Source organism: Diadema antillarum, unplaced genomic scaffold, assembly GCF_040938485.1.
Source record: "Diadema antillarum isolate AM-2024a unplaced genomic scaffold, OU_Dant_1.0 seq00000407_RagTag, whole genome shotgun sequence".
Taxonomy (NCBI): Eukaryota; Metazoa; Echinodermata; class Echinoidea; order Diadematoida; family Diadematidae; genus Diadema; species Diadema antillarum.
The window spans coordinates 1,010,550-1,154,728 of NW_027271395.1; the positions used below are offsets into that span (position 1 = coordinate 1,010,550).

The 144,179-nt window shown below is 39.1% G+C and overlaps 4 protein-coding genes across 4 annotated transcripts; 3 read left to right on the forward strand and 1 right to left on the reverse strand.

The window, feature by feature from the left end:
- Positions 1-5,827: 5,827 nt before the first annotated feature.
- On the forward strand, positions 5,828-7,393 carry LOC139732263 (adenosine receptor A2b-like). Its single transcript, XM_071643136.1, has 2 exons — positions 5,828-6,625; positions 7,268-7,393. Exons 1-2 carry the CDS (start codon positions 5,828-5,830, stop codon positions 7,391-7,393), a joined length of 924 nt encoding a protein of 307 aa, XP_071499237.1.
- Positions 7,394-15,757: 8,364 nt separating this feature from the next.
- LOC139732265 (uncharacterized) lies at positions 15,758-27,065 on the forward strand. Its single transcript, XM_071643137.1, has 11 exons — positions 15,758-15,844; positions 19,018-19,242; positions 19,934-20,071; positions 20,867-21,226; positions 21,517-21,759; positions 22,249-22,599; positions 23,391-23,496; positions 24,430-24,567; positions 25,174-25,272; positions 26,076-26,167; positions 26,889-27,065. Exons 1-11 carry the CDS (start codon positions 15,758-15,760, stop codon positions 27,063-27,065), a joined length of 2,016 nt encoding a protein of 671 aa, XP_071499238.1.
- A 5,068-nt stretch (positions 27,066-32,133) lies between these two features.
- LOC139732266 (chordin-like) lies at positions 32,134-119,979 on the reverse strand. The gene is made up of 23 exons (XM_071643138.1): positions 119,742-119,979; positions 74,339-74,442; positions 56,061-56,190; positions 53,989-54,102; positions 52,234-52,345; positions 51,469-51,556; positions 50,415-50,556; positions 48,202-48,348; positions 47,561-47,646; positions 46,844-46,994; positions 46,231-46,340; positions 45,283-45,399; positions 44,068-44,224; positions 42,734-42,990; positions 42,028-42,141; positions 40,787-40,972; positions 40,157-40,253; positions 37,439-37,575; positions 36,081-36,180; positions 35,513-35,581; positions 34,039-34,136; positions 32,770-32,863; positions 32,134-32,210 (listed from the first exon to the last, which is right to left on the reverse strand). The coding sequence occupies exons 1-23, from the start codon at positions 119,977-119,979 to the stop codon at positions 32,134-32,136; spliced, it is 2,925 nt and encodes a 974-aa protein (XP_071499239.1).
- Positions 88,023-100,584, forward strand: LOC139732238 (uncharacterized). Its single transcript, XM_071643113.1, has 9 exons — positions 88,023-89,539; positions 91,609-91,848; positions 92,416-92,558; positions 93,319-93,403; positions 94,823-95,009; positions 95,657-95,853; positions 96,621-96,783; positions 97,786-97,904; positions 99,687-100,584. The coding sequence occupies exons 1-9, from the start codon at positions 88,220-88,222 to the stop codon at positions 99,999-100,001; spliced, it is 2,769 nt and encodes a 922-aa protein (XP_071499214.1). The 5' UTR covers positions 88,023-88,219; the 3' UTR covers positions 100,002-100,584.
- Positions 119,980-144,179: the final 24,200 nt, after the last annotated feature.

Here is a 144,179-nt window from a genome sequence, read left to right on the forward strand (position 1 = left end):
ACGACTAACGCCTACGGTATGGCTTAAGGTTACACTACAGTGACACTATAAAGTTAGTCTTGACGCACTAACTCACAACTGTTTGTTATTTTGTTAGCTTTTCATGAATTCATGAATTGTCTTCCCAAATATCTAACGATTCTTGTCCTTAGACCCAGAGTAGTCTTATAAAAAACAGAAATTCACCTGTATGTATATTCCTTGGAATTGATCTCCGGTGAGTGGAAAGCCGTCCATGACTGATCTTTGATGACAACAGTACAACTACACCAAGGAACGCGTAGCTAGCAGCTAGCTATCCCCACAATTATACAGCACGTATAAGCCTGTCAGATTTCTGCACGCACGTAAAGCCTGAATTGTACGTGCACGTAAGTTCTTGCGCGCGGACCGGCCGGGGACGTCCGCGGCGGGTGCAATTCCCAACTGCGTCAAGTTTTACCACAAAGTGACCTATCTGACATAGGACGATTCGTGGTAAAGGGTTTGTTACAATTCTCAACAGAGGGTTTGAGATAGACCACCCTATTTTTGTTTAAAAAATGCGTTTTTTGCTTAGAAACTTTAACACGACAAAGAGGAGAGTCTATATGTAACAATTATGCAAAAAAACTCAAATTCGCCAAATATTGAGATAGAACGGTTCGTGGTAAACCCGACGATTTTCTTAAAAACAATATATTTTGTGGACAAAACCACAGAAGCACATGACAGAGTGGAGTTTTGCACTTAATTTCACGCAGAAGTCATATCTTTAACAATTGTGGTGGACTGTAGATTTTAATCAGTCGTTCATTTACTGTTCAAGGAAACCAGAGGGAAACCACGTTGAGAAAGACATTATTTCATGCACTACACACTGGGTATATCGAGGTGATCGTTGTAGAATGTGACAGTTATATACGTAATAGAAATTTGTCATATTGACATGATTGGGTTCTCTTGTGCTTTGGTGATTATTTCTGTTGTCATATATTATGATTTCTATCCTTCATAATAACGAAAAGTGACAAATTATATGTGGTAGGTTTGGTAATAGCCTCCTACTTTGATACCAATGTCTCCTTATCTTTTGTATAGCTTAATGGATGAAGCACAATTTTGACGACTATACAATGGTTATTTATTATTAATAAAGTTGAATCCTCGTTGTCGTATGCTGGAGATCTGAGATACATAATTATGTTGTTGTTGTTTTTTGTATGTTTTTTAACAACATAATTATGCAGCATTCATAATTATGGATTACGAGAAGAAATCTATGTTATCCTTAGGGTGTGTGGAGAGGGTATTGAATGCAAATTATCATTTTCCCGCGTATAAGACATGATTCAACATTGTACAGGGAGCGCCTAAAAAATACTGTTGATTTTCCAAACTATTAACACTTGCGTGAAAGCACTTCTACAATTCAAAAACTAAAGACCCACGTACTCAAATATAATTAACAAGTGCTCGCAGCAATGATAGCAATCAGTGATAATAATGCACTTCGGCTGATGTACACGTTTCTTTTCGAGAAGAAAAATGCAGAATATGCCATTCACCATTGTTCAATAGTACGTATACTGAGCGTTTGATGTAATCACTGAATCAATAAATATCAGATCTGTCGTGGAGAAAAAAAAAATATGCTCTCTTGTCATTTTTATGAACATATCATAATGGTGTGGTGTAAAAATTGCTATTGCATTGTTCTCGTAGCAGGAAAATCTCCCAATAGGCTTATAATCATTTTTCAACAATATTTTGTCAAAAGAAGAATTCACCGCAATCCATTATACCATTATATACACCATGGTTAACAAGTAGGCCTATCGACTTCGTTTACACTAAAATTGCACTTGTCTCTGACTGTTTTTATCCGCTGCTATTTTTTATTCAGTTTGTATGTTTAGCTATTTCCTTTTGTGTGTTTACTTTTTTTGACAAAAATTAGCAAAAAAGTCCCGAAATTATACATTTCAGTAAATAATACTTAACGTTCAGTAGCAATCTCTCTTTCACGTGTGTTTAATTTCGCCCACTAAGTGTCCCCCATGCTCTACCAAAATTGAATCTTAATATATATTTATATATACGTATAAATATGTATGTACATATATATATATATATATATATATATATATATATATATATATATATATTATATATATATATATATATATATATACATATATACGTATATATATATATATATATATATATAGCATTCTTGGGGCCGCTCGATCCACTTTCCAAACCCAATTGATATTCATTATTTCTAGAAAGGAAGTACAAATCATTTTAATTCTCTAATACGAGGAGCACACTCTGAATCAACAGTAAAATCTCTGGCCCTCTTCCTCACTTTACAGTCCTGTGATAACGACAGATGATAAATAATACGCTTGCTTGATACTTTGATCTTTGTCGGGTTCTCCGACTCGATAGTTGCAGTGGATGAGCTGATCGATACACGTTGTGCAACGCTAAAACATGCCCTAGCGACCAGTAGAGACCAGTCTTGCGGGTGGGTGCAATTGTGCTAAGCCCATGAGACGGTTGCACGACCGATCGCAGTACATCTTACAAGGCTGCAGAAAAAAAGAAAAAAAAATCAGCGCTGAAAACGAACACATTCATAATGTAACCACACCTCATGTCACCTGCCTCATGTACCAATTTACAGTGAAGTGATGAACACACCAAGTAACTCGCGGCGGATTACATCTCGGGGCTAACTCGACGCATGACTCCCGTTTTAGTATGAACAGTGTAAACATGCCACAGACACACAGATACATACATTATAAACATCACCACACACTGTGTCAACACGAATTTGCTTCCTGCCTTCGGTTATCATGCATGTTAGAGATTTAGATGACGGCTACCGTTTTCTAAACTGGAGTCGATTATTATCGGAAGTGCGATAAAATCTTTCAACCAGACATGAACAGAAACCGAGACTTGTGATTAATCATGTAAATCGTGCTGAAGCTAGGATATCGAAAATTAAAGGGAAGTGAATCAGTCACCTGACTTCAAATCACATGATGGATGTCTACATTCATCATGTCCTTTTAGATACAGTCAGGGGTAAAATGTTATACCACATCAGCTACTTCGTGTGTAGACAAGATTGAAGATGCCTATCTTTCATCACTGATATGCTGCAATGGTTGAATGTCATTTAATTTCACTAAATCATCCATTACTGATAATTGGAGTCTTAAGTGACTAGTATGGATGCTAATCAGTCAGTGTTTGGTTGGCTGCGATGCATCATCCATATTTGAGCTGCAATTTCCAAAGTTAATCATCATTGATTGAAAAAAAAAGATCAAAAGAAATGTTGTGGATTATGTAAAGGTCGTGCTTAAAATGACAAATCACAGTCGCCACAGACGAATAGATAAATGCATACACACACACACACACACACACACACACACGCACATACACACACACACATGCACGGATACATACACATAAAACTGCACAAGTACACACATTACACGCAAATGAGAGAAGAAAGGAAGAAATAGTGTCATCCTTCCAGTTTCTAGCTATACCGAGAGGAAGTACATATTTATTTCAGTGTAGAGTCTGCATGACACGGTTATATGTCCCCGCATCAACGAAATCTAAGTTTGTGCGACAATAACTGATAAAGACTTCAAATATACAGTTACATCATTTATCATGAAATATAAAAATATACATAACTTGAAAAAAAAATCGCATATTACAATTGGTACGTACAAATAACGAAAAGAAAAGACACAAGGGAAAACATGGTAGGCCTTTTGTCTGAGCTTTTTTCTTTCTTTCTTTCTTTTTCTGGGGGGTCACTTCAACCCAACTATAAGTCATAAGATTGATTTTGCAGCCAAATTATATTCATTGGTGGTACCATGATAACAATGATTGTGGTATAGCACCGACGAAATAAAAATAAAAGATGGTGCGCATACCATATGATAAGGCTATCATTATGAACAGTGATAAATTATTTACAACATCCTCTAAAGGCATGATTTACCATTTGTAGATGAAACAAAAACCCCAGCTTTAGTGCTTCAAAATAGTTCTAAAATGTGGGTTAGGGATAGAAACAACCAGGGTAAAAATTTGAATCAGTATTTTAATGTTAAGTATTATTAAATATACAAAATGTGAACAATATAGTTATATCAAAAATGATTTTATACCAAACCGGGAAGGTGGTCGCCCCCCTGACTAAACCATCTACAGTTATGGTTTATTAGGGAAAATAGTGATATCTCCTTATATCTTAGGCTTTATTGCAAAAAATTTTACATGGTAGGATGTTTTATGATAAAACTGACCTATACACATACATGACATATGCATGAAATGTGATATCTTGAACATTTTTTTTCTAAATCACTGCTCCCAAAAGTAAACTATGCCTTTGAAAACATACATTTCCCTGTATCCTCATGATGCGAGACATGCTCGTGTTAAAAATATCAGGGGCTCTCTCTCTACCTACCTAATTTGGTTTTTCTTACGAGGCTAAAGCCCTTACGGTTGCCACTGCGGAGTGATATGTTCGAGAAAGCAGACGTGGTCAATTGGTGGTCTGCAGCAAACGATACAGCTTTCACATCCGACACGACCAGTCAATCATGAATCAACAACACTGCGCTGCCGATTTGATCGGAGGCGTGAAAATTTTCTTTTCCCAAAAGTCCTCCAGGAGTCGTGCTTCCGGACAAGGAAATTATGGTTAAAAAAGCTTCTCGATCTTTTCTGGGCATTTCTATTTTTGGACGGATGGGTTGTAATTCTTTCTTCTTCTTCTTCTTCTTCTTCTTCTTCTTTTCACGGCTTTTATAATAAAGTATCGGTTCTCAAATTGATAGCTTCCTGATTTCGATGTCTGTTTTGTTCGCACTTGCAGTGCATTCAGATCTATGTCAAGCCAAACCAGTGTCGCCATAGCAATCTTCATCAAAGCTCTCAAACCTTGGTCTTCTATGGGGCACCGTGTTTGACAAAATAATGGTTCTTAAGAATAGAAGCGGTTGATGAAAGCCTACGGTGACATGTGTGTGGGGGTATCATGATGTCTTGAAACGCGCCTTAACGTCTCGTTAAAGGAAACCAAAGCCCAAATTTAAATGTGGATTGAGTGAAAGCAGCAATATTAGTTGAACTCATCAGTGAAAGTTTGAAAAAAATGAACATTCCGTTGAAAAGTTATTTTTCAAAATGTCGATGCCATCATCGCTGGACAAGGAAACTACTACAGTTCATAACGGCATTATGGACAACAATTTATGGAAAATGTAAAGAAAATTCTTTATCTATTTTCACTTTTCTAGCATTATGAAGTCAACTTAACAAGATTTGTTTCATCTTGTTGAATTATAAACGTTGATCAGTCGACATGAAGATGAAATACCTTTACATGTCGACCTGACATTGACATCAAATCGACTTGACAAGATGAGCTACATGTATTTCATTGTATCGTCGAGTAGAATGGCGCCTTTAATAACGCTTCCGTACATGACGTCATCTCTGGAAACTCGTTTTTAATTAGATGATCGTGCGCGATACCATGAAACTCGAGTGAGTTTGGTCTATAGAAGTAAAAGTCGAGGCCGTACCGCCTAGCAAGGAGCAACACTCTCCTCCCATAAATGCAGATGGCTATAATATTGCTGATTTACTATGATTTTTTTCTTCAATTGACAGTGCTCCATGTCACAGGAGTAGGAAAGCAGAAACATTGTCAGCGATGAATGCTACGGAAGACACACCTCCTGCAGGGCATCAAGTATTGCGAATTAACCCTCTGAATGCTGTGATTATGACGAGTCTTGCTATTCCTTCATCGGTGGGCATTGTGATCGGTAACGCGGTTGTCTTAAGATCAATCTACCGCAATCCCTCACTCCACACGCCAACGTATCTCATTCTAGCCAGTCTTGCGGTTTCCGATTTCTTGACCGGCCTGGTGGCGATTCCGCTGCAGATTTATTTCAACTTTCTTGCGCCTGATCTGCCGTGTAAGGTGTTAACCGTAGCTCTCATCTCAGTATGGCTCAACATTTTGTCCACTGCGTCCTTTCTCCACATTGTTGCGGTGACTGTTGATCGAGTGGTAGCCATTTCAAGGCCACTGCGCTACCTGGCTTTGGTCACGACGAACCGAACCCTGGGGATGATAGCGTCCTTGTGGATTGTCACAATCATCTTCTTTATCCTTCGTGCCTATGTCATGGTGACTCAGAATCAACTCTTGTTTTCAGTTAGATGTGTTGGCGGAAGCTATTCGAACCCACAGTCAGCGATGGTCAACTGGACGATCCTAGGATTATTCGGCGCTCTTTGCGTATCGTTGGTCATCTCGAATGTCCGCATCCTTCAGATCTCAGTTCGTCAATCGCGAGTCATCGCTGACCGGAGGTTGGCATTTGACGACGCTGCCGTCACTCGAGAAACGCACGACGACCGTCTGAAAGCCGTGAAGACAATCTCGCTGATTGTCGGAATATTCCTCGTCTGTTGGCTTCCCGCCCTTGTCTATGTACTGGTGCAGTTGACTACCAATATAACCCCTACAGTGCACCTTGTTATCACAGAAACTATGTTAGTCATGTACATCGTGAGTTCGGCGATAAATCCTTGTGTATACTGTTACAGAGACCGCCGCTTTCGCTCAACATTTTCTAGGTTTAGTATTCCGTTGGCCAGTCTTATTCTTCAAACTATCAATATAACATAGGTACAATAGATAGAGTGAAAAAGATTATCAACTTAATTTTTCCTGAATGTGCAAATCGGTTATTTCCTGATTATATTCTATACTTTTCTTTCACTAAATCCATCGAAGGTGTGTGTTTTTTTAGCTCAAGATTTCTTTCCTTCTTTTTGAAGTAAAGATTCCCCAAGTCTTGTTTATTGAAGAATACTGCGAGTGATGTTATTCTCTCTACCTTCTGAAAGAGGTAGGACCAGAGTACTCTGACCAAACCTTTACAAGTAATTCAACTTTTGAAAGCGATTGTCCGATTTTCCTCAAGCTTGAAAACGTGTTCTATGTGTACTAATATGCGGAAAGGTGGCCAATGTTTAATTTAGTCCAGAAATAACGATTTGTGTGACATTATCGACTGGACGGAGATAAGATGTGGTCATGATGCCCTTCATGGTGCAACACGTCTTTCAAAGAGTCATGGAGGAAAACATTCTAATCATTGTAGTTCGTTTTTGTCCTCTGTTATGAATATGTATTTATGTAAATTAGTGTAACGTGTTCAGCCCATCACGTGGGACAGAGGAAGGTTTGAGACTCTGCGGACTGACTATGGCGCTCAAGGGGAGGAATAATGTGCAGTTGCTGTTACTCCGAGAAAGTCTGGCACGATGGTGATCTGTTTGGTGTCACTGAGGATATGTTTAACATGTTGTTGAGTTGCCACCATCTTTTCCTCTCCTTCATTCAAGGGATGTATAATAGGCACATCAATTAGGTTACAGCTCGTTATTCCGAAGGTTCGTTATTCCGAAAGCTCTTCAGTCCGAAGATTCGTTATTCCGAAGGTTCGTTATTCCGAATTTCATTTCCGGATCAACAAATCTTCGGAATAATGAACCTTCGGAATAACGCCACAAATGTTCTGATTAACGAACCCTTTTTCATTTTCGGATTAACGAACCACTAGGTATAGGGAATTTATGTGTTTCGGATTAACGAACCTTCGGAATAGCGAACCTTCGGAATAACGAACAGCACCCCATCAATTAACACACACCATACAAACGCAAAGTTTGTGTTCTATCTCAAATTCTCGTTAACCCGCCGCAGTTTGTAAATTCAATGCAGAAAAGGCGGCAATCGGCAAGATCATGTAAACCATGGGGGGGGGGGGTGGAGGAGTGATTACTCAATCTTATATGAAGAGAAAGAGTGACAAAAAGTTACTTTCAGCTTGTTGGACTAACAGGCTTTGACCCTGTCGTGGTAGCTATTAGTTTGTAAGTATCGGATTCTTCTTTCTTCCGTTGCAGCGCCTATTATGTGGAATTGGTTGCCAGAGAGACCTAGGGCTGAAACGGGCACTAAGCAATTTGTAATATTGTTGAAAACTTACTTCATTTCTGATGTGTACGTATAAGACCGAAATGATGCAAAGTGTATAGAGACATTTTAAGATTATCATGCCCTTAGTGAATTATTATTACTGGTATAATTATCACCATCATCAATATTATTAGCAATATTATTATCACGCAAAATCAGGACATGTCTCTATAATCAGATGATGCTCGTAGCACCTCTCCGCCCTTCCTCCCCCTCCAACTCATACACTGTCATACACCAGATGTCGACTCAAACACAAGCGCGCGCCCACAGAGAGAGAGAGAGAGAGAGAGAGAGAACTTTTCACACACAAATGTTGCACAATGGCATTAGGAATGCCGGCCAAATACAATTCTAATCATTTCTGTACGTCAATCATTGCGTTGACAATGGCGATGAGAACATGTCACTACATCAATTTATACATAGCAGTCCACGAAGCAATTTTACTGGTAGCAAGGACGCTAGCTACGGACAAAGCAAACATGGCGGAAGTGGAGGAGCAAACATGGATCCTCGGCACAGGAAATGGGGTGTAAAATTATGGTTATCACACTTTAATCTGATGCTCGACCGAATGCATGTTGTCAACGAATGGTGTCGCGTAGCTAAGCAACGAATTGGTCCGAAATGCAAGAGTGGCGAAATCAGAGCTAGATTTTCCTATGTTGTCAACACGATCCCCACTTGGCTCCGAGCGATCTCTAGCGCAGTCAGCAAACGAGAAACACATCGGTCGAAACGCAGTCACAGCCAGTCTGGTCTTCTTGATATTAAAAAAAAGAAATGTCTCCACTTCCCAACACAACTGACATATCCAATACAAGCATCCAAGCTGTGCAAATCGGTTTACTCAACAGAACTTTACTTATGCTGTTTTCCCTACCGGCGCTTGTGTTTATCGTTGTAGGGAACGGTATGACGGTGCTTGTCGTGGGGAAGAACTCCGAGCTGCGCTCGCCTACGTATCTGTTTCTAGCCAGTCTTGCTTTCGCTGATTTCTTGACAGGATTCTTCGCCCTCCCTTCGGTGATTTATTTCAACTTTCTGACCCAGGTCTTGTCGTGTTCCGCTTTTACAGTATCCATGATTTCAATATGGTTGAACATACTCTCTTCAGTAACCCTCCTACACGTGGTCGCTGTGACAATCGATCGATATATTGCAGTTACAAGACCATTTCGATATCCGCATTTAATTACGAATAGGCGAGTCTTCGGCGTCATAGTGTTCATGTGGTTTCTCTCTGGCGGTGTGTTCACCATTCGCGCAATTTTCATCGTAGCAAGAAACGAGTTGCTCTTTGCCGTACGATGTTTCGCATCGAGCTACGGTGGCGTTGAAACAATCATCTTGGAATGGACGATCATCATTCTTTCAGTATGTCTGTGCTTGGCGATAATAGTCACCAACGCGCGAATACTGCGGATATCGATCTATCAGTCTCGCGCAATCGCGAATCAGAGGTTCGCCATCGATCGAGCGAAAAGTGGGGATAAGGGCTTGAGAGCAGTGAAAACGATCTCCATTGTTGTTTTCACATTCATCTTGACTTGGGTGCCCACGATGGTTTACGTCCTGCTTCGACTGACGACGAATTTTACAACAACTATGCACGTTTGGACGACCGAAGCCATGTATGTAGCCTACATCATCAGTTCGGCTGCAAATCCTGTCATTTATTGCTTGAGAGATCGGTCTATACGTGAAGGGTGTTGCTCAATACTGCGGAGCGTTCTGACATACGTCAGATGTCGAGAAAGGACCCGAGGAACCTAACACTTTTTAATGCTGTGCCACCGCTTGCATAACCGTGGTTGAGCAGATACACGAAAAAAAAAATAATCGGACATAATATCACGATGTTTTATGACGATTATGTTTTGGAATACTTAGTATCTGGCTAGCGGTACACTTAACGTTCTCATTTTCCATTTCCACCGAAATGATGATTGTCATTCGATTTGCTGTATGACTAGGGATGTATGACTAGGGATGGCTCGTAGGCTGTATGACACGTGGGCAATATGACTCGTTAGCTGTATGACTCGTGGACTGTATGACTCGTGGGTAGTATGACTCGTGGGCTGCATAATATATATGAGCTCGTGACGCGCACCTGTGAGATTACCTGAAGCACTATACGCAGGTGATCCTTCATTTCGTATGATGGAACTTTTTGAATACAATGTACTTGGTGTATATATTCAGCCAAACATGAAATGGGACATGCACATTGCAAATACTACAGTATTTTCAGAGGAGGTAACAAAAATGTAACAAAATGTTAAAAGTGGTCAAGACAATAGTGTATAACCTGTCGATGTCAAATCTCATACAAAAGTCATGCTAGGTACATAACCCCAAATTAGGAATATTGTGTGCCAGTAATTAATGGTGGACTTATTTTCAAACAGGTCGGATGTTTAGAGACAATTTCAAAAAGAGTGTTAAATCGTTCTTGCCATAGATTGTGTATATTGTGAAAAAGGTCGTGCGATATGTGTACTAAAATGGGTAGAAACTGAACGAATAAAAACAACTGTGTATCGAATTTGCCAAATTTTTATCAAATTACTCACAACGTATTATAGAGACTGGTCAAAAAAAAAAATCTTTATGGTATGTATCAACTTTTGCAGAGTTCTTAATGCAAAACTGTTGCTTTCAAAAAAAAAATCTGATGCAGAAATAAGAGCCACTTTTGCGACAGGGACGTAAGTGTCGAAATGTTTAGTGTAAGATGATGCTGATTGTTCAGCGGACTCGTTTTAAATCTTAAGTATAATTGACATGTTATACATTATCATATCATTAATCTGTTGTGATGTATCCTTTTGTACCCTGAGAGCAAAAGGGCAAAATAAAACTGTAAAGGTTGCTGCGACGAAAAAAAAAAATAGCTTCCTTGATGCTCCTTAAACAGATTAACACGGCTTATATCGCGGCAATAGAATCAAAATCCATGAAATTGATTTTATATAAATACCCAAATTTACTTTTCACCGAGAGTTAATGTACAGTATAATAAGATAACCGGTCCTAACACACTAACGACCGCTTGTTTGCACTCAATTACGTTACCTGGTGAATACAAAGGCATTGTAATGGTTTGTGTGTGTGTTTGTGTGATTCAGTTTGAACTGGTCCTAGCCCTGAGAATAATACGAAATTGGCTACCACGGATTTAACATGACATCATTTCATAAAACAAATAATGCACATCAATAGGTTGCGCGGCAGTAAAACCACCAACTCTCCGTAACTTTTAAACAATTATCAAAAACACACACACAGACAAACTAGGTTTTGCCTTGTTGTGTTTCAAAGTGTTCCAAAGTTTCCGTATAGGGTGCGTAAGTTGTGTGTATTGAGTAACGCTCTGTGTATTGTGCATTATTTGTATGATATCATTGTCTCTTCATGGGTGAACATAAAGTGAGGAGCGACTGTAGATGAATAGCGAACACGGCGTGTACATTGGTAAGATAATCTGTTTTTACAAGATGAATAAATAAAGCAAGTATTTCGTACAAGTTAGTGTAATGCTCTTCCAATTTCGTCCTTTTATGTTGACTTTACGGTGAAAATATCTCCTCCGACGAGGTGAAGGCACGTCTAAATACGAAATTTGATTGCCTTCGCTTATCGTGCACATTAATGGCAGGACCTTCTGTCAACATTGATAACACTTTAGGAGCTTTCCTAACGTAAGAAAATATCCAACATCTCTATTATTATTATTCTTATTATCATTATGACTATTATTATCATTATTATTACATCATCTTCATCATCATTTCATTTCATTTCATTTCATTTCATTTCAATTTATTTTCATATTTCTCACATATACACTCAGCAAAAAAAGAAAGTAAACACTTTTTCGAGTTCAAAATTGTCATAGAAGATTTTCATTAAAATCTATATATTTTATACCATATCAAAGGTAATTTAATTGGCTATCAACGTAGTAGGTAAATATAAAAGGAAACTTTACGCATGAGTGAACACATTTGTTTTTGTCCTCCAAAGCACAAAAGTGAACATTGCAAAAATTGACATATTGTCTTTCATTTGCGAATGCCCTTTAAGACAACAATAATAACAAAGACCAGTTTAACACAATGAGAGACGCAAAGAAATAGCAAAATTAAGTTTATATTCTCTTTGTCTCTCTATAACCTCAAACAAAATAAAAATGGGAAACTTCAGGGCGGAAAATAAGAATTTTTACTCAACTCAAACTTCAGGTGACATAGAGAGTAAGGGCACGAAGATGATTAAATGAACAGAATATCTTTATTTCATTCATTCAATTTAGTACCTTAAGAATTCATAAGACATATTCAAGAATCCAATATAATTCACAATTTTCCTAATTTGAATATTCAATTCAAAATTCTACCATTTTTGTTAAACAAGAATGTTGCATATTTTTTCATTCCATGTGAATTGGAATTTGACAGAACATTCTTCATTTTCCTCCATTATTTTTAGCCTTTATTGATCTTGTGAGCTTTAAAGAATTTATAGAGATCATAGGTATATTTTTACAACTGAATCCATGTTCATTATTGTGTCAAATTAGTCTTTTGTTCTTCTTGTTACATGGAAGAGCATTTACGCATGAATGACAACTTGATCATTTTTGCAATTTTCACTTTTGTGCCTTGGAAGAGAAAAACAAAAGTGTTCACTCATTCGTAAAGTTTCCCTTTTTTTATTGACTTATCAAGGTGATAGCCAATCAAATTACCCTTCATGTGGTATATAACACGTTAACATTTCACCAAAAATTCTGAGTAATATAAACATAATATATGTAAAAAAGTGTTTAATTTCTTTTTTGCTGAGTGTATCACAATAAAGTATATAAATACGAAAATTATACAAAACATAATTTAGATGAGACTTCATCGGAATGTACAAAAGTTTGATTTAGTATAAACACAAGGTCTGTATACATGCGAATTAAATTGTGGTCATGATGCGAAAAAATATGATGGGGCCTGCGTAAAAGCATTAGTTTGTACAGCCGCAGGTCCCGTGATAAATCAGATTAGAGGAAGTTTAAAATGCGGATGTTTTTTAAAACCAACTATAACTGGGGAAACCGATTAAAACAAACAAACAAAAAAAATCCAATTAAATAAGTGTCACTAAATGAAATACAGAAAGGTCGCATGTTGCAGGTCACATCGTCATCATTATCATTATTGTTATTATCATATTCACCATACTATATCATTATTATATATTATATATATATATACTGTACATACAGAATATATATATATATACATATATATATATATATATATATATATATGTAAATCAATGGCAAAATTTTCGTGACAATACAACGCGCAATGTCCCAATTGCATTCATTTCTTTTCATTTATTTTTCCATATCCACATGATACAAAACGTTTTAAAGGTACCAATGACGATTTATACAGGCAGGTAGATTGACATATTTAGATCTTACAATAAAGTAAATAGATAATCATACGTACTTTAAATGAATATCAAACAATAGTAATATGTATGAATAACTGTACACATATACACACTTACACATACATGCACAATTGATATTCGTGAAATCACTGCGAGTTGGTTTCATTATCACACAAATATCGTAACATCGTGTTGATAGTGACAGTCTTCACTGTGTGTTAACCACTATAATACCAATGACATGAATAGACGGAATGAACAGTGTTTTGTTGCATCAACTGATTCCATTAGTGAGCAACGATGAACAAATTTAGCTCCACCTACTCCAGATTATACGACCAATAGCCCATCGCTATACTTGTTACGTCATTTGCGCATGCGTTCAAGACTTTTCTCACTCAACCTCTTTGAGTGCCTTCCTCTCAACTTTAGTGTGTGTGCCAACCATCGCTGAAGCTTCATTAATCTGGATATTTCCAATTGGAAATAATGACTGACAAAACGTGGTGAAACGTAGTAAAGAGCAGTTATCTTGCATAAAACGTCGTTCACGTTCAGTGTAAGTATATCATTATTGTCGTCCTTCCATGTTCATGAATTACGGTAATGAAATTTTGATGACTTTTACTTTTCTGTGCTGTTGCATGATAAAACAAGGCCTTGGTTTGGAAATCTGGCAAGCTATCCACAAATAAGTATATTTTATATTTAAGCATGAAATATGACGCGCATCCAATTTCAAATTGTTCCTTTGTTTGGTAATATAGATAGAGCTGAAATTTGTTGTAATCATTGAAACGAGATCTTGCGTTTGATGAATACTGCTATCTCTACTGGAATACAGTTGAGTTAAAATGTAGGTTTATTTGAATTGCTCAAAGGTTCTGTCTCACGAGATTTATCATCAACGACTACGTTCTTGCTCATTTCAAATTCAGACCAGCAATCGCCATGATTACGTCTCGTATTAACAGCCATTTCTTTCTTTTTGATCAAAAGCGTTTGTTACACTCGAATTTTAGGAACATTTCTTCTCTTCTCCTTCTCTTTCTCCTCCTCCTCCTCTTCCTTCTTCTTCTTCTTCTTCTGCTTTTGCAAGGTCTTGTGAAACAACGATATACTATTCGTTTCATTTCATATCATGTACGCTTCTTATCTACACGATAATCCTTTTTTTTTCACAGAGGAATAGTTAAACTCTGTATTCTTTGTATCTGTGATCTCAATTTCTTTCAATTTCATTTTAACTCAGGTCATTTTGACATCGGTTTTCAGAACAAAGGTAATTTTAATTTAATATTATAGTTTGATATTTTCTATTGAAGACAACAATTTTATATTTGTATAGCTGGAGAAGGTAGAGTATGAGAAAAGCTGGTTAAAAGCAAAGCTACACGTTTATTGCAATTCTATAAACTGCAAAGCAACAAGAGATTGAAATTGGAAGTCAAATATAAGTCTTCCTTGAACCAAACAACTAATCCATTTCACTCGTTACCATAGCAACGGAGAACTGATCCTCCTATACGACAGAGAAGTTGTAGGGTTTCACTGCAATTAGCTACAAAGCGTTCACTGGAATAAACAGTCAGCGTGACAGTGATGAAGGTATAATCTAGCACCAAGCTTACATGCAGCCTTCATGTGTCTGCGGGGAAGCCAAACATCTAGCTAGTTCGACAAACCTACAAACATACAGAATTCTGTCAAACGGCTAGTGCAGATGTTGGAATATTCACAAATCTGTTGTTTAGTATTTATATGTTTATTGTTTATCTCCTCTTGATATGTGTTGGGCGTTTTATCGCCCTAATTTCCGGGTATATAAAACCACGTATGGGACAAAATAAATGGTGATTTTATACTCTCTATGATATACTTAATCAGCTTGAAGGGTGCCGTGGATGGGTCCAATACTAAAACAGAACGTCCAACAGAGACTTCCTTTTCATCATCATCACCTTCTTCTTTTTCTTTTTCTCTTCTTCTTCTTTGTTATTGCTTTGGCAGCTCTTGTCATTTTATGCAAGTACGTGAAGAGTGGAAGTGAATTTGAATTGAACTAAATTGAATTTGATTGGATTTGTTGATCTTCTTAACCCTTCGTTAGTCTCACTTTGTGTCTACAAGCAATAATCGCATTATTACCTTCTTTTAGTTTTCGTTTCCATCCAGCCAGATCAAGCCACCATGGACAATATGATAGCAGGAGATGGCCGCCGAACCGGCGGGGAGCGGGTGGCCAGCATCGCCTCAAGTCTTGGTTCCATGAGTCAGGTAGGGCATCTCTCTCCAACCCCCCCCCCCCCCACATCCAACACCTCTTCTCGAAAAGAAGATGATGACAAAAACTGCAATTCTAATAATCAATGATAACGATGATTCCTGTGATGATGAGAAAGAGAAAGACGGAGTGAAGGAAAGAAGATTGATGAAAGTGGGGCGTAGAAAAATAATTATAATCAGTTCAATAAAAGTAAAGATGATGAGGAGAATAATGATAATGATAGAGAACGTAATTTACTAAATACGCCAGCCACCCTAAGAACAATGATTATACCATAATGATGACTATTATTACAATACACTATCATTAATGATGATTAGTCGTAAATAATGAATAAACATAATTACTCCTACCATTGCCACTGTCATGTCAAAGACTGAATCGAAGTACAACCACTGTCACTTATCTGAGCTAGATATGTTCACCCAGGTAAATTATCGTTACAGATTATTGAATTAGGTGATCCGAGTATCCTCTCGGATCACCTTCTGTATCTGTACGGATTCTTTCGTCTTCTTCTTCTTCTTCTTCTTCTTCTTTCTCCTCAAAAGTTGTGGACAGGTTAGCTCAGAAAGTGTTCTTCCTATCAATGTCAAAATTATACCATACATGTATCATCTCCCAAAGACGGCAATCGAACTAAAATCAAAGTGATCAGTCGACCGTGACGTCACTATGACGTCATTATATGAAAACACATTCTCATTCATATCTCATTAATAGAATAGAATTTTTCAATGAAATTTACGTCACACATATTTCAAATTATGCGCATTCTACTCATGTTCTCAAAATTTACATTTTTTTAAAAACGTGCGCGTACGCGCGCGTTGAAATATTTGTATGCTCAAATCGAGCTCAAATTTTTTTTGCACACGTTTCAGATCATTTGGAACATTTTTTTAAAAATTGAAAAAATTTGACGGACGCGTACACGCGTACGCGCGCGCACATATACGCTTGCACAGCTCATATGCAATAAAAATTTCCCGTTTTTTTACACTTATCGGATGCCTGAAATGTCAAGGAATATTTCTACCAAGTTTCAAGTCAATCCGACTCAATACGACGTCATACGGGCCCGTCAAAGTTGAAATTCCGCGCGCGCGTCAATGGCGATATACAGTGCAACAATGCCAAAAAACCGCCAATTTTAAATCCGATTTTACTCGTCAGGATAGACGGTGACCCCCCATTTTCTTTACATATTCTAAAAGCTGATGAGTTGTACATGTTATTTCATGGGTTGGCGATGCTGGAAAAATGATTAAAAGATATCAAATTTCTTAATAAAGTAAAAAAATTAAATTTTCAAAATGACGTCATCAAATTTCAAATTCACTCGAGCGTATCTCACTTAAATTTCGCCAATTTTCACCCAGATTTCAGTATGTTGTAGCTTATGAAATGTTATTTCATTAATTTAAAAACAACATTTTGATTGGATAACGTCATCACCTCGTAAAAATGAATTGAAAGTATCCTTGTAAAATTTGACCAGTTTACGTGTTATCTCTATGGGAGAGCAGTTTTTCTGGCAGTGAAAATTGACATGACTATCTTTTTCGAGCATTAGCTCACTTATGCTTCGGTGAATTTTTCCAAGATTTTAGTATGTTGTAGCTGAGACTTTGGGCTATCGTAATGTGCCCTCCATTTTTTCATACAACGTCGGCATCATGTCGAAAAACTTGGTTGAAAAATGGCACGTGGATTCGATGCAGCGTCATTTTGCTTAATACACAGGGCCTATGGAGCATAAAATAGGTCATTGCATAGCGCATCCGACTCGTAATCATAAGGTCCCTGGTTCGAGGCTCACCCCTGCCAATGTTTTTTTTTAATTTTCTTAAACACTTTTTTTCTTCTTTTTCTTTAGTTATTCTTAATCTCCTTTCCTAACTTTATCTTTTTCTGATTTGCTTATGCTTCTCCTTCAAATTTCTATAAAAATAACACAATTTTTTCTTTATTTTTCTTTCTTTCTACTACTTTCTGTGCAATAGATGAACAACAACAATGGCTAGTAATCCCATATTTTGCACATGTTTTGTTCATGTCACGTACATTATTTCATAAAATAACAATTATTTGATCGGACACCATCTTGGGTATGTAAATTAGGGTCAAAGGTCATAAATGTTTCATCCTGTATCTTGGTGAATACATGTCCAATTTTTCCCATATTTAGCACACGCAAAGACCATGTTACAAGAATCATTTCACAAAATAACTACTTTTTGCTCAGATGTCATCTTGTCTGTGCAAAGTGGGGTCAAACGTCAAATGTACTTCTTTCTTTATCTTCGTTATGACGTGTTATCTCTATGGGAGGGAATTTTTCTAGATGTGAAAATTGACATGATTGTCTTTATCGAGCACTACCTCACTTACCCTTCGGTGAATTTTTCCGAAATCTTAATATGATGTAGCTGAGACTTTGCGCTATTGCAAATGTGTGTTTTGTTTCTCATACGAAGACGGGATCATGTCAAAAAGCGTGTTGAAATAAGCTTATCTTCGATGTATTGAGATATTTCTTTCTTTCTGCAACTTCCTTTGCAATAACTAAAGAAAAACATATCCTATCACCCCCATATTTTGTATTAAGTTCATGTCACGTACATTATTTCATAAAATAACAACTACTCTATTGGACACCATCTTGGGTATTTGAATTAGGGTCAATGGTCATAAATGTATCATCCTGTATCTTCGTGAATACGTGTCCTATCTTTCCCATATTTTGCACACGTAAAGACCATGTTACAAGAATCATTTCATAAGATAATCACTTTTTGCTCAGACGCCATCTTGGGTGTGCAAAGTGATTTCAAAGGTCAAATATACTTCATTCTGTATTTCCGTTAGTGTATACGGAATTCGGTACCAAAGATGGCAGGTCTGACTCCCTTTTCTAAATGAGAATCCAAACATCACACGGCCAATGTCCCGTCAACACAGAAGAAACCTGGATGGTCATGCCTAACGGGATCAGGACTCAAATCATTGATTTCAGAAAAGATCGGATCACCTAATTTGTCAGTCTTGACAAATTCCAAGTCTAGTTCATATTGTTATCATTCTCGCTGTTATGATTTTCATTAAAAAAAGAGAATCACATCCTTTTCACGGTGTTTCATAAACGCGTGACGTTTCACAGGTCGAAACGTCTGTGCGTGAGGCTATCCAAGACTCGAACAAGATGCTCTGCTCGGCCACGCCCCTCACGCCCAATGGCAAGCGACGTCAGATGATCAAGATGCTGACACTGACCCTGATGCCGATCATTGTCCTCACCGCCCTCGCCATTTCCGACCTCATCGCCACGCTGAAGAAGAGCGTGGACGCCAGCGAGATTAGACGAAACGTCCGATTCAGTCGCCAGGTTTGCCGCGTTATATTTTCGATAAAATGTATATTATATTGATATAGCTTGCCCGTCTAACTTTAAGAAATTTAAACACGGAGTGAGATCGAAATTGTTTAGGGAATGGTCATGTATTAGGAGCACAGGATGACGTGTCATTCGAATTCTCGAACGTAGTGGTGCTCAATAAGTGCTCCCAAACATACCATTTAATAATGCCAATCACAAACGCACCAAACGTTGTAAACTAGTATATTCATTTCTTTCAATTCAATTTCAATTCAATGTTTTATTTCATTTTTCGACAAAAAAGATATGAACATCACTTTTTGATAACAGAAATTAAGGTGCGTAAAGTATAACATGAAAGAATGTATACAATATACATATTGTATATACAATATACAATTCCTTGGTATCCTTGGGGTGCATCCCAACCACGCAACGACTTTGTGGCACACACGCTGAAAATGTACTTGTAATCACACCTGATGGTACATGATCCCAGTGGTATTTTGGGCTGATGATCCTGGGAGGGTTAATGTCAACCCTCTTCCGGGTGCGGGAATTCCTTTATGTACCCGAGTAGAGAGGAGGTGCCGTAGCAAAGCTCAAACCCCGAACCTCCTCATTTAAAGCGCATAGAAGTAGACGATACATCACTATAAATCCACAATCCATCTACCTCTCCGTCTCTCCCTTTTTATAGGTTGGAACGCTGGTCCACAGTCTTCAGATGGAACGGGATATGACTGCTTTGTACATCAGCTCTCTGATGCAGCAGAGCGTGGCGACTGGTCCAGAACGAAAGATTTTTCTCATCAATACTTACCCGCTGACGGACGAGGTAACTGGGGTACCCAATGCTTTTGTTTTCTCGCATTTCTCCTCCTTATTTTCTTAATCTTCATTTCTTTTTCACCCCCTCCTCCTCTTTCTTCTTCTGGTCCTCCTTTTCTCCTTGCCTCTGAATGTAATCTTAAATCAACATATAACGTTGACTCAGATACGAAAATGTAACAACTATTAAGTCTGTAACAAATAAAGACAGAATAAACTGACCAGAAAGAATATAAATTATTAGTGGAAAAGTGAGCAAAGAAAATGGGATTCCATCGGGATACGAACCCGAGACCTCCGGATTGCTAGACCGGTGCTCTACCGACTGAGCTATAGAAAGCCCTAGTGCAGTGTTCGTCCCAGAAACCCTTAATTCTCAATGCTCGGGTGGTCAGAAGCTATAGCAGTGTGTTTGTGTGTGACACACACGCACACACTTGAACCTGGCATAAACCCGAAGGATAATTCAACTTGGGGATAAATGCGAGGGATCACCGAAGTGATGCAGCTTTTTGAGTTTGTAACAAATAAAGACAGAATAAACTGACCAGATGGAATCCCATTTTCTTTGCTCACTTTTCCACTAATAACTATTAAGTCTGTTAGACGACGAATGGAATACTCACAGACTTTTCTGCCATCACCGAAACTTTCACCAAAACGTGTTTTACAGAATTGTTGCCAGAGTTACCTTTCACCTGTCAGTATTTCCCCCCTTTCGGATACCCGCGGCATGCGAAGAGTCAAATACTAATAACCTCTTAAAGGTCAAACGTTTATAAACATTCTAACTGTACAACAGGTGTTGGAGAGTCTGAACGACTGGCCCGTGAAGGGGACCATGGCCTACCAACAGTTCCAGAACAAGGAAGCCCTCATGGCCTACCTCTTCGAGTACCGCCTCACCCTCGACATCCACAACACCACCATCTACGAGGTCATTCACTTCTACACGGACGCCATCCAGCTCTTCATCGACTGGCTCTACGAGAGCGTGGGCAAGTCCGGCGGGCTTGGACTGTGGGAGACACTGGTAGCCTACCAGCTGCTCATTGTCGGCATGGAGCAGACTGGTATCGAGCGGACGCTAGGGGCGGTGTTTTACACCCAGGGCGGTTTCTTTCGGCTCACTGACTACCGCTGGTACATGGAAAAGATGCAGGTTCGACACTGTTCGACATTCACATCTCAAATATTTGGGGTTGCTGTTTACTACAGATCTCAGCATTCGAGTAATTACAGTGCTGTTTGTATCAAAACTCTCGTGTCTACAATAATTTTGTTAAAAGAGCAGGAGTCACTTCAACTTTTTCCTGTCCAAGATAGTTCCGATACATTTTCCCACGTTTTCTAAAAATTGTTTTCTGAAAAACATTTTCAATTGAATGTTTGAAATAAAGGAAATATAAATAGTAAAAAGTATCTTTCTTTTATCTGCATATTTCACTCTAGGTGGGTCAAAGTAACATCTGGGCCTCGCAGAAGTACTCCAAGTTGGTGCGCATGATCCTGGACGACTCGATCGCCAACTCGCTCCACGACGACCACTTCCAGAACACGATCACGGAGATGCGCTCCATCATCTCGTACAACAACGCCACCCGCGAGCCATCGTGGCAGGAAGGCCAGTGGTGGTTCGACAACATGACCATCTACATCGACATCCTCCGCGACATCCAGCGACAGATGGCAGAGGTCCGTTTCTCGCAATTGCATGCCTAGATTTCTGTTGCAATAATAAATCACATTTCTGAATTCCTGCGTTCTACCTTGTTCATGAAGCTGGCAATTGCAGTCATGACAAAATAACTATGCATAATTTTATTGATTCTCGATTTGTATGTATTCATGAGTACATAGACTAAAGTTTTTGTATTACATTAGTCACCGAAAATGTGTTCCAATGTGTGATAAACCATGATACTGCAGTGTCTTCTTGATACGTTCTAGGCAATGAAAGCTATGAGGATTGTTAAATATCATGCTGCTTTTATCATGGAATACGTTTTTAAACAGGGATAAAACAAACACAGGATGACTCTTTTGAATTGGACTAACCATCTTTAAAACTGTATCACTGAGCGCTGCTGTGTTTCTCATCTGTTGCATGGATAGCACGGGTAAGATTAAACAAGAGATTGCAGGAGGAACAACCATTCTGTTCTTCGAATCTCCTTTCCACAGGTTATCTTGACGGATCTCAACGCTGCCGTGAGGACCAACAACGCCGACCTTGCGGTCAGCATCAGTATCATGGTCCTGGTCGTTCTCTTCAGCGTCATCATAATCAAGGCGGTGGAGTCCCTCACCTACAACATGCAGAACTACGTGCTTACTCTGGCCGACCAGACGAAGGCGCTGCACAAGGAGCGCAAGCGCACGGACACTCTCCTCTACCAGATGCTGCCCGTGTCGGTGGCCGAGAATCTCAAGCGGAACCAGATCGTGCACGCCGAAAACTTCTCGTCTGCTACGATCCTGTTCTCGGATATTGTCGGATTCACTCGGATCTGTTCGGAGAGTTCTCCTTTGCAAGTAAGTGTATCGATTCGAGACAGCTGTAACCATTGCATAACAGTATTGGTATTAGGTATGAGTGGACATTCAAAATTAAGCAAGACTTGGTTTTTCATTCATAAGTAGTGGTGAACATGGCTTAAGAGAAACTAACTTCACATGCCTATCTAACCATAAAGTCCTAAAGGAATTTTGCTGTAGAAATCATCATCTGCTCATTACTGATTAATTAGCACCACTTGATTTCACTGCACAGTATATGATTAGCTTATAGTCATATAAGATGTCACTGGTTGAATAATTAATCAATGTGCCAATTTGAGAGAGAAATTGGACTTTAATCTTCTACGATATGTTGCCAATCTTAAAATCAGTTATTACGTTTAAAATGTTGAAAATTCTTCAACCAAGTCAAACAATAAAGCATAAGCAAGATTTCCGATGAGTTATATTTTACTCTATTTTCAGAAAAAAAAAAGTTGTGAAGAAATCACACACCATCATAGAAATGTTGTACATCTTGGACTAGATGGGTTAACGTACAGAGTTCACGCATTCGATTACCTACTGTTTATTATACTTGTACCTTCATGATATCTTTGTTTTGTCAATTACCATGATGCACCTGTTTATTGTTGTCCGTAATCGTTGGATGTGACATCACAATGCCGATATTGTCTGACAAATCGTCCTAATTTTGTTTAGAAGTGAGAATATACAGTCATTACTTTGGAACCCGCTTCGGCAAAATAAAAGTGTGTTTCAGCGTTCACCGATAATTCTTCGCTCCCTATTTCGTCCCACGCTAGGTGGTGGAGATGCTAAACAACGTGTACACAAACTTTGACAGCAGAATCGACACTTACAATGTGTACAAAGTCGAGACCATCGGTGATGCCTACATGGTTGTTTCTGGTAAGAACAACTCCAACTTCTCACAGACTTTAACTAAAACCTTTCGAGGATAGTTTCTTAGCATGAAAACCTGGTATGTGTTTCTAACAGAAGGGATTTTATTTAGTCATCACCCTTGACAAAGATGGTTCCCGACCTATTCACTGAAAGCGTTCGTAGCAAGAGTCCTGGATAAAAGAATTAGATTGACTGTCATTTCTAGCTTCAGTGACATTATTTTAATCACTATATCAGTGTAGATTCAGAATCACATTCAACTGAAAATCCATTTTCCAAATCAGTTTTAATTTCTACAGCCAAGTTTCAATTCGTACAAATTTGCATACACACTATAGCAACCAAGATGACTTTGTGATTTGATTTCGACTGATACTTTCTCTTCATATTGATTTGATTTGATTTGATTTATTGGTTTTTGTATCATCATTGTACATATACACATTCATGTACATATACACATTCATATAAATATGATAATATATATAAGTATTTTCTTGTTCATTGCCTGTATACAATGTACATATTCAGAATGCCTCATCTATTGCATCATTTAATATTCTACTCAAAACTCATCTGTTTAATCAGTTGTATTCTGGAGGAGCACAAAGTCACTTATTGTATCACAGTATCAGATCACTTCCTTTCGTTACTGTTATTTTGGTTTTGCATTGTCCTTATGTTATTGTGTTTTCTAGTTTTCTTGTACGAATAGCACCAGTGCGCTTAGCAACACCCGTAAAAAAGCGCCATATATAAATGAAATTATCATTATTATTATTAGTAGTAGTAGTAGTATTAGTAGTGGTATAGTAGAATCATTATTATCACTTTGATAGCTTATTTTGTTGTTCTTTCCATGGATATTTTCAAATATTTCTCTTTTTTTCCCCAATTTCCTGTTTCAAATTTCCATTGTCACATTTCAATCCCAAGGTGTGCCCCAGCGAAATGGTAACAAACACGCCAGCGAGATCGCCCTGATGGCCCTCGACCTGCTGAACTGTATCAAAGGTCTTGTGATCCCTCATCGACCGAGGACAAAGATGACCCTTCGTATCGGAATCCACACAGGTATCACTGACCACTTCAACTAGGACCCCGACTATTAAACCAGTCGTCAAAACTCTCAGACTGAGTTTGGTGTACAGGAAATGTCACATGAGAAACTTTCATGAAACTGCTATATTAAAGTGATATTGGTGATACAGAGTAATTGTGATAATAATGATAATACTGACAGTAATGATAATGATGATGATGAAATTAAACATGATATTTGCAATTGTAATGACAATTAATGTTAGTTATGATAGTTATATTATGATGATGGTAATAATCATGATTATGGTAAAAATCTAATGACGATAACTATGTCAGGGAGCTTTCTTCAAAGCGATTAATCATGTCAATGATTTTTGCTAAATTTCTTGACATTTTGTCTAAATGTATTGAAGAGGTCCAATACACCTTTTGAGGCAACCAATACTCCTTAAAAATGAGATTGCACGTGGACTTTAAAATTTGTTGATCTTCGGACAAATATCTGTGAAATCCTAGAAAAATCTGCAGCTTTTTATGAGTATTTTTTTTTAATGAGCAGGATTTATTTCACAGCCTGTGCACTATTCCTTAATAATGATTTCCTCTCCTCCCATCTCCTCCGTTCTGACGCACCAGGCGCTGTAGTGGCGGGAATTGTCGGCTCTAAAATGCCACGCTATTGCCTTTTTGGAGAAACAGTGAACATTGCTTCCAAGATGGAGTCCAACGGACTACGTGAGTATTTGGTCCTTGAACCCTTTATCAAAGTCCTCTCTTTTAACCGATCGCATAATACTTCTGTAATTTATGTTAAACAATAATCAGCAAAGATATTTTTGATTGAGGATACGAAATTGAAACATCAACTGGGGTGATGCGGTTTAATACCGGCGAAAACCTGCACTTTATTTGTTTTGTTTGTCTTTGTGGGAGAGCCAGTTTGAGGCTCTCTCCTGTAATAGCCATCAGACAATAAAAGTACAGTAATTATCATCAGAAAAAAAAAGAGATGGTTTTTTTCATATTTCCAAGACGCCGCGAAGGACTTCTTATTTTTCCGAAATAACCTTCAAACCCAAAGGTTATGACTTTTTTTTTTCATTTTAAGAAAATTAGTTTTGGTCTGCTGCATTGCATGGAATAACAAAAGAAAAATATGAAAAGAACACATTCGACGTATATATTCCTTGGTTGTCATATTCGCATTACCCATCACCACTAGCGTATCCAAATATTGTTTCAGTGAGTCACATCTACGCACACATTGAAATTATCAACAATTGTTCATTAATTTAGCATAGACAGAATGAGAAAATTGGTTTATCAAGTGTGCATGCTTTATCACTGTTCTATCATCTGGTGTTTATAGAAATGATTTACAAGCACTTAAAAACGCTATGCCATGAGAGGACATAACTAATATACTATACTATGACCTGGCCGTGCTTTTTCCAATCGCTGTCTGATGTGTGACAAAACATGTCCTAATATGATACAATAATGCTTCCCTGCGATTTACCGTCAATCCTATTTTACAGCGAACCGAATCCAGATTAGTGATAACTGCCACCGTGTGCTAAATATTACCGGAGGATATACCATGGTTCGACGAGAGGAAGTCCTGCTTACGGTAAGACTCCTCGAAATCATACATCCCCTTTCAGACCGGGGAGTTTCAACGGTTTTACATCTGTGCACCTACGAAAATTCTTTGGTATTGAATGTCTACCTCCGTCGATCTTCCCATGAAACACCTGTGAATACATGTATTCGAGCAAATGTTAAGCCCTCATTACCCAATGGCATACTGTGAAGTAACGATGTATTCCTAGAGAAATGCGTCTTCAGCATGTTCTGACTTCACTACTGCATGGCTCTGAAAGAGAGTGTATTTCCTTGTCTTGAAAGTGAAAGGATGAGGACAGACGCTTGAAATATTCTTTATGGGCGTTGAAGGAACGAAGTTGATATCAGTTTGTCTCGATACTTGCACAAATCATATGCTATTGAAATAATCATAACGTTCCTAATGACACAGAAGTGTTGAACAGGCCGACCTGAAAGAGTACGGTTAGAGACATATTCTTCTCGGCTCTTTCATTTCAGTGAGGACTTTCCAAAGTTGGTCCTTCAAATATTTCGTGGCATTTTGTTTTTAATGTAAAAGCCCAGTTACTTATTTTCGTGAAGAGTCCAAATTGAAAACTGTTACTATTCTTATATGCAAATAACTGAACACGTCAGTTAACCATGTTGCCTTGATCTTGTCATCTTTCTCGATTACTGTCACACACTCCATTCTCCTCTCCTTCTATCACTATTTCTGTACTTTTCTTGTCTTCGACCGGCAGGACAAGGGTCCCATGACTACCTACTGGCTGACGGGCCGCACTACCGAGGAACCAACGCGGGAATCTACCTCGTCCACCCCGCTACAGGACCAGCAGGAGAGCGAATGCGATCTTACCCTCAACGTGCCGGAGCTCACGCCGCCAGCCGAGAATAACGGCAGAATCGTCGAATTTTAAACTTGTCAAGAGACTACGCCCCGTACAGAAAACTATATTCTTCTTCTTCTTCTTCTTCTTCCTTTCCTTTTTCTTCTTCGTCTTTTTCTTCTTCTTTTTATTTACTTAGCCTAAAATCACCCTCACGATTACAGCTATTAAGGGGGAGGGGTGCATGCTTGATTTCCTAGGTGTTCGCCTATTTATCAATTTCGACACATTTTGTGACTTCGTTCATTTCGTTCTTCTTTTTTCAGTTGTCATTATATCAATATCACATATTCTCACCCTCACACTCATTCTTTATTACATATGGTGTGTGGCATAACTTGCATAAAGGTGTTGTATTCTCTAAAAATAAAGTCCTCGCAATCTTACGCGTGAGAATGCAAAATTGACCCGACATTTTGCCGACTATTGTCTTCTTACTAGGTTAGGTTAACAATAATGTCTGTACATGAACTAGTATCAGCAAGGATAAACATCATCTCAAAATTCAAGATGTGCATTGAGTGTTCGGTGCGGCTAGAGTTCATTGAACCTTGACACCAAGTTAGCGTAAATGTGCTGTAAGCTGTAAACTTGTACATAATAATATATCTCTCTTGATCAAATCAATCATCGAAACTAAGTTGGATTGTGTTCACCATTCATTCACTCAATATGCGTTGAAAGTGGGTGTATGCACAGTTGACTCTGGTGTTATGTTGTATTTTCTTCGCTCACTTTAATCACGTGTTATGCCTTATGATTTTGAGTTAAACATAAAATCGTCTTGTCTTAGGGAATATGTAAATTTACATGCAATCATTGCATACATTGTCTCTGATATAGCATTTGCACATCGGAGCCAATCATCTTGTTTAATTCATCTTACTAGTGCATACATGTACATGTCTTTATTTTGTGTAGACACCCTGTACGTTATTTGAGAGAATCTTTATTAAAATGGTACCAGCAGAATAATACCATAAATGCGTTCAAACTGAACAAAAAGAAGAGAGAGCTAGACAAGCAACTCGATAGAAAATTCAAACTTTTTGTAAATGCTTGTTTACTTGTAGACATGCTGCTTCGACGATTCACTATAATGCCTGTCACACTGAATTGTACACCCAGACGTTCAGTTTACCAAACTGACACACAATCCGAGAACTCGAAAATGAAATCAGTCAATAATTTGGAAAAAAAAAATAGTGTTGAAAATCGTTGAATTTTCATACAAGCTTTGTTGGTAACTGGTGACTTATCTAGTAGCATGTATTATACGATAAAATATAAAATATTCATACATATTTTTGTCGTGTTTTTGTGATGATTATTGTTACCTGTACTGTACGTTACGTAACTCCTGCACTTCTTGGTGTCATTTCAATGTAAGACAAAAAAAAAAGTAAATAAATAATCGAAAAGTCAATATATCATAAGTTTCATCAGTTCATTTATTTTGGTTCAGTTCAATCAATAGCTTCGCATAAAATGAAATTCCAACGAAGAATCATTGCAAAATACAAACAATACTATATCGAATACTTACACCTATTGATAGTATATAATTTAGATCATTTTCATACATTTCTTTTCTGGCTCATCCACACAAAGGACATGTATTTCACAAAAAAGAGCGTAAACAAAATAATATACTTTGTGAAATCTGACGCAAAGTAGACTCAAATACTGATTGTTTCAGGACACGAAACTGGTTGTTGTTGTTTTTTTCACACGTAATCATAAACATCGTTAGAAAAAACATTTCATATTCTGTGATATAATTTCGTACAAAAATAAAAACGAACGCGTTCCACTTGTGAACTACCACAATAAGCAATCTTACTGAAGACGATGTATAACTTCTTTGCGCACTATCATTTCTCTTCATATCGCATCATTGCTAGTGTGCAAACTCCTATTTTTCACCGCAGACAAAAGTTACATCGATAAAATCCACGTTTATTATTGTACTGATTTCCATACCATTCTAAATCAAACTGTCGAAATGTGAACAAATTCCAAGCACTACGAATAAATAGTTAGCGTTTATTGTGAGATGCACTGCTTTATAACATGAAAGGAAATACACATAATTTGGCCTTTGTACAGAATAAATTACATACGACTAGCACGAACAACGTAAATGCCTTGGATTGTGCATTCCATGAACTAAGAACCATCAAAGTGGTGTTATCATGAAATTAGATTGCAAAGTAAAATTGCGAATGAGCATGCCCTTCTGCTTAGATGAGATTTGAGATTCTTTTCTTTTTAAGCAACAGAGCTAACTTAACATTTGGCTTAAAATTGTGGCTTGGCAATATAGAATAAGGAAAGCAAAAGTTCTTCAGAGAAAAACAAGCAAAGTTTAATAGATATAGTTATCAAGAAGATGTCAGCAAATTTCTTTGACTTTACTTGACAAGGATTCCTAAGATTCTTAAAGAGACGAAAAGGGATTGCATTCATACAATGGTCAAAAACATTGTGGTTGCCTGCACAGGCTGACAAGAAGTCAAACTCATCATTATTCTCACAGTTTGATTGTAGTCTCAAAAGTTCTGGTGCAGAACGAAAATAGGAAATGAATGGAGAAAACCACACAGCTCGATTCTCCATGAATTTGTCGTAAAGAGACATGAACAGAGTCCATGTCTTCAAGAAGAAGATGCTAATTATTGGGCTGAAAAATAAAGGAAGAAAATTTCGACATCATAATGCCAGTATTTACTCTTCACTTTTCATGGTTTTCGTAGAGCATTGTGTGCACGCCTTATAGTCAGAAGTTTCTGTGTTGGCGTTATTCACCTTTCTCGATAGCGCCAGTCATCCTACAACATGTCTCATGTTCTCGCTGATGCATAACAGTATATCAATCAAATAATTTGTTGTAGTACGTGTTGGGGAAATGCACCCTACAAGCTCTGCTTTTTAGCATTCCTCCCCATTTCCAGCATTTCCGTATGATTAAAAATATTCTGTAAACTCATCTTTTATTATGTATTGTGATGTAATTTATGTATTCAATTTCTGAAAAATATTCATATGTTTCTGTAGGAAATAGGAAAAAATAAATGAATGAGTGAATGAATGAATATTGTACAATTCTAGAGCCTGTATTTTAATAACCTTTGACATAGAGGCCCGCTACATGTATTTCATAAATCTTTAGAAAATACTATACCATAGAGTTGCATTGTATTTGGTTTACATTGAAATTCTTAGATTATCTTTTCCATTTCTTTTGTCTTTATTCCCTGTACAAGTGAAACCTTAGCCCCTTCAGCCTTACATCACCATCTTTGAAACGATGACCAAAATTAAAATGGTCTTGCATATACATTAAACAATACGAATATACACGTCTTCTAGCCGTTCTCAAGGTATCGTGATAACAAGAAGTTATGGACGAATGGACGGAGAGCTAAACCTCGCGCATTTCCATGCACGTAGAGGTATTTTGACTAGGGACGAATTCGAAATAGCAAAACAATTAAAAAAATGTTCTCGTAAATACTGTCAGTGTATGTTGTTTGAATATTTGAGATGAAAATTTGGCATGACATGACAACATAGTGCCGCATGAAAAGAAAAAAAAAAGTTATTGTCAACATTCTAATAAAGTGATGACGATAAATTTCCCATAAAAAGGAGAAATATTACACTAAAGACGTATAATGATAATTATACAACTGTATCGGTGAATGAAAAGTTCTATCATAGCTTACACCGTCATGACAAGGTACTTGATGAAGCCGATGAATATTCATGTTTTACAATTCAGATTTCTTTTTATAAATAATTTTCTGACAATTGGACAATGCAGTATCACGGTTATGAAACTGTAGATATTGTTCTCTTCTTTTCTTTTTTCTTTTTAAACAAGTTCTATGGAATTTCTGTAAAGTAGTAGCAACGTTTACGTAACACTCGTAATTAGAGAGTGATTTTATGTCACTTCTCCATTTATACATAAATACAGCAAAAAAAAAGGAATGTCTTCATGTGGACTTTTTCTTTACAAATCAAACTGCAAGGCAAATTCCCGAAAAAGCTAGGAGTAATCACACGGTCATCAGAAAATATGTCACGTTACTCTTAACCATCATAAACTCCATGAACTTTATAAGGAGATGGTATTACCCACAACTGTTAGTAGTATAAGCCGAGAACTTTATTTGAAATTGTTTGAATTTGAATGTTTTAAACTTTTATATAGATAACTTCGCCAGAGAACATCCGGATCAATCATTTAACACCGAGTTAACACCTAACGCAGTATATTACTGCAGGTGTTAGTCTTGTTTTCCGCTTGTTTATCTTGACGTTGGTTAGATATAAAGACGCAGACAGCGAGCAAGGAGAGAGAGAGAAAAAAAATGTTGTTGGCAGGATTGGTAAAGAAGCGTGTACAAAGTTGAGGACTGTATCAGAATACACTGCAGCTACAAGAGGTAGAAAAGAAGGAGAGCAAATTGTATTATAGATCTCTATTGCCACAAAAAGTCCACGGTCCACAGAATGCATGGCAACATTAGGTACAGCCATTTCCATGTAAACACAACTCAGTGTATCTTATCGCCTCCTAAATGTATCGACGACGGCAGTACACACACAGTCACTCTCGCAGAAATCATTTCTCCGTAAATGTCGATGCGGCCCGCCAGTCACGTTCATTTCTACTCATGACATCACCGAACAAAATTTGTGGTTCGACTGGCAACGTTATATTCCAGTTCGACGCACTATGATAAACTCACTCGCTTTGATCGGTCAATCGGCCAACCGGTCATTAAAATCTCAGCTTGGATCGATTCATACGACTCATCCAGTCCAACTTGGAGATCGGACGGTGTATAACGCATTACACCATATAACGCGTACGTTACGTCTTTTTGCGTAATCGGCGATAGTCCATCCATAGATGTCGCGCATGCTCAAAAGGATCCCCTATTTCTGTTCCTTCGACAGAAGCAAATTGTCCGGAGGATGAAGAAACGATCCGGGATTAAATTCCCTGTTCCTGTCGGAGAGCTGGACGAGTTTCGATGACCTCCGTGTGAAGGAAATGAATGTCTTTGTGAGGGAGTCCTTCCTCCTACGATCGTCGACCTTTTCTTTTCTTTCGTGCCGGTGTCGCCGCCGATGTCGTCACTGTAGGTCCTATCGTTGGTTCTGAAAATTTTTATATAAAAAGATATTCATAAACGACGTGAGTTATAACAACGATAAAGATAATGATTGTATTGTATAGTTATCATCTTACTGAAAATAATGTTGAGATTAACATGGTGATTTCACTAATATTTCAATGAAATTCATTTCAATTCAATCAAATTCAAGTTTTATTCTATTTTTTCGACCAAAAAATAAAACAAAAACACATACATATCAATTTTCTTTGGTAATAGGGAAAAGGGTATAAGCAGAACATCGTAATATGAAAAGAGTATACAATAATTGTGGAACCTTATGACAATTACATTGTCATGAAAACTGAAGCTGTCAAAGTAAAGTGAACAATACATAAAGTGTTGAAAAAATGAGGGACTCACTAAAAGGACAAAGCTTGTCAAATGCTGGCCCCTCTGCTGTTGTGATAATCGTTCCAACCGTTACATTTCTACACATTCTAGCATAGTCAGATATTGATTTGTATACCTATCTTTACATTTACTGTTTAAATCATTCCATGGAGATTTTACTTCGTATGTGATGGGGAAATAGTACCAACCTTTACATTGCGGGCAACATTCGCCTTTCACTCTGACAAGTTCTTTACAATTAAGCCGAGGACAAGTTCTTCCCTTGCACTTCGCCTGACCATTCTGTGAAATGAAGAGAGAGAGGGGGGAGGGGACCAGGGGGGTTAATCCATTGTGCCGGACGAGAAGAACACGTGACTGGGATGTGGACACCAGTCATGTGAGCAGCTTTTAACCCTTTATGTGCCAGAGAGTCAAATGTGCTCATATTTCACACATACATATACCTATGGACAGGAGATTGATCTGGCGTGCAAAGGGTTAAAGGATGAAAATGGGATGAAGATTCGCCGAGATGATCGTATACTTTCTTTACTTTGTAGACTCGAATATATCTAATTGTTGATGGATGTTGTATCGCATTTGGGGGGGTTTCCCCTTATTTTTCAGTCATAGACGGTGCTTACGCCATTGACTGTTTACACATTTTGCAAGGTAAACTGCCTTTATCTTACTCTGTAAACACTGTAAAATAGAAACATTACCCGTACACCAGTTTTCAGGTGATGATGCAGAATATGGGACGATGGAAGGATCATTCATATACAGACAATATTTCCATTAAAAAATAAAAGCAACTGCTTGTCTGAATTGAAATTAAACTCGGAAAGTACTGATATATAGAATGTTGTTTACTTTCAGCAGGCATTGAAAACAATTAAGTGTCAGCATCAAAGGTTTGTCATTGTTAAAAATTCAGAATTATTGTGATGATAAATGGAAGGGCCCACACCCAAATAGCATCATGTATCATGACGCAATAAGATGAGATACATTATATGACTGAACCAAAGGACGCTTATGAAGCAGGACGGTTGATGCAATAGAACATTCCTTCTCCAGTCTTGCAATATGGAGGATTATCCACTTTCAGGATAACAGATGTACAGTTTTCGACAATTTTCGACAATTTACATGGAGTACTGTAACTTGCAGCTTTCAGATCACACGGTACCGAATGGTGTTTGACTTGACATGAATTCGACATGACTTGACGTGAATTCGTATAATCGTGACAAGTACTACAAGAACAAGAAAAGCGGCCGAACAGTTTTGTACAAATATGGTCATTCTTGTAAGCCATGCAAGTACAACATGTCGTGTAATAGTGTGGGACTAAACAGTTGCTTTTCAATGCCAAGAATACGATAACCCTGTATGGGGCGGTACCCAACCGTCCACATGAAATGACAAGCGTGGTGTAGACTGAACATGAATCTTGCAGCGAAGTGGCTTACCCGACATCTACATCGAACGCAGCTCATTGTACCAAAGGGCGACACTAGAGGGTGCCATTCAGCGCCGTTTCTATAAAATTCGCCAAGGAACGAACATCCTGGTGGAGGTGGGGAAAAACGAGAACATGCACTGTGTATAAAAGCACAAAGGGGAAGGGCTGGGATGTGGAAGGGCTGGGATGTGGAAGGAGGGGTAACTATGGCAACGGAGGAAAGAAAGGGATTGGCTAAAATCCAAACCATAACAGTGCCCACACTGACACTGCTGGTGGAGCTTGGTTAAGATATGTTTGCGTGTTCTTTAGAGCAGAACCTTACGATAGGAAAATTTCATTAATTTGTTTGTTTGTTTGTTTGTTGTTTGTTTGTTTTGTTTTGGTCCTCTTTACATCACTTTAGATGTGGAAAAAAAAGTATCAAGGTTGTCTACCCTCAAATGTATTAGATGAGAGAGGAACAAAAAAGTAATTAAACTAGTTTTCTGAAGAGATTTTGATGGTATGAAGTATTGATATGGACGGGTCTTCTACGAAGACTAAACTTGGTATAAGGAAAACGAAAGGAGATTTAGAAATGACAGAAACAAAATCTGGGCCAATAGGAACAGTAGAAGACAGACATGGCGATTAAAACACTTATGGTTGAGGTTTTGAGTACAGGGGCAAGAGGTTGTACATGAGGGGGAAAATCGAGTTTACATACACAGTAGGACACCTATACGTTTTGACATTACACCAAGTTAACGCTACCACATATATACTTTGTAGAACTACGGAATAGACATTGACATATGGATTGCATTTTATACCGTGTGCAAACATCTACACATGAATGTATGTGGAAAAATGCTTCAATTTTTCATGCACATGAGAGGACTATGCGGCAGTGTAATGTAATTTTCTTGCTTGGAATACGTCATTTCAAGGTGAACAATCTGCAGAAACGTCTTGTATTTTCTGTTCTCATAAGCACATAATACATGGACATACAACGAGATTATTTTTGACAGACCACTGACATAGCTATACGACATATAATACATGATATAACATCCATGCATTTGTTTCATAGTAAGCATGCTGTAACAATGGTACAACTATGTTCAAAACTGTAATCAATTTCGAAACGTTCTCGATTCATCCACAAATTGATATATCTTGATTCTAACTTGTATGTCTGTTATCAGGATATTAACCAACTTTTCTAGACGTACAGCAAATGTGTGACTTCGTCTGTCATGCCAATACAAATATTTACTTGCATTGACGTAACACACACACACACACACACACACACACACACACACACACACACACACACACTCACATACACACATGATCATTCTAAAACATATTCTAGATTTGTTTGTTTGTTTTTTCTGTCAAATTATCTGTGGTGGAAATCCAATTTAAAGTAATGGCACTTGCAGCGTCTTTATTATGACGATAAGGTGTGTACAGAGGGCGTGCTTTACCTTTTTCTACTTCATCTGCCTGGAGGAGTGTGTCGTCTGCAGTCGGGGTCGGTGTCGTTGGTTCAGGTTCTGTCGGAATAATGAACACACAGCATACACTTCACAAGTCTATTTCAGTCCCTGCGTATTGTTTGCTGTCATATCGTTTGTAGTGTTGTTGTTGTTGTTGTTGTTGTTTTACTATTATCATTTTTAATGTCGGCGATTCAAAAAGAGGAGAATGAGAATCAAAATATTCGGCAAAATAATTGAAAGCAGGCACTTTTTAGAAAGTTTTCAAACTTAATATCTCCGCATAATTATAAGCAAAAGTGATAGATAAAATGGCAGCAACAATTCCAACGCCATTTTCTTTTGTCATAAGTTTATGAGCAGGGCACTTAAATGAGCTACCCAAATTCTCGGCGGATGAAATTGGGGAATTACACGTTTATTTTCCTCTATTCAACATTTGCGGAGCAGTGAGGTGATAGAAATGGGTAGAGAGAATGAATGAGATATGCGTGGAACGAGAAAAGGCGACATAAAAATACGTCTACAGGAGAAACAACAGTCCGATATAAGTTACCTGGACAGACTTGGCAACAGTCGTTTGGATTAATTCTAATGGGCTTCGGGCAGTCAACAGGCGGGCAGGCTAGTCTTGAGCAGTTGAATGTTCTTCCCGGCTGTAAAATAAGACCAGCGGGAACTTGCAGTAATGTTTCAAGAAAAAAAAAGCAGCTTGGAATTCGTCTTGCATTGAAATCATAATATCAAGTTTGTGGTTGTCAGTTGTTCGCCTGCACACAACACCAAGTAGAAGCACTACATTTTTGTCTCCTAACCCGATCCCCATCCCCTCGCCACTTTTGCACAGTCCTAGGTACGTCATCATTAAGAAAATGTACAATAACAAAAATCTTAAGATTGCTTTTCAAACTTCAGTTTAAGCAATGACATGACTAAATTTTGTTTTTCGCAAACGGACACAATCTCATCCATCTCTTAATAAGAAATCTAGGACTCTCCCATCCTTCGTTATAGCTGTCCAACAGCAACTTATTTCAACATGATCAGATCGTCTTTAACAACCAACCTCCCGAAGTCTTAAGTTTATGCAAAAACCTTTCTATTCATAATGCTATATTTTTTAAAGAAATGAGTGAATGAATTTCCTCATCAAATTTAATCGGGCCATTCGGTCATTATCAAACATTTAAGGGTTTTCCTGGATCTAATAATGCTGTAAGCAAAATGAGAGCACTCTGGAATTCGACGGTGAATTGGGCGTGGGCGAGAGTGTGGATTTTTCTTGTCATTACGGAGTTCTTGGAATTCATGAAACTTCCTTACGAAGTTATTCGTCGTCTTCAAATAGAAGTCGAATAATTAGATCTGTAGCAGTTTTGGAAGTGGTCATAATTCCCACGGCGCAATGGTTACAAATCAAGCATGACAACTCAGATTTCTTGGTTGAGTCACCACGTTTCTGATAAGATTAGGAGTCAAAAAAGAGGGGAAGATATTCTGATTAACTAATTCCACAAGTGTTGCACTTTTTGCATGGTCCATTCATGATGATTAGTAACGCATGTTTTGAATGATTGAATCGGGCGGCCGCTTTATGTGATTGTTCATGGGTTTGAACTCTGCGAATCATGCGAATGTCAGACTTGCAGCGTATTAAATAATCATCATTCCATGCCTTGCGTTTGATGGTGGAAAGAACGCACATTCATAGACATTAACAATGGCTGCAAGAAATCAGGTGGTTCCATCGGAAACGATACACGAAGGTAAGCATGAAGAATGACTGGAATGACTGAAATCATACGAGAATAAGTTTTTTAAAATAAAAAAAAATCTATAAAAAGAATCAATAAATCAATAATGACATCGAAACTTTAACGAAATATCATTGCAGAAATCAAAAGTTGAACTAACCATGCAAGTACATAACACGCATCTACTGTAGCCGAATGGAGGAATGTATGGATGCCACTGCGTACCCACGCGATGTACCTTTTTATCACCTTCGAAGTAACACCCCTCTTCCTCATCAACCTCCTCCTCGACCTCGGCTGCAAAATACAAAAAAAAAAAAGAAAACTGTATCACATGAATATTAAACTATGTATCGTGATTCGACGTTGTGTGGCAGCGCGCGCAAATGCAGGGCGAAAAGATTAGTAGACGATTTTGGGATCGTCGTGCATTTGGATGTCACCTAATAATATATACTCCCTAGTTTTGCTTTGTTTTGTTTTTTCAATATGCAAAAGATGACTAATAATCATCTGCACCCAGCATCAAAAATTCATAATGATAATGAAAATAATGTCCTCATTAGCTTTCGATATATAACCCTCCTCTTTTAGCGTAATAACTTGGTTTTTTTTTTCACTGCAGCACTTAACATACATTTAGGACTATTGTCGACATTGATAAGCACTGAAAGATAATCATTTTCAATTAAAGTGACATAGCAGGAAATATTTAGGCCTTCTTCTCTCCCTTTTGGCAATGCGCTGTTACATTGCCGACAATTCTTGGTCACGGACAATTTGTTTCGTAATTCGATTGACCACGAGTCACCCCCCAAAAACACATGCTGGCATAAGTCTATTTTGGAGATGAAAACCTGTTTTTGATTCGACACCCATTCTGACATTTCCCCTCGTCAACACGCTTTGGTTTCGATTTTGGGGGGCACAAAGTACAGTGTGATTATCGCTCCTACGACTGTTTCTTCCTCTCTGCCTGCCTAACAAAAATATATAACTATATATCTCTCTTCCTGATTGTCTCTCTCTCTCTCTATCTATCTCTCGCTCTCTTTCTCTATCTACCTATATAATATAATATCTATCTATCTTTCTTTCTGGCTGTCTCTTTCTCCCACAAAGTACAATGTGATCATCGCTCCTGCGACTGTTTCTTCCTCTCTGCCTGCCAAACAAAAATATATAACTATATATCTCTCTTCCTGATTGTCTCTCTCTCTCTATCAATCTCTCGCTCTCTTTCTCTATCTACCTATAATAATATCTATCTATCTTTCTTTCTGGCTGTCTCTTTCTCGCACAAAGTACAATGTGATTATCACTCCTACGACTGTTTCATCCTCTCTGCCTGACAAACAAAAATATATAACTATATATCTCTCTTCCCGATTGTCTCCCGATCTCTTTCTCTCTTTCTCTCTCTCTCTTTCTATGTACGTATTTATCTATCTATCTTTCTGACTGTCTCTTTCTGTTTCTATTTCACTCACTCTATCTATCTATCTATTTATCTATCTATCTATCTATCTATCTACATTGTATCAATCTAACAGTCTATTTATATATCTAGATATTCATCTATCCATATATTTGTCTATCCATCTATTCAGCTATAGATATATTGTCTATATCTCTTTATGTATATGATTACCACATATTCCTTCGTCGTCCAAAGTCACTTCCTCCAACTTTATCTCTGTGCTTTATATGGCTTTCTCTCTTACTCTATCTGCCTACCTATCTGTTAATTATCAATCAATCATATATCTTTCTATCATCATATCTATCCGTCCATCATATCTGTCTATCTATCTATCTATCTATCTATCTATCTATCCACTATTCTGTCGAGTAGTTTTCCATCTATTATATCTATTTCTCCTGTGTCTATTAACAAATACAATACATGTAGAGGATGGGCCAGACACGTTCACTTCACGCATCCACGAAACGCACGAAAAAGCTCCCATCAAAAACGAAGAGGAAGTGGAGCTCTGGAGACAGAAATTGACTTCGACATCGAATCTCGTTCTGCCATCGAGCCATCTCCCACCCCGTGGTTGGCAGAATCCAGCGCTCGCTTGGGAGTCGTTAGAGAGGAAACGGGCGTACCGTAGGAAATTGAGTTACCTCATTGGATCTGTTCAAATCGTCTCAGATAGATGATGTTGTACAGTGAGGGGATTATTCTCTGGTTTCGATGGCCTAATAAGCTGACATCGCAGTCAATTTGGCAGAACATGCCTGTGTCCATCTGATATTCTGTCGAAAAATATTTTTTTCTGATAACCTCGTTTACTTGGACACGTCCTCTCTGGTTTCCATTATGATATGATTGAGTGCGATACGTTTCGACGAGTTCGATTGAGAGATAAGAAAATTAGGCATCACGAGATGAAGGGAGTGCAGAGGAAAATCCTTCATTATCTTATAATTTAAATCATGTCAATTTTGCCGACATCTTAACTCGCTTATGGCACAAACGTGTGTTTGACGAGAGAGGTCAACAATGTGTCAGATTGAGGTTCGATTTTTTTTATCAGTTTGTCTCCCTCTTGCTTTCAATATTGCATGATGCGACAAACACTGGATCGCTGTGTAAACTACTCAACCTCATAATGTCCCCCCCCCCCCCCCTTGATATTATAAACTTTGATTGAAACACGGTAGTAGGAAGAGAGAGAAGTGCCGTTTTCCCATACGGCAAACTCTAGCCTCACAGAACAAAGCGACTGCGTTCTATATATTGGAAAGAAGGGTACATTGAAGATTCATATTCACAACGCTTTCATAGGCTGCTATGCAGTCATGTTTTTGATTGAGATCAATGTATTTCGAAATCATTCATTTGGGCTTTTCGACCTGCATGGACACTTACGTTGAGGGCAAGTCGGGCAACATTCGCCCGGGAAGGTGACGGGGTTCTCACACTCCAACTCCGGGCAGATAACAGGGTCGCAGATAGTCACGGTTTTCTACAAGCCAAAACAAAAATAAAACAAAACAAACAAAATAAAGAAAAGCAATAAACATGTTCTTGGATTAAGGTTGTTGAGGAGTGTTATGTCAGTAGTGTATACAAACCGAAGTACCGCTTTTTAACTCTGTAGCCCGAGAAAAGATGATCGGAAGTGGAGTCAAGTAAATCCACAGAAACGTTGGCATGGGTAACTTCTCTCCACTGTTCAGCAGTAGCACACCATTTACCTTGTAAATATATTCAACAGCATTAAGCGAACCTTAAAAAGCCAATGATAAAAATGTAATATGGTCCTCTCTACCCGTACCCAACTGCTTCAGTGCAAGAGCTGGTCTCCTGAAGGAGTTGCCAAGAGTACTAGTAATTACCTTCACAAGTTGTTCCTCTCTTCTGTCATATTGAAAATATGCTGAAATATAAACATTCGTCTTTTTGTGTGTGTTTTTTTGTATGATTTGTTTGAAAGTTTTATTTTTGTTTGCTCCATCAATGTTATCAATGTGGTTAAACGATGCTTTAAAAAAATACCTTGCAGGTACAGGTTGTGCATTTGGAGTCGTAGTCGGGTGACCAGCTCGACATCGGTGCCCGATATCGTCCCTCGAAGAAGCACGAGTTGGGGTCCGCCTCCACGCTGTGCCCAACCTGCTGAGTCGGTACGGGGATCAGGTTGTTCCCGTCCGGGGAGTCATGGCAGGTGTTTGGTAAAACCACCTGTTCAGATAAAAGAGAGTGACACTACAGATATTCAGTTATAAAGTTATACAGTTATTTAGATATCTACGAAGTGTTTGGTAGCCATCTTTGTCATCACATAACGAGGGAAAAACAAAAATAGCTTCTCTGAAGAAAAAAAAGACAACAACAAAGTGATAGATTCGTCATTGTCTATCAACACATTCCGGAAGTATGACGTGTCGACAGAATATACAAAGTCAAGGCACTATTCTATACTGACGGAGAAACACAAATGTTTGTTCACTTGATAAAGCAGTCCCCTATAGCCCCCGGCTGTCTGCAGGAATCACGGCGGATTTTCCAAACACGAATCAGGAGTCGCGCGTACGTTCGAGAAGTTGGCATCAAAAGAGAGGGATTAACATTAAGTTGACAATCGGCATTTGTTTTTTATTTTCGTCATAATGTTGGGGCGACATAGTAGCCGACTTACGTCGAGTCAAGGTCGAGACTGGGAGGCGAGCTGTCCCTATAGGTAGCGTGTCTATGTCGGGCGTGGCATAAATAGGTCCCTGGTTCGACAATATTTCATGGGGTCCGGTTGATGCAAATTAAATGTGGGTGAGCTTGCCTTTGCCTAAAGTTGCTCTCTTTAAAGAGACATTTCAATATTTTTCCCCAAATAGATTGAGAAGTAGAAAGACACATATCCCATACATAAGGGATGTTTAGTTACAATTACACTCTTGTAAAGAGCATGTTGAATACTGTGTGAGGTGATTAGTCCACACAAAAAACAAAAACAACAGCATCAACACTCGTCCATACACTACACACATAACTCGTCGATAAAAAACCCACACGTATAAGACCTACATGCGCACGCAACCATACACGTGCGCACCTAATAAAATGATTTGTTTGACTGACCTTTCTCCCTCGTTCAATAGCATTGGTTATCATCAACAACAACAACAACAACAACAACAGCAGCAGCAGCAGCAGCAGCAGCAACAACAACAACTACAATCATATGAAAATGACGCATAGTGCAGTCGGCAGGGAAAGGAGGAACATTATGTTCAACCTACCAGACCCCGTATCTCGCCTTCTCGATGATTTTTGGTGCTGACTTGGATGAAGGCCTGACCACGATTCATACTCGCCAGGAGACCCGTATCGACTTCACTCAATGTTCCCCTCGCCTGCAGAAGATATAAATTTCACAATGTCACGCTGAAAGTTAACACGACGCTTTGCCCTGGCCAGAGCAAAAATACAACAAAATCACTCTCTTCTCCCCATACAAGGGCAACCAAACATGCATGAGAATAATCCTGCAAACATTCTAAATTCGATTGCACTTAATGTAAATATACCAACGAACAGGAATAATAGATATGATATAATAGTTGTAATCAAGTTGATCTAACCATCTTACATTATCATGTCTCGCTCCTGAGTTTTCACGTGATGAGGTATCAAACCTCTGGGACGTCAAGTCTAGTCATGCTAGAAGTCAAGAAACCAGTGCTGCCCTCTTTTCAACGCAGACTCACAATGAAAAAAAACATTAAAAAAACAGATCTGCCCTTGCAATGAACAAAAATTCATAACACTGATTGGATGTTGCTATGGAAACGGCTATCACAGCAACCTCCAATCATTGCAAACCTTTCACACAATATTGTCCATGACACCATTTAGTTACATACATATAGGAAAGGTCGTCAAGTGAATTGTCACTGACATTCTTCGAAGAAACCGCGCACGAGTCATACAGCCGCTGATACTTACGCTGTTACCCCGGAAGGCGTTGAGCACGAGACGCACGCGACTCTCGTCGTCTTCGATCACGCCGATCTCTGCGTAGTAGTGCGTCGACGCCGGCGGATCGTCGGTGCCGATCTCGTCCTCCGTCACGCTGTTGAGCCCGACCACGGCGATCTCGTAGTTGAGCGAGCAGTCCTCGTCGAGCACGAGCCACGCGTGGCCGGCGGCCCCTGTCTCCTGGGCCGGGTCCATGAGGGCACCCGACAGCTGGATTGGCATGTCTGCGAGCAGAGTGGGAAAAAATCCACTGTGACATTTTACTGACGCATATTTGTTATAACCCTAGAACAGCTAGCTGATCAACTTGAAGTTAGCGATCTTGCTAATGTCATGCACACATTACGCCCACTGAAACGATGGAATCGTATGCATTCTTCTCCTTTAACTTAGCCCTACTAAATATCATGAATCATACAGAGTTTTCAGCCATTAGGAGAATCTGTTTTGACATACTGCCTGTTCATGTACCAAAATTTGACATTGTGACATTGACATTGATGAAAATCTACACTCACCCACTGTTTTTTAGAAGAGATGAACTATATAAATATCTTCAGCTATAAAGTGCAGTTACGTTTTGAGTTGACCTTGCAGTACTTCCTGACTTGAACAGATGACGAAACGACATGCCAAATCCATGCTGCAAGCCAGAACAAACCCAAAGGATCGTCTGTTTCCCGTGAGTCTGTGTTGTTTTGTCATGGTCACGTGACTTACAACGGGTTTCAGACTCATAAAAAAACTGATTTGTGAACGTCTTAAGAAACACACCTTGTAAAGTAAAATTGATGTTTATTTTCTCCTATTTATTTTCTCCTATAAGTACATTTCACATGACGCGTCTTTGCCAATTGTGGTCCTAAGGTGATTGCCAAACAAGTTTTGATTAACTGAGGGTCCATATTTTGGCTGTCTGAAAGGTTGACGACTAAAATGTCATCGAAGAGTACCGGCGGAGCTCAATTCGATCAAGTATCGTCACGGGGTGATAATGTTAGCTTTTTTTTGCATGTAAGTGTATGGCAAGTTCCGTGTTCGACTGACAGGACTATAGGACTGTGTGACACTGCTGTTGTTGAGATTATCGTTTACAGTCAGCGGTCGGCGACTAGACTCATACATATCATTAGATGAACGGCTCTAAACTCTGAACATGAGTAGAAACATGTTTGACAAACGTGATTACAAATGAGAAATGTATGTAGTAAGAGACTCTTCATTCACACATGGATGCAAGGGGGAGGAGGTACCCCTAGGAATCGGGGAATGCGAGGGTGCTGCTATCAAGCCAAACTTACCAGCGTGAGTTCGTATGTGAGACTGGTAGGGCAGCTGGACAATGCGACCGCGCAGCTCCGACGTCCAAAATGCCCCTGTGGCCACATTGACGTAGAGGTCGCCATGATAGAACATCTGAAGATCACGTGGTTTAGGGCGCACCCATTTACCGCTGGCCTGTAAGAATTGATATGAAGATTAGAGATGATAACGTAATCCTCCTTAATTCTTTAAGCAAAAAAAGATACTTTCAAAAAAAAATAGATTATTAATATTGACGGTAGCACATCATTCTACACAATAACCCATACAAATTAGCTGACCGCTTGTTTCTTGGAGTTCTTCCACCGACAATGAGAAAACTTGGAAGAGCCAGGCTGAATATCGACGGAGTGATTACAATTCGAATTTTGAAAAAGAAAAAGTGATGATTTAGTTATGGTCCATGTTTTTAGACAACTCGGGAGCTAGGGAGTGGGAGACGCCATTCACATCATCCGGAAATATTGTAAGCATCAAAAGTAAACAAAACAAATGTCTGAAAATAAGTGGACTTAAAAATGCAGGTATATAAGTCATTAAGTTACGGCCGATGACTGGGTGGAATAAAGTTACATCAGGCTTGCCTGCGCACCGATAGGCAATTATAATTGTTTCATAGAAGGTTTGAGGATATTGCGGATGGAGCTAAGGTAGCACTGTTCTCCCATTACGTGGAAGTGCAATAACAGAAAGACAGATAGATAGATAGATAGATAGATAGATAGATAGATAGATAGATAGATAGATAGAGATTGACAGATTGATAGGTAAATAGATAGATGGATAGATAGATGGATAGAAGGATGGATGGATGGACGGATGGATGGATGGATGGATGGATGGATTGATTGATTGACTGATTAAAAAAAAGATATGTAGATAGATAGACAGGCAGACAGATAGACAGATAGATAGATAGATAGATAGATAGATAGATAGATAGATAGAGATTGACAGATTGATAGATGAATAGATGGATAGAGGGATGGATGGATGGATTGATTGATTGATTGATTAAGAAAAAAAAAATATGTAGATAGATAGACAGATGGATAGATAGATAGATAGATCGACAGATAGATAGATAGATAGATAGATGGACAGATAGATAGATGGATAGATATATACATCTATGTGATCTGATCATGCTCAAACTTTAGATGTGTTCGAGAAGCTGGAGCAGGCCTACTCACCATCCCATCACGGTAGTTGCCCAGAATGTCGGCCACGATCCTCCGCCTGTTTCTATTCCTGACTGCCATCTCGATGGTTATGGCATTCACTTCCGTCTGGATGCCGGTAAGACGAACCTGTGATTGAATACAAAGAAACAATTATCAATTGACATTCAACTTTAATAGTTTTGGGAATGACCATTAGAAAGTCATGAAAAATATCGTGAAACAAGTTTATGTCAACAGAGAGCAAACTCTTTTTTAAACTTAATTCAACAAGCTTTTGCTGCTCGAAGCAGAGTGATACAAAAGGTAGGCATCTGGGTCCCATTTCATTAAAAAAAAATTGCTATGCTAGCAACTCTTGCTGGAATGACAGTTGTCATGGTAACGACAAAAATCAAGCTTCCTGATTGGCTGTTGCTATGGAAAGATGATATTCTAGCAACAGTTGCTATCCTAACTTCTTTTATTAAACGGGGCCCTGGACTCATCCTGAGGAGTAAAGTTCGAATCCTTCTTATCGAGCACATTATTTTATGTTTTAAATCCATGATGTCCCTGTTTAGTTTCGACCCTGGATTCAAAGTGATTTTTTGACAATACTGGACTAATAAAATTTCCATAGGCCATATTTTTAATGTTGGATCAAGTCTTTCATGTCTTAAATAATACCTAGAAATAAGATGAATGACAGCTTATCCTGACCAGAAACACGGACTGACTAAGTGACTAAATTCAATAATTGAAGTTTCAAAATATTCTAACACATATATGGCTATGTTGTAATATATTGTACTTTTTTTCTCCGTGAACTTTTATCAACAAAAATGTAAATTTGAATTTAGATTTGAATTTGACTTTGAATTATGTTAGCACTAGAAAGTAATAGGACCTTACATAATTTATAGATAGGATTGGGCATTGGGTGAGAAAATAAGGAGTTACCCAAGTCCCTCCCCCTACCTTGTAATGGACTGTCCCGTCATCGTCTACGGTGAAGATAGCGGAGCCGCTGGCACCAGTGGTCTTCGGTCGGTCAAGGGCCTGGCTCCCGGAGAGGACCGCGTGGATCACTGTAGAGGACGCCGAACAGGTAAAAATTTAGCCACATAATCTTCTTATGCCTGGATATACAACTAACGTGAATACCTGCTAACTTGATCTTCCATGTTTGACAGAAATGTGTTGAGAAAATGACATGTGTCCCTTTTTCTGTGTTTAAAAGCGTTTTCAAAGACCTTCATGAGCTATGCTTTTTATTACAAAGAAATGCATTTATGTCTTATCATGAAAAAAACTGTATATAATTAAGTTCTATTACTGCCGCACGATAAATGTAATGTGAAAGCTTGGGTTACTACTGCAGGACAGATGAAATGATACAATTCCATCGGGTACGATCTAATCATCTAACATGATACTGGTATGCGACACGAATCGCAATTATTGCACAGTTTGACACGGTGTGATTATTTTCATGTTGAACGATGTGAATGGTTGCATAGAACGTACCCTCACGCTGATCTTCGTGGTTTGTATATACCTGCATGACCTGGTTCGTATTTTGAGAACTTACTATTGCACGTTCTGAGGGGCGTGATGTTTCCCCGGAGTGGCCCGTTGTCCTCTTCGCCGAGAATCGACACCGTCATCTTCAGCTGGCCTTTCGTCAAGGCTTTCTGCAAAGTTTTGGTGAGGCTGTCGAACACGTCGACGATGTCGATGGCCTGATCGGTCGAAGTTAACACAGAGACAGACACGTATGTAGATAATAACATGTTTCCACACGTCTCTAAAAAAAAATTCCAATGGAACTTGATCGTTAGTCCTTCATTTTGGGGGAAAAGAGAACGATGGAATCTCTCATGCAGAATGCTTTATATCTTCTTCTCTCGTCAGTCTCATTAATTTGATGTATATTGTGATGAAAGGCATGCAAAGGGTGATAAGATTACCTGAGGGGGGAAATAAATGAGGATCGCTTAGACATAGTTTACAAATTATCTTGGAATGAAAGTGTCTTTTTTGGGGGAGTGTGTAAAGTAAAAGTCGTCTTTTTCTTAATCAAAATACTCGGTGATGTTGTGATACGATTGTACGTAAAGGGAAAAGTGTCGCAATTTTCACATGATCTCCTTTGACACACACCACAGGATTTCAGGATTTTAGTCATTGTATGAATTACCAAACTAAAAGAAAAGATGAATTTGATAATACTGTTTTCCTAATGATAGAAATGACTAGTATGTTTCAACACATCAATCAATTTCTGATACAATTCGACAAGTCATACCTCAGATCCCACCGTTACTTCCAGCCTTTTTAATACTGTGCTTCTCTTCGCAATTTCCACCACGATAGTCGCGTCTTCTGTCCTGTCTACATAAGCAAAAACAAAAAACAAAAAAAGATGACACAAAAAATAGAAAACGTAATGAAATGATTTCTTAACTTCTCACATTAAATAGCTTATCGAGGTGGGTAAAGTCCTATAGCTGTTTATGAAGGAGACCACTCGACAAAATCGAATCAGGAAATATGGCTTCCTATCAGTGCTATGCAGAGCCAAATATGGTGAGGGAAAAACGATCATGCAATCTTATTCCTCAAGCAAACACCAGATGCATTCGTTTGTATGTTTGTTTGCTATTGCTATTCTGTTGTTTTTCGCTGGCAGTAATTATTTCACCTCGTGTTTACACCCCCTTCATGGTCTTTTGATATGATTATTCTCATGTGGAAATACATATCACCATAACAAGTCTTATGAAATACTTTCGAAATGTGCATGAAGTTAACCTTTTGAGGAAGAAAACCAGGCCTGTCGAGTCGAGCATTATCTAAATGGGGAATGGACGCATCTCTGTTGCAACAGCATCAACAAAAACTTCTCGTCCTTATTCTTCGACACTAATGCTACTCGAGTTCCCTCACCTGACTCCACTAGACCGTCCAGCAGGGCGGCGAAGTTAAGAGTGATCCCTTTCTCCGACGTCGAGATCATCACCAGACCGCCTCTTCCGAGAACCTGGTTGACGGGACCATTCCGTCGCTTGGGCGTCAGGAGGACGCTAAAAGATTCTGCGGGAAATTAAACAAGTTTCAAGTTACCGAATAAATGTTACCATGTTACCGAATAAATGTTACCAAATAAATGGTTTGGTGCCTAACTTTGCTTTAGACAGTACAAGGAGATCAGCAACATCACTATAGGATTGTGAGGGATGATTAAACACATGATACACTTGTACACATTATTGTATATTCTATATTCATTGCAAACGACAGGGCATAAACATAATGGCACATTAGAAATCGCAGTGTAACAGTTATCATGCTATGTTCATAATTATTTTGAATGATAAATGCGTTCCCGACTCGTAATGGATGCTTTGAAAATACCTTTCGAAATCACTTATCAAACAAACTTACTCATTATGAAAGTTTTCTCCTAAAAAGGAAATCCATTCACCGTCGTGCGTATAACGCAGATACGATTTCGACCTACTTTCAGACGGTCAGCATGTTAGCTGATAGTTCAATAAACCTTGATTGCATAAGGCGCATCTACCGAGTCATTAATCTTAACGAGGGGACTTGACTATAATTATAACCGTGCTTACACATAAACATGCCGAGCTACGTAAACGTCATAAAACTTTTTACGGAACTGGGTCATACATTTGCCATAACGGCGCTCTCCGTTTGAACTGCTTATAAATTCTGTTCAGTGATGAGGAAGAAAACTAATGTCACTCCTTTCGATATCTTTGGTAATCAAGGACCATTCTGTTACATCCAGACTAAACTTGCTCTACAAGTTAGTGTAAAGAGTGACGCGTACATCGCAATCACATCTTACGTTGAAGATAGAGAAAGAAGAGAAAGCCTCTTCTGACACATTCCGCAAGATTTAAAAAAAAAAGAGAGAATCTTCGCAGGAATGGATGTGAAAAACATCTGTAAATGTCAACGGCACTCAACAACTCGCGCTATAAAACTCGCACTGAACGTCTGGCGTAGGTAAGAATATAAAACAAAATTTCAGATCCAATACTAAGCCCCCCCCCCCCCCCCGACTCTATGGAGATATTGCAATAATCTTCTTACGATACACATCGATTTCTCGAACTATGACAAAAACCCCGTCTTCTTTTCTTTTTTTTCGAAGAGACTTCTCAAGAAGGCTGATGTGAGTCCAATGTCAAAGTGTCGGTCCCCCATGCACCTGTTTCGTGAAAAGATAGATCGACCCCAAAACACATCCCTGGCGTGACCACATTCTGTAATTGTGTTACCATGGTGACGGACGGGAACAGCGTTTCGCGCGGAACCCAACTGCACTCATTCGCGCTTTGAAATCAACTCGCATTGTTTTAGAATATCAAAAAGCAAGACGAAAAGCATAAAGTCAGGATTTTGAGGACATCCATCTCTGCCCGTCCAAATTAGGTGATGGACCTCTTGATGTAATTTTGAAAGCTACGGGGTAAATCTTATTCAGGAGGGCGTTGGTTTGACATAGCTACACGCAGTATACAAAGCACATTGTATTTGTGATGTCATATGAAACAGAGGTTTTATAGGTGAGATGGGTATTTATGGCAAGTTTGCATCCAACAAGGAAAGCATTCCTTGGATGGAATGTTGAAAGCAAAAAGTCAATAGCATTCCAAAGCTGAGAACAGCGTTGTACTGTAGGATTAATCAAGATCAATATTGACAGGCCCCATAGGCAAAGACGGACTGTCATTGACTCATCGCAGTTAAATCTAATCCCGCAAGTCCTTCTCTTTTCAAATTTGAGGTTGTAAATTAATTGTACCAAGGTATCTCGGCATCATCATGACGGATGACACCATCACCACCAAAGACATCTTGGAATCTCTGCTGAATGAAAGCTTAAACTACAACATCATCATTTCTCCGTTTGGAAAGGTTATGATGAACTAATTACTTAATCGAGAACGGGTCATCTCCTATAAGTCGCCAGTTAGAAGAAATGAAGATAATCATTATTTTCAATTTGTTATAACGCTAGACTAGTCTTAGAGCAAGACTGTGGTTTAAGTATTCTTTTGATTGGTTGGCGGCTTGTATGTTCTATATTTAAAAAAATAAGAGAGAAAAATCAGGTCCCTCCTTACCTTGAGAGAGAGCCCGATGAGGAAGAAGGCGACCCCGGATCTCGCCCTGCTCATGCGTTCTTGTTGTCAAGGTGACGAAGAGATTGCGGTTTCTCAGGTCGCGGGAAACGATTTGAGGCACGTTTCTCCATTCGCCGCAAATCTGCATCGGTTCGGGTAAAAGACCATAGAACAATATCATACGTCGATCGATTTGCAACCATTATGTGTTTTTTTTTTCATTTCGACGTCAGTCCGTCAATCACCAGTCTAGTGCTCTTGAAGAGCGAAAGCGAGACCTTCTTCGGATATTACAACATTCACATTCTTCTTCAGATATTTTGACATTCACGTTGTGAGTATCAGACGGTTTTTAAATTCATTTATAGCAATGTCTTGGGCACTGTTGATACCAAGGAAAAGGATGAAAGAGCTGATCAAGGTTTCAGAAGTCATACCTTTGCTTGAAAGCTTTTAGGAAGAATGATAAAGCAGGACTTTTTTTCTGCAGAATGAATGACGTTTGGACAGGAGTGGCCTACTTTCAAACACAAGTAGTGAACTCTCTATTTCTCTTCTCATCTCTTCTCCATTCTTCTCCTCTTTCCTCTTCTCTTTCATATCCCTCTTCCTCACTACACCTACACACACGTACACACACACACACACATACACACACACACACACACACACACACACACACACACACACACACACACACACACAGACACACAGACAATACACACACACACACATGCACATACCCCCTCAACGATACACCTGTTGTACCTCCCTCATACTCCGGCATGCGGAGCAGTCGTCGGGTGAAACCAGGGTATCGAGAGATATCGATACGGACAAGCTAACGATCGGGGTCACCGAGTTTCCTTGTTTGATATGATACCGTACATTTGTCTTTGCTCTCGAATTACCCCAAATATCGCGATTTGTGAGCCCTTGGCCTTTCGCCAAGACAAAAAAAAAAGGAGAGAAGAATGGAGGCGGGTGGATAAAAGAGAAAAAAGGAGTAGGAGAAAAGAAAACGACTACAGGAGAAATGGGGAGAAAGTGTTACCAGATCTGAAGAGAAGTCGCGGACGGTGTGGACGTGTAGCGTAGAGTTGAGTACTCCAGTAAATACGACCTCGACGGGAGTGCTGAGTCTAGTTTTAGAACATGAAAGAAAACGAATTATTTTGACTATCCTTGATGTCACTCTTTCAACTGCTGATGCAATTTACGGTTGTCATGGTCGTTGTTAAAAGTCATAATTTTGATGTTAGGGGAATTGCTAATCTCCACACTTCTGTCACGACCCATATTGTAAATGAATTCACTAACTCATTGAAATAATAATCAAAAACGTCATGGTGTGTTTTTTTGATAGTTCATTGGCTCCTTTTGTTGCAGTTGTTGTTGTTGTTGTTGTTGTTGTTGTTGTTGTTGTTGTTGTTGTTGTTGTTGTTGTTGTTGTTGTTGTTGTTGTTAAACAGGTTTAGGACTTGAAAATCATTCCAGCTTCAGCCGAGTTATTGAGGATAATTAGTCAAAAAACTATTCTCATACTCAAACTTATACATCAGGCGGGACCAAAAGTGGTCCCACCTACCATGGGATCCAACTGGACCCCATGGAAGACCAGATACAGCTGAACATGGGCTATCCAGCCATATTCTCAGGTGGAAATCAAACAACCAAACAAATACTGTGTGACATAAAAACACACTATCTGTAAAAATGACGTATTATCACTACGTATTGAAGTGTTGATAAGTGGCACGAATTATTCCATTTTCACAAATCAAGAATTCCTTTATAAAGCCGAGTCACATGAAAATACCTGGACACGTGGAGCGTGAAGTGTAAGTTGTTATCCATGAGAAGGAAGGATCCGCGAGCGATAGCATGTGTGTCCACCGAAGTTTGGCGACCAGAGAGAAGCGACACGAATGCTGGTAGGAAAAGAAAATCAAGCTCATTTTTTTCCTTTTTTCTCTTTCTCTCTCGATTTCATTCTTGCTAAGATATCACGCTATGAGGTGGAATGTGAAATATGCTGCGTGGAGGAATGTAGATGTCAATTACACAGTTATGATACTTTATGACAAATGTACTGATATATAGGACTGTAACCATTTGTCCTACCTCTCCCCGCTACATCACGACTCAGAACAGTCCATGGAAAGCTCCCTACAACCAGGGAGGTGGAAGAGAACTTCCACCTCCCTGCTGCAACACACATGACAAGTGTGTAAGCACACATGACGTAGTAACCTCAGTCACTCATGTAAGACACAACGATGGCATCAATCCTATCATTTACAAGCTTTATCTATTGTTTTTCTCTTCACTTTTTGGGGGGCCCGATAGACATAATAACTATTATTACAGCCATCATAATTTCATTTTCATTGACGTGTTCTAAACTTGCATGACCTGAAGGCACTTTGTCTGAGGAAAAGGTTCATTACAAAAAGGCAATGCCTGCAGGTCCTCTGTCAAATTTGCAGAAGAATTTCCGATTATCCCCGTGGCGGGAAAGAGATCGCTGCAGAATGCGGTCAGCGGAGATGCGAGAGTTGGCCATGAACACAAAGGGGTGATTTTATATTTCATTCTATTATTTTTTTTTAATTTTTTTGGTGGTATGATTTTTTTTTTTCACGCCACTCGACTCCCTTTACTCATCATCAAAACAAAGTCCGTTATTTTGTCCTGCTTATCACTGTGAAAACTCTTGTTTGGAGTTCGACGCTCCGAGGGGGGTTGGATGCCGAGCGTGATCGTAACATGCTGCGGCCGTACGAGGTCCATGACACGACAGGTCTCCATTTGACGGGGGCAACATTCTGCAGCCCGGCTGGTAACCGGTGCCATTACTGTTACAATACAAGCGAAAACTCTGCATAGTCATGACAAGATAACCCTCATAGATCAGCGCGCGGAAGTGATGGGGGAAATTCACTTATTGTTTGGGGGAAACTTTGGCTTTGGAGTTCACCGTAGTCAAAATTAAGTCGACACCGGTCCTTGTAGTGAAACGGGAGTCAAAACAAGACATGGAAATATGGCAACAATTAACATATTCCATAAAACAGCGAAATACAAACAGACCGGAGGTTTCGGCTAAAATTTCACAGCAGGAATGCCCCCTGCCATGATTATTCTTGAAACTGACCTCGATCAAATGAAAACTATTTACAAAGATTATCAGGTTTCGTCTCCAAAACGTCGTGTGGGGTCCCGCAAAAGCGCCGGGATCATCGCAATTTTTTGAAAGTGGTGAATCATCTCGCAAAAAAAAAAAAAATTAAAAATGTCCAAACATTCACGTCATAGTTTGAATGGAATTGAATTGAATACTAGTAGTTATTATCCAAGATGGCACGACGCCGGGTCTGAAGATCAGAGGCAAAGAAATGCGTCAGAGGAATAGGATTTACTTTAATTTCCCAGCTGACGTACTATGTTAGAAATTAGTCTTTAGTGTATGAATAAACAAAGTTTAGAATTGCATAGTATCATAGTAATAGTAAATATATAGCTGTTATATATTTTCTGTATGTCTATATAGCTGGCCCGAGCCTGGTCTTACCTTCGCCCTGCGAGGTCTCTTCCGTGCCTTCTGTTGAGGCCGTGTCGTCCGGGTAGACGTAGTGAGACTCGCCCGACGTCGACCCGCTGCCCGATGAGGGTTTCTCCTTGTCGGCTACGAAAAACACAGGAGAGCAACTAAGCAGTTAAGGAAACACCGGGATTCAAGACATCTACGTATAATTGTTCTGGACAAACGTGCATAACGCTGTTGTCATCCATCGAAACAAATCGGGGTCATTTTTTTCTGCATAGATAGAAAGACGACATAGAAGCTATTGGACAAACGACAGTTTCAGGGTAGTGTGTGTGGATGAGCATTGGAGTGTGAACGTATAAATTGAATAAGGACACTTGCTCAAGTCACAACTCGAGAAACGCATTAGGAAGTTTTAGAATGATAATACAAAGTAATACATCCGCTATTCCTCAGCTTTCAAATACATCCATCTATCTGGTTGGAGAGTCCACAAGGTATCAAAAAGTAGACGTTGTTGTTATTGTTGTTATTTTGATTTTTTTTGGCGTGTATCATTCATTTATGAATATTTACGTAATGGGAGTGGATAGTCTCCATGCAAGACTGAGCAATGTGTTTGCTAGTGGTCGACTTATTATGCAGATGAGAAGGGAAAAGCAAACAAGCGCCTGGAGGCCAGACTATGTACGTTTCATCATTCTGGCACATGACATGATCATAGAGATCACTGTCCCTGGCGCGGTCACGTGGTCTCATAGTGTCGCCTGTTTGTGAAATACTCGTCTGTTTAATACTGTCAGGTCCTGCGATCACATATCATCTCAAAACAGAATTATTACTGTCACACAGACAATGACGGGCAACCAGCCAATACGAAGTTATTTTGTTTTCTGGGCCCATTTGTTTTGCTCGAAGACATACTTATCATGGTCCGCATTACTTGATACAATTGTATTTGCTAAATACACGCTCTATGTGCATTTCCGGCAATAGAACCTACTCGGATAATACTATCAACAATATGATAAGGTGGAATGCTGCATATTGGGATGTCTAATTATTTGTGTGTGGAAGATTTAACTTCAGGCATGCTAGGTCGTGACAGATCAAGTACGACGACTTAGACATTCGCGACTGATTTTTCGATTCGACTGACCATGCTGACAGTGTCATTAATACCTCTATGGCAAGAGTGCAATGCCGTGCTTTTACGCATATGTCATTTTAAAAGTAACATCAAACTAAAAACATAAGAAGTGATATTCTATGAGTCTCATGGTGGTTTTGTGTGAAGCATGAAGATATGTCTTACAATGCCGCGGTGTGATGGAATGTTCTAGGGAGCAGTTGAGCTCGTAGGGATAAATTTGACGACTATCATATCCTACAAATGATATTATCATCTACATTGTCTGACCTAAAACGAGACAAGAAATCTACAGAGAGGAATATAGGGCCTGAAACTTTGTTGATAGACTAAGTGAATTGAGGTAACCTTGCCATGGACAGGATTTGAGGACAGGTCAGATTAAAGGCACCTAGAGAAGGATAGGATTTTCGACCTTGTTTGAGCTACATCAGTCGAGACACCTTCAGAGGTGCATGCAAGACGTGAGGTCGCACTGAACTAGCTTTCAGTCGAATGGACAACATATCCATATTATTATCATGATCGGACATCCGGGTATTTTGCGGAGGTTGAAAACAACCCTACGATCGGCGTATTCTTTAAACGAAATTACTTACTTTTCTTCCATGATTGGCTTTGAGATTCCATGAAACTGTCAGATATGGTCCATCTTAAAATTTCTGATAGCCACAAGAAATGTTATTGATAAATTATGCAAAAGATTGAATAGGAGATCGAGGAATCTGAATGCCGACGCCGTGTCGTCTGTACACCCTGTATCAGCACGTAGAATCACACATTGTACGCTTGTACATGCACAGCATTCACACTCCATGGACAGGAGAGCTGTTTATTTTCACTCCAGCAAGACCGGAAGTGACGTATATCCGACCATGAAAATATAGTGTGAATAAAATTGTGGGACGCTGGTAATGAGAGGGTTAGATAAAGTGAATGAAAGTACCTTGAGAAGGGCAGGTTTTACAGCAGTCTCCAGGTCGTATGACGGGTTCCTCTCCGCCCTCACACACCACCTCGGGACACTTGATGTTACGGCAAGAATTCTTTCCCGTCAGAACACCGTCAGTCACTTCCTGCAGATCAAAAGCCATATAGATAGAAAGCACTTTTGTTTTAATATCACAAGTTGACACAATTATTTCAACAGAAAAATAAAGATGCTTACATGCAAACTACAGATTACGGTAAGAAACTGTATTATGTTATTTTATCCGGTTCGCTTACTTCTTATACTAGAATTTAAAAAAAAATGAAACCTAGATGCATTTCCCATACATTTGTGACGATACAACGTTTCTGAGCTGCCAGCGTCACCTGAATGTCATTTTGACTCTAACTTGTTACACTTGCTTCAACTTTTGTTCAGCCATTCATTCTACGAAGACATAAAAAATTACATCCATATTTAAGCGATATAGTCAAATTACGTGGTATCACGATTATCGCCGTGACGTTGTGGTCATCTATTGCTGTATTTCTTAGCAGTCCAGCCTGAAAACAAAGCAATCTGTGATTTCCACGGAGGTTAAATTCATCGAAATTGCAGAGAGCGATAAATGTCTCTAAAAGCAGTAAAACTTTGATGGCGTTTTTGCGGGTTCATGTTTTTAACTTGGTGTCATTGCTAAGAGCTTTTTGTTCGTTTGTTGAATGAGGTCGTAAGTGCGAGTGAGGGTATTGTGTCTCGGCATGGACATGTAAAAGTGTGACGGCTCGACGGGGTGCAGTGACCAACCTCCAGAACGGCGGTGGGAAGTTTTCTATATTATTTCCCCCTACTATCTGCCCGCTTCGAGTATTCCTTGGTAATAACCTCATGCAGAGTGCGAGATTCAATGCCCTTATGGGTGACACCATTCCACTTTTTCATACCATCACAGCAAAATCATCTTCTATCGCCAGTGTCTGCCGATCGACACCTTACCCCCTTGAACAACAGCAACAACAACAAAGAAAAAGCCCATAAACCTCGAGTTACGGCATAATCTATGTGGGTTAACGCTTTTATTGGACCAATCAATGTTTTTGCTGCGATTTTTTCAGAGAATAGGGTGAAGCCCACTAAAAACAACAGCTGTCCCAACCCGCCCGTCTTGACCGACTAACGTCATATCGCGAAGGACATTTACGGGTTATGGTGTCACAAAGTCCTCATAAATCCCCCTTCCGTCGAGAGTATGCAACAAGTGAAATTATTATCATTATAAACCCGTCATTCGCACATTTTCTGTTTTATTTCCGTTTTACAACTCTTCATGAGATACGCCTATAAATCGGTTTATTGTCGAATAGTTTTGCGTGACATTCTGTCGAGGTAATACTGAGTTTGGGAGTATTTTCTGCCAAGGGGTGTTGGGTAGGATCATAACTGAAGCTCATTTCTCTCACATCCACTTTTCGCAACCTGTAAATTATGACGGAGCCAGAGAAGGAGGGGGATGGGGTGGAGGGGGAGGGTTAACAGCGAGCTCGGAAGAGCACCTGTACCCCGGGGGCTTCGGGGGACCTATCCGACACCCTCCCGATCCCCTAGAGGCGAGAAGTTCTGTAGAATGAAACAAGGCCAGGCAGTGGTCTGTATGATTGTTTGCATTGGGCAATAAATATATATTTTTTTTTCTTTCTATTTTGTTTTGTCAGCCGCTAAAAACTTCCCTTCCTTCCATTATATCTACTTTGGCCTTTGACTTGTAATAATGACAAACAAAATCACATGCATAATAGTATGCCGTATTGTCTGGCCAACATGGCGTCGGTCTGTATTCAAAAGCACAGTATCACATCTTTGTATTCATATCGTTTACTTTGAAATAAAAAAAAATGTATTAAAAGACAAAATGAATGGGCAATTATGACGCTTCAAGAACGAAAAGCTATTAGCAAATGGTATCCTATTGCAAGACTGCTGAGCAAACGCTGGGAATACAAGAAACAGGAACTTACTATATATAGGCAATGGCAAAGTTCATGATTTTAACTCTCTCCTAGAAAAACAAGCAAAAATTGAAATTTCGGTTGTAGTAATTTGAATTTGTCTTGAATGATAAGCAGATTAAATTGTCATAGAGTGGAATATGACGCAATTTCAATACAATTATCTCAAGATGAAGTAAACGCGGCGGAGAAGCAAAAAGAGAACGGACGGCGTAGCATGCAATATAGCTAGCGGCTATGCGGGTGAATTGTTTTCAATCAACGGGAAGAGAAATGGGGTATGAACACAAGCCGTGCGCCTCCCTCGTGAATCGCGAAAGATTTACCACAAAAGGTAGAAATCCACCGTAAAAATCCTCCTGTAAATGGCCGCAGTTTCATATTTTGAGACGGAACAGCTGTTAGTCGAACATCAAGCAAGACATTATCCCCCAAATTTCAACTTCTCCCCCTTCTCCCTATTCATCTTCCTCACTTATTTTTCCTTTTCCTCCATTGACGTCTTCTGAAACTCATTCAAATTTCCAACATCCCACTTCTTCTGTATTTCCCCCACTCTGTCCCCAAATTACATGCTCTATGAATATATGCAAAATTTCCACAGAATGGCAAGTCCTGCTTTAAGATTTTTTTTCTCCCTGTTTTTTTTTTTTTCTCCCTGTTTTACATTTCCAATCATTCATCCTCTGCCATAACCGTGCTCAAGTTGAGTACACACTACATTTATCCGACTCTATACTGATATTGAACTAGGAAAAACGGGATGCCACCTCCTCCTCCCTCCTCCTCAACTCTGCCCCCCCCCCCCCCCCCCCATGCCTCCTTCTCTCTCTCTCTTTCCTTAGCAACACACTTCTATCATATCCCAGCACACATATAGCTGTGATCAACCTAGCCCAGAGCGCGTGGAATTTTAAGCCAGGCTGTCCGCGTCAATGCTAACTCGTCGCAGCTCCCCTGCCAGTCCAAGTTTGAGTGATACGCTCAATTTCAAACCGGAGGGGTGGGTGGAATTACTCGTCCTTGTTTTTTCTCCCCTGCCAGTCTAAAAAGCTTCTCAAAGTCAAAAAGTAAGGGGGTGCCTTAATCTACAGTAAGAACCAGCAGCCTCCCCCCCCCCCACTCTTTCTCTTTCCCTCTCTTTCTCTCTCCTATCTATCTATCTATCTATCTATCTATCTATCTATCTATCTTTCTATCTTTCTATCTATCTATCTATCTATCTATCTATCTATCTATCTTTCTATCTATCTATTTATCTATCTATCTATCTATCTATCTATCTATCTATCTATCTATCATTCTTTTTATCTTTCTCCGTGTCTGCCTCTCTTTCTGTTCCTAGTATAGGCCGACTGTAGTAGACACCTGCCCTGTAATGTCACGTAGTCCAGCAATGAACTTCACGCGCTGCTGAATTTCAGGAAATGTCATCCGTTCACTGTAGTGGTCACAGGGTCTCTATCAGTCCTACTGTAAATCGTTTTTGTCTAATGCAATGACATTACATTACTCTTATCAGCGCTTGGAAATATCCCTCTCCTTTGCCATTCATTACATCCCAGGCGTCTTTGAAAGTCAATACAAAGATGAAAATAAAAAAGCACAAGCCATAAATTCTCACCTTCATGCCATATTTTTCCAATTTGGTTAGAAGTAATCTATTAGTGTAGATGAGATGGATGGCACTTGAGTGCCTAGGAGGACTTCCTGCTCAGCTCACACAAACGGAAGCGAGTGGGACTGTAAGGAACTTTTTCAGCGATTGTCTGCTAGCATTAATTTTCGCAAGATGCCGCTAAGTGCAAGCGAACGCGTAAATCCTCCGAAAGTGGCATTGACATCTCCCCTGACGAGTCTTGCGCGCGGGTCAACAAGCAACGCTCAAAAAGACTTCGAGAAAGTTGGAAAATATTGGATACGGTACAGCGGCAGATGATCGATCGAGCCCCCGTACTCGTCCCACGACCCTCATCTTGGCTTCATACCATGCAGCTTGTTCAACAGTCGACCACGCGTGATTTTTCCCGACGAAAGTCTTCTTGTCATGTTATTACAAGATTTCCTCAAATGCCGAGATTTCAACTGACGATTCGCCCCTTCATGCTGCAAATTGAGACGTGATGGTACGGTACCACAGCATCAAAAGCAAAAGTAGTCAAAGTTACAGAAACAGCAGAAACAGTGGCATTTGTTTGCAGGTGAACGTGCAACCAGTGGTAGAAGTTCCAATAGTTGCTACCGCAACAGTAGTATGTAGTAACCACGGGATTAGTACACGTTGTATTAGTGGTGGTGGTAGCAGTGGTCTCGTTCAGGAAGGTGAGCCCTGTCTCGATGTAAGTGGTATTGTATGGGTGTTGTCTGCAGTCGTGGTATGTTCCCTAGAAATATCAGCCGTGCTTTTATGCACCTTTAATTTACTAAGGAAACTCATTGGGATTATTTAATCAAAAAGCCAGTATTACCCTTTGTGTGCTATATTTATTTCCTGTCCATTGGTTTGTGTGCGAAATTTGTGCACATTTGACTCATTGGCACATAAGGGTCAAAGACATAATATACTAGTAGTTTCCTGCCTCAACCAAATCCAAAATATTAGCCAAACACATCGTTTTCCAAAAGTTTGAAACCTTTCAGTTGTGGCGCTACACCTGCTCACGTTCCAGTGGTCCATTTACGTCGATATTATGAAGTCAATCTCACTGGCATGACTGGCATGATACATATTGGAGAATAAACGTGAACTATTGTACTAAGAGTTCTTCTGATGGGGATCCCTCCCCAGAGGAAAATGTGTTCACTTTGAAGGAGCTTCTTGTAGTCAGTGAGCATACTGAAAACTACCAGTGTGAACGCGTCCCTGAGTGAGCGTGGCGGGACGGATGACTCACGGAGTTGGGAATACTCGGAGTGAAATCAGTCGCAGATGTCGGACCGCGGTTGCCATGGTTTCCTTTGGAGGATATTTGCTCTGGAGCAGATGGAACCAGAATAATTGTCAAAGATTGTTATTTTTCCTGCCTTCTATCATACCGTTTTCCTCTCCAAATTTATCCACATCCTCTGTAATCGGGGGATACTTCCAGCGTCCAGTGACCAGATAAATCTGACAGCGTCATTATCATCATCCAATCCAACTAAATATAATGTCCTGTCTCATCTCTGTCTCTCTCCCTCTCTCTCCACGACTCTCTTACCCCCCCCCCCCAAAAAAAAAAAAGACTTCTCGTCCCCTATAACCGATTTAGATTCCCCTCTCTACTTGCATTTCTATGTACCACTGATTCCACGATCATTTCCACCAACTTATAACAGCCGATTGGGTGACAATTATACTCATTCGGTCTTCGTCACCATACAGACATCGGAATGCCATTCCTTAGCATCTCCTAGGGTGTTTTAGCACTGTACTCAAATATGTTTTCAAAACGAACTTCACTGTATTGAAAGAGAGTCACTTTACATCCCTACTCTGATACTGTGTAAGGCTTCCACACGTTCACCACTAGATTTTCTGAAGTGGCTAAGCAATGACCACGTTTTCTCTTATAAAGTTTCAAGCTGATTTGAAGCTTAAGATTATGACCATTGCATTTGCGACACAGTGCCACCATAGAGCTATGCTAATCTCAGGCGCAAACCCTTTTCAAACCAGGGCAACGAAAGCATGCAGCTTCTCCATTATACGTTTCATTATTACTCTGGAGTATAGACTGTTACCTTGTTTCTGGACATTTCTCTCGCAATACACCCACATCCGACTATTATGCTAATTGATCACCATCATTTTGCCCCCGCGTCGGGGTCGCAGACAAAATACAACCATAGGTCGTCCCGAAGCCAAGCATAAACTGGGTTACGGTGTCAGGGGATAACCAACATTTTTCTCCCTGTTCTCATCATTCCGGAGTTCAGGATCACCACTAGCCAAATTGCAGACACATCCGAGACTTTTTAGCCTGATTTGGGGGGAATTAACCTCGATTTTTCTTTTATTGTACGCGCCATTACTCCGACACAGCCCGAGGAAGGGGTATAGTGATACGGGTCCCACTTGCAAATGTATCGGGGAGCTGCCGGGGCTCGGAAAGGTGGCGATTCGCTACTCAAGAAGAGAGATTGCTCCGAGACAACTTTTTAAAAGGGGGAATTATTGTGCGCTGGATTAGAGAGAAAAAAAGAGCGAGACTTCGAAACCTATCTCAATTTCAGTTCATCCCAGGGCAATTTCTGACTCCTCACATACACTACAGCCTTCTATACGGAAATCGAGCGCATTCAGTATGTATGTAAACCATCATTCTGTCTGCATATTATTACACCCTTGCATTAAAACGTGGCTCTCGGTATCAACATTGCACCAAAAGTTTTGCACCCGTACATTTTGTTCTACTTGTTAAAGCGCGACATTTGCCCCTTCTTTCTTCTTTCTTAAGACAATCTGCTTATATAAGCCTACACGCTGCGTATCTTAATCATTCTTTGATTGCTTCCAGGATTTCTAGGTCCTATCTAGTGCTGCCATTGTTGATTTTGTTCTCATACACACGCTGTGGTTTCACCCGAACATCATTTCTCTAAAAGCTATAATCATAAAGATATAATTTTTTTGACACACCATACTATACATCGCCACAATCTTATTCGCGCCGATGCAAAATGGTTGTGTTTTACTTTGTTTTTGTTTGTTTGTTTGTGCGTGCGTGCGTGCGTGTGTGTGCGTGTACATGTCATAAAAATTGTTATTCTATTTTCATGTTGCTGCTGCTGATGTTGTTAGTTTGAGTCCTTTTACTCTCTCTCTCTCTCTCTCTCTCTCTCTCTCTCTCTCTCTTTCTCTCACAGTCTCATATAGTGTGACGTATTACATTCATCTCAGTTTATGGCGATCGATGCCTTAGCAATTAAAGTAAGACAAATTCAAGCAATCCAATTGCACTTACAGATTAATGTCGATCACTGTTGAAAAAGAGGGGAAAATACAGAAAAGCAGAGATTATAAGAAAAAATGGCTATTGTACAGGGATGTCGAAGGAGGGGGAATTTGAGATGCGTATGGATATCATGACTATAAGTATAAACATATTGAACATTTATGGAGAATAAAGATACTACTGATTATATAATCGGTTGATTGATACACGAATACACATATTCATACTTGAGTAGAAATAAATAGATGAATAGATGGATTGAGAGGTATGAGAGAGAGGGCAAGAGAGGGAAAGAGAGTGAGTGAGAGAGGGATGGCAATTATAATTATCACCTGAGCGCCATTTGCCGATGGCAAGGAGGGTAACTGAAGGCGAGTATTTACTCTTGCTACTCGTCAAACGGATTTAATTGCAGTGGTGTTAAAAAACGAACTTGTTAACAGATCATCATATTGGTACCCTCTCTCCTTCTCTCCCACTTCCCCTTCTCTCCCCAATCGCTACCCCATCTATCTATCTATCTATCTATCTGTGTGTCTATCTGTCTATCTATTTATCTATCTATTCATCTATCCATTTTCTAGCTATCTTTCTATCTATCTATCTATTCATCTATCCATTTTCTAGCTATCTTTTTATCTTTCTATCTATCTATTTATCTACATATCTATCTATTTATCTATCTTTCTATCTATCTATCTATCTACCTACCTATTTCTCTATCTATCTATCTATCCATCTATCTATCTTTCTATCTATCTATCTTTTTTATCTATCTATCTTACTATCTATTATCTCTCCCCCTTGATATAATTCTTGGCAGTAAAGGGCAAGAGAGTCTTCATTAACAGTCAAAATTTTATGTTATGATTTTACATATATATCGATTGTCTCTGGATTAAGAATGCGCATCAATTTAAACAAATGTCACAGTACATCTATGTATGTAGCTATCTATCTATCTATGAATGTACATCAATAAATGATTTTAAATAATTTCCAGCAGCTCATTACGAGAACGAGAAATAACATCAGTCTCGGTAATTAGCCTACATCATACACTACACACATTACACATCACTACTCAACCTTCGTCGTGTAGAATGGTAGAAAGGCTTTCTAGACGAAAGAGAGAAGTAATACAGACGCTATACCACAAGCTGCTAAAGGGTTGTTCCTTATTCTTCTCGTCTCTTCTCTTTAAATCAAATTTTGACTGTTAATTCAACGAAAAGATGAATAGATGGATATAGCATTTCAAGGACAAATTGAATACGCGGCATGAACAACAAGTAAAATTACACGGGGATCAGAGATGGAAAAAAAAAAGTGATAGGAGCCTAAAGAAGGGAGAAGGGGGAATGAACTTTAGCCAAGAATATCCTGGACTCCTTACCCCTTTCCGTTTTCTTCTCCGGGTTCCACCGCCTTGCCATTACCCTATTTATGTTCCATGAATTAATCTGCCTCCGCGTAAGAGGAAGTGCAAAGACGACATGAATTTCCTCCGCTCCGCCCCTCGTCTGTACCGTGGGCTAACACGTATCAAGTCCAATCGAGTTCGCGCAGTTTGATTCACCGACTCGCGCAGTCAACACACTTTACACGAGACGCGATGTATATGCACACACACGCAATAATTTGATTACCTCGCAAACACGATGTCACGTTTCCGTACTCATTATGTGGCTTTCATGATTTCTGGGTGATAACATGTATCAGTGTCTCATTGTGGAGACATTTTCACCATCTGGATCATTCGGAGGGGGAGGGGTTCTTTGCTCGTTGGGGATTATCTTAACTTGATGATGTCACCTCAAGGATGTAACGCCTGGTAGAATTAATTACATCTTGAGGGGTCACTTCATATCACTCATAATATGAGTGTGAGAAATCAAATAGAAGTTTCCACATACTGCCTTTTGGCTGAGATGTATTCTCCAGGACTACTACAGTTTACCGAAGTCCAAGATCTTTGATACCTTGTTACACGGCACATCCTCTTTAACATGTCTATTCGTGATTGAATTTTCCAAACCTTCAGCAAAACCTTTTCCCCAAAATTAATTGGGTCGGACATAAAACTTTACTGTTAGAGCAAGGACGTACTTAGCAGACGTGATACCTCCTTGGTTAAAGTTAGTATCAGCTCGAGTGCGTCTTACTAGAGCCAGAACTTTTGTTTCAAGAGGAAATGCGACGAAATAAAGACGACAGGAGGGGGGGGGGGCTAAGTAATGCGGCTGAGGCATTGTCCTGTGGCATTTAGCGTAGGGGACAAGAATCATGCCGTTGCCTAGCAACGCACCGCTTTTCCGCCTTTTTTCCTACCACGGTGGGCCGTTTCGTGTTTAAGAAGCCCAGTAGGGCTTCTGTTCATGGAAACAGAAAGGAACAGAGAGTTAGCTCTCTCTCTCTCTCTCTCTCTCTCTTCCAAATGTTACATAATCAGGAAACTTCCTTCCAAGTTTCACGAAGTTTATTCGAGATGACCCTCGTTGGGTCATTAAGTGTTCTTGGCAGTGGACAATGATCTCCGAGCCACTCTGTACGGTGTATTGTAAAACAACAAAATGTCGGGGTCAGTTAAACTTTCTGCGTGTCTTTCAAAGTCAAGAAGGTAGACGTCCCTTTAATGTCTGTGTGGCTTGGAAAAATTAATGTTCATCATCTCTATTTCTGTTGACTGCATCTCCTTGCACTCCCCATCACGCCCATTGTGTTCTAATTTGTTGAGTCTTGTCAGTGTCCATTTCCATTCTGAAGATCATATGTCAAGGAGCAAAGCTCATTTAGAATATTATATAAAAAAACATGTTTTTTGATTAAAAAATGGAATATGACTTTTAATTAACGTAACGTGTTATTAATCTTTGTATAATTACAGCAATGTGATGGCGGTGTACTGTTATGAATTCATTCCGTACGTATTGTATTGACAGGAAGTAAGTATGATGAGTAGCGTGTAAACACCTTCTTAAAAGCATTCAACTTCCCAACTACGTGTACTTCAACCTCAGCCATTCCGTCAACCGTGGAAATTATCAACGCCTTTTCTTGTTATGTGCAGTGGACAGCATTCACTTAACAAGGTGGTCTTCATTTCGATATCTACGTTACTCGTGGCTTTATTCATATTTCGTGAGAAAAAAAGATCGATCTGTAATTTGCTCGTAAGATATCAATGATTGTGCGAAATGGTGGGGTTTATCTGTTGGTAGATTAATGAAAGCGCCAACCAACCTGACTAATAGATGGGAGTTTGAATATGAATACAAACGTCCACCAAAATTAGTGCTTGCAACGTCAAGAAGAGAGCCTGTTATAACACACACTCTTGAAGACGCTAATGCAGCTCCCATGCTATTAAGGGGGGGGGGTGGGGAGTGGGGTGAAGAAGGAGAACGAAGAAAGAAGACTCTACTCCCGGAGACTTGTCACACTCGCACTTTTTCCGCCAGCGCCACCATCCCTGGAAGACAAGCGTGATGGCATTCCAGAAAATCGCTTTTCAAAAGTGCATCTCCATATCAAAAACCAGCGAAGCTGTGACACTTCACCAAGAAAATGACCACAGAGGTCTTTTAGAGAACGTGTTATTTCCCCCCGGCATTCCCTTTATAAATGATTTGGCGTTATCGCGTCTGATATTCCATGAGAGTACTTCATTGGATGCCCACACGCGCGACTCGTAAATCATGAATTCGTTATATCAACACTTCATCTCAAATAATCGTATCATACATAGTCTTTGAACTTCCGCAATGAAGGAGGCAAGCGTCGGTTTTTTTTTTTTTTCGTTACACTTGAATTTCGCTGCCAAGAAAGGTCCCGATTTATTACATCTGACGCCCTTTACAAACTTGTTTACGTTAGCGTTAAGAGATTTACAGACAAGTTGAAGAGGCTGGTTTACAGTTGGATGTCAACGCCGCTGAGCATCGTCTGAAGTGGGGTCACACCCCCAAGGGTGTGGGGAAACAACCCCCTCCGTCCTTGGCTTCTACAAGTAGCTGTTTCCACGTCGTTAGCATATATGGTTAGTAAACCAGATTTACCAATGACTTCAAAGACGAACTTTATGTGAATTCCCCCCCCCCCCTCCCCTCCCCTCTCTCTCCTAATCGTTGAAAATCCAGTGCCTCAACTTGGCGCCGTGTACACGCGATGTATCTTGATATTGCGCAGGTTATACGACTGATATAAGGCCGCTACCTGTTGAGCAAAAGATTCATTCTGCGTTCACATCCCTATGATGGCATTCTAGAGATATTATTTGGCAATACATTTTTTTTTCTATTCAAGACAAATGACACTCATGCAATATCTGAAAGACAGAGGAAACAAGAGGAGTTACGTCAAAGACGCCGTAACTACACAACTCAAGACCAAGGCGAATGTTTGAGTTGCCCATCGGCTGTCATGTTACCCTATATTGCGTTTCCAAAATCAAAGGTAGTTTTTTTTTAAAGGACAAGTTCACCTTCATAAACCTAAGGTATGAGAGAATGCAACAATATTAGTAGAACACATCAGTGAAAGTTTGAGGAAAATTGGACAATCGATGCAAAAGTGATGAATTTTTAAAATTTTTGTGTTGGAACCGCTGGATGAGGAGACTACTACAGCTTGTGAGTCATATGCGTACAACAGTATAAAGAAAATGTAAAAGAAAATTCAACATATTTTCACTTTTTTCGCATAATATAAGAGCACTTGACTAGCCTCTTTCTAAAGGCAGGGGGAATAATATTACCCATAACATTTGTCGGTAACGAGTCAGGGGAATGTGTACTTTTTTCAAAAGATGGAATTTTGTGAAATTCTCTTTATATTTTCCTTATATTGTTGTACGCATGTGACATCTAAGTTATTCGGCCACTGCAGTAGTCTTCTCATCCAGCGGTTACTGCACAAAAACTTCAAAAATTCATAACTTTTGAACGGATTGTCTGATTTTCCTCAAACTTTCAATGATGTGTTCTACTAATATTGCTACATTCTCTCAATCCTTATGTTTATGAAGGTGAACTTGTCCTTTAATGTCCAATTCTACTCTCTTTCCTTCTTTTTTGCTTTCTCATTGCTCTCTAGCTTGGCTGAACTATTAAGTCACGTGATACTGTAGTAGTAGTAGTAGTAGTAGTAGTAGTAGTAGTAGTGCGTTACTACAACAACTACTACTACTACTACTACTACTGCTACTACTACAACTACTACTACTACTACTACTACTACTACAACAACAACAACAACTACTACTACTACTACTACTACTACTACTACTACTACCACTACTACTACTACTACTACTACTACTACTACTACTACTACTACTACTACTACTACTACTACAGGTACTACTATGCTATTACTTGCTTTCGAGGTGATGACCTATTCAATATTTTTTAGCTCAAAGTGGCTGGCATTCCACTGCATTCGACAACACAAGGTGCTTCCATCCCTCGTTTGAAACCATACCGTCGGTGGCAGCCTCCCATCCGTCCGTTCCTCGATCCCCCCCCCCCCCAGTATTGATTAAGTCTTTAAATACCACCCAAAACCTTAAACCCTATCTCTGTTCCACATTGCTGAAACATTAGCATCAGCGTTTGTACGCACTATAATGCATTATCTGTCTACACCTCATGAGAATAAACGGTAAAGATCTCGCTTGACACATCCATTCCCCATCCTCGATGACGAGGATGGCGTGTTTCGTACAGTCATTATCGGTTGAAATGATAAAGAAAGTCGGGAGATTCTTAAATGGGTGAATACATACGCCGATATGGGATTTGAAGCATCTCGTACAGGTGCAGCTAACGAGGGGTGCACTCGCGAGACGGCTGAGATATCATTCTATACATCGATTTGGTAATACATCCACATTAATTCCAAAACATTTTGCTCAATGGGGATTTGTTGCTATTTGCAAAGTGAACTTCATAACTGCGGTTGTTCCTTAAGATTGCAAACCTTGACTGAGGTTGCACATCATATTGATAGCAAATGCAACATCAAGCTGAATTCAAAGTTTTGTATATGAATACCCCAAACCCTAAAATATGGACAGGTGACTTAAAGAGCTCGTAACGAGATCCTCGTATGGACAAATAAATAGTGTAATTGACCTCATTAGTCCAGAGGGAGAAGGGTTACGCTTCGCTTTTGCTTGTAGCATGAGGTAACCTACTGTGTTGGTTTTGATTTTTTTTTTTTCACCTGAGTGTGTGTTCGTTTGCGTATTTGTGCATTCGTGTGTGCTTGTTTTGTATGTGTATACTTTCTATATGTGTCAACACATTAATTAGCAGCTATTAGCAACCATAGCCACGCGTGGTGACAAGCGTGATGTGGTCCCTGCACCAGTCTCAGCTAAGCGGCAGACAAGAACTGGCGGGAACGGACGCGTCGTCTGCGCCAGGAGCCGTGAAAAATTTCCGGCTTCCATTTATGGCGTTGCCGATTGATGGAATGTTCTGTCTGCATATCATGCATGTATATTTATACACGTAATGTTCAGAGAATGCAGCAAAATTCACGAGAAGCACGATGGGAAGTGGGTATGGACGTGTTTTTGAAAGAGTTTGAGATGGGTGCGGGCACCATCGGCTTGATTACGGGAAATTACTTCAAAGTGTGAGTCTTCAATGGTTGGAAATTCAACGAAATCATGACACTATGAATTAGATCCTCTTTAAACTCTCTTATCAGGATTGAACTTAATTGCTCCTGTTTACGATCTGATTCTCTGGAGATAAAACAGCCATGTGATTCTTGAAATCTAGAATCAGATCCGGTAGCTCGACATACTTCTGTTACTACAAGTATGTCATGACGCATGACACACTGCATATATTTATTATTCAAACACCTTACAGCACATGATGTATGCTACGTGTCTGAAAAGGCTTATTGAAAAGTAACGGAGGAAGGACAAAATCAAATTGTCCCCAACGAGCTAGTGTCTTCGCACAAGACGTGGATGCCAGTGTAGCAACGATCTATAGCCCACAAAGCGCACTTACACTAACCATAAAGCCGAGGCATATACCGTATACCTAGTTTATACTTTCAAGTGCTTCTGAACGTTAAGAGGTTACCATTCATTCTTAATGACGTCTGACATTCCCACTGAGTTTGCTTCCGTCACCGGGTCTGTAAAGACCCGAGGTAGGGACATTCTCAACGGTTTCAAGCCTAAGAGAGAACTTTTCTTTTTGAAAGCACTGAGACTTTGCCACTGATGCAAGAAATTCAACAATCGCGTGTTGGAAGGCTCCAAGCAAAATTCTCTCCCGAGCCGTCTCGAAACCTACTTGCCGACAATTCTCGGTGTTTTTTTTTCGGTTTTTTTTTTAATGCGTGGAATTTAAGATTTGATTTCGATATGTTTTTACCCAATGCCAACGGAAAATGCGTGATTTCTTTCAACATATATCCACGCATATTGGGTCTAGAACGGTTATTACTTCGTCTTAATATTGGGATCAATCTTATCGGGTTGGTGACGTGAGATTTTACTTCTTTGCTCTTCCTCTTTTTCTTTTTCTTTTTGAGCGAGATAATTTCACATTCTTGACAACATCCATGTACCTTGAGTTCTCTTGCGATAAGTAAAACTGACTGGATTTTCTTTGAGATCTTTTGCTCATTCTGGTAATCGTGTTTGTTGCATTTTGCCTTCACTGAAAGACAAGCAGACAGCAGATGAAGCTGAAATACACCAGGGTACATTTCGTTGTGCACAGAGTTGGCAAGTTTAGGGTTTATGGTTGTACAAGGGCGGCGACAAAAGGAGGTGAGCATCGAGCGAACTGCACATAGGTGTCAAATGTTTGTCGAGTGTGGCATGGCAGAAAGTTGTTGAATGGGAGGGGATAAGGAGGAATGTCTATTGGCCATGTCCTTTTACGTCCCGTGTTTGCCCAGCGTAATTCGGAGGCCAAGAGATATAGCCCCGGATCACCGCGCAGGTGTGGGCTTCTAGAGGTTGCAGTCGCCTCGAGAAGGGGACAAAGAATGAGAGGAGGACACCTCAAATACGATCGAACATCTTCAGAGACAATGGATGAGACAGACGACAGCGAGGGCTGGCTGCAGAGTGACATTCAGAGACGTATTCTTGGCGGGAATCGCTCGAACCTCGCATGGGGGTCATCTCAAAGTCATGGTATCGGGCAAGTCTTCAGCGCGCCCCTTTATGGGTGAGAAGAATGTGGTTCATCTCTAGAACGATTGAAAGTGTCACAGAGCTGCAAATTGTTTCCTCACTTTCTTCTTGTTTTAGTGTGGAGGAGGATCAAAGAATGACAGCTGATGATCACCTCAATTTTATCCGGAGAGTCAGGGTCAATACGTATCAGAAAAATGACTACCGATAATTTGATCGGTGTGCGCTCGATTATAACATTGAGGGAATGCAGACTGAACTGCACTTATGAATTCTAAGTAGGCCTATTTTCCCACTCTTTTTTATGCTCAATAACGCCTCACAAATTCGCGCGCATGGACACGACAGCATTCACCGTGTGGCACTCTCCACCAATCAGGCAACGTATTGAAAGTGAACGACAGTTCATAACCTTCTTTCTTTCTGTCTTTTCTTCTTTTTTTTCTCCGCCAAATATCATTAGTGTGGGGAATCCAAATAGGACTGGGTCTATTTTTGATGTCTAAGTCTGGTGCTAATCACTGTTTTGGTGCAAGAAACCATAGGAACTATTCAAACAGAGATGTACCAACGCGTGATGCACCAGCGTGCCCAATTGCTGTCCTTAACTCCGGCAGTTCTTATCTTGACTTATCCCATTCAAAATCCACTGCAGACTACAAAAGGAACTCGTAGTGAAAGGAACGTTTCTTAATTCAGAAATAAGTAAATCTAGAAAAAAAAGGGGGGAGGAATGGCGAAGACAGCGCCCAGACAATTAATGTTTGGATTTTGTTTCGTTTTGTTGCCGCGTCAACCAAGAAGTGGGCATCGGTCTCCTTCAGATGTGAAAACGTTTGAAACCTGTCATGTTCCCATTCTTCGCATTGTGCCGGCATATCGATTTAACCAGGGAGGTGGGAGAGAACTCCCTGATTTAACTCATAATCTTCCGAGCAGTCTAAGCAGCAAGAGAATATGGAAGAAGATTACATCAAAAGCGAGAGAGAAGCGGAGAATACGGGGAAAGGTGAATCGCCAAAAAGGAAGCAATACAATTCCGGGCTTCCGATTTTCTTGTTGTTAAATCCATTCTCCTCCTAGTGAGCGCTGAAATAAGAAAAAAAAATGTAATAAGGGGAAAATGCGCCGTCTGACAGAATACCTCTCACACGTGTTTTAGGATTGTCGTTGTTGCTTTTTTTTTTGCGCGTGCGCCATATAAGTAGTCGTTGACGGTCGTCAAGGGACGAGCGCGTATCCAGGGATAACGTGCGTTCACATTTATAGGACGAAAGTTTTATATTTGTATGCAATCGGTCTGTGCACTGATTGGCTGCGTGTGTCGGTGTCTAAAAGATGATACAAGGCATGGATGATGATAGAAAAAAAAACGGAGGGGTGATGAAGATCTAGGTGGAAAGGACAAAGACAAATTAATTAATAAAGTATGAAAGTCACAGACTAATTTGCAAATTACTTGAAAGTGAAAGTCTAATTTGTAAATTACATAAGTCTGTATTGTTATTATTATTTTTAGTATTATTATTATCATTATTATTATTATCATTATTATTACTATTATTATTATTATCATCATCATCATCATCATTATAACCCGATTTCAAGTGTTTTTAGCGAAATCTTCTCCGGTTCTGTTTCAAATTTGGATCCTCTTTGATGCCCTATAATGGGAGAGGCAGTTCACGAGCAGTACGTTTGCAGAGTTTCTCACAATTAGCGTCAAAATATCCTTGTAGCGTCAACGTCTGCCATATTGGTTACATTTTCCAGCATTTCTTACCACAAAAAAAGTAAAATCACAAATTTCAGCTGTGGATTTATACCGAGATATAAGCAAAATCAGAAATATATCTCGGCAAGCTCTTGTACGGTCGGAAAAAAAAAATGGGCGTGAGGCGTTACGAGACAATTGCCGACGTCAGCCCTGGTTCTTCTTTCTCTACTTTGTATATATTTATACCTTGGTCATTTCTCCCTCCTTTCACTCTATTCCCCTCTGTTGGACGTGATTTTATTAAATCAGTGTAAATGTATAAATGATATACCCAAAGTTAAATGTTATTCAAACAGATATTAACTACGATTGTTCGATAAGTAACATTCCAGACTATACCCACTTCGGTCGTTTTCGCTGTTCCTGAACGTTGGTTTCAAGTGTAATAAATGAAAATATGATCACCGTTCTTCATGTAATGCTGGAAACACATGCATGCACGAGCCTAGTTGTAGTCAGTATATTGGCGCAAGGCTCATAATAGAAAGCCCAGGAAATTGTTTCCCACGTAACAAACTTGACTCGCGGAGAGAAAAATTATGATTGGAAATGAGGAAACCCGAACGGAACATTAAGAAGGCGTTCGGGCATGCACGATTTTGAACTTGATTAAAAGTTCAAGTGAGGAGGTCAAAAGGTCACTAGGTTCTCTTTTTCCCTCTCCTCTCCTTTGGTTGGCAGGTCTTTTTGGAAACATGAACAGTTTTCTAATCCGTGATGAAATGGAATGTCTTCAAATACTGTCAGCATCGCAACTGAAGGAACGAACATTTGCGACAAGTCATCAAATGGAGGTATTTTTACCAATATGATGTCAAGAACTACCCTGTGCAGTCCCTGGAATGTCGAGCTACATATAGAGAAAAGAGCAGGCTGGTCAGTTGAGGACATTCATCCGATATGTATTACGATCACTACAGCAGCGCCAAGGGTTGCGTTGGACCTTTCACCACGTTCACTGCATTAAATGCTCCCCCTCCCCCTCCCCTCTCTTTACAAATACATGCGCATTTATTTATTTATTCATTCATTCATTCATTTTACTTCTCTATCTATGTATTGATCTATTCATGAGGATAACTAGGCCCCTATCCTTTCCAGCGCACAGTTCCAAGTTCAAATAATGCGTCTGACCGCAAGCTGCATTGTTCTATATTCATCTCTTTTTCTGTTTTTCCCCCGATGCGGGAATTCCGAGAGAGAGAGAGAAACATATCGCACACTTATTGAGAGTATATTATGTCCGTATGTTCTTATTCTCGCAGCTGTTATATCCTTGGGTCTACTTGATACGTTGTTTGCTTGCTCACATCAAGTTCGTCTCTTATTCGGCCAACGCAATCATGTTCATTAATTGTAACGGATTTTCAAATTTTGGTAAAAATCAGCTGACTTACCGGAAGACACTGGCAGATGACGCAAACCATTTCTCCGAACGGGTCCCCAAGGTTCGGATGCCACTCGTCTTCCAAGTTGTAGAACTCTGCTCCGAACGTACATCCTGGATGAAAAACAAAAGAGAAATATAAAAGGAGATAAAGGATATATACGGTTAAGCCGTGCTCACACACCAAACAGGATGAGTCATCAAGAATATTATATAAACCAAAGATCCTACCAGCTCTCTCGTTGCTGAAAAGTTGAGATGTGTAATACCAATTCCATCTCTCTGCAAGGTAATGAATTTTGTTACTGCTGATATGGTTGGTTGAAGAAGGAATCAAGATACAGGATGATTTACATAGATTTGTACACTATATAATTATTGAAAAGGCTTTCCACTTTTCGGATGGCGGCGGAGGGGACGAGAAATACGGGAAACTCTATAGAGACTTGATTTCACCACGGAGGTGGAAGAGGTTTCACCTCCCTGATTTTACGAAGTGCGTTACGTGAACCATAACAGCCCAAACTCCTTGAACAGCCAGCCTGCGAAACAATTGACGTGCACAATGAACTTGGGAAAACAGGTGGATTAAAGGAAATGGGTCATGACATAGTTATTAGGATCCTATATAAGATTGTAGAAATGGTAGTCTCTTCAGCGTTAGCACTGTTTTCCGACAGGGGCGCTGCATCACTATTTTCCTATAGCAAACCCAGGTCTACCCCCATCAATACAGGTTGTGCCATGAAGGGCACAATTAATTGAGTTCATGGGTACATCATTATGCCGAAGGAATGTCCGAAAGGCCGTGGTTCGTATCCTTGGATCTTTAATTACTGTATTAACCCTTTGTTTGCTTTGAGTACGGATTGGCATAGAAACCCACATAGCATTGTACGCACTGTCCAAAGTTCTTGGCACAGAAAGGGGTATGAGTCTGGAGCACCTGTCCACTGTCTTCGGTTATGAAAACTGTTGGTGAACTACTGTAGACTATTTGTATGATTTTGATAGTGTTTTGATAACTGGAACCTTTGATTCAAAGAGAACGGAAGAAAGACTAATTCCCATGTACAACATGATGTTCATGTCTCATAATTATTGTGTACCAAGCTGTTGCTATCAGGTAGCCAACAGCTGTCTAACAAAGACACTCGGTGAATCAACTTTCTGCCAAGTTAACAGCAAGTTTTCTCTACTTCGTTTTTCTGTCCTAGCGAGGTCCGTGTGGCAGCCACTGGTATAATAAGAAGACACGGAATCAACTGCTTTAATCGCAGTGAGGGCTTGCATTTGTTCAATGTTCGTACTAATCCACACCCCCACCCCCCTTTCCCCCCCCCCCTGCCCCTCCGACGGTCTTCCGGGCAAACTCTCGATGTCCGTTCCCACGCAATATAACCAGCCTCCAAAATGAGGAAAATAAATACATAAAATGGAGTGCACTCTGTCTAACTACTTTTGACAGAGGAAAATATTCATGATTTATACTTGTTGCCTGTAAACATTGATGGTTTGATTGTGATCTAATGGTTTTTGTCCTCATCGAATTCGAAGTTCTGTTCCTGACGACGCCACCCAAAGTCCATTCACTCAGACCCTCCGTCTTTCCTCCTCCCTCCCCGCATCGACGGGGAAGGAGAAACAAAAGATGTCGCTGCAAACAGCCGAAATGAATTTTAGTTAAAAGATGAGCCCATGGGGGATCCGAGTTTATTGTCTCAGTCTGCCAAGCTCTGTCACAGGCATTCGGCTCCAGAAAGCTTACACGATGTCTGTCTTGTGTGGCAAAAATGGAATTAAACTCTTTCTCTCCCTCTATTTTTTTTTCTTTTCCTCTTCCTCCTCCCCAGCGACAGTAGTCGTGTATATTGTCTTCGGTGCGATGAATGTTTCTCGCGATCGCAATTAATAACGATATTTCCGTCGTCATACTGACGCAGCTACTTAGCGTAGACTTGCCTCGCGAGTTCGTGAAGCCGGAGTCCGGGGCTACTACGTTAACATCTGAACTTTTTCGTCGTTTTCTTTAGTTTTCATATGGAGTAGACAGTTCAGTTTTACACCAAAAACATTGAGGAGTGACGTGACCATCAAAAGGGCATTGAGCCTAAGATGACTTGTATTACATAGGGGAGAACTCTAAGCTGATGAACTAAAGGCTGATGTTTGTTAAGAGAAACACCGTCGGCTCCCGGAGACTACGAGAACGAGACAGCAAACCCAGACACAGGCGCTTAGTCCCAACTGTGATGTATTTTGTGTGTTGTCCGTGAACGAGTGAAATATGTTTCCCATTAGGCGCGTCGTACACTTGGTGCCGAGGTGAATGCACTTTCGAACGTAGCTCAAGGTCTACGTCGAATTAGTCTGGTGTTCAGACGTTTGTGTCCACGTCAGACGAACACTTTGCAGATGTATTCCTATGACAGTCAGACAAAAGTTGAATGATCTTACCACAAGCATGGTACGTGTGAACTCCACAAACCATCTTGGTTTACGTTCATTTTTAGAAAGGAAAATTCGTGGCGGCCAGCGAACGCGGAAGTTTAGGTACGGGAAAAATTCTGACTAAAATCGAGCATATACTGTAGAACGAAAAACCTGTAGAAAGAAATGTCTGTTCGGCAAGTCAGTAATTGGTTGATGAAGCCATTAGATTTGTCTGTTTGTTAGTCTGGTGTTTGTTGACTTGGTGTTAGCTTGTTTTGGCGTTTGTTGGGTTGCAGATCGTTCTTTGGTTAGAAGAGTTTGCAAACATGAGTCTTTGGGTGTTGTCATTGTTTTGGGTGGTCCTTTTCTTTTCTCTTCAGAATTTACCATATTTGATATAGGTCTAAAGTGTATTCGTGATTGCATTATTTTGTATGGCGTCTGGACAAGTAGGCCTATTTCGTGATGAAATCTGAGTCGTACGAATACATTTGAAGATGGCAAGGGGAGCAAGCATCTTTTCCGATTACTTTATGGTCTCGTCTTACATTTCAGTCTACTTTTTCAGATAGATTGAATGACAACTTTATACTAAGGAAGTTAGAAGAACTGTCAACTTATTGTGATACAATTTCGGCAGTGCTATGACAATAATCTATAATAATTATGTTACAAGTGTGAACTTTTCGCCGTGACACGTCGTGTGTAGCTTTTTGCCATACGCTCACTAAAGAAAAAAAAATAAAAGAGATAATAACAAAAATAATGATAAGTAAATGAATGAACGAATGAATGAATGAATGAATGAATGAATGAATGAATGAATGAATGAATGAATGAATGAATGAATGAATGAATGAATAAATGGATAAATACATACATACATACATACATACATACATACATACATACATACAAATACACACACATAAACGTAAAGTGAGGTTGCAATACATTGGACTGGATCTAGTTTTTGTCACATTATCATATCATATGTCGGTTGGGTTCGATGAGTCAAACTCTGGAATTTGATTTCTTCCGCCTCCAGTGTTTCGGACGACACTTGCCGATCGGACGTGGGGACGGAAAGGGAGAGAGAAAAAAATTAAAGAGAGGGAGAGAGGGAGAGAAGAGAACTGTTGGCTGGTTGCTAGCCGAGCGAGAACATGAGAGAAGAGGAGAGGGAATTGATAGTAATTATGCCAAGAAAATACAGAATTTTTTAAGCAAACGATGACTGCCATTTCCATGCCATTGGGATCAGAGTCGCCTGTAACAGCCGCCAGTTCTACGCCGCGGAAATGACTTAATTACACAAAAACGGTGCGCGCAAAGCAGCGGCACAGGAGCTGGCTGCGTGAATGTCGTACCGAAGTTATGACTTCAGTTCAACTTGAAGAAGCATCGAATCTTTAAAGATGGCGATAGTAAAAAATAAGCACGTAGACATATTGGGTAGGAGAGAGACAGACAGATAGATAGGAAGAAAGGCTGGTATTATTTTTTTGTACGAAAGCATGGAAAAAAAATCAAGAAGAGAAATGAAAGATTTAACGAGAGGACTCTTAATAGCGTAAAAAAAAGAGGATTTGTGGATGTCTTCCGAATCGCACAGCTGCGACGATTATCTGTGGAAAGAAAAAAAAAATCTCCAAAATATATCAAAGCTGACAAATAGCTGACTCATTTTTTTGAAAGGGAATACACTCTTGAGGGCGACGATGCAATTATGCGAAATAATTACACCAAAGTCTCCGAAAAATGGTCCAGTTTTACTCCAAATTTGCCGAAAAAAGGAACGTTCGAAGAAGACCAGACAGAGTCCGGAGGTAATTACCAATTAGCCTCGTTCACTCGGGGCTTCAGTGGTTCATCTTCAGCCGCGGCTGTGGCTTTGACTTATTCCTCAACTTGTGTTCGATCGATTTGCGTTCCCTTGACGGAGTAGCCTCCGAGACGACAATGTACTGAGCTTTGACCTAATTCTTGAACATTCTCGTCTCGAATTTCATTCTTATGGAGGGGAGGAGAGTGTGTGTGTATGTGTGGTGGGGGGGGGGAGGTGATCGAGCACGGGGAACCTGCAGAGGGAATATTATGTGTGTATTTGTGTACTATGTGTTTTGTGTGTGTGCCTAAAAGATGTAGGTTTGGAATAATTCGCGGACGCTCGCGATTCGGTTATTCATCATCCTTCTCGTCTGAAGCCTACTTAAGAAGATTTGCCGAGCGGAAAACGGCACCCTTATATACTACTGTAGTAATATGTTTCGAGTACTGAGGAGGAGGACATTAAAAACCTAATCTCATGATCGGGGGTCGATGCGTTAATGAAAGGTCAGCGATGACACTTCCTTTCTCGTCTATAACCTTAGACTGTCGTCGCGACATCAAATCAAGGCAGTTCTCTTCATCTAATCCAACATCTTCCCTCTATCTCTCTCTCTCTCTCTTTCTCTCACTATATATTATATACCTATCTATCTATTTATCTATCTTCCATATATTCGTATCTTCTTCTGTTTCCTATATCGTTCGTTAGTGTGCTTTTTAGTTAGTTTAGTTGTCTTTTCCTATGTCTCCTCATCTGCGTGATCATCGATCTCGATTTACTGCAAACTTAGCATGCATTGTTAAATACAAATGTAACTTCTGCATTTTCATCGTTTGTTAATGAAATGCCGATTAACAGCCATGCCAGTTTGAAAGAGAGGAAAGAATTAATGATGACGTATGAATTCCAATTCTACTTCTTGACGCCTGGTGCGCCGTGCAGACAACTAATGGCGTCTGCTACATCAGGCAGCCTAAAACACCACAACTACGAAGTGAAAGTTGTGACCTAGCGGTTGTCGGTTGGGAACAACCACAAAGGGGCCGAATTCGTCTTCTTCATGGCGGTTTTGGTTTTCTTATTGGGGTGTTTGGGGGTTGTTGGGTTGTTTGTTGTTGTTGTTGTTGTTGTTGTTGTTGTTGTTGTTGTTGTTTTTACTAAATAATTGTTGAAACAGAGAGGAATACATGCCCAACAAACTGTTTTAATATTTTCTCACACATTTCAATGGTTGAGCTCGAAATGGTCAATGCGGTAGGTTAGTGACTTTTGTCCTTCAAGTTGTTGAAGGCGTTGTCGGAATATTCCCGATTTCGAAAACGACGATAAAAACTTGGCAGTGAAAGCAAGGTGGAAATCCTCGGGGAGCGTTGTGACAGACTTGGAATGATGACATCAAAGTTTAAGAAAACTTTTTTTTTAACTCTTTGGTGGGAGAGAAAGTCATTTCAGCGACTGTCTCGTCGACAAGTCAAAAAGACAAAGCGAGCTGAACCACTGTATCGTAACCGGCGCAGTGCACAGTAAGCAAAATTGCCACCTATGACACGCATTACAATTCAATTGTGATTCAATCAAGTGCACGCTGGGATAACCAACGACAAGATGTAAAAGCCTCGCACACTTCATCACAGTTGTTCAGGTCTGCGATAACAGACCTCGATACCTCCCACTCCAACCCACCCCGTCACCACCTCAACCAGCACCACTTTTTTTTAAAGGAAACCATGGAAACGTGATATACAGGCCTGTGTTTTACTTCTCAGCATTCCTTCGGTGGTGAGAATTGTGATCGACAGGACTGGAAATGACGGTGAGAAATTATATTGAGACTGAAGATGGCGCCTCGATAAAGATAGTCGTAATTATGACGACAAAGATTGTGATGATGATGATAATGGTTGTGGTGGTGGTGGTGGTGATGTTGGTGGCGGTGGTGATGGTGATGGTGGTGATGGTGATGGTGATGGTGATGGTGATGGTGATGGTGATGGTGATGGTGATGGTGATGGTGATGGTGATGGTGATGGTGATGGTGATGGTGATGGTGATGGTGATGGTGATGGTGATGGTGATGGTGATGGTGATGGTGATGGTGATGGTGATGGTGATGGTGATGGTGATGGTGATGGTGATGGTGATGGTGATGGTGATGGTGATAATGGTGATGATGGTGATAATGGTGATGGTGACGATGTGATTATGTAATTATAGTGATGATAGTGATGATGGGGATGGTGACGTTTATAGTCATGGTGATGATAATAACATATCTACGATTATACTGGTGATTATTAAGCCGATATAATAAGGCTGAGAGAACGGGGTCCACGACTACAGAAGCTGGGAAAGATACATTTTTATATTAGAAAAACTGATGGGGCCATCAAGGCAAAACATCACGTGACCGTTATACCAAAGTTTTAGTGGAAATATGGCATAAGATCAGTGGGGGTGGGGTCGCAATTACCCCCCTGCCATGCGCGCTGCGCGACATTCGACCGAAGGGTCAGGTTGTTCTATTGGAAGATAGCTAGCAGATGTTTAGGTATATGTTTTAGGCATTGTGGCAAACAAAAAGGAGCGAAGGGGTGGCCGCTAATCGAATAGCGATCTCCTTTTGGTTGTTGAATTGCTATAGTTGGCCTGCCCGCATGTTACAATCAACTGAGAGTGGAGCGTGCATATCATTATTTCGTCGCAGTTTGCGCTGTGTGAAATAACGAATTGGTATTTCAGTTGATAGTGGTTAACTATACCGACTCGACAGTATATTTTAGTACGAGTAATTGTAGAAATAGTAGTAGAAGAAGTAGTAGTAGGGCCTACTAGTAGTAGTAGTAGCAGCAGCAGTAGTAGTAGTAGAAGTAAAAGTAGTAGTAGCAGTAGAAGTAGAATTAGGAGTAGTAGACGTAGAAGTAGTAGAAGTAGAAGTAGTGGTAAAGGCAATAGTAGTAAAAAAAATAGTAATACATGTAGTGGCAGTGGTAGCATCAGCAGCAGTCGAAGAAGTAAGAGTATTAGTAGTTGTAGTAGCAGTACTAATAGTAGTAGTTATAGTAGTACTATAGTAGTAACAGAAGTATAGTAGCAGTGGTTGCAGCAGTAGCGCAATTAGAGGGAGTTAGAAGTAGAAGAAGTAGAAGTAGAAGAACTAATAGAAGTAATGGTTGTGAAAGTAGCAGTAATAGTAACAATAGTAGAATCAGTAAAAGTGGGAGTGCTAAAAGTAATAGTAGGTGTAGTAGTTGTGGTATCAGTGGTAGTAGTAGCAGTAATAGTAGTAGTAGTAGCAGCAGCAGTAGTAGTAGTAGTGGTAGCAGCAGCAACAGCAGCAGCAGCAGTAGTAGTAGTAGTAGTAATGATGGTCTTGGTTGCAGTCACGTTTGTTATCGTTAATTCTGTATATAGAGCACATGGATGCGGAAGCACAAGGGCGACAGACATCCTGTTGTAGCAATAGCAGCAACAGCTACAATGAGAGCAAATACATGTGGTGGCAGCGATTGTACGAACGACTGGTAGTGGTAACGAAAGTCAGAACTTTTTCTTGTTCTAGAGGCACAGCCGTCCCACCATAGAAATGAAAAGTATGACGAATGAAAGTCACAAACGGGAAATGTTCATTGATGACTATTAGCCGTCCAGAAGGAGACTTCTCCACAATAATTAAGAGTGCAACTTCACGGTCACACGCTAAATTGCCCGGTCGCCGGAGGGCTCCAAACTAACGGTTTCGCACTCCGTCAAAATCCCGGCGATGGCGGAGTCATACTTACTGATAGTAACAGACGTTATGATGGTGGTGGGGATCGAGTCAAATTAATGTTAAGCCATCCTCGATGTGTCTTCCCGCTTCCCGATCGGCTACGCATCTTCGAGGTCCACCGATACACGTGCACTCTTAAGCTCCTTGGAGCCTGCCATATCAAGCACGTGATCTAGCGCAGACCTTGTGCGCCACCCAGTCAACCAGGGTAGTCTCACAGATTCATACCCATAAGTTGTCATCTCTGAGACGAGAGGGAGAAATCGTTCTGCCCTCCAACAAATATTCCGCCAAGATACAAACAAAAATACAAATACAATTTATAATGCTAGATTAAAAAACGGTAATCCAAATTTTCTCGCTGCGGAACTGTCATTTTTTTTCTTTTGAATGTAATAACTCCATCTAATTTTAGTGTAACGCATAATCATGGAGCTCCGTGGTATAATTGTGTCAACAAGTATATTTCCGGGACAAGGAAATATACTGAACAGTCGAATGGTGCCGAACAGTCTCGGTTAAATACTAATTTTCTGCAGAGACAGTTGTGTCGTTTTTTTCTATTTTTTTTTTCAGACAATGATTCAAAACATAAACGGCAGTAAAACGCCATCTAACGAGCCACGTCGATGTCGTCCGAAGACGCTGGGGGCTAATGATGAAATTTCTTGAGATGAACACAAACGTACAATTGATCTCGCTGTGTATGATAACATAATAACGTGACTAAAGAAGAAAGTGTCCTTTTTCCCCTATCTCCTTCTCTCGTCGAACTTCTAGTTTGTTTGGGGATTTTTTTCTACCTTTTCATTAAGTACGAGGACATCCCGTCTCGTTTCTCCCGTCGACGCTGCCTATCCTACGACAAGACGAAGGCATCGAGAGCATCAATATCGTGTTTGGTTGGAGTGGGGCGGAGAAGTAGCATAAATACCGGACGCGATCCGCGGCAGACTAATAGCCTAGACATACTAACCGTCAGGCGCCATCCAAATGCTACTAAACGACGCATGTCCATTTAAAAGAATTTTATATTCCCTTCTCTTTCGTTCAAACATACAAATATGCGTTTCATATTGTTATATTCCCCGCGAATAGTTATTCTACTACCACTCAATTGCGATTGACTGTCGATTGTAATCCGAGGTATAGTGCATTTATCGCTGCCAAAGTTATTATACCACTTGGGGGAATGAAAGAGGAGGAATTGATAGAATACTTCATATTGATATATTTCAAAATTACATCGGATGAGACTTGTGTTTTGCTTACGGAGAACTTTCAATAATTTAGAAGCTCCGGAATACATGATATAAAATTCGATTGGAGCGTATTTCTTCTCTCTTTTCAACGGCATTTCAATTTAATCGATGCGAACAATGTTGAATCACCTCTCGCTTTGCCTGGCATGTCGGGATTATTTCGATGGAGAAAGCGCTTTGAAGCGAAATGATTTAGCGATGTTTTGATAGATCTTTATGTTAAATGCATGCCCTGAGATTTGTGGTTGATTTGGAGTTCACTTCCGCCCAGTCAAAGTACTTTTCCCCCCGTACAACAAAACAAAGTCAAAGTTTAACCAGGCTGTTCATTTGCTGAAACTTTCTGTGACGTACTGCGCATTGAATGCACTTTATTTGAACAAAATAACACACAGCAAAATCTTCAAGCTTTTTACTCACTGTAGATCATGGTAAAGTGGTCTATATTCTACCTGTTCACGGAGAACGGAGACACCTAGACTATCTCAACACTTTACTTTCTCTCCCTCCCTCTCCCTCTCTATCTCCCTCTCTCTCTCTCTCTCTCTCTCTTCCCCTACTTATCTTTCCACATTTCTCTTTCTTACATCTCCCTCTTTCTTTCAATCCATTCATGTCGAAACCTTTCTGACTCTATTTACACGAGATATTATTCGTCCATCCAAATATTGCCTACCAATGGGATATCTCTGTATACACGAAAATTAATTTTGTCACTACTATAAAGTCGTTATCGTCTGATTTGTCCATCTCTTTGTATTGAGAGCTATTTTATCTTTTTCTCAGAGGAAGGAGTGGCTTCGATTTTCGCGGCTTTTTTCTCTCTTTCTTCCCTCCAATAACGCGCACTGCCGACGCTATTATAACCTTCTCAATGAAGGACGCGTGACAGAGCGCGTCTGTAGAGTTGAAAAATCGGCATATATTATTCGAACTCGTAAAAAACGTAATGTTCCTGCGCTGTAAATCACGCAACAAAGAGTTTTTATCATCGCATATCCTTCTGACAGCTACAAACTTTTGTCAGGGGCAATGCCTGAAACCTTTGGTTACCTGACCTATTGATTCTATGGGTTCGTGGCGTCCACAGCGAGGTCTGTTTGTGCGAGGGCGTTCACCAGGGGTAATATTGTAATGGTTTGTTGCATTTTTCTTTGGCTAATGATCGTCATGATACAGCTATTATCCCCTCATTGTTGTGACGGGAATACAATGTCGTCTTGCCGATTCCCCCTCGGGCGAAAGTGCATTCCTCCCCGTACTCGTCCCGTCATGCCGGGCTTGCTAATGGATCGTGTCACGAGATAATTGACGTAACATAACCGGGTCACGGATTTTTTTCCGTCGCGAATGTCTTCTGTACGCGCCAAAGCTACACGGGACGCAATTTTCCTAGCATCGATCGCATAGCAATGCTTCACACTAGCCCCCCCCCCCCCCCCCCCCCACACACACACACACACACACACGCCCCATCCCCATCTCCCTCTCCTTTTTTTAAACTGTTATTCTACAGAGGATACACTCTAAATCCATGGAGTAAAATTTTGCTAAAGTAAACTCAAGAGTGCTCAATATTGAGCAAGATTGAACATTTAACAGCGGTAAATTCGCCTTTATTGAGCAAACTCGTTCTTTTTACCCCTCTTTACTCAATATTTACATACTTTCATTTTGCTCTTCTTCGTGAGTAAGGTTTGCTCCATTATCTTACTCAACTCGGAGTAAACTGCATTTTACACTCTCGCTGTTTACACTGTACCAGGCGAGCCCAGTCGCGATATTGCTATGTTAGGTGTAAAAAGGACACACGCGGATGACTGGTGGGTCATTTTTACACTTGCGCGCGCACGTGCATGCATGCGCATACCAACTACTTAATGTAGTAGTCTGTACTGTACTTCGACGCGACATCGACAGAGCACGAAGCATGGCGGACAGCGAAGTTGCTTTTTTGCTGCGTCAATGGGGTCTTGTTGACCAAATCCCCAACTTTAAAAGTAAGTATAAATTACCAGTATGTTTGTTTCCAATAATGTAGGTGCTTCAAGTTAGTTGATGGTACCGTTCGGAAGTGGTACCTACGACTAGTTGACCTTGCCTGCGCCGCACAGCAGCTGGCTTTGCACTTCAAGCGTATGTACTCGGCGGCCGGCGCCGGCCCTCGGCGGCTGGCTCTTCAAAGGCCGGCCGCTTGGCCCATGTTCGACCTAGTCACTGACACAGGTCCAATACTCGGCATAATCGTGATAAGCATGTGTGCAAGAACTTGGTACAGTACCGTACTTTAGATTAGGGTTTTTGATAGGCCTAACGTTTACTTGTTAAATGTTAGACAAGGCTGCACACTGGCACTGGTCCGACGGTCCCTGACCAGTAAAAATCACTGTCGGACCAGTAACTCTTTCAGGAATGGACCAGTAAAAAATGGAAAGACTGGGTACTTACTGGTCCGATGGACAGGCCGGACCAGTAGAAAAAATGGGTTAGTGTGCAGCCCTGTGTTAGATCTACTTTTGTCAGACTAAGCCTTCATAGGCTATAGTCAAGTATAGAGTAGGACAAGTTGATAGAAATCTATAGTCTATGCTATAGGCCTAGTCTAGATACTACTGTCTACTGACAGTATGGTATTTCTACTGTTTTCTGGTTTGCTTGAAGCCTTGGCTTGCCTTTGATTTGTGTGAGGTCTGGATGCACAGATTACAACATTTTGTAACAATGTCAAAGAGGTGAAATAATGCAGTAGAGTCTAGGCCTACATCATTTTCATATTAGTTCAAAGGCTTCAAACTGTGTCTGTTCTGTGGAATTTGACATTTTGGGAATCTGGCTAGATTTACCTCAAGACACATTTCCAAAATGTCAAAAATCTGCTGAACAGACACAGTTTGAAACCTTCCAACTAAATACATGTAATGATGTAGACCAAGAATATAACTCTAACTTAGAGTTACAATTGTACTAGTAAGTTACATCCTGTAGATCCTATTGTCTAGCTGTCTGCTATCTTTTCCTTCAGACTCAGTAGACTATTGTGCAACAACTTAAGTCTTATCCAGCTTATAATTTTCAAAGATAATTACCTAATCAGCCTTTACAACAACAACAACAAAAAAAAAATGGGTGGCTGTTCAACATGTATACATTCATTTACCACTCTCTTTTTGGAAGAAGTTACTGGAGTTACACTATGGTCATAAACCCTTATCGTTCTTCACTTTCCTCAAATAATATGTTAATACATGATCTGAAATAGATATGAACACAGCAAGGTTGAACTTGACATCAACTATGCAGTTTCGTGACTTACATGATTGACATCCTCTTACATACATGTATTACGATCAGTGAGTTAATGAGCAGTTGATAGCTGTAGGGGTTTACCAACATGTAACTTGAATCCATCCATAAAAGTAAAGGGTATATTGTCAAATATTGCTATTATATATTACCCCTTTAATACACATGTTTGCTTTCTCTCTTTTTTGTTGTTGAGATTTTTAAGTTTTGAGAATCGTGATGGAGCTTTTCAAAGGATGTTATGTGCTATTAGGAGACAGGGTTAAAAAAAAAAAATCTGGTACCAATTAATTTTTTTATGTTTTAAAGTTTAAAAAGTGTGTTTTCTTCAACCAAATATTCATATCTATCCTGAAATAAATCATGAGAACTTTATTCATTGGAGTTGAAATTATTGCATATTCAGAAATTTATGCAAATTTGGCCAGACCTGTATAAAAATTACAGAGTCAAGGCACCACTCTTGCCAGTGCTTGTATCCATGACATGTCCTTGACTGTACCATTGACGTGGGGGGGGGGGGGGGGGGGGGGGAATTGGGCTTGCATGATACCCTGAATTCCACTAGAAATACAAACTGCCCAGACTTTAAACACTTAAAAAATCCCTTTAAACAAAATCTAATCGCACACATTTTGTTTTTCCTATCCAGATTAAAAGAGCTATAAAATGGCTATAAAGGAAGGGGAAAGCGGCTAGTTGCATATTGTATGTACTGTATATTGTCTTCATTGAAGTGTGTTTCTTTGTGTGTTTAGTGTGTACGGTATGTGTGCTTTTACAGTGCCTTGACATTTCAATTTTTTTATTCAAATCATGCATTACTCCAAAAAATGTACAAAATTGTAGGCCTACCTCGACAATTAAAAACAAAAATACATGATACATTTCATGAGGTTATATCAACCAAGAAAATTGTTGATGTAATATTTTGAGGGGGGCAGGGGGAGACCACAAATCAATTTTGAAAAACAGCATCATAATTCATATGATTTTTGAAATGACAAGGATGTCAAAAAGGCAATTTTGAGTATTTTTAATGGTAAACAAACTTGAACAGTAATGCTTTTTGCTGTTTATGATAATTTACAGTATGGATTGTATAAAAGCACGCAAATCAACTTATCATTCATTTCTCTTTTTTTTCCTAAATAGAATTTACCATATTTTTTCTTTTGTTTTAGATTGTGGCATTGACCTGTCAGCATTCAAGCTGCTGGATGCAAGTCTTGTGAAGGATGTGATCTCCCAATTGGGCCCAAGGCTTAAATTTGTTCACCATTTCGAAAAATGGAAGAAACAGGCAAGTGTGTGACCAAGGACATCTCAAAAATCATTCCTGCAAAAATGTTTGCATGTTGCAAATGTGTGAAATCCTTTGAAAGAAGTGTGGACCTGTGGAACCACCTAAAGATCCACAACATAAACTCAAAGACCAAAACAAAACTTGTCTGTCATGTGCAAGAATGTTTTAAAACATTCTATCATGGTTACAGCTACAAGCGGCACTTGGAACAAGATCATGATTCCATTGTAGAAAATGTCAGTGATGGAGATTCTGTTGGAAACACAGTTTTTAGTGATGAAAGTGCATCAGAGCAGTCAGAAGTGCTTCCAAATGAAAAACCCACAGAGGAAATTTCATCAGCAATCAAACAGTCTGTTTCTGAATATGTAGCAAAACTTAAAAGCTCATCCCTGCCATCCTCCACAGTGCAAAGTATAATTTGTGACACACAAGAGCTGCTCACTAATGTAATTGAAGCAGTTCAACAAGTGTCAGCCCCCATCATCGAGGACGTATCTCAGGATATCAAACCCTCAGTTGATCAAATTGACACTCTACAGTCAGTCCTTGACATGGTGAAAGATCCTTTTGAGCATTTCAGTTTATCTACTCAGCATAAACAAAACCAATTTGCCCGCAACTGTAATGTTCTTATTGAGCCAGAAGAAATTGTTTTTGGCAATGTATACAAAGAATGTCTGAATACACATACTGGAAGGACTGAGCAGAAACAAGTTGAAGAAACTTTTCAGTACGTGCCAGTCGGTGAAAATCTGAAAGTATTCTTGGAACAACCAGGCTATATGTCAGTCATCATTCAGGAAAAAGACACTGCTGGCGAAAAAGATGTGCTTCAGACGTACAGAGATGGATCATATTACAAAGCTTGTGAAGGAAACCAAGACTGTGTGGATATAGAATTGTTGCTGTATAATGATGACTTTGAGACAGCGAACCCCCTAGGTTCAAAGAAAGGGAAACACAAACTTCTTGGTATCTATGTTACTGTTGCTTCTTTGCCCAAGAAATACCAAGCTAAACTGGAAAATGTCCTTTTAGTTGCTCTAGCAAAATCTTCTTTGGTATCCAAATATGGTGTAAATGTTGTTCTTCAGCGTATTTCGGATTACCTTGAAGTTCTCTTCACAGGAGGTCTTCATATTAATAGTCCAGATGGATTCACTGGCCGTGTACGTCCCCGACTCTTCCAGGCAGTCGGTGATAACTTAGCTCTCAATACCATGCTCGGCTTTGCTGGAAGTTTTAGTGCCAACTATTTTTGCCGGTTCTGCAAAGCACTCAAGGCAATATGCAGAAAACAGGTAGCTGTTGATCAAAGGTTACTCCGTACTGAAGAAAACATTGATTATGATATCAGTGTAAATGATGTTTCTCAAACGGGACTTCGGAGGTCGTGTGCTCTCAATACACTAAGCTATTACCATGTGTCGCAAAACTATGCTCCTGACCTGATGCATGATTTCCTAGAAGGGTTACTTCCAATCGAGATGAAACTTGTACTTTCAGAACTCATAAATCAGGGAAGATTTAGCCTTGATGAACTGAACTGTCGTATTCAGTCATTCAGCTATGGTATAACAGAAAAAGCAAACAAGCCCAGCCCCATCCTTCAAAGTCACCTTAGCAATCCATTTGGACCAAGTGGTCAAAAGGCTTCACAGATGAGTTGTCTTGCTGAGTTCTTACCCCTGATTGTGGGAGATAAAGTTGAAGAAGGATGTGAGTACTGGAGGTTGTTCACAGTTCTTCTGGAGATATACCAACTGGTCTTAGCACCAAACATTAGTACTGCTGTCACCTACTACTTGCAGTCAAGGATTAATGAGCATCATCAGTTATATTTGCAACTGTTTCCTGATAACCATCTCCTCCCCAAGCATCACAACCTCCTCCACTATCCCAAGGCAATCAGACAGCTGGGCCCTTTGTCACAGTATGCTTGTATGAGGCAAGAAGGAAAGCACAAGCCTTTGAAAAAGTGGGCGAAAACTTGTAATAATTACAAGAACATCGCCAAGACAGTTGCACGTAAACACCAGGAAGCACAGGCATTCAGAATGCTCAAGAAAGAACACATCAACAGCGAATGTGTATACATCCACACATCAGAATTTGTCAAAGTTTGTGATCTTGAGAGCGAGGTAGAAGTATGTCGGCTGTTGAGCTGTGAACCTGATACCTTACTAGAATTGTGTGATAAAGTAACATTCTATGGATACACATACAGACCCAACGTCATGTACTGACTGACTGGTGTGGTGAACTACCATCTTTCTCAAGGATTGATTATATTATGAGAAAGCAAGATGGACTGTATCTAATGATCCAGCCATGGAAAACAAAGTACTTTCATGATCACTTTCAAGCCTTTGTTGCATCAGAAAAGGAGTTGGATTCTCTACAGTTGCTTAATCCTGAAGACCTGTTGAACACAGACCTGTCCATGCAGTGAAGAGTCATGATAGTGCAGATCATCAGTGGTACATTCCTACCAGATACATGCTGTCATAACTGCAACAAAGATCACTAGACCAAAGTAATAAACTTCAAAAATAACTTACAGGTACATGCTCACTTCAGTTTCAATTTTTCAATTTAACCATTTCAAACTTCTGTGCTTTCTTTCTACACAAAGTTATACATGTATGTACTGGTATATCAAATGAAAGGAAAGTAAGTACCGTGGTACAATTTTTTTTTTTTTTGTAAACTAATGACCATTATACAGGATAAACTTATTGAAATGGAACAGAAGATACATTCAGTTTTTATGATTTCTCACTGACTAGCATTTATTTTCATTAAGCTGGCTGGAAAGAACATCTTTTTTCTTATTAAGAGGACACCAAGATCATAACATTTGGTTGTGAGCAGGGCTTGCACCCTTCTTCCAGGCATACAAGTTATGCACTTCAGTTTTGATTTCATGCTGTACATCTCTCTGTTTATTGCATTGTTTACATCAATTAAAATGTCAGTTCATTTCCCTTTTTAATGATACTGAAATCATGGAATGTGTACAACATTTTTGTGTGTGACCATGTACAAAATTTTTGCATAATGGATTGGCATTGTTATCAGATCAATGATCATGAGTATGGAGGGGAAACAGTTCTCTGTGAATCACTTTCCACAATGCACAAATCTGTCATTCAACCCAAAAATTACTGTCTTGATTTGATTTTGCACTATAACTCAAAAGTGTGTAAGTATCAGTAAAAGTAATGTGCATGAGGATACAGTGCTGGCAACTGTACACTCATTCCAATAATTTTAATGTCAAGTAAGATTTATTAAAAAGGAATGATTATAAGCTCATTGCTGTTGAATTGCTAAACCCTTTTTGAGTGGTGTATTTTCATCCTTATAGGACGAAGCAAATAATGCTGCAGAATCTGTACTCAAAGACATGCAGATGGGCTGGGAGTCATCTGAAGTTTCTGATGATCTGATGCTGTCAGATATGGAATCAGTTACTTTTGACCTTTCCCAGGCTTCAACTATCCCAGTAGATGTAGAAGAACCATCATGCTCATCAGCTGTAGTTCAGGATCTGAACAGCAGCAGTGATACACCGCCACCACTCAAACGTCAGAAAGCAGTAAGATACGTAAGTTCACATTTCATATGTAATTCATTCAGTCATATTGATATACATGTACTCATGTTATTACATACAGTGTATGTGCATGTATATAGTGTCTCATCTGTACTTTGTGAAAATAATTTTTTTTTTTGTCATCATGCACAGTATAGATATGAGCAAATTTTTCTAAGATTCAGCCTTTCTTATGTTGTGTGTAGAGGAGGAATATATAAGCATTGGAATTTCAAATCACACCAGAATTCAGAGGTGTCATGATATTGACTCTGTTTTTTTTTTTTTTTTTTTTAATTGTCAAAGTCTCTTGAAAATAGTCCTTCACTGCTGGGAAGCCCATTCTTGGTGCTAATTACTTATTATTTTGAGCCCTGATCATGCTACTGATTATAGTACTTGTACGCAGAACCAATTGAAATTACATGTACTGTATAATTTGTAGATTCTCTTCTAGCTAATATTTCGAAAGAAGTTGAAATATGCCAGAAAAAATGAATTGCCTCCTGTATCATGATGTTTACACACACACACACACACACCATTTTTTAAACTCATGCAATCTTGAATATTTTACAGGATGTGGGTGAAATTCTGAAGAAATCTTTGGAAGGGAGGAAAACGTTAGAGGAAGTAACTCGAATGAAAGTCTGCACGCCACACAACACTCGTGTCATCTGCAATATGTGTACAGAGCATCTAGTAGACTTACATGGCCTCAGGTAATGACATTTTACCATTTGCAATGGCATCCTAATATTACCTTGCTTCTGTCTGTGTTAATTTTGCATTCCTATTCTTTTTGTTTCTCTTCTCATTTCTTCTAACAAATAATCACATTCACTTTACAAGACCTTTTTTTTTTTTACCTAAAGTTGTATCTTCACGTAGGTGAATTTCTCATGTCCAATTCATTTCCAAACCCTCTTCTCCCTCTTCAGGAATCTTATTATTTATATACCCTAGACTGGGAAATGTGTAAGATCTTCCATATTTTGATAACCCTAAAAGTCATTTTATCCAAGGATAGTATCATTATGACTCATAATTTTTTTTTTTATTTAGGCCTATACCCATAATTGGATATGCAGGTTCTCCACTGTTCCTAGTGCTTGAATAGAATCTGTTCTTCCATTTTCATGAACAGAGAATCATGTTTAATGTCTGGTTTTTAATACCCTTAAGTGGTAAATTTATTCAAGGATTACATAATCATTCATCTCAATTTGATACCCTTTCCCCCAGATTTTTCCTGTTTTTGATACCCTTGTAGGGATTCCCTGTAGGTTCCTGGTCTGGTGCTGAGAAAACTAGCCTCTTTTTGTTAATGCAGATGATGTACAAGCTTTAATAGGATATACTTTATGGGGGAGGGGGGAATGCTCAACTACACCACAGTGCTTTGTGTGGGAATTGTATCACATGTGCATTTGCAATGATTTATGTACATTTCACTACAATTCTCATATTTTTTGTCATCAGACCTGGCCCTGACATGAAGGGGGCAATGGCCTCCTCCATCATTGCAGAGTTCCCCTTCCTTAAAGATCCAGCTGGCAATGGAGACGTGAGTAGACAGTTTAAAAATTACTGACTTAGCAGTCATTTGATTTTTCGTAAGACACAACCCAAGTTGACAGATAACTATTGACAAATGATATCTTTGGAATAAAATCAATGAATAACATGTAGAAATATGTATATAAATATATATATATATATATATATATATATATATATATATAATTTAATGCTGATCTTACTACAGGCTTCAGAAATATAATGAAAATGTTTGTGGATGCCTAGCTGTACATGCATGTACAGTGCAGACATTTCATTCTTTGCTAGGAGCAATTTTAACAACATCTGTCCATAAGTGCATGTGTACAGGTACTACAGGATTATGATAAATTGCTAAAATTTACCATGTTTGTGGGCAAAGTATTAAGTGGCTTATTGGTTCAAGGTTCATGTTTCATCTAAAACAGGGTTTAGTTATTAAAAGATACTGGGCACAGGTGTTCCCTTGCACTATACTACAAGGAGAAAGAATCAATTGTACATCAGTTTACTTGTTTCTCTATGAAGAGCAATTAGTGAAAATAACCCAAATGGACTTAGTTGAGATATAAACAAAAATAGAAACAAAGAATGTCAAAAGAATTCTGAATTTAGAGATGTTATGATTAACGATCTCGCACCATTACCATAAATAGTTAGCTTCCTTCTGTCACTGATTCTGAAAAAGCTTTGTCAGCATTTGGGTTTTGATGATGCTATTCTTGTTACCATGCTTTACCATGAGAATTCTGTGTCAATGACCTTTTAACCTCACAACATAGCACTGTTGCATTTTTAGCTTTGTACACTCTTACCATGCTTACCCAGTACTTTTAAACCTGGTGTTGTGTCTTTTTAGTTGATAATACATACAGTATTGTGTTAGCATGTTTGAAGTCTCTGAAACACTACTAACCAATTTCCTATGTCAAGTTCGTGACCATTCATCTTACAATGTTAATATGTGTATTACAACAATGATTGCCTTGGAGATTGAATTCTTGCAAATATTTACAAATGTATTTACCAATCTGAGTATCATTACACTCAAACAGCTGTAAATTTGAAACCCATGTGCATTCTCAAACAGCTCTGTAATGCATGCTGAACAATATATCATGCACATGTATCATGGTATTTTAGATAAATTTTATGATACATGAGTTACAAGTGTACTTCTTCATACTTTGCATACTCATGTTTTTCAAGGTTTTGCTTGTAGTTCAAGCTCTGGAACAAAAAATCCATAACTTTGACATTTTTAGTTATAATTCAGTCTAAATATATATCAAAACACATTCAGAAATTTTGACCCTGTCAGAACAAAAAATTACTCCCTTTACTGTGAAAATAACCATTTATAAACTCTTTTAATTGTGACATTCTTCTTGCTCATTAATATCATTTCATTTCTTTTTTAAACGAGGAGTGGTACTTGAAAGGGAGTACCAAACTTCCAGCAGGTGGTAGGCTGGAAAACCGGCTGAAGTACCTGAGAAGGAAAACAGCAGAGCAAGACAGGAAGCAAGACAAAGCCAAGGTTGGCAGTCCTAAGGATACCACTTCAAGTTCTTCCAATGAGGATTCAACCTCATCATTGCAGATGAATTATGGTATGTGCTTACAAATGTAGCCAATTATCTCCAAAGTAAAGTGAAGCAGGCTTGAGAAATACTTGCCCTGTATAAAAAATTTGTTTCTGTGAATCAAGCAGTAAACAATTGAGTTAAATCTAGATTTACCTACAACAATCTATTCATTTGCATAATTTTTCCACCTTGGGTCTGTTAGCAAGGCTTGAAAAAAGTGACTTCATTGCATTTTGGGGTTAAATATAAATTTGTATTGATTGAATGTTAGTACTAACTTTTTAAACCCATTTAAAGAGTAATTTTTGACTGGGTCTAAGGGGAAGTGCAAGTTATAGAAAAATCAGCGTGACTTGGGTAAAATGTGGCAATATTTCTACATTGTATATGCACTATAATTATGATATGCCTTGTTCTTATACTTTGTTTACTTTTAGGAGAATTAGCAGCCCAAGCAATATTGTTAATGATGTCTGATAATGCATACAGCCTAACACAAAAATATTGGGCTATTTCAGAGGTTTATAGGTCAGAGATGGGTGGGATGGCTATATCCCCCCCTTTTCAGGGTTAAAGCTAGAAAATGCTAGGATGAACATTAAGGCTATGCATTTGTTCTCAGGCTTGATTCAATAATGATTGTTATTATGAGTTTCCATAATTTGTATCAGATTTGGCAGACATGAAAGCTACGACCGAATGGTTGAAGAGTCATGACACCCCTCACAAAGACGTTGTGGCCAAGATGGAGCAGACAGCAGCTTATAGAAGGGACTTTGTACATTCCAACCTGCCGAGAAGTTCAAAGAACAAGCCGTGTGTGACTGAAGTGCTGGCTGAGTTTCCACACCTTCTTTCTCCTGGAATGGTAGGTGCATGTTACGTCCCCATTGTGAATGGCAGGTGCATGTTATATCCTCATTGTAAGCTGTCACAGGGGTTTTATTATCATGTCCAATATCTACCAAAATCTAGATGAACAAAATTATTGCAGTCAGTGTTTGCCATATTTGCATGTACACACAAATGCCTGATTTTTGTTGTTAAATCACAGCGTGCAAAATTTAAAAAAAAAAAAATAAATCTGTACATATTCTATACATAACATTGTATGAAGTATGTTTTACCTTCCTACCCATAGAATAGTATGAAATATATATATATATTTTTTAATGTAAGAAATCATCTAATATGAAATATACATGTATATTGATATCATCAATGCTTGTCTGAATATCCATTTCTGTTTCTCTTCAAAAGCAATTTACTTATTTTTTTTTTGGGGGGGGATGGGGTATAGATGAGGTTTCTTGTGCATCATCTTTATTATGCATGTAGCTTCTTACGGTAAGATTTGATGGGGGTTAAAGGTCTCTTGCTGATGTGTGAGTAAGGAGACAATTTGACTGCATGCTGTAGATAAATTTTTTCCCCCATGTTAGGAGGGGGGGGGGGGGGCTAATTAAGCTCCCCCTCCCCTCTGGAATACATAGGGTTAAGGCACAGTGTGTGTTGGGAACATACACAATGGACTAAGATGGTGAGAATTCAAGATCTAACAGGCAAATTAACAGACAAAAAACAAAATAACTGCAAAAACATGTTTTGTTGTTGTTGTTTCTTGTTTCTTTGCAGATTGAGCAGGATTACAACAAGCTATTTGATGGAAAGGGGGACCTTCTCTTCACAAAGTGGCCAGTAGTATCATCTTGCATTCTGGACTATGGGAATAGAATTTCTCCAGGGTGGAAGGTGAAATTCGGAGTACAAGAAAGACGTGATGAGGACTTCACTCAAGGTGTGTAATTATTGATAGATACTGTAGACTTAGGGGACATTTGACAGGCGGGTGACTTTGGACAGTTTAGGCAATTTCACTTACATTATTTTGCTGCTTGCAATATACAAGAGAAGTGCAGTAATTCAAATATTCCATATCCCCCTTTCATAACCTACAAAAATATTTGCAGAAAAACCAACAGCAAAAAAAAAAAAAATGTAAGTAAAACAATTCCTGTCCAAAGTCACCCAACTGTCCCGTCCCCTAGTTCATGGTAACACATTATATTTGATTTTAAAATGATGTGATATACACTTCATCATCCCTCATAATGTAGATGTAATAGGATTTATAGAAGTGTTTTACTCCATTGCATTCTTCCAAATGGTGTATTTAGTAAAAACAGCACCAAGGGTCGTTTGTGCCCTTTCCAACATCTGACACCGAGGCAAGTGCTGGAATCAAGCTACTTCCAACTACTGCTGCTCGTGGCTTCTATGTTGCTCATCACATTAACCTTTTTGTAATCTTTGTTGTAGCCCCCACCTACATTTGGGCACCTTCTCCAAATACACAGCACACAGCACACCACCAATTCTTCCATAAAAGAGCAGTGTGCATGTCTGCAAATCTGCATAATAATCTTAAGTCATCACTGGCCGATCCAGGATTCTTAAAAGGGGATGGGGGGGGGGGGGGGGGAGGAGGCGGGCAAAAATTTTGCCGCATTTTCTTGTGATTACTACAAAAAATAGCAGCATAAAAAGGGGGGAGGGGCTGTGGTTGAATTTTTTTTTTTTGCGTGTGATGACTAAAAATGTGTTATCAACCAAATAAGGGGTGGCAGTGGCTTATTCGCCCCCAATCGCCCACTGGTTATAAAATAAGCCCTGAATTTGAAGAGATATAAAGCTGATATGTGAATTGAAAATATGCCAGGATTGATTTATGGTGTGAAGACATATGTAGCGTAAAATCTTTCATATTCTAATAAAGACTTTTTGTGTACTCCACTAACAGAGGAAAAGGCAAATCTGGCTTTTCTTATGCTGTCACATCTGTTCCCGGGCAAGAAGTCATCAAAAGGGGGAAGAGCCTCTTCCCAAGAGTCATTGGAGTGTTTCATCGACTGCCAAAAGGTATGTCAAATGTTTGTAGCAAAAGCAGTATTAGTGAAGAAAATTGAAAAATTTTGTGTTAGCATGGGTCACATCTCCATACAGCAAGATCAACTCCACGTATCAAGTCAAGACATGAACACTTTGATGCTTCATCAAAAAGGAATGTGTATTGAATAAAAAGTTCCAGTAACTGTTATGTGCTACTAAAATGTTTACATCTGTTTGCCTGAGAGCTTAGTTGTCAAAGTTATATTTCACGTATTACTGATGTCAAGTTTTATGTAATAGGGTCCTGGCATGTGAACTTGAATCGTGCTTATGATGGTAAGAAATGTAGCCATTTGAATTTTACACGTACCAGAACTCGCTGGCCCTAATTTTAAACTATATATAGGATTAACAGGGGAAGGAAAATGCATAGAGTATTAATCACAAAGATTTGTGTGATGTGTTGCAGAGTTTTAACCTAAAGCAATATTGACTGAAATCAGTCATTTAAAAATATCACCACGGGAATGAAATGTTTCATATCACTATTGATGGTAGTCGTTTCTTGCAGATTTTTATTCTTTGATTGAAACTATTTCTTTCCAGTATAGTGGAGGAAACAGCAAACTTCGTTTTCAGACTTTGTGAGCCATAAGATAAGATGTACTTTTTATGCCTCTGCCACGAAGTGGTGCTGGAGGCATTATGTTATCGGGTTGTCCGTCCGTCCGTCCGTCCTTCCGTCCGTCCGTAATGAATTTTGTAGACAGCGTAACTTAAAAACCTCTTGAGGTATCCTAATCAAACTTGGCATGTATGTGTATTAGGGGGTGAAGTTGTGCCTATCAACTTTTGGGTGCACATGCTCCAGGTCAAAGGTCAAAAGGTCAAGGTCAAATATGTAAAATTTCTCTATTTCCACCATATCTATGCAATGCCTGAAGATATTTTCTTGAAACTTAATGTATACATGTATTACCCAATTTAGATTCTCTAGTGAAAGTTTGGGGTCATGAGGTCAAAGGTCAAAAGGTCAAGTAAAAATATTAAAACTTCACTTTTTTCTCCGTACCTTGGAAATTGTTCAAGGTATCTTCATGGAACATAGTATATTTACATGTACTGACTGGCAGTGATTATCTAGAGAATTTAGGGTTCATGGGGTCAAAGGTCACGGGTCAAAGGTCAAAGGCAACACTTCAAAATTTTACTATTTCCCTCATATTTATGCAATGCCAGCAGGATTATTTTTTTTTTTAAACACTTGGTGTATGCAAATATAACCCAATAGAGATTCTCTGGAAAGTTTCTTTTTTTTTTTGCCTCAAAGGTCAAAGATCAAGTGAAAGTGCTGAATTAGCTTTTTCCTCCATTTCTCGGAAGTGGCTCGAGTTATCTTGAAACTTACTACATATTTATGCATGTCCTGCCTGACAGTGATTATCGTATGAATCTTAGGGTCAAAGGCCAGATGAAAATGGTAACAATTTACTGTTCAATACAGAAATTGCACTTTTTCTCCCTACCTTGAAAATTACTTAATGCATAAACTTATGAATGGGTCAAAGTCAAGTTAAAGTCCTTAAATCCCCAAATACATGCTCTCCTATTCATCCAATCAAACCTAGGTTAAAGGAAGGTGAACATTCAACACATTTGTGACAAACGTCATTTTAATTTTTGCCAATTTTGTGAAAATGTAATCACACATTGTCCACATGTACTATAGACCTATTAGGAGAATCATGCATTATGGCGGAGGTATACTAGTCGCCATAGCGACATTTGTTGTTTAATATTTATCATTTGCAGGAAGGAATCAGTCTCGAGGCCTACCGAAAAGACCATGGGAGGAACCAGCCTTTCATCCTGGCTGTAGGGAACAATGTCTGCCAGCCAATCCAGTGCTTCGTCATTCTGGAGAGCCAAGTGTTTGAGAGAAAGAGCCTCGTATCTGCTGTTGACCTGTGCTATAAGATATTTCAGATCTTTGATCTGGAGTATCCAGCACAGGCTCGAGCCATGTGGGTGATCTTGGACACTGTGGTGTATGGGGTGGAAGCAGGTGCCCAAGAAACGGGGGCAGTAAAGGCCTTCAGAGCCTACTACCATTTTAATAAGAAGTAGAGAAAATGTTCAGCTGAAGACTGGTATTAACTTCTTGGTTAGGGGAAGACATATCTGTAAGTTGAAAAAAAGATTATATTAATCATGTGTTAGTGGATTCCCATACCTTTCCTACCCACTGTATCATCTGGAGTTCAGTTAGCGTGAGCTGGATGGTGTTTCTGCTTGTAATTCTCTTGTGATAGATTCCCCCAGAATGGCAAAATGGTAAACACTCGATTACAAGCACATACATGTACTACTGTGGTGTCTTTGGAGAGCATGCTCTTACATAAAATATTTAAGCAGAGTAAAGATTGATTGAACTGTTGTGATAACAAAAAAGAAATATATCTTCTTAGTATGAATACATATCCATAATCCAAGAAATATAAAAGATGCAATTCTTAAAGTCAGTATGTGCTGCTAATCAAGAATTTACGGTACATCAATTTTGAAACAATCACTGTTTCGTCATTCTTGTGAAGCAAGCGTTTTAGCAGAAGAGTTTTGTATCTGCTGTTCACCTGTGATATAAAATCTCTTTTAGATTTTCAATTCATAGTATCCCACACAGGCATGAGCCCTGTGGGTCATTTTAAATCTTTTGGAAGCAAGTACGATGAAAAGGGCAGTAAAAGCCTTTAGAGCCTTCTACCAGTTTAATAAGAGGTAGAATGTTCACTTAAAGGTAAAAATTAACTTAATGATAAGGGGAAGACAAATAGCTGTATGTTGTTTTAAAAAAATTATTATTATTATTATTATTATGTTTTAAGTGGGTTCCATTTCAGGATCATATATGCTACATCATTTTTATACCAATTTATTTTACATGTTCATATTGTTTTATTTGGAGTTTGCTTAATAGGGTGAGCTGCATTACATTTATGAGTTTGTTCTCGTTCTTGTGAAAGATTTCTCCAATATGGCAAATACCGTAAACTCTGAATTACAAGCACATACATGATCTCTTTGAGTAGCATTGTTTTTGCATACAAATTTTAGCAGAGTAAAAATTGACCTGTCTTTAATAGTAACAGTGAAACACATATATCTTCTCAGAAATAATGAATACATATCAATAATCCTTCAAGGTGGTAAGCTTTATTTTTTAAGGGAAAGTTTATGATACATCAAATCTGAAACAGTAGTGAAATGCAAAATATGTAGCACCTATGTCTTTCTGGTTTTCTTTTGCTGGAGGATTTTTTTTTCCAACTGCAGAAAAGGCACCGAATTATTTGGCTTGTAGCCCAGTGTTTCATTATTCTTGCAAAATAAAGTGTTTGAGCGGAAGCTCTTAGTCTCATACATGTATCTGATGTTGACTTGTGCTATAAGAAATTTCAGATCTTTGATCTGGAGTATCCAGCACAGGCTCGAGCCATGTGGGTGATCTTGGACACTGTGGTTTACGGGGTTGAAGCAGGTGCCCAAGAAACACGGGCAGTAAAGGCCTTCAGAGCCTACTACCATTTTGATAAGAAGTAGACAAAATGTTCAGCTGAAGACTGGTATTAACTTCATGGTTAGGGGCAGACACCTCAGTATGTTGTAAAAGAAATCATAATCGTGTATTCGTGGAGTCCATTTCAGGTTCTTGTATAGTATGTCAGCATTATACCTCTGTATTTACATGTGAATGTTGTGTTTTTTAAGTTGAGTTCAAGTTCAAGTTCAAGTTCGAGCTGGGATGAGCTGAATGCTATATCTAAGTGTAATATACTCTGGTGATGTATTTCCCCAAATGGCAAATTTACTTCAAATCTGAAACAGACAAAAATATATCTTTGAGGCCCTCTGCTGGAGGTGCTTATTCCACATTATAATTTTCGTTAATTTTCAGTGTTAAGGCTCGTTTACATGGCATCACGGCACAGCATTTACAAGATATCTAGTCTGTGATTGGTCAGTGCGCGCAGAGTGTTAATCAATCACGGTTTAGATATCGCGTTAATGCTGCGCCATGATACTGTGCCAGATACGATATAAATGCACCTTTATACTTGTTATGCCTGTGCCCATTGAAGACATGTTTCTGGTTCCTTTGTGTAAAGAATTAATCATCATGTACCAACTTATTGATTATTTTGTCCTTTGAGAAGGTCTACAGCTAGTTTACATTACTGGTTAAGAAAATTATGACTTGAAGTGTCATCATTCCACTGCATGCTTTATTTTCCTATCATGTAAAGTTTTACATGTGTACAAGCTCTGCATGCATAAAGACAGTCTATTTCAGTGTATAAAGGAAGTTTGAAGTAACAACTCAATTTCATGTGGTTTATTTCATATGGCCATATATTTTGCAAAGGGTGTTCTATAAAACCAAGGTTTACAATTTATGTGATGTAAGACTTTGCTGGAATATAAATGTAGAGCAACCAAAATATTGACCTTGCTATAATCTTGTTAAAATACTTGTGCCTTCACATGGGAAGGATATTGACCATATGTTAGGAAAGAAACACTTGTACTTTGTGCGGTATCCTTGTTTTGATTTTTGTGTTTAGAAATGTTTAGATTGGACCAACATCGAGAAATGAGTTTTAAATGTTGTGACTGAAGCTTTGAGAAGACCTAGAATCAGAGTGTCGTTCCATTTGGTTCCAAACTTTAATCCTATACCAGAGACTGGAAAGGAAGTGATGTATAGCACAAGATGCTTTACATAAATCACAGTTTATTTTAGTTTTACATGGAAAAGAAAGGTTGTGACAAGTTGATCGCAAGCTTTATTTTTTCTACCATCAATGACCATGTAAAGTTCTGCATGCGTGTTACATGCTCTGCATGTAAGCACAGTCTAATCCAATGTTCCAGAAAAAGAGAAGTTGCAAGTTTATTCCAATGTTACAGAGAAAAAGAAGTTGTAAGTAACAACTCAATTCCACGTTGTTTTCCTTATTTCATGTAGTTTAAAGTATAACATACTACCAGCTTTTCGTGTATGTTTGTTATGTTTTATTTCTGAGAAGATGAATAGTTCAGCTCAAAAAAAAAAAATTGTTTACCTTCACAATAAAGGTAATAACGATATATATTTTTTGTCATGTGTTACTTATTTGGGTTTTATGTCGCAAAATATTTTGGTCTGTAGCATGCACTTGCTAGCTTGCCTTGTCAACTTCAAATGTACCATGAGAATGTGCAAGTCACATTTCACGTGTTTGTTATGTCATGTATATCATACTGTACTTTTAAAATGAATTGTACATTGCAAATACGTAAGCAGGCCGACCAAAATTGTTTTGCCACAAAAGTAAAAACGAATTTACACTTTCCTCGTGTTCTCCAGAATGGTCAATTGGGAGTAAAATTGAACTTACACATAACCCCGATCAAAATGGACACATGGCCAAAGATGGTTAAAAATCAGAATAGTCATCTGGGATTAAAATCAATTTTACACATAACCCCGATCAAAATGGACACATGGTCAAAAATGAGTAAAAATAAAATTACTCAATAATAAAGCAAAACAAATTTTACTCTTCATTGGGTAAAAGAGGAGCTCAAATATGATCAAACTTTTACTCAACTAGGAGTGGTTAAAACTTTACTCAATTCTGACCATGTGGCCGTTTTACTCAATTTTTAGTGAAATTTTTCTTAGAGTGTAGAAAAGAGCAAGCAAACACATATGATATTCGATGAATTCGTTGCTCAATAAGTGGCAAAAGGTCACAGAAACTGTCATGTCAAACACAGACGTGAAATAGGACGGTATACGGCCGAGTTTGTGAAGATGAACTTTCCAATCAGGCTTCTGAGGGATAACCGGTTTCAGACAGTGATGCTCGTGCAATCATTTGGCGCAATTGCGATATTAATTTACACTTTTTAACTATGATTATTTCCCCTTAAAGCTACATGACGGTGATGGCGTTTAAACATCATTCTCAGAAAAACCGCATTTGGGAATAAACGGCGATGGCGAGCGGTTTAGTACAACTGCTTAAAATAAGGCACAGGGTCAGCAAAGATTCGAAATTATGTCCCACCTGCAGATTACAATGACATCTTCATACTCATATGAACCGTGCTTTTCAAACTTTTCCGACGCCGTCGGCAGGTCTTCCATGATGTAGGAAGGGATGTGAGGTCTGGTAGACGTTATAAAAAGATCAGCATCTTCAAGATCACTTCTGATTTCTTTTGATCTGTTCCATGAAGATGAGTCTCGGTGTTTGGCAGGAAACCAGGTAACAGGAGACGCATAATACATGACAGATGATACATACCTGATACATGAAATGAGTTTCTGTAAATGCGAAATGTGAAATGATGAGAGAGAAAAAAAGACACTTGTACGTCATCAACTCCTGCATCAGTTACACAAGTCAGGGACAGTGTGATCTGTAAACTATACTCGCTCGCTTATCCCACACGCACTACATATCTTTTCGTTGCTTCCTCTATCCCAACTGATTTTCTTGATGATGATGATGGTAACGGCGTGCATTTTTATTGCTTTTATCTGTATCATTATTGGAAATCGTCTTTTATCGTCATCATTAGCATCACTAGTCTTCCCCTTCTTTACTTTTGCCTTCTACCCCTCCTCCTACTCTTCCTCCTTTTTCTTTTTCTTAGCTCCATCTTTGTTTTTATTCCCCCCCCCAAAAAAAAAGTCTCTCTTGCTTGACCTTGGATTTTTTTTTCTCCAATCTACAGGTGACGCAAATAATCAGTCTTCATTGACAAGAGCTAGAACAAATCATTTTAGTTAACGATCCATTCCCCCAATGACTTCTGAAATCAATCGAATTTATGAATTCAGTAGAGAACAAGTTTTTGTATTTCCTTTTTTTTTTGAGAAAAAAAAAGGTCGACTATGTAAGGCAATCTGGAAACAATTTAATAGAATATGTTCTGGGTCCAAAGTGACGCAAGATGGCACGATATCGATTTCCAAGTTTGGACTCACTCCATGCATCAAGTATCTGAATCAAATCTATCTGTTGCTATTTACACGTGGGACTGGGACAAATTACGGCTCAAATCAAACAAGTTACAGCCAAAAAAAAAGAGAAAAAAATGACAAGCCTTATATGTTCGATCTACTTTGAGCAGCGATCACCTCTAATAGCCGATGACACCCATTCAAAATCGGACAAGAGAAATGGACCGTTGCATCCAAACAAATTTGGCGGAGAGAGAGAATCACGTAATGAGTACCTTGTGATGAGATGCCAGGATTCTATTTCCTCTTTTGCAAACTGGAACTCCCCATTGATTTGAGGAATTTATGATTCATATTTCATACAGCCCGACAAGCAAACTGAGTCGTTTTTTCCTCTTCGCGCTCCTCGATCGTACACATTTAAAGGCACTGGGCAGTGTGCGATTTTTCTTCAGTTCTCAGATGCAACTTCTTCCTCTTCTTCTCCTCCTCTTCCTCCTCCTCCTTCTTCTTCTTCTTCTTCTTCTTCATCTTCTTCAACTTCTTCTTCTTCTCTTCTTCTCCTTCTTCCTCTTTTTCTTCTTCTTCATCATCTTCCTCCTCCTTCTTCTTCATCTTCTTCAACTTCTTCTTCTCTTCTTCTTCTTCTTCCTCTTTTTCTTCTTCTTCATCTTCATCTTCTTCTTCTTCACCTTCTTCTTCTGCTTCTTCTTCTTCATCATCTTCATCCTTTTCTACCTCTGCTTCGTCATGTTCATTTTCTCCTTCCCTGCTGCAACCACGAATTCTCTACTGCTGCATAATTCGTGTTCTCCTCTTCGTTAGTTTCTCTTCATCTACTACTTATCTACCTTCTTCCGTTTCCACTATACTTTTTTCTAGGTCTGCCTATGGATAGTCGTTGACGTCTTCTACTTCTTGTTCGTCTGCTACTGTTTCTTCTCCGTTTCTACTTCATCTTTGTAAAAATGAACATAATTGAAACAAATGGGAAGATGTGGTGTCAATCTATTTACAAAAGCTAACAGAAAAAGACGACAAATGGTAAAATCGAGACAAACAGTTCTAAATTTCATATTACCGGTCTTTCCCCTCTTTCTGCCATATCTCACCCATCCATGTCTATCTACCAAATCCCAAGTGGTGACGAAAAAAAAAAGTTACCTGCATTTATTGAGACACTATACTTCCTTTACTTTCTGTCTCCAAATAAAGAAACTTTCTTTCTATTATTTCAAATTTCATTCAGTGAGAGTTAACATGCTTGAAGAGAAGAAACCTTTCTATTTCTGTCGCCTACGTGTGGTGGGGTCGATGACTTTTATGAACGCTACAATACACCAGATTTCTTCTTCTCTTCAGGAAATAAAAAGACGGATACATCGATGTTATATTTCAAATTACTTTTCGAGCTCTTGTTACTATATACCACATATAACAAGTGAAAATAAAGATTTCCAAATTCATTCGTCTGTGCGTCGTTTTTTATGCATTGACGCTAACAAGAAACTCAAACATTCTATAGATAGCTAGCGTGATGGCTAGATAGATATACGAATGAGAGATAAATAGATATAATAGACAGATAGATATATAGATAGATAGATATAAAAGACAGATAGATATATAGATAGATATAGGTCCCCTACAAATACCTATGGCACTAAAATGCACTTGCCCGTGACTCAAGAGCTAGACGAGGCACGTAAAGAAAAACCGGTAACGGAACGAAATTTACGAGACGCGCATTCCATGACCTTGGAAAATCCGTAATGGATGAGGAAACATATTTCAAGTCCTTTCCAAAAGCGAAGAGGTCACCATCTTCTATCTCCCGTCCTACTTCCGGGCTGTGCTCTTAACTCTCCATCTTTTTAGTCTTCCGTTGTTTTCTTTTCTTATTCCTTCATATATTTTCAGCGTAAACTCCAGGTCCATTTTTACTTTTCTTTTGAGGTTTAAAAGACAAAATCCCGATCGTTGTAGAAAGGCAGAGCGAAGTTGTATTCTTTTGCAATCAGTCAGTTCCTATTTGTTTCCACCCTCCATATTTGCTGTTTGCACACACCCTTTTCCGATTTTATTAAATCATTTCCTTTTCTTTGATATGAGACGCAAAATTACAAAATTTGTTAAAAGGATTTGGTTATATCTTATCAATAACGGCAACAACAACAACAAACTGCTTTCAACATCACTTTCAAGCATTGATAAACGTCGAATGTCTCTATCAACTTGTAACGTGGGTGATTTTCATACCAGGCAGATGATCGGTTTTGGGTAACAGCTATGTTGCGATGTCATTTGCGATATCTAGGTGGGAGTAATCAGGGAATGAATGATTACTGTGGAGCCCCTTGTTTTCAAGAACTTGGTTTCAAGGACTCCCTTCACTGGAAGAGCTGGACCATGGAAGAAGGGAAAATCTGTCCTCAATTTAATTTGAGTTGGAGCTAATGGATGGACGCCGTATGAGCGGTGTTCAGGCCCATCTTGCCAAAGAAAACAGCAATCAAACTCGTATGACGAATCATCGCGGAAGGAAAAGAGTCGTGTAGTATTGCTGCGGGGAGACAACTCGCGAATATCATCCGCACTGAGGAGGAAATTAGGTCTGGCATTATAACAATTTCCTATATCCAACAGCCACCGGGGGTGTTTCGGTCGTGCCTCAAAGTTAAAACGGAGTGTCTTCTATTACCCTAGGGCACTCGAGGTTGCACAGCATTTCGAGGTCTTCAGGAGGGAGCCGGGCGGTGTTTGTCCGTTAAAGTGCTATTGTGCCACCTCTGTTCGACTCCACTGTTTTTCGGCTTAGCCATTTAAAGGAGAACCAAAGATAGTTGAAAGCTTACTAAAGGAGAAAGACATCTTCCATTCACACAAGAACTATTTGATGTTCGGTGGAGGATTTGTTCCCCCTTTACACTCCAATTTGCTGACGACATCGGTACTATGGTGAGGATTTAATAGGATTGGTCCCCGTTAAGGTTGTCTAATATATTTTCGTGTGGATATGTTTTTGATGTGTGTATAATGCCTTCACCATTCACTTCGGGTGTGTGAAGACATTCATGAAATGAGTTTCACTATGAGCATTCGAGAAGGAGTGTCTATTTTTGGCTTAATATACATACTAGTAAATCCTTTACTCGTCCCAAACCAAACCATGTCTCAGAAGCCGCAAAAAAAAAAATAGAAACTAGTTCATCTGTGAGTAACGTCAGGCTGTTTATGGTGCGAACCAGAGCAGACTGCAGCTGCAGTTGCCAAGGTTACCATCGCTCTGCTAAATCAAATTTCAACATTTGCTACACTCTTTTTCTCGAAATCGTCGGTGGCTGTCCACGATAAAAAAAAAAGACAGTCCAAAATAGCCCTCTCCTCTGTCGGCTGCGCTCTTCATCTATGTATGTTTTTAAGCGAAAACTTGAATGGTTAAAGAAGTTTCGCCATTTTGTTTCACTGTGACGTCATCTATCATTTTGCTTATAATGTGAAAATCGTTACACTCGAGTACCCAGATTCTCTATTCCCTCGATCGTCCCTTATCTCCCGCTCTTCTGATTATAGGTGCGCCCGCAACGCGTTGTCCGTGACCGACATTTTGCCGGTAGGTCGAGACAGCTTTGACTTGGAAACCCAGACGAACGAGCGAGCGCAAAACAACGAAAAACAAACACTTAAACACACATACGGGCACATTACACGACTTGTCACGTCTCGCTATGAGTGCACTGTTTATCATATTACCCCGCGTCAGTGCGTTCACTTCAACAAGGAGTTTTGTTTTGGTTTTTGAAGCGTTTTGCTTTTTGTTTGCCCGTTTATTTGTTTGTATACTTTGTTTTAGACTTTTTTTTATTTCGATTGCTGTTGTTGTTGTTGTTGCTGTTGTTATCATTATTATTACTTTGCCTCTTCTTTTTGTTATAAGTTCTTTACTTGGGGATACCGGGACTTGCCGTAGAAATATTGGCGTTGAAAATGTGGTAAAGCAATATTGTTCAATGATAGGTATCATGCGGTAATAGATGAAGCTATACATAGATGCTCGTAAACTCTCGTTCTACTAATCAACTGCGCAAATTAAGTGCATTTTCAATCTGTGCCATGTGATACTGTATTTAGATGAAACTTCACGCTGAAAATTTAAAAACAAATACCTATTTTAGAAAGCATTAGGCCCTGCTTTGTCAGTGGCATTACGTATGAATGATGGGAATGATAAGCTACGTCACTAATGATTAAAACAGAGTTCATTGATAGGTTAAATGACAGTGAAGATATAAGCCTATAGCTTTTGAAAGGATGCATCCGTAATTTAAACGAAATTGTGCATCCGCTTCGAAAGTTTGCGCTAAGTGTATTCACGTTTTGATAATTTCTATTAATCTTTTATAGGATCAAAAACATATTGATATGTTCATTTGCTATTAATATTAGAGGCGTTATCATCATTCCCTTTCCAGATTATATAAGATTTTATATATACTAGTAATCTTTTTATGTCAACGCAAACTTTTGACTCCAGCCCTTCTTTCAGTACTGAAGAGCTTCGAAGCTCTGATCCAAAGGGTCATTTTCTATCAACAATGCCGAGATTTATCTATCGAATGCTTTGTTTGGCATCTTCCATAATATATTTCGCAATGAATGAAAACTACAGATATTATTAGCCCATTTTGACTATTGACTTTAGAAATAGAATGGAATATACGAGTTTTTTCAGAAGACCAACTCTTTACAAAGGGCTAAGAAAAAAATCACAGCCTTTACTCTCTTTTATCACTCATCGGATGTATTATGTTGTGCTACAGACAAATTTTCATGTCGTTGTATATAGGACCGTACGACAAATACCACGCGTGGGTCCGTGGGACTTTGAAGCAAAGCCCTTTAGACAATACGCGGGGGCTTGTGCAGTCAGCTAACCTCCAAATCCAACAATCTCTAACCCTTACTCACATTTCAAGCTGAGGAAGGGGGGAGGGTGGGGTGGGAGAGGGGGAGAGGGAGGGACCTATACAACTCTTCCACTCATCTGAAAGACTCCTCGAGAATCCGACACAAGAGGCGACTCGAGAATACTGTCGCAAATCTTTGTTTTTTCGCCCTGAAGAGATATAAGAGAAGAGGTGCAATATATATCTCCCCATGCCCTCTCAAGACAGAATAGCCGTGTTTTCATCGCAGGGCATTCACATTGCAATCTTTGTGTTGCGGAGAAAAGGCATTTATGCGACCTGTATTGTGACAGAAAAGAAAAAAAAAGAGAAAGAAAAAAGCTGCGAAAAAGGAAAAAAGCTGCGACACGGTGCGCTACAACTAATATTTGCGATAGGATCTTCTGTATCTTTGACTTCTCGCACCTTTACAGTTTACAGCATAAAAACTGGTCAAATACTTATTTTCTTTTCCTGAGTTTGGCTGGCAACATCGATATGATCGGAATTCGAAGATCATAAACACGCTTTAATAGCGATAGAGATCTCGGAAATCGAATCTGTGCGCCATTGTCGAAGGAAGTTGCTTGAATAGGCGTTACTCCCGCATGGAACGACAGGCCTAATGCATACAGACACGTCAGTTTGTCGCCAAATGTTTGTCGATCATGGAATGAACGACGGGCAAAATGGCGTCAGACATGGCGAACAGAAGCTTGGGGCAGGCAGTCACTCAATGCACGAAATTAGAGCAATGTGAATGTGAATTCCATGAAAGGGACGCAGATCGTTAAAGATAGCTCACGACAGATGTACAAGAAACGAACTGCGTATCAGAATGTGGGGTAAACTTTTGAAACCGTTTTTAACGTGTTAATCTGTTTCGTTAAATGTATTTCGTCTGCAGAGTATTATTGCGCTGGGGTACAAAATAGAGACTTTTCTTGTATATCTTAATCCTTGGCTGAAGTGATTTTATGGTGATATCACAATAAAAAGGAGAGGAGAAAAAACATGGTACAATGATTTACTACTGACGAATGAAGCGAATAAACAGAGGAAGGAATACGGAATGTAGGCTAGATGGTATACACTACACAAGCAACACTATTCATTGCCATTGCATTAGTTATATTAATTATCTTGTGCAGATGCCAACCATCAGATGTTGTTGTTTCTTTTTTTGATAAATGGACCCCCATAAAACATAAAGCCACATGTTAAGTGAGAGTAAAATGTTTCAGGTAATATGGTACTTGAAAGCGTCGCAGTCCTTGTGCTTATGATAATAAGGGGGACAGTCCCGAACGGAAATGACGTCATTAGACTTACAATGTCAGAATGAGCTCACGTCCTGCCAAACCAAATTCGTGGAATCTGCGCAACATTTCATGGACGACTATAAATCCCGATTAACCTTTAGAAAGCGAGTAGAATATGTACTAGTATTAAGAAAGGAACAATTAATCGAAGGAACAAAACAGTGGAACACTGTTTTCCATCATTGTGATTATTTACTATTTTTGTTGCCATGACAAAGTGCATTGGTTTTTTTTTACGACATCATTCGTGTATAATATACTTTATATTGTATTGAAAAAATCCTTTATCGGACGAGTGTAAGAGAAATGAAAAAAAAATGTATCACTTTGGATTATGTCAACTTTTTCTTTTCTTTTCTTTGTGATGATGGAAATAAATAAACTATTGAATTGAATTGAATTGAAAAAACAATTAATCGTAGCTTTCATTTCTTCGTGCTTAAACTGGGTGGTAACTTCAGCGAAAGATTTTACACATATTCCTCTGATACGTCTTCTCGAGAATGAAATTGGAAGCTGTTAAAAGACAGCTATTTCACTATCTTCACAAGATTTCAATCTATAGACCGACAGATCGAGCACCGTGGGAGACTCTCCGGACAATATAAATGACGTCATCATCACGTGACCACTGGGCGAACTAAAAATATTATTGAAGCAGACAGTCGGCTACATTTTCTGATACTTTGAGTCATAATCATTGGAGACCTGCATGTTTGAGTATAATGTCAATGACATCTTGTTTAGTAGTGGTCCTGGGAAGTTTCGGTGTAATCACGTGGTCACGCACGACCTGTCGTGCCCTATGTTTTTCTGCGCTTCTGAGACTCGCACCTGCCCCTAAAAAGGACGTCAACAATATGATTACTCATTAGCTTTTTTGTCTATTCATTTCTCTCTTTCTCTCTCTTTCTCTTGTGGGATAATTTCACTGACTGTTTTTATCAGCAATCTGTTGTCACACAATAGACTGAAAATGCTCTGAGAACTCATCAACCCTTTTATAACAACTTCATAAGAGTCCATCTGCTATTGTACGCGATACATTTGTCCTTGCGCATATAGCATGGCAGGAGCCATCACATAGAATTGATATACTGTACATGTACTGTGTAGCTAGATAAGCAAACATATTAGGGTGTAACTTTCTGATATGACTAATCCCATGCATCTGACTGTGGTGGTGATTGACATTTTGAGTAACTGTTTGATTTCGATGTTATTTTCGTTTTCAGTTTACAGTGGTCCCGTAAGTGATCCGTATAGTTTCCCTTTGTCTGCCTGTCAGTGTTTGATATTCTACGAAGCTAAAAACAAACCACTTTGTCTAGGTATAACTTGGATAATATCTCTCTCTCTCTCTCTCTTTCATTTCTCCCCATATACAATTTTACTTCTCGTGTGCGGTTTCAAAACACACATCTCAATCGCCACCCCCCCCCCCCCCCCGTTACATTGCCTCAAAGCACCTGATATGATATTTGCTGTCAGCGCTGTCAGTAGCGATGAAAAAATAAGTTTTCTGTTTGTGTATTTCCAACAAAGCTGTTTTGACTATCAAAGACGGAGATTCTGCTAACGCGCAGTATAAGGTCCCTATTTTCGAATTTGTTCAGTTCTTTATTCAGATAGACTTTCTGTAAACGTGAACCTGGGAAGGTTGGGAGTGTATTACAGTTTGTATCTGGGCAGAAAATGGGTCGTCGCTTTGACAGACTTCTGCTGCCAGCAGAAACTCAGTCAGCCGTTGTTGGAACATGTGTAAAACGGCGGCGAAGATCCGCTCTGTGTACTTGGTAATGTCGGTCGAGCGTGGCGTGTTTGGGAGCCACAATCGAACCTTGGAAGTTTATTAAGTCATTGCTCTTCGAAGGTTTTGCTTACAGCTGCTTTACCTGCTTAGGGCTACACACACACGAACAAGAAATACATGTACTGAATAAAAGTGTCGTAGTATGCCCAGCAGTGCGCTGCGAAACCTTCCGTAAAGTCGCCGGCAAGGCGTAACCTGTTGGCTTATGCACGCTTATTTGGTCGCGGTAATCCAACCAGAAAACCGCGAGCGTGCCTCTGCAGGAAAAACAATCGTAGAATTTGTGAGAAGAGTTGCTCACAGAGATTGGAATGTTTGTCTTTCTCTTCTTCTTGTCTAACCTGCGATGAAATACGTCGTCCTTGAAGTGCATGCTGTCAGAGTGAAGATGTTTTCTAGTTTCAAATCAAGAGAGTTCAAACTCAAACCAGCATTTCCTGCAAAGCAGAACTGCTCGTCTTGTCACCGCAATATAGTTGAGTTTCGTATAAGAATCTGTGAATAAATGGGGATATCATTTCCCCCTTATGCCATTACACTATTCTACGCCCGCAATAATAATCACAGATTTATTGATCGCGTGGAATAGTTCAGGACGCGTCAGAGGACTTAATTAAAAGAAGTGTTCAGTTATAAAGGTTTTGTTTTCGCAGCCCTTTTGAGACCAAAGTTATCATCTGTCATTTATTTCGTTAAGTTCATTTTCTTCTTCCTTAATGATCGGATAAGTAAGTGTCTGGAGGGACAGACAGTCACGTGATAATCGTGTGTCCTAAATGTAAAGGTCATCGCCGACTAATTTATTAATCACCACGCGAGACACTCTGCAGTGTCTGAGGCTGAGTCTTACAACACTCCCATCGTCCCTGCTCTTCACACACTCCCTATTTTGATGTCTGTCTGACGCGCGCTTGCCACACTGAGCGCTTTCCAACAACTGAAAAGATCCCGTAACTGTTTCCCCTTCCAAAATAGAAATCCACCACGTAAGACCTCGAATTAATGCGGCTGATTCCAATTAATTAACAATCATTCCCCTGAAAAGGCAACTAGCTGTAGGCGAGCTTTGTCGCAGTCATCAAGCGGAGGCAATGGGGAATTAGCATTTTTCAATCACGCCTACTGTTGTGCAGACTGTAAATCCACCTATCAAAGGGTTTTTCCGCCTTTTCATTGGCAGTGAATCGAGTGTGCCATCACGTCTGCCCATTGTTCGCGTTCCGCTCGGGATTACGCGAACCTCGCTCGGTATTGTTCGATCCCATTCGGTCATCAAATCGTATAGACTCGATGATTAGCCATGAAAGAAGTGTAACGCAAAATGTGGTGATTTGAATAGGGAGGGAGGTTCGTGGTTCGTCGTGCGCTAATACGCAGACAGCTTTTGATATCAATTGAAGACTGTTGCCGTTACGAAGTTGTTGAACACCACAGCGTCAATAGAGAACGACAATGGGAGTGGACTGAAGACCAGAGCAAAGAAACGTTGACCAGATTTGTGCCATCAGGTATGAATGACTTTTTAGGAAGTCTGTCCGATATGAACGATAAACGACCCTTCCACATCAAAATATCAGCAAACTTTCCTCTGATACTTGAAATGGTTTTGCTGCAGGCTTCGAGATATCAATCATCTTGTCTTTTACACTTATCATTCTATAGAGAAAAAAAGTTCGATCTGAAGATGCTCTTTTTCCTGGTCAATTTTTTCCCACGTTTTTTAATCAGGACATGTTGATCGCATTTATCCAACTGATGAAAAATATTGATGTGCAGAGAAATGATGCCACTGGTTCGAACACGTATATGTTCTTAAAAGTCGAATTACTGCAATCGTCAAGTGGCTTAAAATCTATTGGGCGATGAGTTTGTTAATAACTCGCTTACCTTTGGTTTCTGTTTGTTTATTTTGGGGATTTGTTGTGTGTTATTTTTGTTTTGTTTTGCTTTTGTTTGTTTGTTTTCCAGAAGACACATGATTGCCAACCAAGCTGTCAAATCTTATATAGCCTGTTTTTTTTTCTCTCTCTTTTTTTCTTCTTTTTTTTTTCTTTTTCTCCATTTCATGAGAAATATTTTCAGCAGCAGAAAAATTGTCCTGGAAGAGGCGGTCTCCAACTCCGTGTACTAATGAGCTGACAGGAAAGAGGCTATGTTTGTTCCCCAGCCCCCGGCCCGCGTTGCCCGCCCGACTGGCCGGCGTGTAAATTGGAGCCTTCTTCGCCTGTCAACCCTAATTCCCTAGACTGGTCCTCATTAGGCTGCCAGGCAATAAGAGAGAAAGCGAGGGGAAATAATATAACGAAAACAAAGCGAGATTTTTCTTTTTTTGCACTAAATCTAAGAATTTCAGAGGGATACAGATAAATAACAGTGGTCAGTGAGTTTTAACACTAATGTCCTTACATACAATAATAGTGTCTCTATAATAGTAGGTCCTATGAATTATGTTTTTATGACATACCCACAGAACGCAGTTGGGGTTCTTTATTTTTTGTTTCGTTGTACTTGTTTCGGGGTTTGTCTGTTGTTTTGCTTGTGTTTTACCATCAACGAAAGTCGATATCTTTTTTTTTCGACAAACTCGCACTCAATACTTAATTTCTCTCATTATGCTTCTATAAAGATGCTGAAATAGTGGTCAACGCAAGAAGAACGACAGCCTATAACAGCAAGACTATTAAATATTTAGTGGCATCGTTTGTTTTTTAAATGTTTTAGGTTGCAGAGGGACAATAATGGTGCTTTGCCAAAACCGCCTTAGAAGTCCTGATTTCGACAGGATAAGCGTGACATCGGTAACATATCGACTTTTTACCTCTGGCCCCAAGAGCTGGAATTCGCTTCTTGAGTTATTACAAAACGTACGGATTGCATCGATCACATGATTTATAATATCATCGCTGTATCACTAGCTTTAAAAAAAAGGGCGGTGCGCTGCGTTTGCCTTACGTCGAAAAGTCGTGTGTGCCATTCCTTTTCTCAGACAAAACATGGAATAAAGACTCAATAACGAGCAAGTATTGCTGTATGCTGAATAATGACGTCATTCATAAATCAAAGCATTCTTGGGTACGAAGACGAGCAAGAAGAAGCAACGGGTCAGTAAAGCTTCGTCGAGTCAAATCTGTCAGATTTTATGATCGATTTTTAGTGTCGAGTATCAAGATTAACGTGGCGCGAAATTTATAGTAATTCTGTTAATCACGTGATTTCAACATTTTATTTCTATTGTGTGTGTGTGTGTGTGTGTGTATGTGAAAAGTCATTAATGTGATATTCTTAGTGGCACATTTTCCCTTGACGCTGCCCTGTACGTATCTATAGATCATTTAAACAGCTGACTTTAGTGACAGAACAAACTTTACCTGTACTTTGATAGATCAGTTGCACTATAATGACTGATTTTTTTCTTTCTTTTTGTTGAGAACAAATTTCTCCATCGATTAATTCATCCTTTAGTGTGAGCTCAATATCTTGAAAAGTACGTGAAGGAAACTAAAAAGTATGTGGCATATTTTACATTGCACTGATAAAAGTATATGGTCAGATTTGCTAAAATTCTGAGGTTTTCAACTCGACAGCGAAACTGTTTAAAAACGTGTAAGTGCATGGCAGACTATGCCTTGGTCGTGTGTAGCGAAATTTCGGTTATCAGTGCTGTTGTTCCCATTCGTACCCAACACTTTCAGCCGACAAATTTGCTGCAATTATCCTCAGCCCTCCCGTACCAATGCTAATGGACCCAACAGTTGCTGACATTGAAGTCGAATTTACACCTGACAATAGTCAGGAAAAGGGAAAAAATGTCATCCAAGTTTTACAATCTCCCAACCTATACAGTGGAAACTGGAAATAATTGGAAATAACTTTGCAGTATACTCCTGAAGTGAAAAATAACAAAACTTGCACGTGTCATACCATTAAACGCGTCGGCAGTTCTATCGAAGTTCACTCTACTCCAAGCAAGTCTTCCTGCGGTTCAGTCACACCCCTATCATTGCTAAACTCCTTTGGTACTATTTCATTCTATTATCTACCACTGGAACTAAAATATTGTAAGGACTTGACTCGAATATTATTATGCAAACAAATAATGATTCTGCCGATTATCATTCCGCTGACGACCAGCGGACTCAATATTTCGGAGTCAATATACTGTATGAATGTGATATCTTTTTCTGGCCAATTCTGTTGCCATTTCTGGAGCTCAGGTAGAGTCGATTAGAGGTGATCACGGGCCGAATCTTTGCGGTCGTGCCGCATGGAGGCCTCTTCATTCTTGCCTGCACAGTAATCATTCATTTTTACCTTATTTTGGGGTCAAACTGACAGTCGTTGCGCGGGTAGGTAGTGACTCCTTTTCCCATCGCGGTCACAGTTCAGTTTTTCTTTCATTAATCTCCGAATTCGTAAAGTGCTCGTTTTCCTCTCTCCCTCTCTTCCCCTCTCTCCTATCTCTACTGCTATCTCCCTTCTTTTCCTTCTTCTAAACTCCCCCAAAATGTATCTTTTTTTCTTTTGTCTCCTTGATTGCTTTCTCTCTTTCTCCCGCCTTCTTTCTGTCACTCTGCCTTACACACACACACACACACACACACGCACACTGTTTTCGCTGAAATATTTTCGTCAACACCGACATTGTATGATAGATGCTGATTTACTTAGCTCAGTAATCCACATGGTCCTACCGAAATTCGGCTAGAGTTTGAGACTTCGACGCATTTTCCCCTCACTTCAAAAGGTACATTAGTCGGTTGTTTAAACAGGGATTTTCTCCCTTTTTGAGGTGGAAAGATCATGGTTATTTTTTTTTTCTCCTTTCTCTCCTATTATCTTCGCAGTGGGCTCTTCTTGCAATTGGACGTTGTTTAGGAGAAGATCGCTCGGGTGTTATTGTCACTCGGCGGCGGCAGGTTTTGCCCGATCCTTGTTGACTTTGTTTGTTGACTGGCAAAAATGGAAAAGAAGGGGATGCACTGCCTGACCCAAAACGAATTTCGGCATCTATTATCCATGACGGTAACTGTCCCCAAAGTGGGGCTTGATAAAGATCAGAACGTCTACCTTTTCAGGACTTTTATCTATTGAATTCTCTCTTTAAAGGAAAAAAATCTACGGTATGCGGCATGATCATTTTAAGAATAAAGCATTTTGTTATCACAAAAGAGGGAAAGGGAACTTGAAAAATGAAGGGTTCCTGACCTTGGGGGAAAATTAACGGTTATAAAGAGAGGTGGTTCGGGGCGTGTCCTCAGATCGAAGGTTATTGGCATCTCTTTTCGTAACGAGATGTCCAAAGATTATGATCTACTCGGACAAATCTCGCCAAAAAAAAGAAAAAATATCTACACCCCTTCCCCTGGCTTCCCAAAGTGGAAATGTACCATTGTTTTGGCAATTTAAACTTTACCCTTTACCAAGTTGTCGCCTCAGCAACAACTCTTCATTTCGAATTTGAAGTTGCCATGCTGCAAGAAGTTGCAAAGTTGATGGCGAATTACTTTTATTTGGGGGTTTTGTTGGTAATTCGGGTTTTTTCTACATTCCATCTTCATAAAATGAAAATTTGAAACTGTTCATTTCATCAGCAGTTTGTGGCAGATCGTATAATTTTGGGATTGAAGTAAATGACATACGTAGGTAATGCTTGTTGTGTTACACGTTTGCACAAAGGCCAACTTGGTCGTTGGGACCCCCGCCAGTAATATTTGAGTAATTCTAAAACTTTCGGAATCAAGACTCAGAGGTACACTTGATAAAAGAAAACCAAAATAAAAACCTAAATTCAGGACAATGATGAGGCAGTTCAACAATGTAGCAGTAAAGCACATTTACAACATAAGCCAACATTACGAGTATGCAGTCAGGTGGATTTCTTTGCCAGCCCTTTCCAGCCTATTTCCTTTCAAAGTCCCCCCCCCCCCCATCTCAAACGCGACTTTTTTTTTGAACGACATTTTCTGTCTTGAAGCAAGCTGCAATCTGTTTACGATCTATTTAATTCAATTCAATTCAAAGTTTATTTCATTTTTCGACAATACATAATTTTCACTTCCTTTGAAAACAGAGAATAAGGTAAACAGAACATTGTAGAATGAAAAGACTATACAATAAAAAGTGAGGAACCTTAAGTAAATTATCTGTCAGTATTAAAGTGGAGTTTGCCTCATTCTTCCTTTACCAAACTTTTGCGTCAATTTGACTAAACTTTATGGACTGACTTCATCACATTTTTCGAGACTTTGTAAGCTTCAAATGAGTAAATCTCGATCTTTGGGCGCATTTTACCATTGTCCTATGGAAACAGGCGAAACCGGTATGTTAGTGAAATACACGCTCAACTGGAGCAGAGACGCACCAGTAAGGGGAAAAATATGCATCAGAACATCAGAGTAACATACCTAGTCATGATAGGGTGTAAGTCGGTGGTGTTAACAGGCAATACAATGGTGACACCAGTAATAACGGACGAGTCAAATGACATTTTTTCATCCATGTAATATGAACATATATATATATATATATATATATATATATATATCAAATCATACAGTGTATACTTACAGCCAGATGAAGTAGTGTGCATGTGTGTGAGTGTGTATGTGTGTGTGTGTGTCTGAGAGAGAAGGGGAGAGAGAGTGATGGATAGGCTGGAGTCGTGGCAAGGTTTATCGATCCCGATTCCCACGTCTACCCCGATGCCAGTACGAGGCACAGTACCGACCCGTCTTGGGAAGACAGCAAATGAAAAGTTACAAGCAAGCTTACCTGGGACTCCCTTGGATCGCAGAGGTGGCGTCTCCGCCTTGAGGGGTATCTGAGGTCTCCTCGATGTGGGCACCACACTTTGCACCTCGGTACCTTGTGCCGCTGCGCTCGTGTCTTCATTGCGTCTCCTATTCTGGCCCCTGCGTCTGCCGTTCTTGCGAGCTGCAACGCCCGAGTCCAACGCACTACTTAGGAACACTGCGCCGACGAACACGGCGTAAATCACAATACGATACATGTCGACGAACTGCCAACTCAAGCTTCCAAAAATATCTTTCTTCCCGACGCTGGGTGGGAAAATAAATAGATTCTTTTGACTGCGCTGAACTTGTCGAGTCCACCCTGCTGATTAAGTTGGTAACTTGAGAGTCTAATCACGAAGACATGTCACGGAGTTATGTCCAGGAGTAGGAGAAATACCAGCCCGGAGATAGACCCACTGCGGAGCGAAACCCACCACGGAGCGTGCGAACTTGCTGAGTGCGTACCGCTGGCCTGTGACGTACCGTGATAGTGTGTCGCACTGAGCCGAGCACCGGTTCAATTTATATACCCCTAGCCGGTTGGAGGGGGAGGCGAAGAAAGGCCGGAGTCAGTCAACCCTGCCTCGATCCCCAAATTTGTCTCCTCGGATGGATGGGAAAATTCTGGCGATGACCCGGCTAAGTTTCGCTTTGGGGAGGAGGCGAGAGTTTAAGGATCCCGGGGAGGATAGAACGTGGGTTTTCTTAACCCGCCAGATATGCCTTACACGCGCTCTAGAGAGTTATGGTAGAATTTGAAGCCAGCCGCAGCAGTTACTTTTATGACATATTTTTTGAGCTGGCCTCTCCGACTACCTTCCAGACACTAACTGACTGCAAGTGTCATTATCCAAGCCCGCCAGTTCGTGGAGCTCAAACTCTGAACTTGTTGCCTTGTTACTGTCGCAAATATAGCCTCAATGTGGGAGTGTGGCAAAACATTTAAAACTATCGAATGCCAAAGTAGCTGAACAGGTGCACGAAACAAGCTGTCATTGCTAACCGAGGGAACTTTTCAATTTCAGTGAGCTGGTTCGAAGAGGATCAGATCAGTGGGGTTGGATAAGGAGCTGGGAAGTCCCAAACAAGGCTCAAATTGAAATGTCGTCTGATGCAAGCGATTGAGGCGGTGCAGTGGATGACATATCAAGGAATCTCCCAGCACTCTCAATGCAATACGCTAATGTTCGCTACGCGATTGGCTGAAGAGTTTTAATACTCCGGAGCGCGGCGAGCTCGGCAAGAGCGATTTCTCATGTACACACACTCTGCACGCTTACGACCATGTGTATGTGTGTTGTGTGTGTCCCTTTTTAGTAGAGTTATTTTTTTCCCCTTCACAGCGCGCTCCAGCTTAACAAGTGGTTGTATACTCGGCATACACAGGGATCCGCACTCATTCCCAGGAATGCGTGAACTCACTCACTTGGGTAACTTTCACTTAAATATTAAGTAGCGGTACACACCGCGGAGAGACGCCCATTGGTTGAAGTATCCCGACTTGACACATCCAAGGGAAACTTGTTTTCATCTACACTCCGCGCAGCGCAGTCTCTCTCGCAGCGCCGATGGCTCGAATTATCAGAAGAGCGCAGTCTGTCGGTCGCACTTTTGTCGCGCTCGAAATTAGCGTCATTGAGCTCATTCTTTTCCTTTTAATGGGTTCATTCTCAAACGCTATATACGCTCTCACATTACAATGTATTTGTTGATGAATTCTAGTTGGAATGAAGACCGTAGAAGAATGTCTCCATAAAGGTCAGAATGATTATCTCAATCAAGAAGATGACCGAGCGATTACAGGCCATCAAAGGATAGTTAAGCGCAAATTCAAATAAGATGTTCGATTTCGTTTTGTCAACATTTTGCGCACCTAAAGAACTTATTCAAAGGCAATCCAAAGGTAATTTAGTCTTTGGAAAAGCAGAAACTTGAATAAACAGACGAATGGCAGAAAAATCAGCTGGACATAGTTTAGTATAACATCATACATTCGACTCCAGGACTGGAATGTACATGATGCATATTACTTTCTGATTAATACAAGATTATAAGATTTGAAAGTAAAGTAATTTACTGCACCCGAGTGATATTATTATAATCTCTCTCTCTCTCTCTCTCTCTCTCTCTCTCAATACAATTCAGTTCAATTCAGTTTAATTGTGCTTTATTTCCATACAATAAAGGCAATACAAATACAAAGTATACAATTAATAAAGCATATTGTTAACAATTTGCAAAGAAATATGAAATCGTAAAGTTTAATACAACATGTATGAACGAATGAATATAAAATGATGGAAAACATGTACTCTTTGCAATGGTGAAAAACCGTAAGAAAAGCGAAGAGAATGAATGATTATCTAATGAAGAGCGGAGATAGTTAAATATGGATCACCCAAAAAGAAAAGGGGGTCCACCCCCTTTTCCCTTTCTTTTACTTTGCTGCTTGACCCTTCGCCCATATTATAACATATTCAATCATTTTCTTAGAAGTGCTGACCATCAACACTTTCGCGCTTCATCACCTGCACACGCACTCACAGGCACCACTCCTGTTTACCAAGTAATTGTATAAAACTGGATTTACACGCATTTTAACATGGCCCATCCGTATTAGTGTTCAAGTACTACAATAAAAAATGGTAATTTAACTCTGGCTGTCCGTCTGTTCAAGCACGGCTTATAACGGCGGCCCTCTGCATTATATGTATATATTATATATTGTACTGTGAATCAAGTCATTATTGGCCATATAAACATTTTGTATGTTACTTAACGTTTCATTTGTCTTTATATACAAAATATGACTTACTATGTAATATGTCAATAATTTTCAGAATTGTATTTGTGTAATTGAACCTGCCTTTGTTATTTTTGTATTCTGAAAGAAAATATGAAATGCAGAAAATAAAATCTTTTCAAACAAATATGGCATTATCATAACATTGTACATAATTTATATTCAAATCCATATATTTACAGTTAGAGCATTGATATATCTGATATATTTGACGCTGGTAATATAAAAAAATATTATAGATGGTACTTGTTTTAAGTATAAGTATATCATCTCTCTCTCTCTCTCTCTCTCTCTTTCTCTGACACACGTACACACACACAACACACACACACACACACACACACATATATATATATATATATATATATATATATATATATATATATATAAAGAGAATAAGAACTGTCTAGCGTGACAAGTTATGTTGGTGGTCGTCCGTATAAAAAGGAGGAGGAGGAGTGGAATAAGATGATGATGATGATGATGATGATGAAGAAAAAAAAGACGAAGAAGAAGAAAATTTAAGAAGGTAGAGAAGAACGTGGAGGAATGAAAAACAAGAGTATGATAATAAGTGAGATTGAATTTATTGCCACTTCATGGGGTGGAACACCCTGATCAGCAGAGCTGGTTTCCATAGGGGTCCACAGATGACCATCTTACTTCTAAGACTTTGGTGGCATATAAGATGCGGCAGTGAATAGCTATGATAACACGATAATGATAGTTAGAAAATGAAGCAGATGCAGGCTATGGCCCAAAGATGGTGTTGGTTAGTAGTGGTAGCGATGGTGGAGGTGATGGTGGTACCAAAAGGGAAAAACAGGAGCAACGGTACCGGAAGGAAGACAGCTGTCAGTCGGTCACTCTTCTCGGTATAGAGGTGTGAGGTTCATAGAAATAATGCTGTAAAATAAAAATAAAACCGAACAAATAATATGTACATTAACACCAAACATATTTACATGAATACATGAATATATAACGTACATGTTCGGGTTGGTATGCGAGTATGACAATATGATAGCAATAAACAAAGGTGTTACAGATAAAGATTTGTGTTACAGATATAGATACATGTATAAAATACATGCATACATATTTACCTTGATTGTGTTGATAAAACTCCATATTGACAAGAAGAAAATCACATCGAGTTAACTAACATATGCGTGGTAATAATTTTTAGGGGGAAAAAAAGAAATTCTTTTGAAGGTAGAACCAAAAGTTAGCACATGTCCTAATCGAGAGTGTTTCTCCCCTAATTCCTGTATATATTATATATTTTAAAAAAATCAGAATATAGTGTAGAACTGCAAATTTAGTTCACGATAAACTTGTACTTCATCATCAACCTTTGCCTGTCTGTTAAAAAGTGAACGTTTTAGAGTTTTACGAAATGAAAACCTTGTTCTTTCCTCTCGAATACTTTGGGTCAAAGGATTCCATAACTTCGCTCCTGCAAAGAAATAGAAAAATTAAGTTAGTTAGCATGACGTGATTACAGTATTTTGATTGTTGGTTGGTGTTCAGTTTTATTCTTTATTATCTCTACACATCTAATCTTCAAAGATGATTTGATATATTCTTCCATGCGCAAAGTTGGCTCTCCATAAGGAATGATTGATCAATCGATAATTATATTCCTCAAGTGATTTGTTACTCTGTGCTATGCAGAAACAATACACTAAATGAAATTTTTTAAAAAGAGTTGTGGGATGTGGCAGTAACACCAGTGTATAAGAGAGATAGAGAGAAGGAGGTAATATAATCTCCAAAGAATAACAGACAGGAACATTCAGGTTTCTAAAGACGAAAGGAATGATTATGTTGTTCATGTCATTTTCTTTGCCACACGTTTGTGGAAATGAAAACAGCAAATTCTGATAAAAGAGCAGCCCTTGACCAGTAACTATAGTTAAGTCGTAAAAGTGTTTTTCCTAAAACCATAAATGTTCTCGGGAGCTCACACTTTTGCAACGTATATCGTGTTACAAGCGGGATTACCAACTTGGCCTTATAGTACGATTCAAAAAATTTCATTCTACAGTAGATATCAAAGTAGATCAGATTATGTTCTACAAGTGATGTAGATCTCTTATATGATTTTTTTTTTCAAATTTTACAAAAGCAGTGAAATAGACAATCAGAATGCAATTTTGTATCGTATCATCTGATTGATATCACTGAATATGGAGTTGTGACTGCTCGTTAGGCGAAGATTGGCAATCCTCCTAGAAATTGCCACTCCAGTATTAATAACAATCGTGAGGGAAATCTACCGAAAGAAAAGTCAAAGGAAAGAAAGAAAGAAAAGAAATACTCCGAGTACGTGGAGATAAGATCTTTCCTCTACTTCTTCGCTCATTTAGAACGTCTGACTTCCCTAGCTGTCACTTGGATATTTCATTTCATTTTATTTCATTTCCGACGAAAGTATATAATATGACAAATGCATATAAACAAAGTAAAATACAATGTTACTTTTACATATCCAAATGAGATTTGAATGCACGTCATTTGTTTACAATGAGACAATAAACATACATGTACTTTAGATGAAGAAATGCATGGACAAAATGTATGATTATTCATTATTAGGTATTGTGGTATGATATTCTACATGTACATGATATTTAAAGTACAGTATGAATCTTTGAATAGACAGGAATTTTCATTCATTTGTCGCTTTTAATCCCTCTGCTCCAAGAGGCATTGTAGGTTGGTATTAGCAAAATACAATTATCGCAAGCAAATCACATGGTTTCGGGTTCTGTGTGATTGAATTGTAATGTTACTGGTGAGAGTGAGTTCTTATTTTTGAAAGGCAGTATTAGCACTTTAGAGATATGCAATAATTTCTGGAGCTAAAAGGCGATATTGTACACCACCACTCTCTGAAGATCTGGAGTTCTACTGTTTACTTGTTTGTTTTATCTATATTTCTTACTCTTGTTCGAGCTATTTCCGTATGACACGATTTATCATGTATGTCACGATCTAAAACCAAAATACAAAGAAGAAACATTGAGGTTTTCGAAGGAAAGGTTTTGTTGTTTATACGGTCACGTTTCATGGCATATTAATGAATATTAAAAACAGACCACCAATTCTTAAAAAGTGCAAGGATGGGGTTGGCACAACAGTTCATCTGTTCTCTAAAAAGCATGTCATATATGCATTCCCTATCGACCCGCTTTTTATTTCTGAAACCACTGAATCCTTCTACTAGAAATTAGGCAAAAGTTTTCGGTAAGGCCAATTTTTTAGCCAACCAAAAACTCGTCGGTTTTCGAAATGTGATAGTTACGTACTGGCACGATGGAGGATGCACTTTGCTGGAAATGAGCTCAGGGAAAATACGAGGACGGTCATGTACAGCGTGACACTACACGGGACCTGCGGAGACGACGTTACGTAATTGATCTGGATCTAAACCTCACCTTAGCATATTACAAAAAAAAAATAACAGGAATTGTGTCTTGACCTTATACCAATGTAGGGTATACTCGTGGTGGTATGTAAATAAATAGTTCACATGCACAATACGAGAAGACGATATGCTGTTGTCTCCGTTTTTCCAAAAATACCCTCACATGTTGGCAATGTGGTTTGTCCAAGTCACATTTTCAACCTTGTGGACGGTTTTGTTGTTGGAAATGATGTGGTTGTTTTTGTGGGGTTTTCTGTAATTACTTATCCTATAGAAGAAAAAGAAGAAGAAGAAGAAGAAGAAGAGAAAGAGAAAGAAGAAGGAGAAGCACAAGCCCAGTCCCCTTCCAGAGGTTATCTGAATTGGCGTGATAGACAAAAACAAGTACATCCCTCTTACACGCCAGCTTTGCTTCCAACAAATGTCAATAATACGCGTAACATTTTGTGTCTGCCAAAATTATGTCTCAAATCTCAAATACATGGTGTGTTTCCCGCTCGCAAAAGGCAAAAAAAAAGTTTGATATGTTTGAAATTATGCTACACTAGTGTTACCTGGAATGGGTGTTGCTAGATGTTTGCAGAATAAGCCATCGATGCGAGCGTCGTTTGATCTCATCTCGTAAAAATATAAGGACTGTTACCTTGAAGTTAAATTTTATTTCTGATGCGTTGCAGATAATGGCAATATGACTGTCCGATGCTCAACAGTCAAGGTGTTGGTAAACCTTGGTATGTTTGAAGAACTTCTTACTTATTTCGTTCCGCTTGTGTTTTTCAGACACATTTTTTTTTTTACAAAAGTAAAAGAAAGAAACAAAGAAAAACGCAATCACTCTTAACAAGCTTTGTAAGAGGGATCAAAGACGATTAGCATTGTTTTCAGAGTTATCTATAGAATAAAAAAGTTCTCGAGCAAAGGGGAAGCAGGGAAACGTCACATGACTTGAAAATAATCCTGGCTTTCACAGTGAATTATTCTGACTTGAATCTCTGACTATTCCAAGTATTATTGTTTGCATTAAAATATAAACCAGAGTACTTAATATACACAAAAAAAAAAATAGTATATACTGTACGTGTGGCGTATACATATTTCAGCGCATCTGAAGGTATACTGGTGGAGACAATTATATCTTCCGGCTTCCGATTTCTTTTTCTTTCTTCCTATTTTTCTTCTTTCTTCCATTCTCTTTCCTTTCCACCCTTCCTTCCTTCATTTCACCCTTCTTTCCTTCCCTTCCATCATGTTCCATCTTTCTTTCCTTCACTTCCATCACGTTCCATCTGTATGTACTTCCTTGATTTCTTTGCGATTCTTCCCATCCCTTTTCTTACTCTTGGTATCTTCCTTCCTTTCACTTTGACCTTCTCTTTCTATTACATCCTGGCTTGTACTCTCCTTTCTGTAATGGCTATGTTTCCTTCCTCCCCTCGTCCTCTCCATCCTTCTTTCTTCCCAATTTTCCATCCTACTTTACTTCTTTCAATGGCCGCATCAGCCGGTTTTAAAGTCCTAACGGCATCACGTACGGCATATGCAGCCAGCACGAGGGGAAAAAAGGGTGCAGATTTGGAAGGCCCTGCATGGCACATAGCGCTGAGATGCATCAACCTTGAACCTGGGGAAAAATTCGATTAATACACCAGCGAGGATCAATGTTTGTTTCACGGCTGAACTCTGCGAGAAATAGAGACGTGCTCCAGAGACTCAGATATACGGGTGAACTAGTGCGGAATCCACGCGGACTCTTTTCCAATTTGTCAAATGAGGGACCTTTATGCCGGTGGAAAAAAGAAGGAATGTGGTGATACAAAGACGAAATGAAGACACACAAAGCGTTTGCAGGCTTTCTGTATTTTGCATGTCAAACATTCACATTCAGATGATTAACTAGTAAGTATTCCAATTATCTCTGAGAGAGAATGCTGGCAACAAAAACATGTTTATTGGATTGACAGAAAGGTTTTTAAGGCAACGCCCAGACAAACAGGCGAACATTGCTGGTACCACGAGTTGTGGCGGGTTACTCGGAACTGATCGTGAAATCGGCGAAGTTTCGAATCAACACCGTGCCCATGGTGCAGGTAGTGGTACTGTCTAAGGTAACATTGTTGTTTTGCATTCATTTTTTGTTCTTCATTTTTATTTTGCATTCCCAGAACATGATATTCATTGCCTATATTTCCATTAAAAAACTTTAAACTATAAGACAAAGTATGTTATGACCACAAACTATAATCTGAAAATGTCCAACAACAAGAATATTCATAGTAACAATAATATAATACCGGAAGGAAGACAAAATTGGATTCCACGCAAATCATTGGGTTTTCAACAGAATTCTATAGTTGTTTAGGGTGTACAAAAATAGATATGATAGAAAAGAATGAAGATTGTACATGAAACTTTAGAATTAAGAATCTTTTACAAAAGTTCCAGATTGTGTGTCTTTTTAAAAAACAAAATCATGATGAATTACCGTCTCGTTTTCCTGCTTTCCTATATCAGATGTACTTTTATGACCTATACGAGATTTATTTGATATAGCAAAGATATCATTGCTCGTTATATAACGCACTTGTTATAGTCACCAGCTTGAGCCTGTCTAAAAACTGAACTGAACTGAACTGAACTGAACTGAATGTTCCAACGGTACCACGTTAAGTGTCCCTCACCCTCACTGCCTTTCCCAAAATATTTCATCTCCAATGAAGAATACGATCTCTACCTTAATAATGGTACTGACTTGTAATGACTATTCATTTTTCGAAGATCGTAATGTGCTCCATTATTTTCCTCATCAAAGGCACCTTTTTTTTTCCACCCGAGGTACTCAACCAAACTAGCATTAACATCTAATCGCCTTGACAACCAATAACATCCATGCTAAGACAGCGGATTTTCAATTATACTATCATAGTAATTGTCTGTAAACTGATCTTATCGTTGCTGAACCGTCGTCACTTAGGCAGTCATCAAAAGTCCGTGTCAGAGTCGTTGATATCGAAGAGGTGTAATCGCGTGAATGGTCACTTTTTGGTATTCGTGTGAACCGTATTTGTTATTGGTGTCATATACCGTTAGCATCTTCGCACAGTTTATATTATTAGACTATTTTCATTGTGACTCTATCAGTGTCAACGCATCATTGGTTTTTCGCAATATTATATCATATCTTTGCGCTGCTGGAATTGTCACACTTCATCAGGTATCAGTAGGCCTACATCGTTAACGTGGTAACACTATTGGTATGTATGAGTTCAGTTGAGTTTGAGTTGATTTTTTTTACTGATCAAAAGCTTGCTTTCAGCTTGACAGCTGTTTATCAGCAAGACAGTGTTTTACATCGAATAACAAAGCATACACACAGCGAAAACGCAAACATGTAAAATGATACACAATGAATTACAAGCACTGAACGAGTGACGAAAAAAAATCAATGAAAACAAAAAATATTTCCAGAGCTTCACAAACATGAAAAGAAAATCGATATAATTCTATGGACACATTAAGGGATTTCTGCTAACTTCATGATTTCTTTCGTGAAACATTTGATGTCACTAATTGTTCTTAGATAATGAACAGGAAGATAATTAAAAGTTTTACATGCAATAAAAGATGGTCTGTTTCAGACAAAATTAGAACGAGGTTTTGACGTCACAATTTGAGTATTTGAGTTTCGTACCGTGTGATTTTCAAATGATCTAAGTTGAACACGAGATGACAGAGTTGTTTGGGCAAGGTTACACAACAATATGAATAATTATAAAGATTAACACAGGGCTTGTTTTCATCTTCTTTCTTTGAGTTGGTCGACCTGTAGGGAAGAATAAAGAGTTTCCCTGTTGTAACGGGTGTCAAACCGTGCACCATTCCTAAGCACCGTTACCATGGTTACACCGCTGGTGTTGTCTTACTCGTGGTATCTCTACACCATCAGCATCGTCACGTCGTTACATCGTTACATCTTTTCCACTGGAGCCATCTACCATGGCTCTGTTGGTATCTTTTAGGCATCGTATCCGCATAGACGTTGTTACAACGCTGGCATAGCCTTCATGATCGACATTGCTCAACGCTTTTCTTGACATCGCCAAACCATTGTTATCGATCTCCAACTTCCTGTGAGCATCATGAAATCAATATCCCTATCATAATTTCCCTTATCATCGACTTTTCTGTTCATGCTCACGAAAGAAAAAAATCTTTTCTCATTTTTTTGATTGTCATCATTTCACTACTAGCACCATCAAAATTACAGTTGCCTCGGAAATATGCCGCATCATCATGTCATTGTCCTAGATATTAATTGTTGCGTCGCCATTCTTGATTGCTAATGGTTTCAAAATAATTGGGATGAAGTTCGCCTTGTTCCACCTATATTCTTCATTACCAGGTCCGCCGTAACTCTGTTTTTGTTGTCTTGTTTTTTCATTGTCCCGAATTACCATGGCCCACTTCATGCACACTTCCCTCATTCCACCGTCCTCTTAATAATGATTCTCCGGGTCGATTGGAGAGTGGTGGAGTGATGCGTCCGCGGACTCGATGGCCGGCCGGAGACACGGATGCGACGGCAATCGATGAGGACTTCGAGGTTCATTGAGCGAGCCGAGGTAACGAAAACACCGAAGGTCAACGCCATTATTCATGGATCATCGGATGAAGAGTAATTAACATTGATCTGTTCCGGATTAAGATGGGGGTAAAAAAATGACACATGATTAAAGGAGGCGGCAGTGCATGTTCGGGGCATTTTACCTATTTTCTACTTTGCGGTGGTTTTGCCGAGTCGTGTTTGGTAGTATTTTCTATGTCTGTTGCCAGGTGTTATAACATTACTGATGACTGTCAATTTTTTAAATCTTGAATGTATTAGCGTCATGATGTATTCAGCTGTGTTACAGCACAATTTGTAAATGAAAATGTTCAATAAATCAGTGATATTTTGTATTAATGATATTTGAATTTTCTTCATCTCTACCTTGGAGACGTCGCTTCAAAATCATGAAAATCAAATTTGCATATCAGTACCAAACATAATTCTTCAAGCTCTGCAATCACCTGACAATGGATATGATGAATATTCAACGAACGTTTGATCTCATTGACCTCATTAAACGGTAAATAGATGCCGGGATATTTGATGGAAATTAAAATAAATTTGAACTTTGAACTTTAAACAATGGACGATTTATCACTGGCGAATGACAATTAACTCTGTGTGTTTGATTCAAAGGCTTCATCGAGTGCCTTTGATGAAATAATTCTTGAGAATTTCTTCCTGCTTCTGTGACAATAATGCCGAAAATGAAACGAAAAACATGAAGCAAAAAACAAAACAAAACAAATAAAACAAATCTCCTTTCATCAGTAAGGCACGATGCGACACCGGGTTCGTGGTTTGTTGATCATCCTTGAACTGGATGTCCATTTCGTCACATACCAGTAAGGTGGTCGTCGGACCAGGACTAATATAGGAGATTGGGATAGAGGGGTTAAGTACACCATCATATCCATCAGGCGAGCATCATCGACTCCGGAGTGAAAGAGGGGCGTGTCACTATACCACCATCTCTGTTCCTTCGTTGTCTTTCATGTAATTCGTGGTTTGTTGACTTTGGAGGACTGATCCACGAGACATTTCCGCACCTGAACAAATCTTTTCGGAACGCGAAAAAATCCCTCGCTCAACATGGCTCTATTAGTTGAAGACTGCTACGAAAGGAAAACATCAAAATCACATTCCAGTCAGTATAAACAGGGAGGGAAATAATGGTTTGGTGGAAATCCTGGGTCTAGATTCCGTCTGCAAGATTAGACCCTTCTTCCACATCTCTTCAGTTCGGAATGTTGGACTAATTCATGTATGCATTAGCTCGAGTGTGTTTATATTTCTCTACAAAGAGAATGACAACATATTTTTGTATCTCAATTCACAGTTTCTTTGTATCTTTATTACATTGTTGTACTGATTTCGTGTCATTATGTGTATTCAAACGTTTCATTGTGTTTACGTTTTGTTGGAAATCAAATAAACAGCTTGAAAAAAAAATAGAACTTGAATGAATTATTTGGGATTACAAACTATCAGTAAGATTTAAAGGGGATGGCTAGTAACTGATCAGTGGGAATCAGTGGGAATGCTGAAGGATGATTGTTCCATTCCTTATGGGATTCATTCAAGAGTACATTATATATCTATTCTTGTGTGAAAATTATTTGCTTCAGAATGATATCATATTCAAGTAATGTGCAGTTTAATGTTTCCAGGTGAGCGTGCCTGGTTAGCGACGGGGCATTAATCTGCACATTACTTGAATATGAGACCATTCTGAAGCAAATAATTTTCACACAGCAATAGATATGTAATGTACTCTTAAATGAATCACACAAGGATTGGAACAATCGTCCCTCAGCATTCCCACTGATTCCCACTGATCGGTTACTAGCCATCCCCTTTAATTCTTCTTCTCCATTGTATTTGTTTATTATCACCGGATGATGCTACCAAATGTGTTGTTAACGTCTGCTATATCTTGTGTATTTCCTAAAGAAACTCATACTAATAAGTCTTGATGGCTGAAATATATCACAGATCATGATCATCATTGTTTCTAAAGGGCAATGATTCAAATTCAATATTTGATGATAAAAATAACATTTATTTGCCGAATGTATAATGCTACGAGCAGTTAATTTAATGGTTTCAGCTCACGGCATTCTTTGTTGCTTTGCGGATTAACTTATGAAACCTTTCATAGTGGTAAGATATAAGCCGATTCTTGTTGGCTGAATTGTATCGACAGTGATATCAGTTCCTTGTGATGAGCATGAATTATCTTAAATGTGTCCAGAGCTCTTGAACGAGGCTAACATGAACAGTACTGTTTGCAATATATAGGGACCTATGAGCTCAAGTCCTTAAAGTCACATTCTATAGCAAGCCAGTCTACTTTGCCATATTTTGATTCCGTTGGAGAAACATGAGTAATATGGCTCTTGTTATTACTGACGCGAAAATTGTGTGTGAGTAATCTTCTACTGTTTGATGAGTAAACCCAGTATTTCGTAGAACGATTATTTCGTGGAACGATGAGTCATATGGTTACATGTAGTTCGCCATTAAATCATTCGTATGTCGGAGAAAATAAAAAAGGGTCTTGTAATACTCCTCTCAAATTTTTCTGAAACAAAAGCACACTGTTTAGCATTGTAATTGCTCATTAGTAACTTAGCTGACTGAGACTTGCCATGATATTCAAAGAAAAGAAGCAAGACTCAAACGTATTGTTTAAATGTTTAGAAAAATATGCTGTCATTAGCAAGACGCTGTTTACCGTTGGGAGCAGTGATTAAAAAAAAATGTTCGAGTCATCACGTTTGAAGCATAATTATGTATCACAAAACATCCTACCATACATAAAAAATCGGAATGAAGTCACAAGTACAAGGAGATATCACTGATTTTCTCAAGAAACTATAACTGTAGACGGTTTATTCTAGAAATTAATGATTTCATAAACCTATTGCTCACATTTTGATATTTGTTTTGTATATTTAACATAATATGACATTGATTATTCTGATTAACATTTTTACATTGGTGGTTTCTATCCCTAACTCACATTTTATAACTATTTGAAGCACTGAAGCCGTTTTTTCACCTGCAAATGGTAAATAGTGGTTTTAATGATCAAGATATTCATCCTGGTTAACCTTTAACCTTTTCCGCATAGGTTTTTGCTAACACCGTTTTTTTTTCTTTTCTTTTCTTTTCTTTTCTTTTCTTTTCTTTTCTTTTCTTTTTTGTCTGTGGTAAAAGTGAGTATGGTGAATACGGTTATTCACATTTCGTCACTTTTGCCACTTTCATCACACTTTACGCAATATTATAGATACTGATGGCACAAAGACGCACAATACGGAATGCAACTAAACTTTATTCAAACCGGAAACACACCATTTGAATAATGTCGTTAAACCTACGCACACTGTTTCATACATCGCCATCTCCTACAAAACCCCTTAAACCCCCTCCCGTTCCTCATCCCAAGATTTGCTCCTTCCATGCCGGGTTGAAAAGAGCCATGTTAAAAGTCAACACAGAGCGCTTCCCCCTCACTTTAGCTTTCCGAAATGGCTTAGCTACCGGAGCTAGCCAAACATTTTCGGAATCCCGTCGGACAAGGGCTCACGTTTTCTCGCAAGGCTTTGGCGGGAAAATCTGCGCAGATTTTCTCGTCCGTCACTATGGTGTCGTCTGCTCGGCGGAGTATGTGACGCGACCCCCACAAAAAGGACGCAGCCTATGTCTGTTCTTATGCGTGTGTGTGTGTGTGTGTGTGTGTGTGTGCGTGTGTGTGCGTGTGTGTGCGTGTGTGTGTGTTTGTGTGTGTGTGTGTGTGTGTGCGTTGTGCGTGCGTGTGTGTGTCTGTGTGTGAACAGATAGCATTGGAAGAAGAATAGTGAATTTTTTTCTGCATTATTGACCATCCAGCATGTACCTATTTAGAGACCGTTGTCACTTTCACATGTAGCCAATCAACATTCCTAGTAACCATGGTAACGTTTCCCATGAGAATGAATCCTTCCAAAACATTCTTTAAAGAACAAATGAATATGAAAATTAGATTAAGATTATGAAAAAAAAATCGGAGTGTAGTAATTGTCACCGTGGTGACAAAACCATGGAGCTACAACAACAGCAGCCATATCCCATTATACTGTGCTCAAATATGTCTTGTGAATATTGATCATCAGTAGATCATAATCATGTTATTTGACAAGCGGTGGTTGGTCGTGGCAAGGAGGCGCTAGTCTAGTACCTCCATTATGGTTATGGGTGAATGGTTGGTCCCAAATTATCTCCTCTCTTATAAGAATCTTTCTTTACGACCATCGCAACACTTAGAAGACGTCTTCGGACAAAAACAAAAACAAACAAAAAACCAGCAACTTACAATAAAACTTGAAACTCCTTAATTCAACCATTTCGGCCTAAACACTTTTTGTTAATAATGTCCTTTCCCCCTCTTCCCATTGAAAGCTTTTAAGCAAATGTGTACAAACACAATATTCACTTGTCAGATATTTGTGTCTTTCCGTCCAATATCTTATTTTATAATTGTGCATGTTTATTTTATCATACATATCTTTATATTATCAAAAAGTTTATCCTGAAATTATGTTGCTTGGTAAGTAAACATAAACAGTGGCAAAGTAAATTAGTGAAACTTTGGGGAGAAAAAAAAAATGAAGAATTGGTGTGAAATATTGTGACCTGTTATGAAATGACTGGTTGAATAATTGATTTTTACTTCCGCAAAATGAAAACTGTACATTACTTAACATTGTAAAATACAAACAATTATGACGAAAGTAGGTGTACATCGAAATGAGACATCTAGCGCCTAGAGACATTTCATGTGATAATGCGCTATATAATTGTTGTGAATTATTATCATTGGTTATCTGTACGGCAATGAATCCTATGTATGCTTAAAGGGAAATTCTATCTTGAGTATTATGTTACTTTGTTTGGAAAAAAACAGAAGTATAGCAGTGAGAATTTTGGGAAAAAAGAAAAAAGAAAAAGCTATGATCTGTTAAAGAGTAAGACAAGGCATTGACAGCCTGTTTGTTTTGTTCGTAAAATTTTACTTAGTTTTCTGTAATATTCGTCCACAGACAGAACTTATCCGCCGAGAAAGACCGGCAAGAGCGTATTACTCATATCTTTATACCTAAAAGTGAGTGGAGATTTTTTTTTTTTTCCTCACGAGAAAAACGAAAAAAAAATTTCAACAATAAAAAGTTTAAGTTAAAGCTTGTTTGCATTTTTCAACTTTGAAAAAGTAAAGGGAAAACGGTGGGATTAAGAGAAAGACAAAAGAAAATGCTAAAAAAAAACCTCCTTTGACACATACAACTGCGTTCAAGTAGTTCCCCTGTCAAAGGTAAAATCCAGGCCAGTTGTAAGTTAGTATGATAAGAAAGAGTATAATCTTAGAAGCACAGGAGTGAAAATTTGATCAAAATTTGATCAAAAGTAAAGAAGTTACGAAATAAAAAAAAAATCGCTGATTTTTTTGTACAACAGTTCTTGAACAGTTTTTGTAAGTGTATAATATGAGTGAGCTTACCTGACAATTTTCCATTGATCATTTTGTTATGCAAGAAATGGTGAAAATATCATTTTTCTGAGATTAACATGATTAAGGTACAAAACATATTATCATTCCTGATAGAATAACTTCAATATAACGATCAGTCAGATTTGTCAGGATTTAAGACTGGGGCATAACTGTATTTGATCAAAGAATTGAAAATTTCATGATTTAATTTAAATATCGCATGGCAATTCATGTTGACTGCTCAAGAACTGTTTCGTGTAAGTTGGCGAAACTTCACTATACTTCATAACTTCCTTAATTTTCATCCGATTTTGATCAGCCTTTCACTGTTGTGCTTGTAAGATTTTGCTTTTGTTTTTGGACTTACTTCTATTTGTCCCGGATTCCTCCTCTTCGTACCATGTTAATCTCCTATCCGTAGGTATAGACGAATGTGAAATTTGTTAGCATTTGACTTTTTTGGTACAGAAAAGGGTTAACGGTTATCTTATTTTCTTCTTCTTTAAAATCTTCTTCTTAACAATATTTCATTTCATCACACAAGCATAAACTCTATATACACACATTTTGCATACTTACACCATCACACACATCATTTTGCTCTTACACATACACTTTACATACTCACACACACACGCACATACACCTTACAAACACAAACACGCTTATTATACACACACCTTGCACCCAGGCACGTTGAGAATAAACTTTAAATAGTCGATAGAACAGATTTTTCTTTTGCGACTGTCTCGCTTCGCGCACCCTACTTCCTCAGTCCATTATCAATTGGTATTCAGGTGCGTGCGGAGAATAAAAGAAGCCATTGCTCAGGCTGATGAAAAGGTTTTGATCACAAAGATTCAGGCGGGCCGTTAGCGCTTCCTGTCTCATTAAAAGCAGATAGATTAATTACTCAATTAGACTGAATACCTGTCGTCTGGCAGCTTGTAGAAGCTGCTATCATTACCCCCATGTGACCGCCATTGTTTCCTGCATGGGGCTACACAAAAGACGTGTAAAGAGTCGGGATCCCGCTATTTTACAGTCTGGTGTGTAATCAGACATTCTAAAAGAGAGTCTGAAGCGGTGATACTGAAACTGTCTATCCTCACTTCTCGTCTCCTTCCAAAGTTGCTTAAAGGTACAACTGAAGAGTTTGATTGTAGAACGAATTAAGCGCCATTTTCAAACATTTTAAAGTCCATCATCAGATAAAGCAACATAAAACGTCCAATGTATCTCAGTTGTATGAAGAGCTTGCTTCCAAAAGCGCTAAATCCATCATTTTTCAGTGGATTTAGCGGCTTTTGGAAGCAAGCTCTTCATATACAACAGGAAACATTCTTGAAGCTGTGATTGAAAATACCATATTATTTTCTTTGCAGTTTAGCACGTTTAATCGCAAATATCTGAAATTGACAAGAATGGATTTAACTCTTTTTGCCACCAAACTCTTCTACATCTCTCTCCCTCATCACCTTCAGCTCTCTCTTTATCTCTTTCTTTCTTCCCCTTCCTTCACCTCTCCTCCTTTTTTTTCACCTCCGCACTATTTCGATATTCGCCTTTGATCTACTTTTCCTCCCCACACAAAAGACAAACATCTCAACAAAAGACAAACTCACACACAAACGCACACACAAACGCACACACACACACACACACACACACACACACACACACACACATGCATAAAATAGAACAATATAAAAATGACGCCCAAATCATATTTCCGGAAGTCCTTTCTTTTAATGTTTTGCTATCAAAGCCTCTGTATGCCACATCCATTACCTGTCCATAGGTGTTGTGTGTAACATTTTATGTACATTGACTCTCTGGCATAGAATGGGTTTAATGACAGGAGTCATTTTAGATCATGCTGTGTGATGTGCAAACAACATGGCTTATTCCCAGTCTATTATAGTGAAGGTGAAATGTTCTCTTTATTCACTTCAGTTCCGCGAATCTCTTTCCGACGAACAATACAGAGTATTTTTTTCTCCCAGCGTATGAAAGGTGTAATGGTAGATAGGTGTCAGGTAAGGCCAAAGATAAACCTTTGCGCCGTTGTTCAGTTCTACTGTAAATTTGGATTCCTGATACGAACACTAGGTCTAACCTGCACTGGTCTGCTCCTCATACCACATTGATCCCTCCAGCCAATCAGAGATGACCACTTTGATGCCGCCCTGACGTCACAGTCGACGGGAGCGAGGCTTGAACTGCTGGAACGACTTTGCAGAGTTCAGTGAGATATAATAGAGAGCTTGTTCATTGTTGCTCTTGACTTTACAGTATTTGATAGGGAAAATTAATGAATATTCAAAAGAAGAAAGTCGTCATTATGTTGTGATTGGTTGTTACGTCTCTATAGGATAACCAGTGAGGATGAGGATAGGTTAATAGCGATCATATTGTCGTTTTATGATGATTGCATTAATTGTATGAATGATGATAATGAAAAGATGATAACAACTGAATTTTTTTCTCTCTCTTACTGAGAGTGATCTTATACTATTATGAAGATACAGTATAATGACATTTTCAGGCTGTAATTTATTATGTGCATGATTGTTCCTCTGTAGGCCATGTGGGATTTTGTTGGAGTTTTATGAGAATGTTGAAATAATGTACAATCGAATGCAATACTTTTTCCCTTTTTTTCGAAAAACGAAAAAATGAGGGATTTGGGTTTTTTTTTTGTATTTGATGCAACTGATGGAGTTTTGCGTTATTGTTGAATTCATGTATTTGAAGTTAAAACTCCCTCCTGTTTGGCTTCTTGATGATGCCATACACAGTCAGAAAGAATAAGTTTGTGTTCCTCTCTGTCCTGTAGTGGTGGCTACATTGAATGATGGAATGACTGAAAATCATTTCTTTAATCTAGTGACGTATCTAAAGTATAATGTACCCCTTTTTTATTGATTACTTATGTTGATATTTCTTTACTTTCATGTACACTGAGCGTATACGTTAGTGGTTATGTTGAGATGGAGAAAATTAAAAATGAACTTGAACGTGTGGAAATAGGAAGCAATCACAAAACGGTTGCCTATGTACAACCCATTGTGAATAAACGCATTTTTTCTTATCAGGGTCATTCTACTGAGCGCGAAATGTTGCAGTGTTTCTCGTGAGTATACCAACGAATGTCTCCTTCAGAAGAGTTCTGCACACAAACATCCACCATCTTCGTATCCATGGTTACACAAGATGCCTCAATATGGTATTAGGGCCCTATCATATACAGCCAGACAAAGCCTCCAATCCCTTCTAGATAACCTTTTTTGTTCCATCTTACCATGCTTACTGTTTTGGTATAAACAAGTAGATTCCACATGCTTTTTGCAGCTCATTTTTTTTAAGGTTTAAACGATATCAGGTAAGAGGTGTACATCTCAAATTATTCTACCGCACTGTAATCTGTATAAAGCACTGCGACTGTTTGGACTTTGTGCCGTGTGAGTGTGTGTGTGTGTGTGTGTGTGTGTTTGTGTTTGGTGTTGTTGATTCTCTAACTATTTTAGTAGTTATGATCTTCTTTCTTCCTCTCTTTTCCTCTCTTTATGTATGTGTGCATGTATTTTATATCATATACTGTATTATATATCATGTTGTTTATTATATATTACATATATACATAGATAATATATAATATATGATATATTACATAATTTATATCATATCGCATTATCATATATATTACATATACACCACTTAATATATCTCTATTTCTTTAGCCCTCAGTGTGTGTGTCTTCACCCTTTTCAACTCTGCTAAATCGTCTGTGCCAGCTTATTACCCTTTGATTCCCGTAGATATCTTTCAACAGGGTCGAGAGAATGGTGCTGATCCGTCCCTTGCCAGCGCTCTGCGTCGCTATTGAAGTCTCGAGCGGGTCCCCTCGCTCAGCCGCCGGGCACAGCCTGACACCGGGCTCGTTCCATCTCACAGGTGAGAGTGGAGGGTGTGACGTCACAAAGTAATGTGAGTGGGGTTTTTTTCTTTTCTTTTCTTTTCTTTCCTTTCGTGCCAAAACACAAAGAAAGGGTATACCGTGTATAAGATTGGTGTTCGGATGCCGTATAATAGAAGGGGGAGGAGAAGGGGGCTCGGAAGATGGTCCGCCTTTCTGTACCTACTCCCATCAACACAGTTTGATAACGTCCCCGATTTCGGCATTCGTTCACTTAAAGGGATGGTACAGTTTCGGCTTTTTTATGATGATTTTTTATGAGATAATGAGAAACCTCTCATGAAATATGGAAGATCATGTAATTCTAAGGGGAATTCAAAGTTTATTTGATGAAAAATTGTCCAAAACAAAGCAATCGTAATAAAAGGTGAGACCAAGGTACCTTTTATTAGGATCGCTTTGTTCTACTTTGTTTTTGGAAATATCAGCCACTTCAAAACCAATTTTTCATCAAATAAACTCATAATTCCTCTCAGAATTGTATGCTCTTTAACATTTCATAAAGTGATTTCTATCTCGCAAAAAATAAAAAATAAATAAAAGCTGAATCCTCGATCACCTCAACCAATACTATACAATCCCTTTAACTGGAGGAGAGGAGAGGTCGGAGGTGAGGGGGAGGAGGGGGAGGATTGAGGACGCAATGGGAGAATAACATTCCAATACATTCGTCTCAAATACAGTCATATCTCGTCGAGTGATAAGCGTGCCAAATTCGAATATTCCTTCCAGAGACTCCCAAGACCACAGCATAAGAACAAATTATTGTCTTCCAGACTGAGTTTTCACAATCACAACGACTGAATTCCATTGTGTACCTTATGTGGACGAGTGACGGATGATGTATAAAATGTTGGTTTATTCAGGGCTCTCTTAAAGAAAAAATGAACGTAGTTGGTCCATGAAACCGTTGTCACAGATATGAATGTCCCACAGAAATGACAGTTCAGATTTCTCGTTTCATACAATCACCATTCAAATCAATTCATTTCAATTCATTTTTATTCAATTCAATTCAGTTCAATTCAGTTTTCTTTTATTTCCATCCAACAATAGAGTGAAACATAATGATAGGAAGAATATATTACAAAAACAATATTGTTTTATCAATTTGTAAGAAAATATAATGCAATGTGGATCATGATGTATCTAGTAAAATATATGCGCACTTAAGTGAAGAATAACCAAGAACACCAAATGCATACCTTTTTGCAAGGTCGAAGAAGAGTAAGTATAACGATGGAAAAGAGCGGTCCTCTGAAAAGCAGGGCTTGTAAAACGTGGATCACTTAATAACTATGTAATATGTAACTAAGTGTCGTCAAGAATCTATTCATGTGACAACTAAAATAGGACATACAACTGTTTAATTAATGCAGGTAATGAGGACATCATCCTTCTAAACAGTAACTTTTTAAGTATAAGGAAATAACAGATTAAAACTAACCTAACAACGTTACAAGTTACAGACGCTATCAAGAGAGAGATTGTGGTATAATGTTATATCCCCCCCTCTCTCTTTCTCTCTTTTCTCTAATACTCTAGGCCGATTATACTATAATAGGGGTAAAAATCTAGTTGCCTCATTTTTGTTTGTCTGTGCTGTATAATATGTAAGACGAGGTATCGAACTCTCCTGTTCGTCTGATAAAGATATAAAACTACCGTCTAGTTGCTGGACACCAGCGAGATAACGGGCTTGGCACAGATTTGAAGGGGAGGGGGGATACCCTCTCTATGCCCTCATCATCACCCTGATGGCTCACGGTGATGACTTCATCAGAAAAGTCCGTGCATGAGTTGGTTTCACCCGAGCGATGACCGACACGGATGGATGGCGAGTTGGGGGAACGAAAATGTCAGTGCGCAACTTATTGATGGTGTTATAGCTTCATGCCGCATCCCCTCATGGCGTAGACTGTTTACTTTCTCTCGATCCATGGTTCTAATTTCAACTCTTCCAAAACCAATTCCGTCTTTCCGTCGCCACTTGACCGGTCTTTTCCTCTGCTGAACTAATTTCTACCCCCTTTCTTTTATCCAAGTTGTTCTTCCCGTATTGGTTTATGCTTCTTCCTTTTTCCGCTTTTTTTTTTCTTCTTCGTTATCTCATCCTCTGCCCCCCCCCCCATTCTGTCAATTCCTGTTTATCCCTCTGTTCTTTCTTTCTCTCCTCTGACTATATGGAAGAGATATTAAGGCATTATTTCCTTTGTTACGTCACCGACACTCACGATTAAGGTGAAAGGACTTCATCACAGTATCTCTTCACCTGCGCAGTTTGCACTCTGTCATAAAACTATCCGAGGAGAATTGGAAACGGAAGTGAAGCATAGTGAAAAAAAAATCTTATCACGTATATACACCAATACATCGCGCTCTCAGAATATTATAATGATGCCACTTGGACAGAAAGACCATCATCCAGATAAATAAAGTGCCAATTTCCTCATCTCCTTCTTTGTCAATTCTAACAGGGGTTTTTTAACACCAAATACAAGTACCTACCACTGCAGACGCTGTTGGATTGAAGTAGGCGCTGAATACCAGCGTTAAGAGATGGACGCAGTTATTTTGAACAATCCATAATCAGATTGGAGACTATAGATACAAGAAGGTATCCGTTCCTTTCAACCTGTGGTATAGCTGCTCCGGGATTATAGGATGACAGAGGTACTCCCTGGCAGAACGAGGGGGTTGAATTCCGCCAAGATAATCCTCAATGGGGCGACAAGGGTCAATATACTATATACCTGTATGGCTATAGTTTGAGAGCTGGATTCAATTCGAAGAATCAAGTCAAAAAGGTACCCTTAAGACGACGAGGCAAGACTGAAGACAAGCAATTCTCACCTATATACGTCTTCGGCGAAAGAGAACGGACTAGTAAACACTAGGTTGTACTACAAGCAAATTGACAAGCAAAGGAAATCATATGGTTTTCTGGCTGCAATCGGCAAAAACAAAATAGGAGAAAAACACGAAGGCCAGACAATGTTATTTGTTACTCAAACATTTTTTTTAATACAATATAAAGGAAGAGACCTGGATATTTTTCTTTGAGTACCTAGCTGCTAGGCGGTAAATTACAACTTTTTAAAAGTTGAGCTGGAGTATTTAAAAAAGCGGAGCTGGAATATATAATGATGTTGTTTCCTATGATTAAGAACATTTTTTATGCCACTCACAATTAAGTACTATAAAAACGAGCTAGCACAGAGTTTGAAAATTACAATATTTATCATATTTTTCAATCAAGCTATAGTTTATTTAGAAAAAAAAAATGTTGAGACGTCATGATGTTCAAAATTGAGATATCAGTGGTAGATGGTATTCACTTTAAATTGCGGATAGAAATGACAACATTTGAGGGTGAGTGTTGTTGTGTTGTTGTTTTAAAGAACGAAAGAAGAGAGAGAGAAATGGGGCCCTATACAAATAATTTGCCTCAGACAGCACTTATAACATAAAATAAACATTATAGATCTTAAAGAGATATAAACAAGAATATTACATGTATACCAATCTCCTCGAGGGAGCTCATATCGTCTCCACGAGGGAGCTCATATTGTCTCCACAAAGGGTGAGCTCTTCATTTCTTGCACTGTACTGTGGATTAATGCCCTTGAAACCCTATCCTCTGTGCCAGGGACTACGGAGTTTTCTGCGGGGATCGGCCCTAAAAAGGACTCTAAGGTTTAATCAAATAGAAGCTCCTGGGTTCGAGTTCTGCTCATAAGTTTTACATATCACAAAAGTGCAAGGACCCCATAATACTTGGGTTATAGGTTTGAAGTTGTACGTAATCTTAAGCAAAATAAATGAATGCAATTAATGAATGAATAAGTGAATGAATAGATGAATGAATGTGTGGATGAATGAATGAATGAATGTATGAATGAATGAACGAATGAATGAATGAACGAACGAACGAACGAACGAACGAACGAACGAACGAAAGAACGAAAGAACGAAAGAAAGAAAGAAAGAACGAACGAACGAACGAACGAATGAATGAACGAATGAATGAATGAATGAATGAATGAATGAATGAATGAATG

Excerpts from the sequence above, each read along its gene's own strand:
- LOC139732266 (XM_071643138.1), bottom strand. The coding sequence starts at position 119,979 with ATGTATCGTATTGTGATTTACGCCGTGTTCGTCGGCGCAGTGTTCCTA. Across the intron at positions 32,864-34,038 it reads GCGTTCGATGTAGATGTCGG|AATGGTCAGGCGAAGTGCAA; the intron begins GTAAGCCACTTC and ends TTCATTTCACAG. Across the intron at positions 32,211-32,769 it reads ATGTTGCCCGCAATGTAAAG|AACCAACGATAGGACCTACA; the intron begins GTTGGTACTATT and ends AAAAATTTTCAG.
- LOC139732263 (XM_071643136.1), top strand. The coding sequence starts at position 5,828 with ATGACGAGTCTTGCTATTCCTTCATCGGTGGGCATTGTGATCGGTAAC. Across the intron at positions 6,626-7,267 it reads CTATGTTAGTCATGTACATC|TGTAACGTGTTCAGCCCATC; the intron begins GTGAGTTCGGCG and ends TATGTAAATTAG.
- LOC139732265 (XM_071643137.1), top strand. The coding sequence starts at position 15,758 with ATGGACAATATGATAGCAGGAGATGGCCGCCGAACCGGCGGGGAGCGG. Across the intron at positions 19,243-19,933 it reads ACGTCCGATTCAGTCGCCAG|GTTGGAACGCTGGTCCACAG; the intron begins GTTTGCCGCGTT and ends CCCTTTTTATAG. Across the intron at positions 25,273-26,075 it reads GATGGAGTCCAACGGACTAC|CGAACCGAATCCAGATTAGT; the intron begins GTGAGTATTTGG and ends CCTATTTTACAG.
- LOC139732238 (XM_071643113.1), top strand. The coding sequence starts at position 88,220 with ATGGAAGAAACAGGCAAGTGTGTGACCAAGGACATCTCAAAAATCATT. Across the intron at positions 93,404-94,822 it reads ATCCAGCTGGCAATGGAGAC|GAGTGGTACTTGAAAGGGAG; the intron begins GTGAGTAGACAG and ends TTTTTAAACGAG. Across the intron at positions 96,784-97,785 it reads TGATGAGGACTTCACTCAAG|AGGAAAAGGCAAATCTGGCT; the intron begins GTGTGTAATTAT and ends CTCCACTAACAG.